This window comes from Penicillium maclennaniae (assembly GCF_028827695.1).
Source record: "Penicillium maclennaniae strain IBT 15551 chromosome Unknown utg000007l:1.0-4884863.0:1.0-4888362.0, whole genome shotgun sequence".
Classification (NCBI taxonomy): domain Eukaryota; kingdom Fungi; phylum Ascomycota; class Eurotiomycetes; order Eurotiales; family Aspergillaceae; genus Penicillium; species Penicillium maclennaniae.
In genome coordinates this window covers 1-138,286 of record NW_026623219.1, presented here as the reverse complement: position 1 = coordinate 138,286, position 138,286 = coordinate 1, and the positions used below count along the sequence as shown (strand labels likewise).

The 138,286-nt window shown below is 45.3% G+C and overlaps 40 protein-coding genes across 40 annotated transcripts in view; 20 read left to right on the top strand and 20 right to left on the bottom strand.

The window, feature by feature from the left end:
- The window catches only part of N7477_007254 (uncharacterized protein), a gene marked incomplete at both ends in the record, with an annotated part of 2,108 nt that extends 662 nt beyond the window's left edge, over positions 1-1,446 (bottom strand). Inside the window, 3 exons of the mRNA XM_056968917.1 lie at positions 1-66; positions 120-518; positions 576-1,446. The exon at positions 1-66 is cut by the window's left edge and continues 662 nt beyond it. Of these exons, the coding sequence (XP_056818949.1) occupies positions 1-66; positions 120-518; positions 576-1,446 (1,336 nt within the window). The remainder of the gene's footprint in view (positions 67-119; positions 519-575) is intronic.
- A 500-nt stretch (positions 1,447-1,946) lies between these two features.
- Positions 1,947-2,135, bottom strand: N7477_007253 (DUF221 domain protein; the record flags this gene model as incomplete). The annotated part of the gene is made up of 2 exons (XM_056968916.1): positions 1,947-2,063; positions 2,121-2,135. The coding sequence occupies 2 exons, from the start codon at positions 2,133-2,135 to the stop codon at positions 1,947-1,949; spliced, it is 132 nt and encodes a 43-aa protein (XP_056818948.1).
- A 1,131-nt stretch (positions 2,136-3,266) lies between these two features.
- On the top strand, positions 3,267-5,760 carry rad14 (DNA repair protein RAD14; the record flags this gene model as incomplete). The annotated part of the gene is made up of 5 exons (XM_056968915.1): positions 3,267-3,816; positions 3,875-4,291; positions 4,501-4,604; positions 4,667-5,282; positions 5,345-5,760. The coding sequence occupies 5 exons, from the start codon at positions 3,267-3,269 to the stop codon at positions 5,758-5,760; spliced, it is 2,103 nt and encodes a 700-aa protein (XP_056818947.1).
- Positions 5,761-6,831: 1,071 nt separating this feature from the next.
- N7477_007251 (cell differentiation and development protein Fsr1) lies at positions 6,832-9,474 on the top strand (the record flags this gene model as incomplete). The annotated part of the gene is made up of 3 exons (XM_056968914.1): positions 6,832-6,916; positions 6,974-9,157; positions 9,215-9,474. 3 exons carry the CDS (start codon positions 6,832-6,834, stop codon positions 9,472-9,474), a joined length of 2,529 nt encoding a protein of 842 aa, XP_056818946.1.
- Positions 9,475-10,095: 621 nt separating this feature from the next.
- On the bottom strand, positions 10,096-10,872 carry N7477_007250 (uncharacterized protein; the record flags this gene model as incomplete). Its single annotated transcript, XM_056968913.1, has 2 exons — positions 10,096-10,674; positions 10,762-10,872. 2 exons carry the CDS (start codon positions 10,870-10,872, stop codon positions 10,096-10,098), a joined length of 690 nt encoding a protein of 229 aa, XP_056818945.1.
- Positions 10,873-11,149: 277 nt separating this feature from the next.
- On the top strand, positions 11,150-13,296 carry N7477_007249 (rRNA (cytosine-C5-)-methyltransferase NOP2; the record flags this gene model as incomplete). The annotated part of the gene is made up of 2 exons (XM_056968912.1): positions 11,150-11,753; positions 11,786-13,296. 2 exons carry the CDS (start codon positions 11,150-11,152, stop codon positions 13,294-13,296), a joined length of 2,115 nt encoding a protein of 704 aa, XP_056818944.1.
- Positions 13,297-13,698: 402 nt separating this feature from the next.
- N7477_007248 (putative MATH and UCH domain protein) lies at positions 13,699-17,497 on the bottom strand (the record flags this gene model as incomplete). Its single annotated transcript, XM_056968911.1, has 3 exons — positions 13,699-14,990; positions 15,044-17,122; positions 17,191-17,497. 3 exons carry the CDS (start codon positions 17,495-17,497, stop codon positions 13,699-13,701), a joined length of 3,678 nt encoding a protein of 1,225 aa, XP_056818943.1.
- A 1,037-nt stretch (positions 17,498-18,534) lies between these two features.
- On the bottom strand, positions 18,535-20,002 carry N7477_007247 (deoxyhypusine synthase; the record flags this gene model as incomplete). The annotated part of the gene is made up of 3 exons (XM_056968910.1): positions 18,535-19,422; positions 19,494-19,708; positions 19,987-20,002. 3 exons carry the CDS (start codon positions 20,000-20,002, stop codon positions 18,535-18,537), a joined length of 1,119 nt encoding a protein of 372 aa, XP_056818942.1.
- A 654-nt stretch (positions 20,003-20,656) lies between these two features.
- N7477_007246 (uncharacterized protein) lies at positions 20,657-21,107 on the top strand (the record flags this gene model as incomplete). Its single annotated transcript, XM_056968909.1, is given in 2 exon segments — positions 20,657-20,810; positions 20,827-21,107. 2 exon segments carry the CDS (start codon positions 20,657-20,659, stop codon positions 21,105-21,107), a joined length of 435 nt encoding a protein of 144 aa, XP_056818941.1.
- Positions 21,108-21,606: 499 nt separating this feature from the next.
- Positions 21,607-22,747, top strand: N7477_007245 (uncharacterized protein; the record flags this gene model as incomplete). The annotated part of the gene is made up of 2 exons (XM_056968908.1): positions 21,607-22,279; positions 22,365-22,747. 2 exons carry the CDS (start codon positions 21,607-21,609, stop codon positions 22,745-22,747), a joined length of 1,056 nt encoding a protein of 351 aa, XP_056818940.1.
- Positions 22,748-22,754: 7 nt separating this feature from the next.
- N7477_007244 (uncharacterized protein) lies at positions 22,755-23,627 on the top strand (the record flags this gene model as incomplete). The annotated part of the gene is made up of 1 exon (XM_056968907.1): positions 22,755-23,627. One exon carries the CDS (start codon positions 22,755-22,757, stop codon positions 23,625-23,627), a length of 873 nt encoding a protein of 290 aa, XP_056818939.1.
- A 31-nt stretch (positions 23,628-23,658) lies between these two features.
- On the top strand, positions 23,659-26,538 carry N7477_007243 (SANT/Myb-like DNA-binding domain-containing protein; the record flags this gene model as incomplete). Its single annotated transcript, XM_056968906.1, has 4 exons — positions 23,659-24,124; positions 24,180-24,469; positions 24,525-25,693; positions 25,740-26,538. 4 exons carry the CDS (start codon positions 23,659-23,661, stop codon positions 26,536-26,538), a joined length of 2,724 nt encoding a protein of 907 aa, XP_056818938.1.
- Positions 26,539-26,786: 248 nt separating this feature from the next.
- On the bottom strand, positions 26,787-28,478 carry N7477_007242 (cation diffusion facilitator family transporter; the record flags this gene model as incomplete). The annotated part of the gene is made up of 4 exons (XM_056968905.1): positions 26,787-27,187; positions 27,254-28,077; positions 28,131-28,181; positions 28,231-28,478. 4 exons carry the CDS (start codon positions 28,476-28,478, stop codon positions 26,787-26,789), a joined length of 1,524 nt encoding a protein of 507 aa, XP_056818937.1.
- A 669-nt stretch (positions 28,479-29,147) lies between these two features.
- N7477_007241 (uncharacterized protein) lies at positions 29,148-29,757 on the top strand (the record flags this gene model as incomplete). The annotated part of the gene is made up of 2 exons (XM_056968904.1): positions 29,148-29,366; positions 29,419-29,757. 2 exons carry the CDS (start codon positions 29,148-29,150, stop codon positions 29,755-29,757), a joined length of 558 nt encoding a protein of 185 aa, XP_056818936.1.
- A 1,847-nt stretch (positions 29,758-31,604) lies between these two features.
- Positions 31,605-33,310, top strand: N7477_007240 (cytochrome P450; the record flags this gene model as incomplete). The annotated part of the gene is made up of 4 exons (XM_056968903.1): positions 31,605-31,823; positions 31,875-32,460; positions 32,561-32,883; positions 32,936-33,310. 4 exons carry the CDS (start codon positions 31,605-31,607, stop codon positions 33,308-33,310), a joined length of 1,503 nt encoding a protein of 500 aa, XP_056818935.1.
- Positions 33,311-33,756: 446 nt separating this feature from the next.
- On the top strand, positions 33,757-36,030 carry N7477_007239 (putative C6 transcription factor; the record flags this gene model as incomplete). Its single annotated transcript, XM_056968902.1, is given in 5 exon segments — positions 33,757-33,854; positions 33,904-34,026; positions 34,076-34,487; positions 34,499-34,795; positions 34,849-36,030. The coding sequence occupies 5 exon segments, from the start codon at positions 33,757-33,759 to the stop codon at positions 36,028-36,030; spliced, it is 2,112 nt and encodes a 703-aa protein (XP_056818934.1).
- Positions 36,031-36,134: 104 nt separating this feature from the next.
- On the bottom strand, positions 36,135-37,017 carry N7477_007238 (DUF1445 domain protein; the record flags this gene model as incomplete). The annotated part of the gene is made up of 2 exons (XM_056968901.1): positions 36,135-36,278; positions 36,337-37,017. 2 exons carry the CDS (start codon positions 37,015-37,017, stop codon positions 36,135-36,137), a joined length of 825 nt encoding a protein of 274 aa, XP_056818933.1.
- A 562-nt stretch (positions 37,018-37,579) lies between these two features.
- N7477_007237 (uncharacterized protein) lies at positions 37,580-39,229 on the top strand (the record flags this gene model as incomplete). The annotated part of the gene is made up of 4 exons (XM_056968900.1): positions 37,580-37,802; positions 37,856-38,279; positions 38,340-38,742; positions 38,798-39,229. The coding sequence occupies 4 exons, from the start codon at positions 37,580-37,582 to the stop codon at positions 39,227-39,229; spliced, it is 1,482 nt and encodes a 493-aa protein (XP_056818932.1).
- A 462-nt stretch (positions 39,230-39,691) lies between these two features.
- On the top strand, positions 39,692-39,943 carry N7477_007236 (uncharacterized protein; the record flags this gene model as incomplete). Its single annotated transcript, XM_056968899.1, has 1 exon — positions 39,692-39,943. One exon carries the CDS (start codon positions 39,692-39,694, stop codon positions 39,941-39,943), a length of 252 nt encoding a protein of 83 aa, XP_056818931.1.
- Positions 39,944-41,045: 1,102 nt separating this feature from the next.
- On the bottom strand, positions 41,046-41,374 carry N7477_007235 (uncharacterized protein; the record flags this gene model as incomplete). The annotated part of the gene is made up of 2 exons (XM_056968898.1): positions 41,046-41,290; positions 41,359-41,374. 2 exons carry the CDS (start codon positions 41,372-41,374, stop codon positions 41,046-41,048), a joined length of 261 nt encoding a protein of 86 aa, XP_056818930.1.
- Positions 41,375-41,376: 2 nt separating this feature from the next.
- On the bottom strand, positions 41,377-41,765 carry N7477_007234 (uncharacterized protein; the record flags this gene model as incomplete). Its single annotated transcript, XM_056968897.1, has 2 exons — positions 41,377-41,573; positions 41,624-41,765. The coding sequence occupies 2 exons, from the start codon at positions 41,763-41,765 to the stop codon at positions 41,377-41,379; spliced, it is 339 nt and encodes a 112-aa protein (XP_056818929.1).
- Positions 41,766-42,340: 575 nt separating this feature from the next.
- Positions 42,341-42,598, bottom strand: N7477_007233 (uncharacterized protein; the record flags this gene model as incomplete). The annotated part of the gene is made up of 2 exons (XM_056968896.1): positions 42,341-42,554; positions 42,582-42,598. 2 exons carry the CDS (start codon positions 42,596-42,598, stop codon positions 42,341-42,343), a joined length of 231 nt encoding a protein of 76 aa, XP_056818928.1.
- A 5-nt stretch (positions 42,599-42,603) lies between these two features.
- N7477_007232 (phytanoyl-CoA dioxygenase family protein) lies at positions 42,604-43,212 on the bottom strand (the record flags this gene model as incomplete). The annotated part of the gene is made up of 2 exons (XM_056968895.1): positions 42,604-42,800; positions 42,867-43,212. 2 exons carry the CDS (start codon positions 43,210-43,212, stop codon positions 42,604-42,606), a joined length of 543 nt encoding a protein of 180 aa, XP_056818927.1.
- Positions 43,213-44,007: 795 nt separating this feature from the next.
- On the top strand, positions 44,008-45,869 carry N7477_007231 (uncharacterized protein; the record flags this gene model as incomplete). The annotated part of the gene is made up of 8 exons (XM_056968894.1): positions 44,008-44,179; positions 44,235-44,265; positions 44,328-44,522; positions 44,577-44,742; positions 44,793-44,894; positions 44,953-45,082; positions 45,141-45,253; positions 45,312-45,869. 8 exons carry the CDS (start codon positions 44,008-44,010, stop codon positions 45,867-45,869), a joined length of 1,467 nt encoding a protein of 488 aa, XP_056818926.1.
- Positions 45,870-61,752: 15,883 nt separating this feature from the next.
- On the bottom strand, positions 61,753-63,373 carry N7477_007230 (MFS transporter; the record flags this gene model as incomplete). Its single annotated transcript, XM_056968893.1, has 2 exons — positions 61,753-63,088; positions 63,144-63,373. 2 exons carry the CDS (start codon positions 63,371-63,373, stop codon positions 61,753-61,755), a joined length of 1,566 nt encoding a protein of 521 aa, XP_056818925.1.
- Positions 63,374-77,478: 14,105 nt separating this feature from the next.
- Positions 77,479-77,745, bottom strand: N7477_007229 (uncharacterized protein; the record flags this gene model as incomplete). The annotated part of the gene is made up of 2 exons (XM_056968892.1): positions 77,479-77,573; positions 77,598-77,745. 2 exons carry the CDS (start codon positions 77,743-77,745, stop codon positions 77,479-77,481), a joined length of 243 nt encoding a protein of 80 aa, XP_056818924.1.
- A 1,538-nt stretch (positions 77,746-79,283) lies between these two features.
- Positions 79,284-79,748, bottom strand: N7477_007228 (uncharacterized protein; the record flags this gene model as incomplete). Its single annotated transcript, XM_056968891.1, has 1 exon — positions 79,284-79,748. The coding sequence occupies one exon, from the start codon at positions 79,746-79,748 to the stop codon at positions 79,284-79,286; it is 465 nt and encodes a 154-aa protein (XP_056818923.1).
- A 1,093-nt stretch (positions 79,749-80,841) lies between these two features.
- N7477_007227 (uncharacterized protein) lies at positions 80,842-81,384 on the top strand (the record flags this gene model as incomplete). Its single annotated transcript, XM_056968890.1, has 3 exons — positions 80,842-80,860; positions 80,919-81,073; positions 81,142-81,384. The coding sequence occupies 3 exons, from the start codon at positions 80,842-80,844 to the stop codon at positions 81,382-81,384; spliced, it is 417 nt and encodes a 138-aa protein (XP_056818922.1).
- Positions 81,385-82,555: 1,171 nt separating this feature from the next.
- Positions 82,556-83,640, top strand: N7477_007226 (lipase family protein; the record flags this gene model as incomplete). The annotated part of the gene is made up of 3 exons (XM_056968889.1): positions 82,556-82,866; positions 82,916-83,249; positions 83,314-83,640. The coding sequence occupies 3 exons, from the start codon at positions 82,556-82,558 to the stop codon at positions 83,638-83,640; spliced, it is 972 nt and encodes a 323-aa protein (XP_056818921.1).
- Positions 83,641-84,782: 1,142 nt separating this feature from the next.
- Positions 84,783-86,221, bottom strand: N7477_007225 (uncharacterized protein; the record flags this gene model as incomplete). The annotated part of the gene is made up of 2 exons (XM_056968888.1): positions 84,783-85,866; positions 85,950-86,221. The coding sequence occupies 2 exons, from the start codon at positions 86,219-86,221 to the stop codon at positions 84,783-84,785; spliced, it is 1,356 nt and encodes a 451-aa protein (XP_056818920.1).
- Positions 86,222-106,049: 19,828 nt separating this feature from the next.
- On the bottom strand, positions 106,050-107,056 carry N7477_007224 (uncharacterized protein; the record flags this gene model as incomplete). The annotated part of the gene is made up of 3 exons (XM_056968887.1): positions 106,050-106,359; positions 106,418-106,943; positions 107,002-107,056. 3 exons carry the CDS (start codon positions 107,054-107,056, stop codon positions 106,050-106,052), a joined length of 891 nt encoding a protein of 296 aa, XP_056818919.1.
- A 386-nt stretch (positions 107,057-107,442) lies between these two features.
- On the top strand, positions 107,443-108,735 carry N7477_007223 (NADH:flavin oxidoreductase/NADH oxidase; the record flags this gene model as incomplete). The annotated part of the gene is made up of 1 exon (XM_056968886.1): positions 107,443-108,735. The coding sequence occupies one exon, from the start codon at positions 107,443-107,445 to the stop codon at positions 108,733-108,735; it is 1,293 nt and encodes a 430-aa protein (XP_056818918.1).
- Positions 108,736-108,948: 213 nt separating this feature from the next.
- Positions 108,949-110,654, bottom strand: N7477_007222 (uncharacterized protein; the record flags this gene model as incomplete). Its single annotated transcript, XM_056968885.1, has 3 exons — positions 108,949-109,610; positions 109,684-110,177; positions 110,239-110,654. The coding sequence occupies 3 exons, from the start codon at positions 110,652-110,654 to the stop codon at positions 108,949-108,951; spliced, it is 1,572 nt and encodes a 523-aa protein (XP_056818917.1).
- Positions 110,655-113,849: 3,195 nt separating this feature from the next.
- Positions 113,850-115,962, bottom strand: N7477_007221 (flavin-containing monooxygenase; the record flags this gene model as incomplete). Its single annotated transcript, XM_056968884.1, has 6 exons — positions 113,850-113,901; positions 113,965-114,657; positions 114,718-115,478; positions 115,530-115,557; positions 115,608-115,613; positions 115,667-115,962. 6 exons carry the CDS (start codon positions 115,960-115,962, stop codon positions 113,850-113,852), a joined length of 1,836 nt encoding a protein of 611 aa, XP_056818916.1.
- An 11,829-nt stretch (positions 115,963-127,791) lies between these two features.
- On the bottom strand, positions 127,792-128,749 carry N7477_007220 (SDR family NAD(P)-dependent oxidoreductase; the record flags this gene model as incomplete). The annotated part of the gene is made up of 3 exons (XM_056968883.1): positions 127,792-128,348; positions 128,398-128,622; positions 128,698-128,749. The coding sequence occupies 3 exons, from the start codon at positions 128,747-128,749 to the stop codon at positions 127,792-127,794; spliced, it is 834 nt and encodes a 277-aa protein (XP_056818915.1).
- An 892-nt stretch (positions 128,750-129,641) lies between these two features.
- Positions 129,642-130,401, top strand: N7477_007219 (Zn(II)2Cys6 transcription factor domain-containing protein; the record flags this gene model as incomplete). The annotated part of the gene is made up of 4 exons (XM_056968882.1): positions 129,642-129,703; positions 129,753-129,780; positions 129,845-129,954; positions 130,002-130,401. The coding sequence occupies 4 exons, from the start codon at positions 129,642-129,644 to the stop codon at positions 130,399-130,401; spliced, it is 600 nt and encodes a 199-aa protein (XP_056818914.1).
- Positions 130,402-130,648: 247 nt separating this feature from the next.
- Positions 130,649-131,341, top strand: N7477_007218 (fungal specific transcription factor domain-containing protein; the record flags this gene model as incomplete). Its single annotated transcript, XM_056968881.1, has 1 exon — positions 130,649-131,341. The coding sequence occupies one exon, from the start codon at positions 130,649-130,651 to the stop codon at positions 131,339-131,341; it is 693 nt and encodes a 230-aa protein (XP_056818913.1).
- A 1,361-nt stretch (positions 131,342-132,702) lies between these two features.
- Positions 132,703-134,430, top strand: N7477_007217 (cytochrome P450; the record flags this gene model as incomplete). The annotated part of the gene is made up of 5 exons (XM_056968880.1): positions 132,703-132,765; positions 132,881-133,934; positions 133,984-134,000; positions 134,060-134,223; positions 134,277-134,430. The coding sequence occupies 5 exons, from the start codon at positions 132,703-132,705 to the stop codon at positions 134,428-134,430; spliced, it is 1,452 nt and encodes a 483-aa protein (XP_056818912.1).
- Positions 134,431-135,678: 1,248 nt separating this feature from the next.
- Positions 135,679-137,620, bottom strand: N7477_007216 (flavin-containing monooxygenase; the record flags this gene model as incomplete). The annotated part of the gene is made up of 4 exons (XM_056968879.1): positions 135,679-135,736; positions 135,800-136,253; positions 136,291-137,254; positions 137,306-137,620. The coding sequence occupies 4 exons, from the start codon at positions 137,618-137,620 to the stop codon at positions 135,679-135,681; spliced, it is 1,791 nt and encodes a 596-aa protein (XP_056818911.1).
- A 468-nt stretch (positions 137,621-138,088) lies between these two features.
- On the top strand, positions 138,089-138,283 carry N7477_007215 (dehydrogenase; the record flags this gene model as incomplete). The annotated part of the gene is made up of 1 exon (XM_056968878.1): positions 138,089-138,283. A coding segment is annotated over one exon (195 nt), but the record flags the coding sequence as incomplete, so codon positions are not given.
- Between the last annotated feature and the right edge of the window lie 3 nt (positions 138,284-138,286).

Sequence of the window (138,286 nt, the reverse complement as noted above, 5' to 3'; positions counted from 1 at the left end):
AGACGAGATACAGCCCAACAAAGGCAAAGCCCAAAATCAATGGCGCAATGCAGGAGTACGTCAACGCTGTGCTTCGATTCAGTAAGAAGGATCTGAAAATGCCGATGAGATATACCTACCAATTACACCCATATTGGTGAATACAGGAAACACATTGCCCCAGCTAAGAGTAACCAGCTGAGCCCATTTTCGGAACAGGCGGCGCGGCGAGTATGCAAAAAAGGTCGTCACAAACTTGAACACGAGCGCACTCGCAATCTGTACGAGCGCCATCGAGCTCAGACTCAAGCCCTGGAGCAAAAAGTAAGAAATATAGAAGTTGGTGGCTTTAGGTAGATTCTGCGCCAATAGATCCTTTGCCGAGAGAGGATCCTTGATAATCTGGGTCGTGGCAGCAGATGCCGCAGATGTCAGTGTCGTCACTAAAAACACCTGCACAACCTGGAAGACAAAATGAGCGCTTTGGGTAAAAAGTTCGACTCGCGCCATTGATGGGACCCCGGCATGTCTCGCGCAAACTGCGCAAATGGAGTCAGCGATTTTTGAGTTGTAAAAGAAGGGGGAGGGATTCATACTTCGACAGATGATCGGCACCAACGACATCAAGGCCACCAGAGCAGCGGAGGGCAGGAGACCCTCGATGGCCCCCTTGACCAGGTTAGGTAGGTGAAGGATAAACTTGAGGAATGGAATCATCTTGGCCAGATATGTAATATTTGAAATTGTTCCCACAAGTGCAGCGGGAAACGACCAGAAGATCACGAGAGCTCCCAGGCCACCCTGAACAGCAAACCGTCGCACAATGCGTTGCCACCAACTGAGATTCAGTGCCTCCCAGACGACCTCCCTAGGAGAAATGCCAATGAAGCGAGGCGCCATATGGAAGGGCCGATGGTGCGAGAGAGTTTGTAGGGACACCTGGGCATCCGCCTGGGAATTGAACTCGACAAACATCGCCGATAACTGTTTGGCCTCGCCGGTTTGGTGTTTTCGCTGGAGGATGTCCACCTTTGTAGTCACTCGAGCTAGTTCTGATCGATACCAGTGAATGGAATCCACCTTTTCACCGAAAAGGAACCTCAGACGATGTGTTGGTCGCCTGACCTTGTGAAAACCTGCAGGATTGGTTGACTCGCAGTCGAGACAGATGTCGGATGAACTTGCACCCGTCCGAATCGACTTCGTACGAGCTTTGTTAGCTCTTCGAATCAGCTTTGTTTCTGCGGTTTCCAAGTTGAAGGCCAGTCTGTCGCGCTCATTGACAAGCTTGTCCAGCTCCTTGCAATCCGTGGTGATCCAAATGCGGCGAATGCAGTCCCCGAAGACTTGTCGTAGCTTCGTTTCGCTTTTGTAGTCCTCGGGTACCGACATGAATAGGACCGTTCTCGAGGAGATTCGGGGACGCGTACGCTGGTGAGTTGAGGTAGGCCTGACGTAAATGCGCATAATAGAGACTTTCTCGCACTACGATATAGAAGACGAACGCTACCGTTCGGTAAGATAGCCGCCAATCGAGCAAGAGACGGAGCACTTACTGAAAAATAACAGAGCTACAAACACATTCGCATAATATCGGGTAGGATTCGTCACGTTGCTGAAACTGAGCACGTCGAGCTGGGTGTTCCCAGCGCCCCCTGTAGCATGAATAGGCAGGAGGATGGGCCAAGTGATCAAGCAGCCGAAGAAGCATATCGCACACAGCACTCTCAGGAAGCGCAAAAATAGATACCCGTCTAGCGAAGAATGATGCAGGACGTGGTTATCTTCGATCTTGAAAAATGTGCCGAACCAATTGACCCAACCTGACGGTAATTCCGGCGTCCGTTCATGTTCATGTAGATCGGGTAGGTGAGAGCGCGGAGCATACCATCGCCGCTGGGTTCGGCGAAAGAGGAGGAAGAGGGCAAACCAAAATAGCGCATAAATGAGAGCCGGAATCAAGGTCATCACCAGCGCCGAGGCTGAGGAGGAACTACTTTCCCCGTTAGACCGCTGACGATGTCGCCCGAGGTGGAGGAGGCATCACCTCGCGAGGAGCCGACATTCGGGTCATTGTTCGGGTCCTGAAAATCACATTAGCCTATCCGTCTGGATGGGAGAGTAGAGACTCGATCTCGTACAACTACACTCGACATGGTAAACGTGCGTGGCTGCCTCTGTCTCTCCGACGGCAGAGAGGAAAGTCATCACAACGAGAAGGCAGCGTTGGGAAGAATGAAGATGATCCATCACCCATCACCCATCACTCGTCACCAAATCAGACGGCCCGCTCCTGGTGTCCCGCATTTTGGACCTGTCACCCGAAAAGAGCGCGACAGGACATTCAAAGTGAGTTCTGACGGAGCTGATAGGTGGGTCGCATTGCACTATCTGCGGGTGAAGATGTAGTTTGTCGATCGAGTTCGTGCGCTACGGTTCATGCGCGTATACGCAAGGCCTGGCAAGGCCTGGCGAGGCTTCGGGGGTGGCCTCTCGTCCTGCGACACGGACGCAACAGCGGCATAGGCATAGAGGGAGTCATACGTAGAGACATCATCATAGCCATCGGCGTAGGCATAGGTTAAAGAATCACAAAAGCCGATCCCGAGAAAGTAGAGTGGGTCGAGAAAAGAAATGAAGTGACAAAAAGAAACAAACTATCGCGTATCCAGTGGAGACGAGGATCACGACCAACGAATCAAATGCCATGTTCTGACCTCCCCTTGGAAAAGCCCCAAATTGCAACAGTTTCTCCGGTCAAAACCGTGGTTCATGTCATGGTGGGTGGCCTGGGTGGTTTATTGGGCCTGTCCCTATCCTGGTCCCTGTCCTGGTCTCTGCGCTGCTCAAAGGGAAGGAGTGACTGCCTGCTATGAATTCTCGAGGTCCAAACGCTAACAAATGTAGAACTCTATACTTCCTGAATACCAGACTAGTCCGCTGGATGATCAGGTATGTTCATTTCTTCCAATTTGGCGTCATCTCGCTCCATCGCCTGTTCTCGGTGACTAACTTACCCTATGCTCCGTCAGCGATCATTCCTGAGGCGGCAGTTTCACCGTAACCTAGATGATGGAGAAAAAAAAATCGTAGTCAAATAGACACAAGCCTGATGACTAGTTCGTAAAATATCTGCAAACAAGCCTTAAAGAGGGTTGGGAAGCCAGAAATCAAAATAGGGTTTTGGTTTTCATAACTAAACGAGCGGTGGGTACGGCAGAAAAGCATCGCGGAGAATGGAGTACGGAGTAAACATCTTAGACTCATCATCTTACGATCGGCCCCCCATGGAGGATTCAACCTCCCGGTCATTTGAAACTTTCGAGTCCAAGCAGCCGTTTCCCCCTCTGCTTGATGATCTCACTTCGCCTGGGGCGCAAGAGAGCTATGCGGAGGACGAGGTCATCTCCCCCGGTTGCAATGAGATCGAGGTTGAGGATGATGCCGATTTCCAGTCGCACTACTCGCTAGATCCTCAATCGCTCTCTGATTCCGAGTCCGACGACTCGGCCGACGATATTGGGAGGCATCATCCCTTCCGACAGTCATCCAGCTCACTTCATGGCCCTAATGCTTTTGCGCCTCCTTTTTACAATCGTCCGCCGACACCTTTGCCTCCGTCTCCTTCATTGACATCGCTGCTTCGACCGCCCTTTTCGACGACTACCTCACGTCCGACCACTCCAGATAGCTCCGATGTTGAGACCCCCAATGACACCGAGGCCGCCGTGGCGAAGTCAGCGCGTCGCGCAACAACCGTCCCCCGCGCCAGCCCCAAGGTACCCACATATGAATATTATGGCTTTGTGCTCTATCTAGCTTCGTCGCTTGCATTCTGTAGGTGCTTGTCGTTTTCATGCTTTGTGTTTGGCGTGCTGACCGTGAGACAACCTAGTAATTTATCTCCTTTGGTCATACCTACCATCCCCATTTCTCCATCAGCTCGGAATCTACTACTACCCCAACCGCTGGTGGTCCCTAGCTATTCCAGCATGGCTCGTCATTTTCATTGTCTATATTTACGTCGCACTCGCTTCCTACAACACTGGCTATCTGACTCTGCCCATGAACAGCATTGAGAATATTGTGGATGAAGTTGCGAACGTAGCGGTCATTGACGGAAAGGCTCGAAGAAGACCAGGCGGGGCAACCAAGATGAAGCCCGGTGCGACATCCTACCAAATCATGAGCGCGCAGAATCGCAAAGTCAACTGGTGGGAAATCTGGAGTGAAGGAACTGATGCCGTTATGGATATCCCGGTCGGCGGGGTGTGCGAGGTGTTGTACGGTCAAGAGCGCGATGAGGATGAAGGTCTAAATTCAAACCCCTTTCCTGCTGAATTATAGCTACGGAGACAATTTGAATCAGCATCTTTGCATCTGCAACTCAAAATTGCGCGTATTCGCGTTGATGACGTGAATGGAAGGTGAGAGTCACGTGGCGATAAGCTCGGTCTCTTGCTTTCGTGCACTTCGTCTTTTTGCCTTCCATAGAGGCACGAGTAACACGAAACGATCTAGCAAAATGTCAGCAGATCGGCCTCAAACCCCCCCCGCGCCAAAACTTGGCTGAGCCGGGCCAACTCCCTCGCGGCCCACTGACGCCCGAACAGCAGCGGAGGATTGTTAGTCCCCTTTGTTCACCAAACTTCGAGTCGTTGATTGCTTACATGGTCATTACCTCCAGGAAGTGAACCGAATGAAAGCAAAAGCTCTTCGTGAACAACGTGCAGCCGAGCTGTCTCAAACCTCTAGCCCTGCTGTTCCTCCTCGCGCCGCCCAATCCATACAAGGAGTGAAGCGTTCTTTTAACTCGATAACTGGGGCTGAGCTTCCGGCTTCTTTACGGGATGCCCGTACAAAAGCAGCTTCTGATCGGTCGCTCCATGCGATCAAACCCGCGCGCAATTTTACTCGATACGTCGATTATGATTTCAGCAAGATGACCGATACCAAGGGCGGCTTCCTAACGCAGGAGGACGACCCATTCAACAAGGCGTTGCACGTGTCGGATGGGCAAGAGGACCAAAAGCCGGCAAACATGACCCAGAAGGAATGGGAACGTCACCAACTACTGCAGTCCCTGCGGCGGAACCGCGAAGGGCCTTTCGAGCCAGGTTTAAGTGTCCTGGACGATAAAAGCAAGCAAAAGACGTGTCGCGAGTGTGGAAGTCCAGAAATTGATTGGAAATGGGAAGAAGAGCTCCGATGTCGCATCTGTCATTCTTGCAAGGAAAAATACCCCGAGCGGTATAGCCTTCTCACCAAGACGGAAGCCAAGGAGGACTATCTACTGACGGACCGTGAGTCAATTGATGATTGAGCCTTGACACGTAGAAAACCAGTTGCTGATCTTGCTTGATAGCTGAATTACGAGACGAAGAGCTTCTTCCGCACCTCGAACGGCCGAATCCGCATAAATCGACATGGAATAACATGATGCTTTACCTGCGCTTTCAGGTTGAAGAGTACGCATTTTCGCCAAAGAAATGGGGCTCTGCCGAGGCTCTAGATGCTGAATTCGAGCGCCGCGAGAATGACAAGAAGAAGCGACGAGAAGCCAAGTTCAGGACGAAGCTGCATGACCTAAAGAAACGTACGCGCGTTGAGGCCTACCGACGAAACCGTCAAGGAGCCTCTGGAGGAGAGTTCGGAGATGACCTGGGCAACAATCGGAAGCACGTACACCAGTGGGGTCGATCCGTTGAGAACCCGGAGACTGGCATCGGCGTCAAGACCTGTGTGGACTGCGGCATGGAGGTGGAGGAGCTGGAATTTTAACTCCAATATACCATAGTGTACGACACCTCTCGTGGGCATGTCTAACGAGATCACGAATACCACAGATATCCATCCTTGGGTAAATTGCGAAGGTGTCAAGGTTGACTTGTTTCAAGTGTTAGAAACTCCCGGGGGTGTAAGGCGGACGAGCAGACCCCGGCTTTGGTTTTTGCCCGGAAAATCACAATCAAATAGTTACCTTAGTAGCTGGGAATACTCACCTTAGTGAGTGATACCGGAGCGATTCATTAGAATCGTGGTATAGGGCTGTGGGCTCATCTCCCTGAGCTCCAAAGGGTTTCTGCATCTCAGAACTATATCGATGCGCTTCTCCAAATATATGTTTGGGGATCGGCCAGCATGACTTGCCCGCTGCAGCGCATCGATGGGCTTGGGACGCACTCGGATACTATTGTACCAACCGTGTGTCTGTCTAGATAAAAACGATCAACGTCCAATATTCAATACCACTGAAAGATCACAATTCGATATCATTAACTGAAATGGGGTAGCGGTGTAAGAGCGAGGGCCATCACCGGGAGATGCAGGTTGACCCTCGCTGTCCACGCATAAAGGCTTTACCCGTTCAGAATAACAAAGATTACTTTGATGCAGAAAGTCCCTATCCACTGCCTGTTGCTTGCCACTTGCGACTTTGATGATCTTCAAGATCCTTGAATCCCACCTTACCCCGTCACTAACTTCGCAAGGCGGTCAGCCCGATCTGCCGAGCTGCTCGACCCCGAAAACCACTTGCTCTCGCCCTAAACAAACGACGTACGCCCTCAATCCTCCTGCAGTCGATCATTGGCCTCTTCTCCTTTCACCTCGACCGGGTTTTACTCACTAATCACTGGACACGGCGTGGGACGAGGTTCCTCTGCTGTTGTCACCCCCTGGGGGTATTGAAACTCGCTCACCCCGGTGCTCGTACGGGAGTCAAGAGACAAGCTCAAGCTTGTTGCTCTCCAACCAGAAGCTGATCAGCTTCAGGTTGCTCGTGCTAAATAGACAGGTTGCATCAGGTGTTGATCAAACGACGTGTACATGGCCTGGCAATCTCCATCGGCCATGTCTGGGGTTGGGGGAATGCACGGGGCAATGGGAGACGGCTCTAATGGTGGACACCCACAGGGCACGGAATATACATTACAGGGTGAGTGTACCCTTGATTGCTGATCTCACTATAGCTGGGCTAATGATCGACGAACAGGTGTGATGCGGTTCCTCCAGACCGAATGGCATCGGCACGAACGCGACCGCAATGCATGGGAGATCGAACGCGCCGAGATGAAATCTCGCATCGGCCGACTAGAGGGTGAATTGCGGACAAGCAAGCGACTTCATGAGTCCCTGGGCAAGCATGTTCGATTGATGGAGTCAGCGCTGAAGAAAGAGCGGGAGAAGGTGAAGAAGCTCTCGAATAACGAGACAATAGAGGGCCCAACAGACCCCAAGGAGATTGCGCGAAACAGCGTCGACTTCTTAAAAGGTGTGTACTCATTTCTGTGCATTACCCATGGCGCATTGATTAATGCCATCGCAGCGCAACGTCCGTCCAGCCACGATCCGGACGCGGGCCAGGACGACTCGGTGAGCTTTAATGACTTTCGCCAGGAAGACGAGCGGGATAAATCCCGCGTCTTTCTTTCTAAGTGCGCCCAGGAAATCGCCTATCACGTTATTCCTACATCACACCCGGCCCCGAATCTCAGCGATCCCGATCTCTCTAGCCACTTCTACAACCAACAACTATCACAACAAAATCTCGAGGAAGCATACCTTCAGCAGCAGCAGCAGCAACAGCAGCAAAGAGCCAATCATGTGATTTCGCGCGAGGTGGTTCTTCCGAATCATCAGTCGACAGGCGGACAATACGGGGAAAATGCGGTCATGGGTCGTGCCCAGAATCAACATAGCCACTCGTCGGCTCCTCGTGAAGTAGCTGACAGGCGCCAGCTTGAACGGCAGCAGGTTCCAACCAGTGCTGCTGAAAATCAAAAGCAGATCTACGAACAGGGTCTGGTTGACGACCGCGCAGCTGGAACACAGTCTCCATACGATGGGCCAGGACCGTTTGTAGCTGTGCAAGAGGATGTGCAGCCGGAAAAGAGCGCCGAAGAGAACGCAGAAGATATGGATGGCTGGAATTTTGATGAGTCCACAGGGCAAGAACCTGCGAGCGAGCCCATGCCGCCACATCGACCGGACACAGATGCATTCCCAAATGCCAACTTTGTTCACTCGAAGTCGCCGTCCAGGGGCGGATCCCTCTCTCACCGACGGAAGAGTTCTGGCTCGCGAAGGAAAAGCGACGGCGCGGTGGAGTCGCGGGATTTGAGCGCTGGATTCGGCCAACAGGACTCTAATTTTAAGGTTCGGTTTGCCCTTCGTGGACATCTCGATGTTATTCGCTCTGTGATTTTCACAGGTGGTGGTAGCCCTTCCGAGCCGGAGATTTGTACATGCAGCGACGACGGCACCATCAAGCGGTGGATAATTCCAGCCACGTACGGCACGTTTGGATCCCAGGGTCCGGGCTCAAGTAACGACTTAGACATCACCAGCTACTTCACTCATCGTGGCCATGAAGGAGCCGTGACTTCTTTGGCGTCTTGTTCGCCGTCCCAAAACATCTCAAACGGGGGCCGAGTCCTTGGCGATGGATGGGTCTTCTCCGGCGGACAAGATGCCAGTGTGAGGGTATGGGAACGTGGTCGTGTTGACCCCAAGGCTACCCTGGATGGACACACAGATGCTGTGTGGGGACTCTGCGTGCTTCCTGGGACGGCTGGTACTGTCTTTGGCGATTCGTGCAGTCACTACGGCGGCGCGGACCGAATCTTGCTGGCATCTGGCGCAGCTGACGGCCGCATCTTGATATGGGCCGTCAGTTCACCTCCTCTTGTCTCCTCCCCCCAGGCTGGGTCACGCCGCCAGGGCGGCAGCCGTCGTGCCAACTCGATCTCGTCCGGATCCAACTTCCCATCCTCTCCCCAACCCAGCGTCGCTACCGCCACCCCCTTCCACTACACTCTTGTCCATCACATTCAGCGTAGCGACTCTCCATCCCCCACGTGCATCAGTCCATTGTCCCTAGCCGGTGTCAATTTCGTCGTCTCCTACACAGATGCCTCCATTCTCGTCTACGATACACGAACAGGCGAAGAAATCGTTGGCATGGCTAGCCTGGAAACCTACGATGGCACACCATCGACCGGCGTCAACTCTGTAGTTGCTACCACCGTGGGCTTTGATGGTTCTGCCCACTTGGATCCCAATCGCACCATGGCCGAAGAGGAGGTCGTTCACGGGGCCACGGGGTCAAGTAGTGTGGAAGGTGTGATCATTAGTGGCTATGAAGACCGATACATCCGCTTCTTCGATGCCAACAGTGGTATGTTGCATTCTCCTCTATTTCCAAATGATGCCTTCTTCTGATACATTTTTCCAGGTCAATGTACGTACACCATGCTAGCGCACCCGGCTGCGATTGCCTCGCTGTCACTGTCTCCGGATGGACGTGAACTCGTCTCGGCTGGTCATGATGCCAGCCTGCGCTTCTGGAACCTTGAAAAGCGTAGCTGCACTCAAGAATTGACCAGTCACCGATTGATGCGCGGTGAGGGCGTCTGCGCCGTTGTCTGGAGCCGTGACGGACGTTGGGTCGTCAGCGGTGGCGGAGATGGCGTGGTCAAGGTCTTCTCAAGATGAGCGAACGAAGAGATGACAGCTCTTGTATGATCTTTCCTTTCTACTGTCGTGTGTATTTCTTCGGTCTTTTCGCCGAGACATGATCCCATGAAACCGGATGAGCGATTGGCCGGGCCAGTTCTTTTGTGAGCATTTCCATCGGTGTCCCATCCAGCTGCCTGGCATATGGTACTCTTCTATGTGGTTTTTCTCTTCTTCAACATGTGTACTTTTGACCCCAATTCTGATAATATGCCATGTTCGCGATGATTTCCCCGGCGTACATCCCTGATCATTTGTTTCTTGTGTTCGCTTCGATTATAAGCGACGGTGCCCCTCATCATTTTTACAGATTCCCTTGCTACTTCCTTGATCTTTATCTGATTGGGTGTGTTATTGGAGCCCCCCTGGCTTTTCATATCTTTTCTCATGCATCTGGAACCCGGTGAACGGGACTAGATGTGGCCTTCATCTCTGCGTCCTCGAGGCTCTGCTTTGGCCATCCCATGCGGACCCATGGTGTGTGTAGGACATTTGATTGAAATCTATAACCCATAGTGCTCTCCATGCATTCCTGGACGTAGGTCAGAAGTCTCGATTTGAATTCGGGTATTAATTTCGTATGAACTTGGAAAAAAGTGACTACGATCGACTGGAAATCCAAGCGCTTTTGAACAACGCTTGCAAGTGTTTCGCCTCGTCCGTGTCCTTCAGCCGTTGCTCGAGATAGCCCTCAAGATCAGCCCAGAAAGCTTCGGTCTGCAACACCTCCGCGCCACTTGGTCCAACCGCAGGCTTGGGTGGGGATACATTGTCCTTTGCAGCTTCTGCTCGGGAAGGTACGTCGATGGCCTGGGCCCCTCCGATAATCATTATCCCAAACTCGACCGCTTTTCCTCCTGCCAACATCTCAGGCTCATCGGCCAGGATCTCGGCCACTGTCTTTGCTGTGCCCGTCACAGGCTTGCGGCGGTATAGAATCTTGATCTTGTCCAATGGCACTTGATTCCCTTGAGCATCGCTGACACGCGCACCGATGGCATCCCTCAAATCCTGCACGGTTGTCGTAGAAAGCGGGGCATTAGGGATAGTAAACTCGAGATTCGGATTGCGCGCAGACTTGATGTTGACGTTGACCGATTTCGAAGAACCTGGGGCAAGTGTATGCTTCATTTTCTTAGGCATCTCAGGGTGCGGGGCCTGGAGGCGGGGAAGTGTATACTGTTGATCAAAGCGATCAAAGTCAGTCAAAAGCTTTTATCTCTCCAAATTGTCACAACATTGCTCCGTAGAGGAAGAAAAGCTCACCGGTACGCGCAGGCCAATCCGGTCCGGATCGAAGACATGGTCAGACCGCAGCTTGATAGGACGGGAGTCCAGCGTAGAGAGAAATGTCTTGGTGAAGGAAAGCTCGGACATGATGGACTCAGAACCAATAATATACCAAAAGGGCGACAAAGCTGACGTGGAAGCAGAGGAGGTTCGAACGGTTGAACGGCTGATTGTTCGGTGTCTTGAATTGCTTTCCCCACGCGGCAAGAACATGTTGCCTCGTCATTCAGGCCGACAGGGCGGGCTCGCTCACCGCCTTCTTCCTCCATCTTCTGCCGATGTTCACCGCTGCGGAGGAAAAAAAAAAGCCCCAAAAAAGTCGAAAGCAACCCTACAAATCATAAACCCAGACACGACATTCACCATGGGTAAAGGACGTCGCATGAAGAAGCAGGGCCCCCCGGCCCCGCTTGATGAATCAAAAATCTCCATTTTGAAGAAGCGCAAGGCTGCCGAGGCGGAGTCGGCGTCCAAGGCTGTCGCTGCGAAGAAGCGCCGCAGATCTGATGCCGATGAGGAAGCTGTGTCCAAAAAGGCCGCTTCGAAGAAGAGCAAGGCCAATGGCACTGCTTCGAGCAAGACTGAAACGAAGGAAGCTCCTGCAAAGAAGAAGCTTGTGCCTATGGACTCCTCGGACGAAGAGGACTTGGAAATGGAGGACGATGAGTTTGCTGATCTGGATGGTATCAGTGAAGGCTCTATGGACAGTGACGATCAGGTCGAGGGACTTTCGGACTTGGAGGATGATGAGCCCGAGGATGATTCAATTGTCGACTCCGATGAGGACGACCACCCCCGCCAAACCATGTTTTCGGATGACGAGGACCTTTCCGATGCCGAGGAGAGATTAACCGCTGCCAATATTGAGGGACTTTCAAGGAAGCTCGATGCGGAGAGACAGGCTGAAGAAGAGGAGGCTGAACAGGAATTACAAGACGCGGCTATGCAGACTAACATTGCCGGCGACGGTCCCGATGTCTTTGCCGACCAGGCCCAGCAGGGTCTTGCCCGGATCTGCAACTCCTGCGCCAGCGCATCACAGACACGATTCGCATTCTCGGAGACCTGAAGACCCTAGGACAGGCCGGCAAGTCGCGTGCGGAATACGTCGATCTCCTGCTCGGCGACATCTGCACATACTACGGCTACACCCGATTCCTCGCCGAGAAGCTGTTCAATTTGTTTACACCGATGGAAGCATTCGCATTTTTCGAGGCTAACGAGACTCCCCGCCCTGTTGTCATCCGTACCAACACCCTCCGAACAAATCGTCGCTCCCTTGCTCAAGCCTTGATCAACCGTGGTGTCGTGCTCGAGCCTGTCGGCAAGTGGTCCAAGGTCGGTCTTCAGGTCTTCGAGTCTCCCGTGCCTCTGGGTGCTACTCCTGAGTATCTCGCCGGTCAATACATTCTCCAAGCTGCGTCTTCGTTCCTGCCCGTCATGGCACTGGCTCCTCAGCCCAATGAGCGTTGTCTTGATATGGCCGCCGCCCCCGGTGGTAAGACTACCTACATGTCTGCCTTGATGCGCAACACCGGTACTGTGATCGCGAACGATGCCAGCAAGCCCCGTGCGAAGGGTTTGATCGGTAACATTCACCGCTTGGGATGCAAGAACACTATCGTCACCAACATGGATGCCCGCACAGCCTTCCCCAAGGCTATGGGTGGCTTTGACCGTGTGCTTCTTGATGCTCCTTGCACCGGTACAGGCGTCATTTCTAAGGATCCCGGCGTCAAGACCTCCAAAGATGAGCGTGACTTCCTGGCCATTCCTCACATGCAACGACAACTGCTCCTGGCCGCCATCGACTCTGTTGACCATAATTCCAAGACCGGTGGATATGTCGTCTACTCAACTTGCAGTGTCACTGTCGAGGAGAACGAGTCAGTCGTGCAGTACGTTTTGCGCAAACGACCCAACGTCAAGATTGTCGACACCGGTCTGGGCGACTTTGGTAGCCCGGGATTCATCAGCTACATGGGCAAAAAATTCGACGCCAAGATGGCTCTTACCCGCCGTTACTTCCCGCACCGCGAGAATGTCGACGGTTTCTATGTCTGTAAACTGAAGAAGACCGGTCCTACCCCTGCGGTCAAGCCAACCGATGTGACCACTGCTCGCGAACGCCGACCGGCTCGTGCCAGCTCTCAGGCTACCTCTACCGATGATGAGATCGACAAGACCCCTATCGGCCATGGAGAAGAAGACGCGATGGACTTCGAGGGCGGTGCCTTCGGACCTTTCGAGGAAATTGAGGATGCGGATAGAATTGAACGTGCTGAGCGTAACCGTCTGCGTCGTAAGGGTCTCAACCCCAAGGCAGTCAAGCCCAAGAAGGCCAAGGGAGATGCTTCAAAGAAGCCTGCTGAGCCCAGCCAGGAGGAGCCCAAGGCTGAGGCTACGAAGAAGGACCAGCCCGGGAAATCTTCCAACCAGGCCAAGGGAGAAAAGAAGACCGTGACCAAGAGCGACAAGAAGGAGAAGAAGGCCAAGAAGGCGGCCAAATAAGCGCTTGACATTTGAGCGTCTCATGTGTATGTATAGCTCTGGCAAGTTGAAAAGCATCTTCTTTCAATTGGGTGGATGGCGCATATGGACATATACCTCGTTAGATTCTTTCAATGTCAAAAAAACGTTCAATTCAGCGTCTAACGTAATGTTACACATGTATGTCTATGTATGACGTGTATGTCCATCAATAGTGGCGTGCAGTGATAGCCAAAATGAGAAGTAAATAACTCCAAAAAAAACAACAAAAACAACACTCGCCTTTGCCCCGACTGACCAGTCGCTAATTGATTCAAGAAAAGATCTCGTGCTGCAATGGCCACTCCATGGTCTTGTGCACATGAAAACAGACCGGGCTTGAAAGCCAGAATGCTCCAAAACTCCGCAGTGCTTCGGACCCTGCTAAGTCCTGTAAATTTTGATGACACTCTTGATGGTCTTGCGACAGATCGGACACAGATCCACCTGCTTGGCACAGGTCACGCAAGAGCAGACGTGGCCACAGTCGCAGAAAACGGCGTTTTGCTCCTCGGAATAGCAAATTTGGCAGAGATCCGTCTCTTCATCAGCCACCTCCCAGTAGCTGATGCCCTTGCCGTGTCGCTTGCCATCCTTATAGCCGCCGACATACTTGTTGCCCGTCTTCTTTTCGACATAGGTGCCTTGTCCGTGGCGCACATCCTCGACCCAATCACCGTCATAAGTATCACCTGTCGGATATTCCATCTTGCCTGAACCATAGCGCTGTCCGAAGACAAAGTCGCCCTCGTAGACGGTTCCCGTGCCCGAAAAGTGCTTGCCGTGACCATGATAGTATCCCTTCAAGATGTCTCCGGTGTAATAGTCGCTGGTGAAAGTGGCCTCGATCGTCTTGGTACCGGTGAAGCCTTGAATCGGGTGATTGCGCGATTTAGCCCACAGGTATTGGACCAGGCGATCAGGGCTTGAGAACAGGCCAGAGACGCTAAGCTGGGAGCGCTTCTCTTTGCTCAACTTGTCTCCAACGATGAGACAAGAGCCATGGGGAACGACAACATCTAGGAAATTATCGGCCGGGGACACGGTCGTCACGGTGGTGCCATCAACTCGCTTCCACATAAGGAAATCTCGGCGGATGGGCCACTTCAGGTGCTTCCGAATGGACGCCTTGACATTGGCCTCGAGCTTGGAGAAAAAAGAGCCCACCGTGCGAAGAACCTGATCGTCTGCGTCGAATATCTGGATGAAATAATACGCATGTCCGACCGGCAGTGTCACCTCTGGTTCGGTAGAGCTTGCAATTGCAGGCTCTAGTACAGGAGTCTCGACATGCGCGAATGTGGGGGCTGCGCCAGAATGACTTGTTTCAAAAGTATTAGAGGAGGCGCTATCTGTGACTTGCTGATCGTGGGCCGCGACCACAGCAAGGACAGCATCATGCTCAGCTCTCTCTTCCGTGAAAGCGTCAATGTCGGGAGATGAGGTCGCAAGCGGAGGTGAAGAAGACCCGTTCCTAGTAGCGTCCAGATTTTCGGCTGTTGGGACAACAACCTCATGAATACCACTGGAAGAGCTAGCAACAGCGTCTCCATCGGTCTCAGATAATTGTGGTTCGGGGCTGCCCGAAATAGCCCGCTCAATGATAGATTCCTCAGTTTTGTCTTCAGCTGTTGACAATGAAGGTGGATCCGGAATCGCGAAAAATTTGGCATCCTCTGGAATTGATACATTAGTGAGACCTGGCAAACAGGTACGGACTTACACTTACCTTCTGAGATCGTTTCCATCCAAAATCGAAGAGTGCCACCAGATGCAATCAAGGGAGCATTCATGTCTGAGATCAGGTCAAACGCAAGGGTAGGCCCGCATTGAGCGCGAGTGTGCCCGATGTGCCAAAGACGTACGCGCTCAGGTCCAACAAGCTCCTGTCCGGCCGATTTCCACAAGGAGAGCTTCTTGCGGAGCTCAGCAATGCGGGACGATCGAGGCAGATTCATATACATGACACCGTTGGCCTTCTGAGAATGAGACATGAGATCGTAGGTGTCAAAGAGGCTAGGCAGATGACCATACTCTCTCGTGGAGTACACTTCGACCTGAACATCATCCTTCACTAGCGCCGCATCTTTGACTGGGGCAAACGGATAGACACCAGTCTCATAGTACTGTTTCATAGGCTCTGACACCTCCCAAGGCCCCTGAGGACCAGGCAGGAGCTCTGACACCATGTCACTGCGCACATACATGGCCACCACGGGGACATCATGGCCCTTCTTGTAATCCACAGTCTGTGAAGCATCAATACCAAGATGAGGGCCCATTGCAGTCTTTTGGGTTAACCATTCAACGCGGTTGTCACTGCCATCGTCGAATGCGAGCCATTTGGTTCCTGGACCGGCGGGACGAAGAATGCTGAAGAACTTGCCCGAAGTGCGACGGCCACGGTGAACAACATAGCCATAGAGAACATATTTGCCGCCTTGGCCGTCGGCCATATAAGGCGCCAGATCCAATTCCTCATCTAGGTCCACCTTGTTGAAACACAACTGCCAGCGCATGGCCTTATCCAGGGTATGGCGGCCAAGTTCTATATGAAGCACAGGCGGGAGTGTCCAAGAGCCGGGCTTCTTTTCCAGATATCCCTTCACAGCCTCACCAGTGGACTTGACCTCATCAGCCCGAACACAGATACGAGAGTTGAAATCTGTGGGAAGTGTGTTGACAGAATCCGAGTCTGGAGATGGGCTGTCAAAGAGCTCGGCGAGTTCCTTGCGGGCATCGGTGCCCGCCAATTCCAATTCGAGTGTCCGACGGAGGCGTTCCCAGAACTCTGAAACATCACTTGAAAATTCACGCAGATTGCGCAAGGTGGATGTAATGCCATCAGTGTCAATATACTGAAGAGATTGAGTGCGACGGCGCGACTGCCACAGGAGCCGTTGAAGAGCATCACACAGAGGCTTGGGCTTGACGTCGCAGTTGGTAAGATGTTCGAGAACATCCACCTTCTGGATAATCTTGCAGAATGGAGCAATGTGGAGCCATGAAGCCAGACCAGCGACCTCAGCACTGTGATTGATCACTGAATCACCCAAAGGACGATATCCAGTTAAAGCCAGGCTGTCCCAGGTAGGTTCGGCGTCGCTTGGGTGCCACCATAAAGACCGGGTTGGGTCATCGACCACACGGATATAAGCATCGAACGAAAGGGTGTCATTGTTCAACAAGGCACGATGTTGGCCCCGACGACGCTGATGAATCTGATCCCACGGGCCATGGAAATAAGTCCACCCCCAGTCCAAGTTGTGAGGATTGAATTGGTGGCATGAAGACTGCATCCATCCCGTTCGAGGCTCTTCGGGATTGTACACGATAACGCCAATCTGTGCCGCCACTCGCCACGGACTAGCAGGGTCATCTTGAGTGATTCGGGGGGCCGTAGTCGTAACAGGATACTGAGACATGAAATCTTCCTGCCAGGCGGCGGCATCATTTGTTGCGGGTGTCTTGAGGCTGACATCGGGGATGCTATCTTTCAACCTGACATCGGAGGTGCTCCGGCGAACCGTAAACTCGGTGTCGGGAAGAGTATCGTCCGGCGCGGGCAAAGTCGGAGAGCATTCGATGTAGATGCTTAGAGAGCCCACGTTGTTGCCGCGAGGATAGAACTTGATTCGCCACCAGTAACCTCCGATATAGGCGGCTGGGGATCGCATAACCTTGGCCCGATTGGGAGACTCTGGCGTACCCCGAACACCCTTGATAGTCCACGTCACGCGAGCTTTCTCCCCAGGGACATACTCAGGATCATCCAGGTCTCGAAAGAAATTGTTCTCCCAATACGTATCTGCCACGCTGTCAGTGATCGGCTCATCTCGTTCGTGTCAAGGAGGAAAGGATTGGGGTTGAACTCACAATCACAGGCACTATAATCGGCATCCGCGCCGTCGATCTCCTTCAACTCCTCCTCATCTGGGGTAGTTGTGTCCTCTTGGAACTCGGCCCAGTATGCATGTTCGATCTCTTCACCGGGTGAGACAGTCGGCGATGGGGTAGGAGCTCGAGGCTGCGATGGGCTCACAGGCACTGACGGTAGAACGACATTGACTGCACTTTGAATCGAATTCGTGTCGGGAGGGTTTGAAATTGAATTGGGTGACTCCAAGTTGGCGCTCGTCTCGGAGACCGACCAATTGTTCACCGGGTCTGGTGAGGGATCCATAATCCACAACTCGAGCCTCTTAAGGAGAAGATGAGGCAGATTGAAGGTCACAGTCCAGAAGCAGATCAGACCAAACTAGACGTTTAGGTCACGACCGCGATCCACCGAGGAGATAAGGATGGAAAAGACCGTCTATGATAGGCAAGCGAAAGTATATGACAGGATGAATGGGAGGGTCGGGAGTTGACAGAAGGGAGAAGTGACAGGACAGGGAAACGAAGGAATTAGAGAGTGTTGAGTGTCAAGTGCAGAGTGGAAATGGGGCAAGGGAAAAAAAAGGATGGGCACAAAAAAACGAAAGATAAGACGAGTACAGTAAGTCCGGGGGTGAGTGGGGCCGCGGTCTTTTTTCGTTGCTTTTTTCTGGTGTCCTGGTCTTATTTTGGAATTTTGGGAATTTTCCCTAAGGGGATTATCTCGGTTTCAATTCTATCGATCTGTCGGTCTGGCCCAATCATTCGATCATTCTCCCCTCATGCTTGTCTCTCATCCCTTCGCTGATGTGCCAACTGGCGGTGTCTTCCCCTCGTGATCGGCAATGAGGCAGTGGATCCGGACTCCACATAGGGAGCCAACCTTAAATGGGAATTGCTATATTCGGATGACTAACTTAGTTGACATTCTCGAAAATCCTTTCCTTGCCACTGATTTGCCACCTTGTGGACCTTGTACGGTGGCCGATTATCCGATGAGCCGGCTATCCCTGCGATTGGTCTCGTCCCTGTCCAAAGCCAAACAAGGGAAAAAAGGAAAGAAAAAAAAGAAGAATAGGGGGGTGAAGATACCGTAACAACAGAGACAACTTCAGTTGTCAGGCTGTAGCATCAACGTCATTTGCTTGTGTGAGATGGGATATATCTGAGCGCGTGTGCACGGGAGATATGCTCCTCGGCATCGGTGCCGTCTTCTCTTCATGTGTGGACATGGCATCTTCATCGTCCACGAGAATCGGGCGGAGTGTCGGGATGGTCGTGATTAGTAACCAGACGTCGGGTCTCGCGGAACCCTGCATTGCCGCGTCGGCGATCCGACCGTCCTCAATTCTGAGAGCTCGGCGGCGGGGCTGCCCGCGCAAATGAGGCCGCCACAATCAATGGGAATACTGCGGTAGCCTCGGCGTACACCTTGACAGCCTGAGCATCCGTCTTGATCTTGCCCCAGCTCACAGCTTCGTCCGGTCTGGCTCCCGCATCACTCCCGTCGAACTCCTGCGCCGTGTTGACATAGACGGCGTGCTCGGCTCCGTTCCGCATGAGACACGCATTGGCGATGTGGTGCTTGACCACACCGCCGCCCAGAATGATCATGCCGGCCCGCGCTGCTCGCACCGCCATCGAATTGATGCGTCGCACATCGTCCACAATATCTACTCGGAGCCGCTGCGGCGATGACTTGTAGGTGTGGAAGTAGAGCATATCTCCTAGAGACCCATCGGTCAGGGCTGGGCAGAACACGGGGATGTTATTCTTGGCCGCCCAGTAGAGAACCGAGCCTTCGTCATTGATCTCCCTGCCCAATCTTTCGGTGATGCGACTCGGTGTCCAGTGGAGCTCATCTTCCTCATTACCCGTCTCCCGCGCCTTGAGTTTCGCCGCCTCTTGTTCCTCCAACATTGTATCCAGAATCGGCACCACCCAGTCTTCAAAGGCACAATAGTTGTTATTTGGCACCAGAAGGTTGCCAATGCGGTTGAGACCCTTGGCCCGTAGCCCGGCACCAGGTGTTGAGAACGCTCCGAGGTAGGTCGGCGCGAGGCACTTGATGATATCCTCCTCAACTCCACCTGCAGTGGTAACAATTGCTGACACGTGGTTGTGCTTGACGAGATATCGGAGGGTGTCTCGAAGGCCGGAGGAAATTAGATTGGAGGTATATCCGAGAAAAATGGTGGTTTTCTCGCCAGTCTCGGGTTGGCGGAAAGCACGCTAAAGATATATGTGAATTAATATCCTGAGAATATGCAACATGGGTGCAATTGACCGAGTCACAAGCGTACCATCTCGTTTATAATGCGGGCAGCCTCAGCAACGGCACTTCCTTGGAAGCCAGTGTTGGTCAGATTGTCGACCAGCTCGGCCACAGTGATGTCTCGGCCCTGGAACCGATCGAAGTCCACACCAGAAACTTCCTTGGTACCTTCGGGGATGGGCTCAGAGGCAAGCAGGACCGAGTCAGTCGCCGAAGCGGGGGGGTGCGGAGACGGGTTCGGGACTCATTGTGAACGAGGGAATGCAAGAGAAGAGAGAGAAGGGGAAGAGTTGATTTGAGAATTATTGCGGACTAGTGGTGTAAAAGATGCACCGGGTCCACAAGGTGGCTGGCCTCCTGCCACAATAATTGATGCTGGAGGGGTTGGGTTAGGACTCTCGAGATATTTTTTTAAGCGGGGAAAATGTTATCGTCAGGCACATGTTGACACCTGAGGCAATCAATGGTCTGACCGAGTCTGGCTACCTTTGCAATGTGTCAAATGAGCTGAGTATAGGGACTTGGGACAATGGGCATTTGCCCATTAAGGGTTTGACAGATGGCCTTGACTCTACTGATAATGCCCGGACGCTTACTGAGCGGATACTGAGTCTAGACAAGGACGAGCAAAAGGAACAACATCACGCATGGGCGGAATGATCAAAAAGGCAGACCTTGGAAAGAATGGCGAAATGTGGCTCATACTGTACATTAGGCCACAATACGAACATAAGCCGGGTCTGGAGGGACTTATAATTGGGCACGTATTTCTTCGATCGTCACCATTGAAGCAGATCGTTTCTCCCGATCGAGCCCTTGCGAGACCCATTTCCGTGCACCCGGGTCGACCCTTTGCCTGTGTCAGGTTTGCCACACGTGATCTTCGAACACGCGGGTATGGCCATACTGTAGCTGTGGCCTGAGCCAGTCTTTCAACGTGGTTTGTCACTTTGAATATGAGAGTCATGGCGGAACCACATATCCCCTCGCCCCCGCATAACGTGCATACGTGCCTGGCTCGCCCGCTGCAGTGAGGCTTACTTTTTTTGACCCCCCCCATTTAGGGGGACCCATCTTCACGTGGCCCGTGCATGCACGGTCACGTGCGACCCCCAAATTAGTATTGGAATCTTCATTCCCTGAAGCTCTTCAACTCACCCGCTCCAGGTCATCCCAGAGCATGACCTGGTAATGTCGTCTCGATTTCCCCTTTCGTCCGGGTTTAACTCCCGTGACCGCTCTCCACCGCGCTTCGGGGACCGTCGCGCGCCTGTCGGTCCCCGTGGCCCTGATGACGGGAGCCCTTCATTTGACAGGGAGCCCCCCCCGTGGCCCCCGAGCTCTGGTTGATTCTCCTAGAGGGGGCTTTGGTGGTGGTCGGGGTCGCGGCTATGGTCGGGGTGATTTTAGAGATCGTGACCGTGACCGTGACCGAGACATGCGAGACCGCGACCGCGATCGCGACTTTCGAGACAATCGCGATGCGCCCCCATTCCGCCGCGACATGGATCGGGACTGGGGACGCCGGGACCGTAACTTCGACCCTCGAGATGCGCCCCGAATGGGCTTTGGCCGCGGCCGATCACGTTCCCCTACGCGCGACTTCCGTGACTTGAGAGATCCCCCCCGGACGAGATTTTGACTTGGTTCGCATGCGACGCAACTCCCGTGACAGTCTATTATCGGCATCATCAGGCGGCCCCGACGGCCCGCCCTCCAGTGGCGGTCATCCACGCGGTGGCTCTTTGCGAGGACGTGGACGTGGGGATTGGGAAGGAGGCCGAGGTCGAGGCCGTCCAACATACATGGATGATCGAGAGCCGCCATTCCGACGAAGAAGTCGCTCCCGCGATGTATGGCGGGACCGAGGTCGAGATCGTCCGGCTGATCGTGAACGAGAGCGAGAGATGGATCGCGATCGTTTGCTCGACCGAGAGCGCGAGCGGGATATCCGCGAGAGAGATCGGGACCGCGACCAAGAGCGACGGGAGCGATTTGACCGACGGGATGATTGGGATCCTCGGCGCCCCGATCGTGATGATCGGGAAAGGCCCTTAGAGCCCTGGAAGCGGGAACGAGCCCCGAGCCGAGCCTCCAGTCGTGGTCCGATCAGCTTGATCAACCCTTCAAATCCCAATACCATGCCACTGCCAACAGGTCCTCCTACGCGTGACCGAATGCCAGACGTCCCTTTCTTAGACCAGGCCCGAAAAGCATCAGTTGTCTCCGGGTCAGCCGGAATAGAAACCCGACGTGATAGCGAACGCTCCGAACCCGCCACTCTTCGCCCTGAAGCTCCCAAAGATCTGGACACCATCTCTCAACACTCACCACCTCCATCCGCTCCTCAGGTTCCTGCTTTTGGCTCTGTTTCTGCTCCCATATTGCCTCTACCGACAGACAAAGGCCCATCTGAAGGGCGGCCGATCAATGAATCTTTCCCGCAGATTGAGAAAGATCGATCAGATGGACCACGTCGTCCATCATTGCAACCTCCGACGGGCCCGAGAGCCGAACGAGTCGAGCGGTCTCCAGATCCTATTCTCTATTCCTCGGATGGCGGCCACCAGAAAGATGAACGATCTCGTGCTGCCCAATTATCTACTCATGTCTCGGACCGATCTCCACCAACAGCTCCAGCAGCTATGGTCAAGCGTGATTCTATTTCCAGCCATGGCGAAGTGCAGAGAATGACGAAGCCGACCTCAATGAACATGTCTCCCAACTTTGCACGACTTCCCCCGCCGGGCCCGCGAGCTTCATCCCGGGAAACTTCCATCTCCCCGAGAATGCAGTCATCAACAATTCCCACGGGTCCACGAGCATACCACCCAAGACCGGCCGCTTCACCGAGGGGGCCGAATAAAGCTAACAAGCCCTGGGCTCACCCAATGTCCAGCCGTGCACCATCTGTGTCGAGTTTGCCCCCCCAAAAGGGATGCCGACGAATATAATGGCCTTCTTCCGGTCGACGACAAACCGCGTCAAATCCACCGACCAAGCTCGCCACTTCGAGGGCATGAAAAGGAGACTGACACGATGGCTACCGATGACGCTGAAAACCCCACCTCACCAAGTTCGCCTTCCATGAAGCTTCCCATTCGTACCAGCCCCGCGCCTGTGCCGGTTTCCACCGTGGAGGCTCCAAAGAAGGGAAAATCAGAGCAGGGTGAGAACGAAGACTCTGCTCCAATCCCCGGCTTTGGGCAATCTGACGAGGAGGAGGAAGAGAACGTGGTTTTCAATCAAGAATACCTAGAGGAGCGAAAAGCAGATTTTTGAACGAGACATGCAACTCCTGCGAGCTGAGATGCCGCCACCCCCTTTAGAAGATCCCATCATTGTTTCCTTGTTGCTTCGAATCCAATTGCTGGGTATGCTCGCCCATGAAGAGGAACAGCAGCCACCCTCGCCGCAATTACCAGTCTCCCTTCCCTTTCTATCAGTCGAGCAGGAAGAGACTTCACATGCGCCAGGTAATGAGCCTGTGGTCACATTCGACCCATACCCCAAGCCGGAGCAGCACGAACCTGAGGCCCAGACAGAGGCTGTCGTTCGCACTGCAGAGTCAGACCCTCAGATCACGATTGAGAGTCTACCTTTTCTGAATTCTGGCCCTCCTACTCCTCTTTCCGATTTGGAAGTATGCCGCGAAAATGTTCTAATTCAGGAGCGCCTCAAAAACACCTTCTCCAGCGAGCTTTCCAAGAAACAAAAGGCAATAGCGAAGAAAAATGCCGTGCTTCGGGACGAATACATGTCTTATTACAAGCCCTGGCGTTTGGCGATTTGGGAGTTGGACCGTTTCAAGGACAAGAAGCCAATGACTCCGGGCCCTGCATCGCCACCCGCCCCCCCGGCTCCTGTGTCCCCTGCACCCACACAAGAAGGACGCGAGAGTCGACGATACAAGGGAAATAGCGAGCTTGACTTCCTCAATGCGCTGCGAGCCTCCGAAATTTCTGCGCAAGAAGAGCTAGAACGACGCAGAACCAAAATGGCGACGGCTCGCCCTGACTTGAGCCGCGAGGCAATCATTCCAGATATGCTAGAGCGTGAGGAGGAGATTGCTCGCATTTACAAGGATGTAAACAATATCGTCGAAGCCCGCCATGCTTTGGATGTCTTCGGCTTTATCCCCCCCTCGAAACGACTTCACTGAGAAGGAACACGAGATTTTCACCAATGCCTTCATGGCGCACCCCAAGAAATGGGGTAAAATCGCCGAGTCTTTGCCCGGTCGTACTTTCAAGCAGTGTATCATCCACTACTATCTCACCAAGGAAGAGATAAAGTACAAAGCGAAACTCAACAAGCGATGGAGCCGTCGCGGTAGAGGGAAACAGAAGTCCACCCGGCCCAAATCCAATGCCCTCATTGCGGACCTGGGTGTAGTCAAGCCGGATTTCGATGGCGAGGAGGAGCCTGCTCCTGTGACCGACACTGGACGTCCACGACGCGCAGCAGCGCCGACTTTTGGCGATTATAATGAGCCCGAAGTTTCTGCCTCCGGGCGCCGAGGCCAGATCAGCAAGGATGGCGAGCTCATTGAGAAACCTGCATCCAGGCGCGGTGGTCGAACGGCCGGAGGCACTCGGGGCCCACGCCGTGGAAAGACTACTCAGCCAGATCAGAAATCACAGGGACCAACTCCGCAAAGTACCACCCCCGTTGCTGTCATGCCACAGATGGATATAAAGTGCGGATGGGATAGTGGAGACTATCGTGCCCCAGGACCGAGAACTCATTGAAAAGGAACTCAACCCGCAAATGCCGCGTTCAAGGACTGTACGGGGAAGAGCTAAGGAGGGTATGTACGTCTTCGATACAACTGAAGCGGACACTATAATGCCAGCGAAATCAATGGAGACTGGATACGGCGGTATGCAACCGACCAGTTACTGGTCTGTACCGGAACAACGAGACTTTCCCCGTTTGCTGGCACATTTTGGACGGGACTTCGAGGGTATCTCAAACTTTATGAAGACCAAGACAACGGTCATGGTACATTTTATCATCTCGTTTTTTTTTGTGCGGCATGCTGACCCCAGGAATTTAGGTGAAAAATTACTACCAGCGCCGGCTCGATTCGGGGCAGAAAGACTTTGAGGAAACTCTTCTGATTGCCGAGGATAAGAAAGCCCGTGGCGAGCCAACTGGTGCTTTGCCTGTGCCTACTTCTGCACCCAAACGCCGGTATGAGGCCACACCATCAGCCATTGTTCCTCGTCCTCTTGCTCCTCATGGGGAATTAATGACTGAGGCTGATGAGGCACGGTTTTCGTCGAAGGGCAAGCCTCTCGCCATGTCACCTCAGCCTATGCCTCTTCATGCCCGACCGATATCTGACAGCGAAAGGGGCTCGAGCCGCTACCCAGCGCTTGCACAAGCGTCCAACGCTGGTCAAGTGTCGGGCGTAACCTCTACTCTTGGCGAGGATGCTTCACGAGCGATGCGCAATCAGCCTGGGCCAGCCCATCGCATACAAGGACCGCGTCTTGGGTACTTCACCGAAGACCGCCGGGATTCAATGATGGGCCACTCGAATCCTCGAGCTCCGGACATGCAAATCCTGTCACGACAAAACCCCGGAGCACCTATACCATCAGACTTGGCCCGCATGGATCCTCTATCCGCGCAGGGCTACATGTCTACCCAGCCTCCGCCGTCGCTTCATCCTTCGTCGCATTCACGCCACCCGAGTCAGACTCAAGCCCCAGGATCACCAACACCACTTGCTCGGCCCGAGCTCGATTTCTCTACTATTCACCGTGACCCCTTCGGTCAGAGACAATACTACCAGCTCCCCGGCCAGTCAGTTGGACTCGCTCAATCACCACGACCTATTCTATCTCCTGTCAAAGACGCTCCTCGCCCGAGCGTTACACCGATTCCTGAGCCAACCTCTCGCCAGGTTCCCGCGAAGCGCTCCAATATCATGAGTATTCTCAATGATGAGCCAGAGGATCCCCAGCCACGAAAGCGAGTCGCTAGTGAACAGACAACTTCTGCCCCTGTGTCTAGCTCGTCTATATCGAGATCGGCCTACCAGAACGCTGGCTCTACTCGCCCTGATGAGGCGCTCATTTCAGGTGCTGGGCCAAAGCCATCGAGCTATTCTCAACAGAGCCAATATGCAACACCTTCGCGTGGTTATCCAGAATACTCGAATTACGGACCTCCGCCAGGGGGCTCAGGGACACCAGCGAACAACGATTGGATGGCACGGTTTGATCCTCGGGCACAACAAGCTGGCCCGCCCTCACAATCACAGCCCCCGCCGCCAAGTGGCCGTGGATCGACATCCATGGCTTCCCAGAGCTCCTTCTCGCCGTACACGTCGGGTCCGACGCAACCGTCAGGTTCATTGGGCAGCATCTCCGCTCCCTCACCCGCCCCAACACCGCCCCCAGCTTCCCAACGTTCCTCTTACCCCCCATGTCTTCTCGCAGCCGACTCCTGCACCCTCTGGGTCTCGTGAAGCACCGTCTCAGTCATCTGTATATCGCCCCAGTTCTCCCCCATCACGGGCCAGCAGTGTGGCTTTTGGCTCCCGACAGGAACAATCGACGCCTGCTCAGTCCTCGGCCAGCCTATTTGGCCTCACACCCCGCCAGCCTGCCTCTCAGTCCTCTTATGCCCCAGTCGCGTCATCCACTCCTGCTTCGTCACAAGCGCACAACCAGAGCTATCAGCAACACGTGCAGACCTTGGTCAGTGTCTCACACCAATCGCACCGCACGACCCCTGTCGGCCTGACTGGCGGGCCTCCTCAGTACGGACATAGTACTCCTCCACCCCAGGCACAGGGCGGCCGATCAATGCCGTCACTCGCGACTCTCGGTCGCTCATACACTCCACCAGCAGCCATGCATCCTCCCGGCAGCGGAATGGGCTATGCGCCACCCCCACCGGCGACATCAGGCCCGATTCCGCCCCTTCAACGGCCATCCGGTCAAGGCTCGCTGGGTGAGCCTCCTTCGGCGCCGACGCATCATCGTGTCTACAGCCAAGGATCGTCACAAAGTGGAATGCCGGGGCCGTTGCATCCAGCTTCGCAGCCGCCTCGCTAAGCCCCGGTGTCGCCGACTTATGCGTATCTCTTCTTGACCACGGGCCTTTCTCATCGTCTGGTCATGTGGAAAGGCTAGGTGTTCTTCTTATGTCGACCATCTTCTGTGATTTTTGGCATATTTGCCTGATCGTCCCATGGGGTTGTGTTTTAATGTACAGTAAGATAAATGATTGATGTATGTCATGTGTTTGATTAACTTTTGAAAGTAGCTAGTCACAGCAAACCTGGCCTGGGCGTCATAGCTAACTAACGGTCCAACTGATTCATATGGCTTGGAAGATTCCACTCATCGTAATCTAGGTGCACAAAGGCACGGTCCACGGTGGGCACGCTCTCAATAATGTACTGCAAGCTCTCACCTACATCGTGAGCGTCACGTAGACTAGTTTGTTCATGGACGACTAGATCCACTTCGACGTTGAGCTTGTCTCCTGCGTAGTATGCCTTCAGGTCTTGAATTTTCCGAATGACATGAGAGAATCGCATGGTCATGTAGAGCAATATACTATGGTCGGTGGGTGACGCCGCTGCTCCCGTCAATCGATGAATGTATTCGCCTGCCGTCCAACCCCAGTTCCACATGATGTACACCGAGAGGAGCAACCCGCCAAGTGGGTCCAGATACCACAAATTAGTGAACGAGCCGACTGTTATCATTGATATTCAGTTTAGGGCACTTTTTGTGAAAGCAAGATTGGGGGCGAGTTCCATACCGAGTGGGAAAATGATGCTGAAGGTGTTGAATACAACATCTGTCATTGCGTCTTGGGCCAGTACCTGGACACCGGGACTAGGAATGAGGCGACACCAAACCCAGCAAAATAGCTTGACCAGGACGGTTCCTGCCATCAAAGATATGGAAGGAAGTGAGAGCTCTACCACCGTATGATCCTCTCCAGCAAGTTTGTTGAAGGAGGTCAAACCCACCTGGAAGAAAGAAGTGACCATGATGACCGAGAAGACCAAGACACTCACCGGCTCCAAACGTCGGCGACTGATGGGATACTGGTTGCGGTCTTGCCGGCGGATCATGACAGTGGTCACCCACACGATGACAGTACTCAGGAAATCCAGAACGCCATCAACAAGACCCGCCAGCATTGACATAGAATTAGTGAGCACAAGGATGGCTATTTTGGAACCTAGCAGCGCAACATTCGCGGCGAAGTTGATACGAATGGCCAAGTTGATCAAATGCTCTTCCTTCTCAGGGGACATTCCACCATGCGATTCGAGATCGAGCAGAGGGTGAGTGATTTCCTGATCGTCGCCGCGTTGAAGCAAAGGCGCCGTTTCATCGGGGATTCGATAGAGATTATGCGGGGTACGCTTGATCCGGGTAGCTTTGGATTCAGGCTGTTCGGTCGACTCTGGTGGGCTATCCGGCGGCGATGGTTGGTTGCGATTGCCAGATGCATCGAAATGGCGGCATTCGTTATAGTCCTCAATGAGATTGTGGGGCACCGATGAGTCCAGGAGGCGATCAATGTAAAGATATTGGGAGATTAACGAGTTGGTGCGCTCATAGTACTGCCGTCTATGGTCAGGGATTAGAACTTCGCATCCGTCAGGAATACGCGGATCACATACACCGATCTTCGAAGGGGTTTCAACGTCTCCGGTGGTCGATAGTAACGTTGCCTTGTTCTTTGATCAGCGGGGAACGCTCGAGAGCAGTCATGCCACGCACCACTCGTAGCGGGGATTACTGTGCCCAATCAATAAGGATCCGCGTCGGAGGAAAGTTGGCGGGGAGGCGATCTCTTCGTCTAAGTCGTGCAATGCCGTAGAAGAGGTGCGACTGGGCAGGAATGTCAAGATGCGCTGTTGCCCTCTGGTGGATAATATCTCCCGCTCGGGATCCAAGCTCGGGCGGCGCGGTAGGAGTCGGGGCGATGTCGGAGGCGAGGATAACGGGAGAAAAGATTGGGAAGACATCGTACGTCTCGGAGACGCCGAGACTTGTGACGATACCGCCGAGGAGGTTCGAGGACGTTGCGTTGCACTTTGCGCGTTGTTGCACGTTGCTCGCGGCGACATTTGATGCCTGGTTCCTTAGGCCCAGTAGACGGCCACTCTGAACCCAAAGCGTAGACGGAGCGACTCCGCTGGAATGATGTTACATCTTCGACAAGTCCAATGAGTCTATTGCCATTTCGAACTTTCGGGGTGGGTTGGGCAAGTCTTATGGTCAACTAAAGCCGATTCTATTGGGGGCGTCGCAGAGAAAGGACTGATGGCACCATCATCATCATGGTTGCATAGGAGTCTTTAGAAGGCCATTGGGCTAGTGAAATAATCGAGTAGTCCTTTAAATCTATCCTGGAAGTGACACGCGGGGGAAACAGAAAGAAGGAACTTCCCCCTCCGTTATCAGGTCCTGAATGGACGTTTCTCTAGTCTTACAACAGAGCAACTCGAAATTCCTGGCTCACCAAGAACACACACGGCGCAGTCTCACCTATTCTCTCCTGAAATCTGCTTAACCAAGGTATTAAGAACTACTATCTGCAGGACGGGGTCTAAGATGGACTAAGCGACATCAGTCTGAAGGGCCTTTTTTATTTTATTTCACCAAAGGTTGTCTCCTTTTCCAATTGTCACAACATGATGACAGACACCACCACCACCACCACCACAAGAGCCATACAGCCCGAGATTGCTTTTATTTCAGGGCCCATTGACACTGGAGGTGATGAATCCTACTTTCACACCTACTACGTCCCTCGTATTCGGCGGGCTGTCCAGCGCGGCGACCACTTCGTGATCGGTCCCGTCCCAACCGGAGTGGACGCAGACGCCCTCGCGTACCTCCTGGCGTTCCCGGTGTCGCCTACGCGAATCACCATCTTCGTGACCTTAGCCGAGCAGGGGATAGGGATTGGGAGGGGGGGGGGCGCACTTTCGCGCATTCGGAGTCTATGTGCACGTCGTGGATGGCCAGATGAGCTGCGAGCGGGACGCCGCGCTGACCCAGTTTAGCACATACGACATCTTGCGGGTGCGGACCCGGAAGGAGGCAAAGGCCTTTTACGGCAAGCTCTTTCGCGATGGCTACGTTACCAACACAGAGCGCAATTGGAGGCGTAGACGCGGCATCGCCGAGGACGAGATCGTTGGGCTGGCCGGAATAAATGACCTGGATTCGCTGACGGAATCGCGGAAGCCCCAGAGTGCATTGCAAAGCTGGGCCGCGGCATGGGGATGCAGACGCTAGCTGCCTCGCTACCTGTGCGCCATGGACGAAAGACGTGAGGCACGGCAACGGGCGGGGAGCTGGTCCGCACGAGCAAGTATTCCTTGTTAGCCTCGAGCTCTTTCTGTCCGAGCTCTAGGTCTACCGAAAAGAGTGATCAGCTATTTCGCGTAAATTCGCGCCCAAATCTATTTGCTCCATACAATTGAAGTGATGGAAGGATGCGTTATCCACCACCAAAACAGACCTGGACTCTGGCCACTCCCACGAGGTGGCAAAAGCTCCTCAAGAAGACCTCGACACCAGACGCACCTGTCGAGTCTAAACCCACTTGCGACAGGACGATTCGACACAGGGAGTATGCTGGCAACATCTATTACCATTGGTCGCGATGTCATTAACTATTGTCACCGTTATGGTTACTCTACCACAAAATTACCCCACGCAACTTCCAATCATTAAGCAGATATGCTACTGGAAGTCCCACGTTCACAATAAAACCTCACATGCAGTTCTAGTCACTATAGGATATAGCCTAAAGGCAGATTTAGGAGTTGATCGAGGGATACACAAGGGCACTTCCTGATTTGCTCACTGATGCACGCTCTTGAGCCCCAAAAATATGTGTCCCCAAGGAAAACGGCGTGGCAAATCATATGACTGACAATACTATAAAGGTCCTGATGAACGTGAGATAGTCTGCCGGTGACTACACCATTGACTATTTGCGGGGGTGGTGGCATTATCTTCCCCAATTCCCGCATATCAACCTTGTCGGTAAGACTGCTTTCGCAAGTACAGAGGCCTCTTGACTAGTCCACTTATGTCGCAACATACACGCACTATCCGAATGCCCGGTTAAGCAAGAGTGCCACCTAATAATTGGTTATGGCTGCTGACGCATCCTGCTTGCTAACTGCATTTTCTCGTCAGGGTTGTTCCTTGTGGAGCCTATTCCTACATGAGTCGTCTCATACTAAATGTCCCACTCCTGCCGTACAATCTTAAATTTTTTCAAGTCGATTCTTCTGCCCATTATATCTGCGCTTTACCTGATATGTTTGTTACCTGACATGGTCGAATACGCGCGTGTGTGCTTTGAGTTGATATCCCTTTCGGATATACTTCGAATGCCGTCTCCTTTGTATCTTTCACATGTCGCAAGCTTTGAAGCTGAAGCACATTTTTCGTTTGTGCCCTCTCCTTGGCCAAGGCCCCAATTCCGTCATTAGTATCCAACTATGTACCAAACAACATTATCGAATTCGAACCATCTCGACGATCATTCAGGATCTACAAGAGAACTTATCATAGCAGACGAGTCCTCTTAGGAAGAAATTGACCGCTCTAGTCCCTATGGCGAGGTCATTCTTGAGGGTATATCTTGTTAGATATCCCCAAAGACTTGAATCTAAGGCCAGGATTATAAAAAGAGGTGGGGTCGACCGTTTCGTACTAGATCCACCTAAGTATGGCGTTCAGCCGGAGCGGTGATTTCACCCGCTTCATTCCGCCCGCTCCTTGAGTAGAGAGAAAAAAAGCTCGCAGCATTAACTAGGATTGCACGAATATTCGACGTTCGGCATTCGGCGCCGGTGAAACAACCGAGGAATAGACACACTTTTGGGATCGCGGATGCTTCATTCCGCAGCTCCGCGGTGGATGTGGAACCCCGCAACGAAATGCACCAAGTGGAACTGCGATGGCCCCGGATTTGCCTTCATCTTACATTTGACTGGTTCATGAGAGACGCGCGTGTCAAATGTACGCCGTCCTTAGCCTGCCGAGTGTGATCTTCGGAATTGCGCCGGTCGGATCCTGAGCTTTAAGATCGACCGTGGGTGACGGTCTCGTCGTCAACCATCACTATGCCGTTTCAAACGCTTGCCCTCGCCGTGGCCACGGTCGTCTACTTTGTCATCCGTTACTTCAATCGCACAGATGTGCCTAAGATTAAGGGTTTGCCGGAAGTTCCTGGGGTACCCATCTTTGGAAACTTGCTGCAGCTGGGCAATCAACATGCCACTGTGACAGCAAAATGGGCCAAGAAGTTCGGTCCCGTCTTCCAGGTGCGCATGGGAAACAAGGTAAAGAAACTCCCGATAGGGGAAAAGTGTGCAAGAATTAATGCTGGATAGCGCATCGTGTTTGCCAATAGCTTTGCTTCAGTGCGCCAACTGTGGATCAAGGACCAGTCAGCTCTGATTTCGCGACCGACTTTTCATACTTTCCATAGCGTTGTTTCCAGCTCCCAGGGATTCACCATTGGTACTTCTCCGTGGGATGAATCTTGCAAGCGACGTCGCAAGGCCGCTGCCACAGCCTTGAACCGACCGGCAACACAATCGTACATGCCAATCATCGACCTTGAAGCCAACACGAGCATCAAGGAGCTGTATCGAGATAGCAAGAACGGCACTCTTGACGTGAACCCTACCGCATATTTTCAACGATACGCTCTCAACACCAGTCTGACACTCAACTATGGCTTTCGCATTGAGGGTAACGTAGATGATCAACTTCTGAAGGAAATTTGCGACGTCGAACGCGGCGTGTCCAATTTCCGCAGTACATCCAACAACTGGCAGGATTACATTCCTCTGTTGCGCATTCTGCCCAAAATGAACAACGAAGCCCAGGAGTTCCGGGCTCGTCGTGACAAGTATCTGACCTTCCTTCTGGCCATGTTGAAAGACCGTATCGCCAAGGGCACAGACAAGCCCTGTATCACGGGCAATATCCTCAAGGACCCCGAGGCTAAGCTGAATGATGGCAAGTTTCGACATGACTGCTCTATACCATAACATACTAACTGGTGCCACAGCTGAGGTGAAATCTATCTGTCTGACTATGGTGTCTGCTGGTCTGGATACTGTTCCTGGAAACCTGATCATGGGTATCGCATATCTGGCGTCGGAAGATGGTCAGCGAATCCAGAAGAAGGCATACGAAGAAATCATGAAGGTGTATCCTGATGGTGACGCTTGGGAGAAATGCTTGATTGAAGAGAAGGTTCCCTACGTGACTGCGCTTGTCAAGGAAGTTCTCCGTTTCTGGACCGTCATTCCTATCTGTCTGCCTCGCGAGAGCACTAAGGATATCCAATGGAAGGAAGCCACCATTCCTGCCGGGACAACCTTTTTCATGGTGGGCTCCTGATTCTCCTATCGATCTTCGAGACTGTGCTAACTCCCATTAGAATGCTTATGCCGCTGACTATGACGAGGATCACTTCAAGGATGCGACCAAATTTATTCCAGAGCGCTACCTCGACCTCGGGGACGCATCTGGTACTCCTCACTATGGGTACGGTGCGGGATCCCGTATGTGTGCCGGTTCCCACTTGGCAAACCGAGAGCTTTTCACGGCGTTCCTGCGCTTAATCACTGCATTTAAGATGTACCCGGCCAAGGAAGCCGAAGACCGGCCAATTCTGGATGCAATTGAGTGTAACGCCATCCCAACGGCCTTGACCACAGAGCCTAAACCGTTCAAGGTGGGCTTCGTTGCGCGCGATCCTAAAAAGTTGGAGCAGTGGATTATGGAAAGTGATGAACGCACTAAGGATCTGTGAGCTTGAAGACAGACTCTGACAAAATTCTCCTACAACTTGTTGATGACAGAAAATTTTAAAGAGATTAACGGAGTCTTGTGAATACTACGGTTGATAGAAAAGCCTATGGATAAGAGTAAAACCCAGTCAAATTAATCACCATCACAGGTGACGAGTCTTTGAAAGATAATCATGGCACATACAAAGCATTATCGAGTTCTCAGCGAGTCTATAGCAATTCGTAAGCGACTTAGTAGCTAGCCGGTAGCTATCTGAACTTGAACATCGGTGACCAAATCCGTTAGCCCTTGTTCAGAGCCGGCCGCTAAATCCAAACCCCGGCGCCACCGGGCGTCAATTCCGGGGTTCTGTTTTGCCCCCCCCCGCCCCCCACCTCCTTCTCCCCGCCGCGATAGTCATTATCTTTTCTCTCTCTACTCTGTCTTCAGTCTCAGCCAATCTACCAAATGAATTCGCAAGGGGAATGGGAGAATGCAGTCTCGGAGGAGGAAATGCCGGATGACCGATCGCGTAAGAAACGACGAAAGTACATTGCGAGAGCTTGGTACGTACTCTCAAGATCGCCATGAACTGGATTCTCATTTTCTTCACAGTAACGAATGCAAGCGCCGCAAAATCAAGTGCAATGGTCAAACACCGTGCCACCGTTGTGGGAGGCAACACATCGACTGCGTTTACGCGGAAAACCCCCGCCGAGAAAGTGTCGACGCACAAGGGTAAGGAGCCCTGTTGAATGACCCAAATTACACGCCCTGACAGAAACAGAAATTTCGAGCGACTCTTTGACCAGATGAAGTCGATGCAGGATCAAATTGTTTTGCTGTCGGCGGCTGTGCGGTCAATGACAAACAGCGACAGCTCGCCAGTGGGCCGGTTGAGTGTCGTCGGTCCAGCCAGCGGGTCGTACGGGATGTTGCCAGCGCAACGGCCGCTACGACGAGGTTCCTCGAGGGAGATGCCCTTTCAAGGCCCTACCACGTCGGCATTTAGCTTTGACTTGGCCAAGTCCAGCCTGCAGCAACGAGGGATCATCGAGCGCACTGACGCCGGTGACGGGGATCTGACCCAAGAGCCATCACCACTCGCTTCACCGTCTGCTCCACATCACGACTCGGAAGTTCGCCAGGTCGTCGATCCGCTCTGGGCCCTTCCCAAAGCGAGGCCCTACGCCTTTGTCGTGTGTATGAGGAGGAAATGGGCATCATGTACCCCGTGCTGGAGCTTTCAGAGCTTCTAGATCAGGTAGAACTTCTTTATGGCATGATGGATCAGACAACTGACCCGGACACCCAAGTGAGGTCGCCGCATTTGTTGGATCCGGAAGACGTTTACATTCTCCGATTGGTCTTTGCGTGTGCGTTGACGGCGGAAGCCAGCGGTCGCAGTGATCAAGCCATTGCGTTGTTCGACAGTGTTCGAGAAGTTCAGGACAACTGCGTTTGGGGCCCACCTAGGATTAAGCGCATTATTTTTCTCACACTGGTAGTATGTGAGCGATGGAAAAACCAGGGTGCAAACGCTGCTAATTGGTCTGATAGTCGATCTTGTATTTTCAAATGGACGAGGAGACACTCGCTTGGCGGACTATCGGAATCGTGGAGCGCATGTGTTTGGAGAGAGGTCTTCATCGACGCGAAACACTCAGTCAACCAGATGTCCTACCTAGAGACAAGCAGCGGATTCTGCGACTGTTCTGGTCGATCTACATACTCGACATGCGTTGGAGCTTTGGGACAGGGATGCCGTTCGCGCTCGAGGACTCGGACATCGACCCTTGGCTGCCCGAGCCAGAGCAAAAACCCCCATATCTGCGGGTCATGATTCGCTATAGCCGAATTGCAGCTAAGGTCTGGAAATTCGTCTCGGCCTTCAACAACACGAATGAAATCAAAAAGGATGAAATGAACTATTTGGATTGGCAGGTGCTGCGCTGGGTACGTGACATTCCCGATGAATTACAGCTGGATCACTATCACACACCCGAGCCTGCTGAGGGCACGGAAAACCCCCGAAGCCTTCGGCGCCTTCGTGCGCTTTTGTATCTCCGCGCGAATCAGCTTCGTATGCTCATTTATCGCCCCGTTTTGCACACCGCTGGGCACATTGTCCGACATCCGACCGAGTCGGAAACGGTCGTTCACCTCGCCAAGGAAACGATCCGGTTCATCACCCAACTCAACGAGACCTCGGACATCTATCGACTCCAACAGGTGGCTTTCAACTGGTTTCTTGTATCTGCACTGGCAGTCCTGTTTCTTGCCGTGTCTCAGGCCCCGTCCCAGTTTAGTGGATCATGCAAGGAGGAATTCTACTGGGCATTGGAGCTAGTCAAGGGGTTCTCAACCAAGTCTTATATCTCCCAACGCCTTTGGAAGTCGATCCGAAGTCTTCAAAAGCTGGGTCCGGAAGTAGGACTAGAAATTCAAAAACTCCGGCCAGCCGAGGAGCCCGCAGACCTGAGGCCTGGCCAACCGCAGGGATCACCTCTTCCCATGACAGGTTCTGGCACAAACAGCCAAACTCCATTGAACGGAGTACAAATGACACAAGAGCTAATGACATGGTTCGAAGCGGTTGGGAACCTGGATGAACAGATCATGGGAGTTGAAACAGGCATGGGGCCGGCACCGGATGAAGTCCCCTGGCAACGAGTGTCCAACGGAGGATTTCCATTTGACTACGGAGGAGAATTGTCAAGTGTGATGAAAGACTGCTTCTAATCATGCCATAAATATGTATATAGCTAACTAACTTTGTGGAAATATATTTGGAGGAGACGAACATTTGACTTATGCATGTGGTCTGGCATACCTGGAGCTGTAGGTTACATCTTACTCGGCTGCAACATCCGCATATCCTCAACCGTCCAGTCGGTCACTAACATGCTGGCTGGCTCGTGAGAAAATACCAGTCCATCGATCTGATGACCGGCGGATTCAACCGCCATCTGAGGGGTGACACCGCATGCCTAAGCAAAAATCAACACTGATACTTTGAGGGGCGCTTGATGAGACTGACCCAAAAACGGGAACTTCCCCCTCCCGAAAGACTTGTGGCTCTCCAAAATCAGGCCGACCAACATCGAGAATTCCAAGCTGCTTGGCCCCGTCCCATCCCCAAGCCACTGGCTCACCATGGGTGGATAGATACGGCCGGGTCACCGCTCGCACCTGTTCTATCTGATCTGGCCTATATGGCCGCATGGAGACAATGCAATGCGCCCCTGTGAAAACACCCGCCGGTAGAAGCGGAATGTTTGAGCGATACATCGCGACTACCGAACCAGTCTCTTGATGACGCGGTTGCAGGCCCGCGGCCGTCAAAGCACCTTCAAAGGAAAAGGAACACCCGATGAGAAAACCCACATGGTCTGAGCTCCACACATCGAGGAGATCATAGCGGCCCTCAACGAATTTTCCGTGGTTGTACATCCGATATTTGGGGAAGTCCGTTCTTAGGTCGAAATCCGCAGACCGAATACATCCTGCGGGCTTGATCGTGTGCGGGTCACCAGGGGTGACTGACATCCCTAGCAAAGGGCATGAGGTCGGGTTACGCAAACAAAGGTCTTGGAAGTCGGGGGCATATCTGGAAGGGAGAACGAGTAGATTGGCTTGGAGATAGCCCGGGGCAACTCCAGACGTGTTGGTCAGACGGTTCTGGCGACACAATAGACGTGCTTTAAGTGCGAGATCAATACCATCCATGATAGACACACAAGACTATGAAACGATATGGATGTATGTCGATGCGTTCGTCTCTACAAATCTGAAATGCAAAGAACTCTTCGGCTATACAAGTCGTGCGACTCCCTCGCCGTAGAGACGGGGCCTCCTGTCGGGATCCACTTGCCGACGGTCTGGGGAAGGTTCGGGGTCTCTCTCCACCGCAATAGCGGCTATCAACACTGATCAACAACCTTTGAACAAGAGAAAGACAATGACCTGCCTTATCCAGGAGGGATCCACGCGATAAGCGGAGAGGCTTGACACACAAGTGGCAATTTTGACGATGATCTACCACCTTATCAACGCGTTCGGCCCGATGCCCCTCCTCAGCGGAGTCAGTCCGAGTAGGTTATCCGGGGTGTCTGGGTGGCTAGAGATATGCATGAACCCCCGGTCGTGTATCTCAGTGTGGTGATATATCCGCTTGCTAATCTTTATACCATGCGACAGTGTTACCGAACCCTGCGTGGATTTCTGAAGTCGATCGAAGAATACTATTTCAAAGACTTTTTTCTTTCGGCCAAATTGAGAGTCTGACCTGATGGCCGCTGAGATTCATGAAAATGGCACTGTGTTGGAGCAGAGGCTGTCTGTTCAAAAACCGGTTGACCATCAATTGCCAGATGACGCCTCGGCCGGCGAGACTCTAGATGTCGTCCTTGATCCCGAGATGGAGAAAAGATTATTGGTCAAATTGGATCTTGCATTTGTGCCCATCATCATGCTCACCTACCTGTCATGCTTTCTGGATAGATCGAACATCGGTAGGAAGACTAGCGGTCTGCCTTATGAGTATCGGAATGCTAATCATCCGCAGGGAATGTCAAAGTAGCCGGTATGCCAGAAGATATCAACGCCTCCGACAGTCAGTTTTCAACGGCAGTGTCTATTTTCTATGTGACATACGTCCTGTTTGAATCGCCATGGGCTGTGCTCATGAAGAAACTAACGCCACGAAACATTTTGACGGGGCTCTGTATTGTCTGGTCCCTGACCACGATCTTCACTGGCTTCATCGAATCAGTAGGCTCGCTGTATGCCACTCGACTAATCCTGGGCGCCTGCGAAGCGGGGCTTTTCCCTTGCTTGAACCTATATTTAACCATGGTGTATCGCCGCGAGGAACAGGCGAAGCGTGTATCCTACCTGATGAGCTGTGCTGCTATCTCAGGAGCCGTTGGGGGTCTTCTGGCATATGGACTGCTGCAGATGGATGGCATTGGAGGCAAAGCAGGCTGGAGGTATGTGCACCTGAGATGCGCCGCACGAGATGACACGGAAAGGTTGCTAACACACCCTAGATGGGTTTATATTATCGAGGGATTATTTAGTGCGGTTTGTGCAGTTTTGATTTGGTTTGGACTGCCGAACAGCCCAGCAGAGGCCTATTTTCTTACTGATGAGGAAAAATGGATGATGCGAGTCCGGAACGAGCAACGGCAGAAATACATGGGCAGTGAACGATTCAGCTTGGAAGAAATGCGCATTGCATTGGGGGATCCCAAGCTCTTCTTTTCTGGGATAATCCAATTTTGCCAGGACATTCTTCTTTATGGGTTCAGTACATTCTTACCTACAATTCTGAAGGGCATGGGGTATAATTCTCTGATGAGCAATGTCTTGACTGTTCCGGTCTATATTTGGGCGGCCGTCATTTTCATATCGGTCGCCTTTTGTTCGGACAGATATTCGAAGTTTGCATCGGTGCGTTCGAAGCTTTCCAGGCATTTTACAAACCATGAGACTAACGCATCTTTAGTTCATCTTTTTCGCCAACATATTTGGAGTAATCGGGTACATCCTGCTGTTGGTGGTAGAAAATACTGCAGTCAAGTATTTTGCGACATATCTGATTGGCATCACTACTTACACCGGTGTCGGTCTCAATGTCGCCTGGCTGAACGTCAATATTGCACCGCAGTATAGAAGGGCCTTGGAGATCGGTCTTCAGCAGACGATGGGTAATTGTGCTGGTATTGTGGCCGGTCAGATCTATCGTCAGTCCCCGTACGTGTTGGGGAACGCCTTTTCTCTAGGAGCGCTAGTGATTGCGCAGATAGCTGTCACCTGTTACGGACTGTACTTGCGGCGAGAGAACAAAATCAAAGAGCAGATCATCAGTGGAGAAAAAGACGATACCAGGCGTGTTCAGACAGGTGATGGTGCCGTGGACTTTAAATATCATTACTGAGCCGGCAAGTTGTACAATTTCGCAGTGATATCGGTGGCAATTCTCACGAACATTTTTGTATTGTTCTTACGAACATAGTTGTTGGAATCATCTGACACCTATTCTTCGCATCCTTCCAGGCATAATCGAAGTATCGACGCTGTGTTGAGTATAGTCGAATCGTCGCATCTAATTGGTCGACCGCGGCGGCCATTGAATGAATGACGCAGACGACCCTTGAACCAGCTATATAGAGACACTACAGGTTTAAAATCGATGAGAGATACTCTTCACTCCTTAACGGAAAGCTTCAACGGAAAGCTAAATAGAGAGTCCTGCGCTCAAAAGGAATCTTCAAGCTCGAAATTTTTCGAGCCTCCACCAAAACGTTCACAACATTCAGTCAGTTCAGCCTGAAACCTCTATAATCCCGCCGTCATGGGCCTTTGTATGTCATTTCCTCGCCGCAATCGCTTTCCAGTCATGGGCATGGGCAGTATGGGAGGCATGGGTGGCTTTGGTGTACCTCGTCGTCGCTTCCATGGCGGTGGAATGGAAATGAGTGGGATGGGGATGGGCGGTGGATTTGGACACGGCGGAAGGATGAATGGTCCTCCCGGCGGTGGATATGGGCGGTATGGCGGAGGTTATGGCGGAGGCTATGGGGGAGGCTACAGAGGAAGATACGGAGAAGGCTATGGCGGAGGATTCGGGGGCCGCCGTGGCCGGTGTTAGTGGAATATACAGTCGACGGTTCTGGTCAGTCTCCCGAAAGACAGGAAGTCAAAATGTTCTTGTACTCGGCCGGTCCCGGTCCACAGAGTTCCATCTGTGCTTGTCTAGCTGTACGCGTATTCTTGTGCCTCTTTTATCCATTGCCGACTACCTCAGACTTGGCTTGGTGAGAAAATTCTTGTAAATTCATTATAGCAAAGGGTATGCTCCGCCAATCCGGTATGTATATTCGCCCCGCATCGACTATCAGAGACCCCAAAGGCGGCCACCCGTTCATATAAGCCGTAAGACTTATTGGAATTACACAAGTCGGAAATGGAAGAACAAGTGTGATGACACTCGTCTGAAATGTCTGAATTGTACAAAACGAGATTTAGACATCGTCTGGCAGCAGGCATCCAGTACGATTCGTCGAGCTTCGAACAATGTTCCACATACATCGTCGGCAGCAGGCTCCATCATGGCTTAAAAGTCATTAGCTAAAATCCGAGTTTACAGGTTGCCAGTGGCTGCAAAAGTTCTGGGTCCCAGTCTGTCAGTTCTGGGTCCCGCTCAGCTGGGTGCCCGCATTTCCCTTGCATTGCAGACAACCGGTCTTGGTACGATACTTAGCGGTCGACAGGGGGCCATGAAGTTGGTAAGAGAGTATGCCGTCTGCGGGGAAACTGGATACTGCGATCGCGCCCGCGCTAGCTCGAATCACTGTCGTTGTCAGCCCGACTTGTTGATGATAGATTAGGAGCGATTGACAAATTGATTCGTCAAATGATTCTAGAAAATCTCTTGGGGCGTCTCCCTATTTCCGTTCCCTTGAAATTTTCGGACCTTTTCGGTAATACCATTGTCAAAAGCGCGGAATCAGTCAACTCACGACCGCCTAGTCAGGAGCATTGGTACTTTATCTCTGGTGCGACAGTAGCCCACCGCATGCAACCCTACGCAGTATATTGTTATATTCATCGCCACTATAGTTCATGCCAGTCTCGCACTATCTCGTTGTAAGACACTGACCTCTAGAGAGCACGTCGTTGACAGTGAATCTCAGCTTTATCAAATCGCTATTGTCTACCCACCGTGCCCCCTTTTTGTGACCGCAGCTGATTTAGCCTCGCACAGTAGCTTGCTGGGATAAGTGGGAAGCAATCATGTCCAAGTACGAGCGTGCACGCGGAGTAATGAATTCCACTCCAACCAACTTCGCTCCATCATCCCATAGCCGCAGAGCCACCATTTCATCTCGAAGTGGGTGTTTTTCAAACTCCTGCAGCTCACTACCTTCAAAAGGACCACCTTGGAAGGCCAGTGACTTTCGTGACGCCGATGACAGTGAGTCATAATATGCGCGATCTATGGCTGTGAGATACCTATCCTTGATGAGCATTGTGAGGAAATGAAAACGGTATGAGCTCACGCACCGCTTCGCTGCGACATGGCTATTGACTGAGTTTGCAAACCGCCTCACTGAACCCCAAAGATTGAAGATAGGTGGCGCCAATCGCCTCATGGCCGACACGCCCGACATTCTCGCTACTTCCACGAAGGTTCATGCGAACCTCCTTGACGGACTCAAGCGGAATAATTTGCCCGATGTCATGGAGCAAGGCGGCAATCACCAATTCATCCCGTGCGCCTGCATCAAAATGTCAAACATAAGCTTATTTTATATCGCGGGCGCCTTACCAGACTTGCTTGCTTGATGAGCGGCCTGAAGACAGTGTTCGAGCTGGCTAATGGACTCGCCAATGTAATCACCTTGGCCGTACTGCTCCAGGGCACTGATCAGGGTCTCAGCCTTCGTAATGGATGACGATGAAGGTTGCATGGCGAGATATGGCTTGAACATGAAATTTGTAAATGGTCAAGGATTTTGGGGGGAGGCGAAGAAAAGGGGACCCAGAAGGCTGCAGAGGTCAAGAAGAATGCTGGATGTCAGAAGGGGCGAGGTGGGGGAGGCTCGCTATATAATGTTTCCAATCGCAGACCTAGGGCCTTCTTGCCGACCTGTGTGCGCGAATTTTGTTTTACAGAGGAAAGATCCACCCAAAGGAACCCGAGAGATAGCATGTCTAAAAGCTAGTTTACTGCCGGCTACCTCGTTGCGGGATCCAAAAATATGCACAGATCAATGTCGCCAACTCAAAGCCCATGGATGGTCACAGAGAGCTTCACAGAAAGATTTCTGCCACTTCGGATATTCAGGGGAATAATCTATTTTACACAAAATATTCGAAACTTCAACGAGGTAGCTGGAGCCTCGCACGGTTTACGGAACAAGGCACTGACAATCTACAAGCTTGATGGCCTTTTCCACCAATTGTCTCATGTCAAACTGCAGGGACATCCTTCGAGTTCACTGTCAACATAGGGGAGCCGAATGCATAGCGAGCTTGTCCTTCTTCATAATCCATTGCCTTCCTTCCGCATATGGGTTGCTGGCCAGAGCTTCTGTCTATCGGCATAGTACTGATCATGCAGATTGCCCTCGGATGCGCAGTTATACGTTGCGTGAATAGCGCGGCGATCCTTGTAACTGGTGTTGGCCCCGCTACGGCGGGCCGGATAGGATCCAAAGATAAGGACATCTCCTGGATATTCTGTAAACATTAAGATGCTGAATTCGTAACAAGCATTCACTTACCCGGCGCCAGATTGCATGGCGTCTACGGGTGGCTGTTGACCCAGCTGGGTAAAATGCAGCGATCACTGCCGAGAGGAACTTCCATAAGGTGGCTACCATCGACCACCTCGAGACCTCCGTTGGAAGCGTTCATCTCATCGACTGCAGCGAGGATTGTCAAATGCTTGATGTTCTTCACCTGAGTGTAGGCATTCGCGTCGATACGGTGGTCAAAACCACCTGCAGAACATGTAAGCCGCCTGAACTGGCTGTGTCGCAAGGCAGGTCAAGAAGCATTCTCGCCACTCCCAGCCAACTTGTAGTTGATCTTTTCTTTGAAAAGTAGCATCTCTTCACCCGCAAGTTGGTTCAGTACACTGGTGGCACGTTGCCCCCGAAGGAAGCTATCAAATCCGTCATGGGGATTGGCAAAATTCTCCGTGCGACATAGGACATGCTTGCCCTCTGCATTGACCTCTTCATAAGGCATCCAGGGAACACCGGGTGTACGAGGTAGATCATGGACTTCTTGTGCCCATTGTTGTAACAGCTTTGTCTCAGCTGGGCTGAAGAATCCACGAACCAGTAGATATCCTCGATCTTGGAAGCTTTGGGGCTGCTCCGAAATCAGATCATAGTGGAAGTTATCCATGGCGAAAAAAGCGAAAGTGACTAGCCAAAAAGAATATCAGAAAACGTGGGCCGAGGATTGGAACATAATGCATTATATAGATTGCCCCAAAACCGGGTGGCACCAAGCTTGAATGGCTGGATCGGGAAAACGTCTACGGAGCGATGCTAGAAGTCGCGCTTCGTACCGACGAGCTCCATGCCAGATCTAGAACAAGAGAAACGAGATCGCACGTGGAAGGGACAGGGTTGCATTATCAAGTGCCACTTAAGACACAGCTCAGGTACCGCTCGGGTACAGCGCTCCGAGTGTGACACATGGGTCGAGTGATTGGCTGATAAAATCTCGACCATGGCTCCACACCGCGTGCAGAGTGGGTTCTTATTCTGTTCTGGAGGGTCGACTTGAAGTGGATGGCACGGGCAATATCAGTGGAAGATAGTGGAGCAGACTCCACCCCTAGTGGATCCATCTTCCCACGGTGGACCTGTACGAGGCCGCGAATCGTGATTTGTTTACAACCTTATGCCACCGGGGAAGAGCTTGGACCCGCTAACTGCTTGTCGGGAAAGTATTTCGACATCTCGAACTTCGTCCCGGCAGTCTTCGGTTATGCAGCTCACGACTCTCGTGCATGAGGCATCGCTTGTTATTGGACTATTCATGGTCGCAAATTACGAAATGTCACATTTGACATGAGACAAGAAGCGACAGAAGCTGTTATATACAAGTCCTCGGTGCCTCGACCTACCGAGTTTTCTCTGTATCGTTCATTGTTCATTAATCTCAACATCCATACCTATCGGGGCAAGCACAATGGACGCATCACCCAGTGATTCCGTCATGAAGATGGATGACGCCAAGCAGCAAGCTCACCATGAGTCTTGGGACTTAGAGGAACCACAGCCTGAGCGCAAGCGCTCTGGAGTGTTGAATGTCGTAGTCTCTGGCCTCGCCCTATTCAGCGACGGATACAATGCTCAAATCAGTAGGTGACTTACTTTACCTCATGTCCGTTTTCTCCGTTGCTAACTCGCTGGCAGTTGGATACATGGAACCTCTTTTTTCCGTCCTGTCAGTACCACTTGCACAGAAAGCTCGCGCAAGTCGAATCCTCACGGACTAACTCTTCACAGGTACAAAAATGGCATGTCGTCGACGATCAAATCGCGCCTCTCGAACTCTTATTTGATTGGCGAGATTTTCGGGATGCTCTTCTTTGGCGTCTTGATTGATCGGATCGGTCGTCGCACAGGAATCATTGCAGCCACCATTTTCCTCATTCTCGGTATAGTCCTCGCCACCGCTGCTCACGGTATTTCGGAGCTTGGGTAAACACAATTCTCTTAACCCTATTGTTGGACTCAAGGCTGATTTACAAACAGGATGTTCTGGATGATGATTGTGGCACGTGGTATCGCTGGATTTGGTGCGGGTGGTGAATATCCCGTCTGTGCGACCAGTGCTACTGAAGCAGCCGACGAGACAGAGAAACTGCGAGAGCAGCGAGGCTTTCTGGTGGCAGTAACCACTGATTTCGCTGTGGACCTGGTGAGCGCCGAAAGGGTCTTCTCATGTGCTCGGCTAATCCAATCAAATAGGGATTCGTTGCCGCAGGAGTGGTCGCCTTGATTATTCTGGCATGCTATCACCAGCAGAATTCGGAGGGAGTCTGGAGAATCGCATTTGGCTTGGGCATAGTAGTAAGTACTTTTGGGTCACTATGATTGCTTGAGCTTGTTCTTACTGACCAGAAAAAAGCTCCCGCTTTCGATTTGCTTCTTCCGTGTTCGCATGATCAACTCCACCCAGTACAGGAAGCATGCCATCAAGTCGCATTACCCGTACAAGCTGGTCCTGAAACGCTACTGGAAGCCTATGCTGGGTACCTGTGAGTTCACTATTGATCCCCATCTCCTCACCTCGCTGACCTTTTTTCACTGCATCAGCTTTGGCCTGGTTTTGCTATGACTTCGTGACATACCCGTTCGGGCTTTTTTCTTCGACGATTGTGGGACAGCTTAATCCAAGCAACACCACCGTGCAAAATATCGGATACGGAGTATGTTGCCTCGAATCTCCCCCTAGCGATTAAATTGGCTAACAAAGTCGCTCGCTAGACTGTAATCAACTGCTTCTACCTCCCCGGATGCCTACTGGGTGGGCTTTTGATGGACCGGATTGGTCGCAAACAAAACATGACCCTCGGCTTCCTACTCTGGGCTGTATGGGGATTTATTCTCGGTGGAGCTTTGCCGCAAATCCAAACTGTTTTCCCCTTGTTTGTGGTTATGTACGGCATTTTCCAGGCCCTAGGTGAAATGGGCCCAGGTGTTTCTACTTTCCTGTGTGCTGCTGAGTCCTTCCCGACTCCCCTCCGAGGTCATTTCTTGGGCTTTGCCGCGGCGGTTGGAAAGGCCGGTGCATCCATCGGCACTGAAGTGTTCACCCCGATTCAAAGTTCCTTCTCATCCGAGGAAAAAGGCCAGCAAGCTGTTTTCTTGATCGGAGCTGCATTTACCGTGGTTGGAGGACTGATCTCCTGGTTTTTGATACCCGACATGTCTCGCGAGCTCGAGACGGAAGATGCTCGCTTCAAGACATACTTGGAAGAGCACGGCTATGACATTAGCCTATATGGCGAGGCCTTGGTGGTGAACCCCAGAACCTCCGATTGAGATATAGCGATCCAGAGAGGGAGGCATATCATGATGTACATTAAATTAAAGACTCTATCTACAGTGATTAGACGAACAACGATATACATAACGTTTTTGAAGCAGTCCTGAAACTCCGCAATTTTTAAATGTTCTTGGATCAAAAAATGTCTATATTACTTTGTGGATCGCCTTTAAACCGTATCATAAACATCCTTAGTTAGCGTGGTCGGTAAGCGAGTGGCCCATGTAAGCGAGTGGCCACCCAACCCACTTTTCTACACTTTAATGCATTTATATCAACCAAAACGCCTTTATATTAATTAATCTCTGGCTTTATATATATTCCTTTTATGTCCGATCTGTCCGTAATTAGTGTATTAGGGTAGACGCCACGTCTTCGGTGCTTATGTGTCCCGCGGTAGTAGGCTTAGTGGAGCTAGTATTGCTTACAAGGGCTCCTTATAAGCTTCCTCGAGCTCTAATACTTTTTGTACGGATAGACCGTTATTATAGGCTATCTATCTATTCTTATAAGTATACTTTTGCTTTTACGTAGCGTTTATAGTATATAGCTACTTATTTTCTTACTTAAGAAAGATATTATTCTATATTATAATCTAATAGCCTTTAATAAGCTAGTTTAATACGGTTTATAAAGGTAACAGCGGACTTTTTAAGCGTCGCTTTAAGAAAGCTTTAATTAAGGATACTTACTTTAAAAGCTTATTAATATTTACGGGTATATATAGGTAAAACGCGCTTAATTTACTATAGCTTATAAGAGGTATTAGTGTCCGAAGTTAAATATTTAGCTTTAATAATATTTATTAAGGATTAATTAATATTAATCCTATTACTTAGAAGCTATTTTATATTATAGTTAGTTTATAGATATTAATATAAGCTTATAGGTATATAAAAGGGAAGTTAAGTTTATTAATATAGTTAATCCTAAGCTATATCTTTTAGTTGACTAAACCGCTATATAAATACTGAAATGGGAACGGCTCGATGGCTGTCTGGCGATGCAGACTGGACAACACACACACACACACTGCCTGTCTGGTGTAGAGGATGCTGGATGAGGCCGTACTGATGCCCTGTTGCGGCCGTGCGGGATAATCTTAATGCTGCATCATGGATAGAAGAACTTGGGTAGATAACTTGTCTCTCTCTAGGTGTGTCTAGAGATATACTATACACTACAGATATTAAATTATGCCTAAGGCCACACATAGGCTTATTATGTCACTAGTTCTCCCACTATATATTACCCCTCCCTATAAAATTAACCGTCCCGTGGTTAAGCGCAGTTAATTTAGAATGCCTAAGCCAATTTAATAAAAGTAAAGAAAGATAGGACTAAAATACCTATTCCCTATCGCCGCGGATATTATATCTCTTTCTTATTATTATTATCCTCCGGAGGTATAACTTCTGGGTTAGGGGGACTAATATATAGCCTTAATACCTTATAGTAAAAGAAGGAATCTTTCCCGAATATTAGCTTCTTTACCTTAATTATATCTCTAAATAATTAGTGAAATGGGAACGGCTCGATGGCTGTCTGGCGATGCAGACTGGACAACACACACACACACACACACTGCCTGTCTGGTGTAGAGGATGCTGGGTGAGGCCGTACTGATGCCCTGTTGCGGCCGTGCGGGATAATCTTAATACTATATTATGGATAGAAGAAATTAGGTGAATCCTGAATGAATTTGGGTAGATGACTTTTTTCCCTCTAAGTGTGTCTGGAGATGTACTATGCACTGCAGATATTAAATTATGCCTAAGGCCACACATAGGCTTATTATATCACTAATTCTCCCACTATATACCACCCCTCCCTATAAAATTAACCGTCCCGTGGTTAAGCGCAGTTAATTTAGAATGCCTAAGCCACTTTAATAAAAGTAAAGAAAGATAGGACTATAATACCTATTCCCTATCGCCGCGGATATTATATCTCTTCCTTATTATTATTATCCTCCGGAGATATAACTTCTGGATTAGGGGGGACTAATATATAGCCCTAATACCTTACGGTAGAAGAAGGAATCTTTCCCGAATACTAGCTTCTCCGCCTTAATTATATCTCTAAATAATTAGGCGTATATTTACTGCGCCTTCCTCCTCTATAAGATAATATAGGCGGTTACTACTGCTTTATTCGGTCCGAAGAGGATATCTAACTTAGCTAATATATTAGGGTCTGTCTAGCGGTTACGACTAACTAAGTATTTAGAGATTAAACCTTCCCCGCGGAATCGTGGCGCTATAGGGAATATATACTGCAGACGGCTATATACACTACTCGTAAGCCCTAATAGAGTTCTTGGAGCTTACGTAAGGTCTTAGTGTGCCGCAGACACTTCTTCTTACGTACCGGACTCTAGAGTATCTAGAGTTAAGTGGTTATCTCTGATATATATAAACTATAGTAAAATGCTTCTTCGCCTCTTAGTTACGGGGCCCGTTAACTTATAGGGGATGCTAGGTAAACTAATTCGGATATCACTAGCTATATAGATCTCCTTTACTTAGTTAGTGCTATATCGCTTAGTATCTTCTAGGGTCTAAAGATAATTATTAATCTTCTACACGAAGCTATCCGTAGTGTTCGTCCTATCCCGCACGAGAGCCCACCACTTCTGAATATAGCGATATATATTAGGCAGAATCTTAGTATAGTTTTATTTATCTTTATTATCTAATACTAGACTACCTTATAGGATTGCGCTACCTTATCTAGTCTGTATTAGGTTATTCAGATTCATATTAATATACCTAAAATAAGTCTATTCCTTAGGTATAGTACTCTTTGCGTAGTATAGGAAGGAGATTAGTCGGTAAGCGTAGTCTGGCCAGAAGAAAATATAGTATATATAGTACGCTAGATCCTAACGGATAAGCTATTAAATAATACTGTGCTATATATTCCTTAACTACCTAAGGCGAGGCTTACCTATACGAGGTAGATAGTGATAGTTATATATATCTATCTCCTTATATACGAGAGTAAGAAGGCCACCTAGGTAATACCTATCGAAGTCCTCCTTTAACTAGCTAAATAACTACGGAATAACTATACTCCCTCGCTCTTATATTTATAACTTTAATATAATAGGTAGGGGCGTTATAGGGTTAGGAGTAGGAGATACCTTATAGTAGAGGCTTTCGAAGAATAACTAGGTTACCTTATAATAGTCGGCGATAATAAGAGGATTAGCCTAATACTTAAAGCGATAGAAATCTAACTATAACTTATCGGTATCTAATAGAAATTACGTCCGGTTCTCCTTTACTATAGTGTCTTAGTCCTTAGTGTGTCGGTAAATAAAATTAATTCGTACCGCTAGTGCCGCGTGGTCCTTATTAGCACTACGTATATCGAATAATTTAAACACTCTTTTTATATAAGGCAGACAGATTATATCCTTAGTAAAGATCGAATCTAGTTCCGGAAGGGATAGCTTTCTAATATACCTAAGTATTACTAACTTTTATCTGTTCGTAGCGTCCGCAGAAAGGGCCAGAGTCTTATTTATAGCTACTCTTTAGGCGGTATAACTATATTTAGTAGTCTTCTTTCTCTCCTACGAGGGGTTATATTCCTTATCACTTTCTAATAGGTAGTTATTAGGAAGTAACTAGGCTATAGAAAGATTAGAGACTACACTAGATAAGTCGCTAATAGATATTAGGTCGGCCGTATATTCCTTATCTAACTCTTTAAGCTATATCGCTATATCCTATATATTATTAGGTATAATACTCTTAGGATTACGGTTATCTATCGCTTTAGTATCGGTATCGGCCTTATCCTCTGTCTTAACCGCAGTAATAGAAATAAACTATCCTAAAAGAGTAGTTTAGCCTCCCGGTTCGATAGTAGGTAGATCTTAGCCGAAGCCTACTTCGCAGTAATACCTATCTTAGTCTAGTTATAGTCTATACTAAAGAAGATCCTCTTATCTAAGGGCTAAGGTATACTTTCGGAGGAGGGCCTTTAAAAGATCCCCTTAAATAACTCCTTTAGTGTTTCGGATACCTCTGCCTAGCGATAATAAGCGAGAGAGAACTTTATTATTAATAGAGAGGCGGACGTAATCGTAGCTAAGGCTAATAGTAATAAACCTACTCGCTAGCTCTATTATCGAATAAGTAATTAAGTAACCGAAGAAGGTATTCGCTTACTGTTCTCCCTATACTTTAATAGCTTTTAGCTTATTCGCAATAAGATATTACTTATTCTGGGCGCGTCGTGCTTATATCCTCTGGCCTTCAGACTACCTTCTCTGGAACTCCTTATACTCTTCCGAGCCTCTCTATAGTTCTTCCTTATTAACGTACTAGTATAGTAAATTAATAGTACGCTCTATATAACTATAGTTTATAAGTAGCCTATCGAATAATTAAGATACGAGCTCGTACGCCTAAAGCTACTTATAACTTCGAAGAAGCTAGAGGGTATTCTCGATACTATTAACGGGCTATCTATATACCTTAATATCTCTTAGGAGGTTATTGTTATCTATATTAATCAGAATTCATATACAAAGGTATACGGAGGTATATAAGGGTGTAGTAGGGGGTTAGAAAGAGAGGTTTTATAAAGTGAGATTTTCAAAGTGAAGTTTAGGGCTTTTAGTATTTTATATTCTAATACTTTATAGGGGATTTACTGTATAGTCTTTTTAAACTAGCAATAAAATTATAATAAATAAAGGAAAATCATAGTAATAAGCGTTTAATCGGTAATAACTAATAGTAATAAGTATCCTTCCCCTCCTCGTTATAATAGGAGAGCTGTCCCTTAGCGATATAAATAAGTGTAAGGTATAAGGTATTTTGGTACCTTAGGCGAAGGATCTTTTTGGCCGAAAAAGTATCTCGTAATATCGGTGGAATAATCGTTTAAATAGTAGGATAAAAGAGTTATTATATTACTCTTAGTCGACTAATTAGTCTTCGCTTCCGAAGGTGGCTAGTCTATATAATATCCTATATCCTATTAGAATCTCCTATTCCACGAGGGTAGAATCTTTTAAGTCTGTCGCCGTTAATTATATCCGTATTCTTATCTCTGATATAGTATAGGATAGTGCCGTTAAGTTCCCTAATAGAGTAGGATCTATTTCCTTTAATAGACTTAATCTAATATAGTCTAAGCTATCGAAAGCGAAGCTTCTAAATAGATATTATATCTAAAGACCTTTAACTATTATATAGTAAGATATAGTTATCTTTCTTAAGGGGAGTATCACGAGTGCGATAGTGGTCGTTAAAGTATCCTATATTATTCTTCTTAAGGCGGTTTATTCGTAGGATAGCTTCCTTAATATCCTTCTCTTATCTTTCGATCTATTATGCGCGTATTATAATAAGACTCGGTCTGTCCTAGATAGTCTCCTATAGTAGTATACTCTATATAGGTATCTCTAGTTTAACCGGTAAGACTATATATACCCTAAATAGGAAATAATATAGACTAATTCTAGTAATAATATTAATAGTTACTCAGTCTGCTATTAATATAGTATAGAAATAAGGTCTCTATCGGTTTATCTAAGTAGAAGTGTCTCCTATTAGATATCCGCCGGTTATCTTAGAGAGTGCGTCCTTTAATATTCTTATAGAACGCTTAACCGGGCTATTTAAGCTAGGATAATATACTAAAATAGTGACCTTCTTAATACCGCGGTCTTTAAGGAATTTTAGTGTCTTACTACGGTTTTTAGGTCTATTATCTATAATAATCTCTCTTAGATACCTATAGCGGCAGATAATGTCTTCGTAGATAAAACTCTAGATTACTTTAGAATCTACGCTAGTAAGGACTTATGCTTCTACCTAGCCGCTAACTGACTCTCGCCCTTAGATAATAGTTTTAAAGCTATCCTTATCTAGTATACGGGTGGTATTAATAAACCACTTATTAAATAGCCTTAGGTTCTTTGGGATAATAGCGGGCTTATATATTTATATTAGGTCTTATGCTTAGTATTCGATGTAAGTTCTAATAAATATAGCGGTGTCTTCAAATATTCGTAGCTAATAGTATCGGTGCTTTAATAATATATAAGTGGCTTCTCGACCTTTATAGGATAAATCTGTGTATGCGCTATATAGTGTATTCTGTTAGTCTTCCTTATTATTGAGAATACGTCATAAGATCTCTATTCTTCCCTTCTATCGATAGAAGAGGTAGCTGTCTTAGTAAACGAACTTTATATAGTGTTTCTTAAAGTGGTAGAATTAACTACGAGACATTTCCGGCGGTCTTCTTAGTGTAATTAGGTACCGCGCGATATCTTATGATTCGGTCGAATAACCCTCTCTAAGAGGCAGGACTGCAGCGTCAGCGGTAGGGTTATTATCCTCGTCCTCGTCCTTATCCTCGTCTTTGTCCTCGTCTGTTATAATAGTGGCACGCGCTAAGAAACAGCTCGCCCGTAAGTAGGACACTTCTGTATTAATAAAGTTATTAACGTTAACCTCCTACTATTATTACCTGATTTCTTCTTCGGTAATAGGACGCCTTTAAAGCCTATCTACCGCGCTATTCTTCCTCCCTAATATATACTTAACGTCGAAGTTAAAGAGTCAGATCTATACTATCTACCGAGTTATCAGTGCACTAAGTAGGTCGGCCGCAGGGCGATTCAGTTAGGATACTAATATTTTCGTATCTATTTCTAATATGAAGTGGATACTATATAGCTAATGTCGGAACTTCTTTAATACTATTAGCATAGCGCGATATTCTAGTTTGCCCGTATCGTAGGTAAGCTATATCTCTGTCTATATACCTAATTTATATCGCGCGGGTTTCCTAACACTATCTCGTTCTTATATTAGGACGGCGCCCTAACCCTTTCTAGATATATCTACCGCGATAATAATTATCAGAGGCTTAAAGTTATAGTCGATAAGTAATATAGTAGGGAATATAGAGAGCACTTCTTTGACCTAATCGAAAGCGGACTATTACTTCGCCCCCTACTAAAATAAGGTATTCTTCCTTAGGTAGGCGTATAGGCTATCTATAATAATCTGAAACCTAGCTACTAAAATACGGAAGTAGATAGCTAGTCTAATAAAAGAGCGTAGTTTATCTTTAGTTAACGGGGTTAGCTAGTTAATAAGCTTCGTTACCTTACTCTTTATAGCGTGGCGCCTATTAATATCGCAGACCTAGCTAATAACTTTAATGCCTAATATAGCGAATTAAGATTTTTCCGCCGAGACAGTAGCACTAGCTAGCTTAAGAAAATATAAAGTCTTATTAAGATTCTGAAGGTACTCAAGAATAAACCTATATATTCCTAGTAATACGAACTTATCGTTATATTAGGATCGCGGCCCTTTAACCGTAATATCGTCCAGAAATAACCTAGTAATAATACTAAAAATTAAATATAAGATCTATAATATTACTCTTTAGAATTATAGCACTAAATTAGCCGCGCCTTATAGGATAGTAGTCTATCGCAGAAGGCCTAGCGGGGTTTGAATAGTAGTGAGGTCCCTATTTTTTTTTACGAGGGTGATCTAATTATATCCGGAATAGAGGTTAACTAAAGAGGCTAATATAAGTCCCGTAAATTCTTTAGCGAACTTATCGATATCCGGGGGTATATTTGCGTCTCGCTTTGTGACCTTATTAATTAGTATTATAGTATTAATTAACCGATACTTACTTACGCCTTTCTTCTTTACTAGGAATTATAGGTTTCTATATAGACTATCGTATAGCTCGAGGATATCCTTCTACAGTCTTTCTCGGAGTATCTTATTAATAATAGGCGCGAGAGCCCGGGGAATCTTAAAGCTAGGATATTACTAAGCTTTATAGGGTATAGTCTTAATACGCTAGGCTAGTATAACTTCTTTACAAATATAACTTATATATTCCTAAGACTATATAAGTACCTCTTCCCTCTTAAATAATAGCTTATATAGCAGTAATCTCTCTTTAGGGAGAAGAGCTATACTAATAAGTAATATTTTCTCTCTCTTAGGCGTAAGCCTAGCCCCTCTTATAATAGTTACTATATAAGGTCGTAGTAAGTTATCGAATTCAGAGAAAGTATTAGCGGCGCGGTACTTCGTATAGTACTTTTTAAGGTATATCCTTTATTAGTCGGGGTTACCGGCGAGGATCGACCTATCGGAATCAGATAAATTAACTAGGTATATCTTATCTGCCTTCCTCTTATAAAGGGTATTGACTTACGCGCGGTAGGCGATATAGTTCCTCGATCGAAGGGTATTAGGTAGTCTCGTCTTAGGGAATCCTAGCTCTAATATAATAAAGTCCGAAAAGGATATACGGTACTTAACTTCGTTAAAATAGATAATATCGGCTATAGTCTTTTAGCGGTGATAAGGATCTATTAGATATTAGATCTATAAGGCACTAAGATAAGGAGAGATCTTTTTGGCCGAAAAACTATCTACCCCGTAATTTGTCTCCCCCGTATAATTCTTCTTCTCTTATCGCTATATTTTTATATTTTCTTACTTTCCGTATATTTTTATTATTTCTTCTTTAGTGATTATCGTATTTATAGTATTTAATAGTGCTATTAAGTAAATAGTCTCTATAGACTTAGCCGCTAGGACAGAGGCAGATATTAAGGCGGCTGCTAAATACCTATATAGGCTTTTAAACTAAAAGTCTTATATTCTTCGGGCTAGAGTTAGTCTTTATAGAAGGATCCCCTATTCCGTGGATAATATACTTCAAAGCTAACGCGCTTCCTTCTATCCTAGCTCAATATTATGTAGATAACCCTCCTATCACCTTTCTCAGAGATTTATAGTAATACGTCTTTTACCTATATCCTACTAAGTAGGAGATCGTTCGTATAACTATCCCCGACTATAGTATACGACTTAGTTATGATATCACCGATATTAATTGGCAGATTCTTAATATAAGTACTAACTACGAACTTACCGCTATTAATAGGAACGAGCTTTAGCCTTAGCTTTAGCCGTATCTGCGCCTATATAGATTAGGCGATATCTCTACGAATAATATTAACTAACGATCTAGTATCGATATACGCCTTAACTACTTATCCGCCGACAGAAACTATTATAAATAGGAGGTCTTTAGAGTATTTATAGGGAGAAGATATAGGCGAGGTATTTACTATCTAGGTATTCTAGTAGCTCACTTTCGCGGCCAGATCTTTTATATTAATAGGACTATCTATCTCCCGATAATACTTAGTAATATCTCTTATAATTTAGTTAATCTTACCTTTTACTTCCTTCGAGAGAGAGATATCTACGAAGTTCGACTAAGTATATACTTACGAGAGTATCTTATTAATACGCTAGTTAATAATATCTATACTAATATCTTTACCTATTCTAGCGCGTATCTTCGGAGCAGACCTAGCGAGCTCACTAATCGTAAGGGTGATCTCGGTTTCCTATATCTTTTATATTATAATATCCGAAAGCTAAGATCTTCGCTACGTAATATCTAGGTTAATAAGGCCGCGGACTCTTCTCGGAACCTAGCTATATAGCGGAGTAGCTTCCTGCTAAGGCCGTATAGTTTAAGTCTCTTTAGGCTATCTGTCTTATATTATATCGTTATTATTAGTATTAGTAATATACGGTTAGAATCTGTTAGTCTGGGAGTTCCTTATTTTAGTAATATCCTAGTCTCTGCGGCGCTTTATAGGATAGCCTTTAATAGCGTTAACGGCACCGAATAAGATAATTACTTCCTTATCCTCGCTTTTCTTAAGCTTCTCTTATATAGGCGCGGTACTAAGAAGCGTAGTAGTAATAGAGTAGATAGATATATTTAGGTTCGTAAGATAAGGGGGAGCAAGAAGAGTAATATAAGCGATATTATTACTTAGCTACACGGATACTCTGTACGACTCCTGCTTCTTCTAGTTATTATACTGCGCTTAGAAGGCTTCTTAGTTTAATTATCCTAGGATCACGCGTAGTCTCGGGCCTAGTTATTTAATAGTGCCTAAAATTATCTGATTCGCAGTATTATAATATATAATACTACGGCCTTATATATCGCGGATAGATAGATATTAATCTAGTTAAGAGAAGTAGGTACCTCCGTATATTTAGTATTTTATTAGAGGATTAGCGCCGAGGCTATTCGAAGGGTTTCTTCTATTAGGCTCGTACTAAACGTTATTCCTTATATCTTATCTAGCCTATACCTTAAGAGTAAGTGCCTCTATCTATAATTATATTTCTCTAAGCTTCCTATCCTATTTATCCTAACGCTAGACCTAACTAGCGATTAGTTACCGATTTTCCTAAGGCTTCGTAATAGTAATAGGCGACTACTATAGGGGATAAAGTTATTAGTCACGCTTAGGGTTACTCGGAGAAGATTCGATAGTTAAAAGAATTCTCTGAATATCGGTTTCCTCTCTAATATATAACCTAATTACTATATATATCTCCGAATAGGTAATTAGTGTCCCTCTCGGTAACTGCTTACGAGAATACCTTCTAATAACCTTCTCCTTAAGCTACTACGGAAGTCCTTAGATAAGGAGACTTACCCTATCTATATCGCTAACCTTACCTTTTAAGTAGATACGGCTAGAGATATTATCGAACTTATTAAGATATAAGCGGATATTATCCTATATTGTCCGCTTAACCTATATAAGGGATTAAAGGTATATCTTCGTGTACCTTTGCTACTCGCTATCGTTATTATAGAAGTGCTCTAAGAAAGCTTCCTTAAAGGTATTCTAGTCCTTTCTTAGCTAGGAGTCTTATCTCTTTACCTAAGACTTAGTGACCTTCGCGTAGTACTGAGGCAATATACCTATAATATCTTTATCGCTTTTAACGCCGTATCTAAAATATATATCCTATAGCTTCTCGAGGAACTCGGAGATATCGGTCTTATTAAAGTATAGTGCTCCTAGGGATCCTAGAGCTAGTAATACAGAGAAATAAGGCACTTAAACTGTGTAAGGATAAGGTATAGCCTATACCCTATTAGGCGGTTCGGCTAAGGATAATAGTGGCTAGTGCTTATAATCCGTATTATCCGCATAATTATCACCACTTAGGGTCGATTCGGATCTTTCTGATATAGGTTCACAGTAATCTGTGAAGGTTAGAATACCCTTAGGGTCCGATAGCTTAGGAGCTATCACACCTTATATGCTGTGCGCTATTGCTTGCTTATTAAAAAGAGATAGCTTTTCGGCCGAAAAGAAATACTGACTCTGTGCGCTTTACTTTTAATCGTATCTCTTTAATAATTCTTTTTCTCCTTCCTTTTTCTTATTAAGGCCACTTCCTCTTCTTATAATTTATATTATAGAATTGTTTGTATTAATATTATCTGTGTGGTGGAGTGCTATAGCTATCGGATACCTGGGTACCCCTGCTCGGCCACCGCATTTAATTAGATAGGCTATATCTTTAGTAGTATCTAAAGTACCGCCGCATCTCCCGTATACTAGTCCGATAGTATTCCTCGTAGGAACTGGGTGTATTCAGGAGAACACTATATCTCGGCTAGTCACTCATTTATCCGCACCGACTATATGCCGTCGTAATCACTGGTGAATATGGTCTCCCGCTTAAGGTCTCAGATAGTCTTATAGCCTTTAGGGTCAAACGCGATCCCCACCCTTTAGGTATATGTTTCTTTGTATGGTGATGTGCCTTGACAAAAGAGCCTTCCCGGGACGCCAATATGAAATAGGAACGGCTCAATAGCTGTCTGGCGATACAGACTGGACAACACACACACACACACACACTGCCTGTCTGGTATAGAGGATGCTGGGTGAGGCCGTACTGATGCCCTGTTGCGGCCGTGCGGGATAATCTTAATACTGCATCATGGATAGAAGAAATTAGGTGAATCCTGAATGAATTTGGGTAGATGACTTTTTTCCCTCCAAGTGTGTCTGGAGATGTACTATGCACTGCAGACATTAAATCATGCCTGAGGCCACACATAGGCTCATTATGTCACCAATTCTCCCACTACATTAGGTATATATTTATTACGCCTTCTTTCTCTATAAGATAATATAGGCGGTTATTATAGCTTTATTCGGTCCGAAGAGGATATCTCGGTCCGAAGAGGATATCTAACTTAGCTAATATACTAAGGTCTATTTAGCGGCTATAACTAACTAAGTATTTAGAGATTAAACCTTCCTTACGAAATTATAGCGTTATAGAGAATATATATTATAGATAGCTATATACGCTACTTATAAGCCTTAATAGAGTTCTTAGAGCTTATATAAGGTCTTAGTGTGCTTTAAATACTTCTTCTTATATATCGGACTATAAAGTATCTAGAGTTAAGTAATTATCTCTAATATATATAAATTATAGTAAAATACTTCTCTACCTCTTAATTATAGGGCTTATTAACCTATAAGGGATACTAAGTAAACTAATTTAGATATTACTAGTTATATAGATCTCCTTTACTTAGTTAGTGCTATATCTCTTAGTATCTTCTAGGGTCTAAAGCTAATTATTAATTTTTTGTACGAAGCTATTTATAGTATTTATCCTACCCTATAAGAGCCTATTACTTCTAAATATAGCGATATATATTAGGTAAAATCTTAGTATAGTTTTATTTATCGTTATTATCTAATATTAGACTACCTTATAGGATTATACTATCTTATTTAGTCTATACTAAGTTATTTAGATTTATATTAATATATCTAAAATAAGTCTATTTCTTAGGTATAATACTCTTTATATAGTATAAGAAGGAGATTAGTTAGTAAGCGTAGTCTAGCCAAAAAAAAATATAGTATATATAGTACGCTAGATCCTAACGGATAAGCTATTAAATAATATTATACTATATATTCCTTAACTACCTAAGGCGAGGCTTACCTATATAAGATAGATAGTAATAGTTCTATATATCTTTCTCCTTATATATAAGAGTAAGAAGGCTACCTAAGTAATACCTATCGAAGTCCTTCTTTAATTAGCTAAATAATTACGGAATAACTATACTCCCTGGCTCTTATATTTATAACTTTAATATAATAGGTATAGGTATTATAGGGTTAGGAGTAAGAGATACCCTATAATAGAGGCTTTTAAAGAATAACTAGGTTACCTTATAATAGTTAGCGATAATAAGAGGATTAGACTAATACTTAAAGCGATAAAAATCTAACTATAACTTATTATTGGAATATAGACCAATGCTACATAGAAAGATCTATCCTTATATTCAACATATAAGACCAGATTGCATTGATCACGTGACCAGATTTTTCTTCTATCAAAATGATGTTTTGACCACTTCTGATTCTGGTCCGCGGCCCTCCCCCGAACGATAGGCGGGACCATTTTCCTTTAGGGGTAAATGGTCCGCCTTCAGGCATGAATGGTCTGTTCCTTCGGGGGTGCCTTCGGGCATGCCTTGCCCGCGGACTTTGACCATGGTCTTCGGACCTCGGTGAACAGACTTTGACCCTCGGTCCCCTTAAGGATAGGCGGACCACTTTCCCTTAGGGGTAAAATGGTCCACCTTCAGGCATGCATAGCCTGATCCTGCGGGGGTGCTTTCGTGGTGGCTTAGACCGTCGATCCTTGACATCATTCTTTTCGCTTCTCTTCGGTTCCCTTCTTTGCCACCTTCATTATGTTGCTGCCTAGTGTTTGTATGTCATTTATATGTCATTCTAGACGTCATTTCTAGGCTATCCTAGCCTATAAATACGTCCTTCTTTCCTGAGCAGATAGAATCAAGTCATTGTCCACTTTCCAAAGTCATCTCTACCTTCTTCCTTTGATCCTCAGGACTGTGGTTCTGCCTTCGTTTAGGCTATATCTGCTTATAGTCTATCCTACGACCTTTGACCTTCTACCTTTGTCTGGCACCGACTGACCTAGCCGGACTAAGGTTGATCTCACGGACTTAAGGGGCCACGATCTGCTTCGTGGTAGCTTTACCCTTATATCCTGACAATATCTAAGTCTAATAATCTAGATCTTAGAATTTATTTTATATAATAACTAAAATACCTATAAGGAATCTAAATTAGTAATTATTTAAATAAGTCTCTATTTATTTTATAACTAAAGAAAGCTTTCGATTTAGGGTATTTTTAGTATTAAAAAAAAAGATATATTTACTATTATATAAATATAGTACTCTCACTCTCCCTTTAATATATATTTCCGTAACAAAACTCTTAACTTTCTATAACCCCCTTAAAAATTAGCTATCCACTATATAATTTAAATTAAATTTCAGAATACTAAGATAATAATATATAAGTTATCTATTTATAATCTAATTTCTTTAAATTTCGTAGATATTAGTATATAATTAAGGAATAATAGAAATAGATACTAGAATAGCTATAAATAATAGTATTTTTATAAGCTGAATTATTAATTTTATATATCCGAATTAGGAAAGGCGCGGAGAAATTATATATTTAAGAGTCTGACGGACCCTCCGCGGGTGACCCTTAAGGGGCCCTTAGAGGGTTAGGGTCAGGGTTAGGGTCGGTGAGGTTGGACCCTAACCCTCGGAGGTGCGGGTGGAGGTTCCTGATATTGGACCCGTGGGGCGGGTAAGTGCCAGGTCTAGTCGTCAAGGTTCAAATTCCGAAACAGATATGCATCCACAAAGCGATGAGTATGACCTCTTTAATACCAAGCTTCAATTTGCCGTGTCTGTTGGGAAATCGCGCAAGAGAGCACAAGGAAAAGGCACTTCCACCAGATTTAGAAACCCCCTGACGAGACCCTAGCGTCATCTACTCTCTTCAAACTTTCTGGCCAGTCCCTTTAGGTTCGGTCCAGCCGGAATCCCCGCAATCCCTGTGCTACGGACAGTGCGGAGGCCCGCGACATAAGCGGGGCTGTAATGGGATTAGAACGGAGGTCGCCGCGAACCATCTCTGGTAGCACATCATGGGTCATATTTCATTTTATCATTACAACTGCATTGCCCTGTGATGTGTGGAGTAGATAACTCAGCGTGAGGACCGATCAAAACAAATACACTGATTCAAGGAGATTGGGTACCAAGACGTTGTAAATGAGTGGATGGACACTCACTATGTCGCAAGATGCAACTTGAGAAAATCACCTGGCGAACATCTTGCCCGAGGACAGCAGACTTCGCTATTCCGATTGTCGTTGTCCTCTCCTCAATGTTTGAAAACACAAGGAAATCAGGACAGACCGGGCCGATGGAAACATCGTAGCTGCATACTTTCCTCATTTTCCCGAAAGTTTCCTAGCGACGCCGAACAATTGACCGACCGCGGCTCATGCTGCGTCAGCCTGTACTTTGCTTCCTAAAAACCCTATTGAGGAATCATAGAAAACAGCACGATGCCAAAATATATTCACTCTCCCTTCAAGATTTCCCGTTTCTCCACTCATTTTGAGTCATCGGACTGATGAGCTGCTCTTATCATCAAACCATCGGGTTGCGTTTTCCTACCTGCACGCTACGATATGGCTCACCTTCGAGAGACTGACCGTTTAAGGGTCGCCTTCTTCTATGGGCCTGCTGGAAACACAGAACTCAAGTTTTTTCGGTAAAGTATAAGATGATCACCGAGAAGAAAAAAGCAGAATTTAAATTGCAACATGTTTGTCGGCGAGGGGGCGTGGCGCAAGTGCTCTCGATTCCGATCAGTATCGGATAGTAGATGATGGACACTTTTAATCCCAATCGGCTGCAATGCTCATCATGACTAATTGCTTACTCGCCTCTTCGAGATAATGGAGAACGGGGTCCAACGGACATGGAATTTATATTGACCTAGGTACAAGAGATTTGACATGCAAGACAGATTCCTTTGTCACCCAATATTTTTCGTTGGCCTAGATGAATGGGCAGATAGATGACTTAATGGGGATTGTCGTCATTTTGATCAAAGTGTTCTCGAGCCCAAGGGCTCCGAAGGCGAATGGCCTGACCCTTGTAGAAAAATATAAACGGGATTGGTACCAGTAAGATGGAAATGAACCCAAGTAGACTGGATGCCCATTCAAAATCCAGTGTCGAGTACATCTGCGTAGCAAAGAGAGGGAAGCCTGCGCCGACCACATTGCGAACCAAAATGACACCGGCAAGCGCTGACGCTGAGTATGTTTGATAACTGTCGACGACGTAATTGAGAATACTCAGAATCACAATATAAATACCGGCACCGAAGAAGGATGATGCTATAATCGGAACTATCCAGTGAACAGATCGGTAACTGGTCCATCCAAACCAGAAAAGGCTGATAGGAAGGAGGAGTGCACCGCCTCGTGCCATCCACATACGTGCCTCGGGAACTCCCTTGCCACCATTCTCAGCAACGCGCCGGAGGTAATATCGTTCTTGAAGGGGATACAGACAGACGGCAACGATGGGCCCGATCGCCATGCCGAGGAATGCAAGGCCCTGCTGACCAACGTTCCAAGGATGCCCTTTCGGTGCGCCAAAGACCAAAGGAATTGCTTCATTGAACAGATACACAAGACCGTAAATGAATCCATTGTATATCGCTGAAAAAAGTGTGATGGGTTCCGAGAACAAGAATCGGAAAGGGCGGGTCAGGGTAATAGCGAATAAATCATGCAAGCCTTTTCGATCACTGGCATGGAAGTCGACGGTCGATTCCGCTGATCGCAAATTCTCTTTTGCCATCAATTTGCGTGCGCGTTTAGCTTTCTTCTGCAAAACAGTCGTATGACGAGTTTCAGGAATTGTGGTGACTAGAATGATCCAAACGCCGCCAGAGATGGCCATGAGAACCCAGAAGATCATTCGCCACCCACAGTTCAGACCAATATAACCTGTGATGACTAGAGCCATGGGAGGTCCAAAGGTACTACTCAGACCATAAACAGCCATGGGGCCTCCACTCTCATTTCTTTCCCATAGATCACTAATGCTACCTCCGGTATTTGTCAACGGAGCACCTCCAGCACATCCCGCGATAAACCTGCAGACCAATATGGTTCCGATGTTGGGTGCAAGCGCAAGAGGGAGTTGGAAAATGAACAAAATGAACCACGACACCACGTAGACCGGCTGACGGCCATAGTATTCCGACAGCGGAGCAAGGAGGACTGGGCCGATGGCGTAACCCAGCACATAAAGCGATAAGCACAGGGTGGTGATTTCACCAGAAACTCCAAACTCTTTCTGGATTCCTGTTGCCCCAGACGAGACACCCCCGGCGCACCAAGTGCTATTTTCATGGATTAGAGGGTGTTGACGCGGATACATGAAGAATTTGGACATACGTGAATACATTGAGCAAGCTCACGAGAATGGTGATATACCACTTTTTCCACTTCGGCCAGTTTCGCGGATTGTCGCCATCGTCGAATCCGTAGGTAATGATGATTGGGAGTGCATCATTCGGACTGCTTCTAGCTTTCGCGAGAGCCTGATCTTCGGACAGAACCAGGCTTGAAGATTCACCGAAGCAGTCCGTGGTTTTCTCCACATCATAGGTCTCGCCAGTCTGCATTTCTGTCGTGGTAGACGCCATAATTCCCCCAGCTGATATGTGAGGATTAAGCCGGGAATGAAAGAAGCGAGGGGCAAAGCAGCATGAGAAATGGGGAGGCGTAACATTTCGACCGATCGGAGCCCTTGTCGCATGGAGGGCCTTTCTTCTCCACAAAATTATTCCCCGAGCACGACCGCGACAGGCAACGCTTGCCACTTGTCCCGGCTACCTCACAAGGTGGTGGGTCGGCGTGCCGAAAAAAAGAAGCAATAGGGCGCAATGCTTGGCTGATTACGGCTCCACTCGACAGTCCCATCTGCCTCCGGTGAACAAATTACTAATCACTATAGAGAACGCCCTCGTTTTTGTGTGTCATTGAGGAATATAAGATATTTTACCCTTCGGCTCATGCTTATCCGGTCGCGCTATTTGGGTCGATGTAATCATGGCGCTCACCGAGAGGCTTCACGACCGTATACTTGGGCTATTGGCTTCAATCATTGGAGTATCACGTCCACACTGCACCTACATATAGAGCTCCACGTGCCGTTTCACTTTAGTTCACATCAATTGCCGGAGTCTGTCTGGAAGTTGGTTCATAAGCACGCCGGGATAATGTGGAGAGTGTCGGTGTCTCGGGCGAGAGTTTGCGATCGGCATAGGTTCGAGCTGTGCACACGTACCCGGCACCAGCCTGGGGAAAATCCCATCTTCATACGCGTGACTCCGTGGGGTCCCGGAACTTCTCCCTTTCGATCCCTGAACCTCCAGAGGAAAGTGAATGTCATTTTCTGGATTTTGAGCCGGTAACGTGTCGGTCCGGTTAGTTTCAGCCTCCAAACTCCTTTCAGTTGACTACTATCACACGTCTGTTGATTGTTCTCGTGGAAGACGCTTCGAGCGTTATTAGTACCTTAATGTCATTGGTCACCTACCTGGCTGGGGTTCGTCTTCTACTCATTTAATGCATGCGTTGATTCCTACGATGACCCAGTTCCAGACTGCCCAATCCATACGGTGGCGTCGAAAGATTTGGCAAGAGACGCGACACCCTTACAGACAAGTCACAAAATTCCCTCGTAAGCACCGTGAAGGTGCATTCAGCACTGAGTTCTGGGTGGTATACTGCGCTTTTCCTGCTCCGCCAATCCACGCGACCATCTGTAGCCCCGTTGACCCCGACTCATTAACGTGCACGTCATTCCACCTTCGTTTTTTAGTAAGAATTTGAACAGGTCCAATTTTTATAATAAAGTGACTGGATGACCAGGGTGAAATCTATCATCCAATCCGTACTTTAGTGCTGTTCATAGTGAATAGAATTGTGTCCCAACCTCATATTCGAAAGTATTCTTCGTACTACCATGGGTGGTGAATTCCTTTCGAGGCATACTGGGTCTTGTTTATATCAACCTGGCTGTGAAGCAGCCAGGATTTAATTTTTTCTTGGCTACACATCGACAAGCAAGTCTGGTGCTGGTGACGTCATCGACATTGTTGGTATCTCTTCGGTTGATAGCGAAGAAGAAAGGAAGTCCGATCGGCCCCGCCTGCCAGCCCTCCCCCCAGCCCGGGACTCTTGCCCTTGGCTCTCGCAATTACAATTGGTCCATAATTGAAAAGTCACATTGGCCGTGGCTGAGACTTCATAAAAAGCACCAACAACGATGATCTTAGCTCCCAGAGCGTTGAACATACTATAAGTAGACAAACATCATTTCCCATCTAACACTCTAGCCTGATAGCATGCAAAGTTAATTTATCAAAGACCGCTGGCTAATCACTTTGGGGCTGCTGCGGAAGAAGACCCTGGTATGTTCAAGATATGGAAAACAAGAAAAAAGAGGACAGCAATCGATTTAATCAGGCGATGGAGAACTAAAAAAGAAGAAGATACAGTAAATTCCTTTCGAAGCAAGGCATTCAGGCCAACATTAACATCAGGTCTCGGTCCTTTTAAAGAAAGAAAAAAAGTAGACGATACTGAGACGGGTCATGTAGTTATCATCAAGTGATTCTTATTAGATAATGAAATGGGAACGGCTCGATGGCTGTCTGGCGATGCAGACTGGACAACACACACACACACACACACTGTCACGGGCCCATGCCCGGTATAGGTCACATAAACCACGTGACCCTGGCATGTTGACGGAACGAACGCACGGAGGGAACATCCCTTCTTCAAGCTTTTTGTACACAGTTTGTGGCCTAGTCAGATTGAATCTAAGTCTTACTTCAGCCCTTCACATACAAAAAGCTTCCTTCGATTTACTATCGTTAAACCGACGAAGCACCGACGAAACACGACCGTTTCCCCCACGAAGCCGTATCCCTAGCGAGGATGCAGCACTAGGAAGCGACAAGCCCACTATTATAGGCACAGACGCTACTATAGTAAATAGCACAGACCTAAGCTATGCAGAACGAAGAACGAGAGCGACGCAACCAATAAGACGCCGTTCAAGAAGAACGAATCTGGCGCCTCGAAGCAATGCTAGACCAATAGGTCCTACTTACTACGACGACGACCACGGAAGAATAAGCGACACCGTCACAAATCGCTACTAAAGTAACGGCGGAACACCTACGAAACGAAAGGCCTTATCGTCTAAAGGCACGACTACCGGACCCTATCCTATTCGGTGGTAACATAAACGACTGGCTAACCTAGCGTATAATAATCGAGAACAAACTAAGCGTTAATAGATAAGCTATTGGTTCGCCCCAGGACTAATTTATATATATATTCTCTAGGCTAGAGAAACTCGCCTAGAAGAATAGCGGAACGTTCGTGAAACTACGCTGAGACACCGGCGACCCTTAGGCACTGTTAAACTACCTCGAGAATATCTATAGAGACCCAAATATTAAGGCACACGTAGCGAGACAGTTACACCAGATCTGATAACCCGATAGAATAACCTTTTCGAAGTTCCTATTACGACTAAAAAAGGAGTTTACGGACGCAGACGCCCTAGACTGGTACGACGAAGCTAAGAGGCAGATCCTCCTCGGGGCACTTAATAAAATAATAACTAATTCACTTATGAATCGTAGTATTCCCGCTACCTTTTCTGAACTGATCTCTAGACTCCACGAAATTAGTACGGATATAGATACCCTTAATATTAATAAAGCCGAGCGAACGGGTTATCTACGCTTACCGAGAGCGAGCGATAATATAGGTTGGACCCCGACACTCGCAGTAAACCGCGCTGAACCCCGCACGAAAACCTAATAACTAGGTAGCGATACCCCTAGACGAGCCTAGTGGGTAAGTCCCGATAAGTTAGACAGACGGTAAGCTAAAGGGAAGTGCCTACGATATAGTAGAGCGGGCTATTATATTACTGAGTGTATACTCCTACCCGCCTAGCGACCGAATTATCTACGAATTATAATCGGTTTAGGACAGAAAGGGAAGAAGCATAGCACCCACATAAATAAGGCGAGACCGGTAAGCGATAGCGAAGTAACGCCCACAGATAACGACGATACGGCTATAGAGGAAGATTCGGGAAAAGAGTAGCTCCTATCCTTAGCCACAAATAGGAGCAAAAGGGGGTCAAAAAGCTACTAAAACGAGAGACACTACTATTCTTAGTCGACGCTAAAGTAAACGGAATTCAATTTATATAAGCTCTAGTCGATAATAGTTACCGTTACTATACTATAGTAAACAAGCCTCTAGTCCAGTTACTTTACCTCCCGCGCATTAAGATACGACCACGAATCCTCGACGGAGTAATACCGAATTAGTACCGAATCACCCACGCTACGTATTTCGACCTCGACGTCTATGGCCACTAGCAAGGCCGGGTATTTATATATATTATCGGACTATAGGATAATAGTATAATACTCGGGGACCTATAGCTACACGACGTAAACGGACGCTATTCGGCCAGAAAGGGGTACCTAAATATCTTTATAAGGTCCGGGGAACGAATAAGATATTGGAACCGCGCAGATCGTACGATCAGACCCATCGGAGCGAAGGCACTATATATCGTATAGGCTATAGCGCTAACGATTAAAGAGCTCTTACGGAACGTATTAAGCACGGAACGCGTACGAATCGGTAGGGTTTCGCTAGATAATATTAAGAAAGCGCTACGACCCAAAGAGTATATTAACCTAAAAGGATAAGCTACCAAAACACTACTAGCGATAGTTAGAGGTCTTTAGCTAACAGCTAGCTAATAAATTACTACCCTATCGGCCTAGAGTCGATCACAAAATTCCCCCTAAAACGCGACCGAAATAGCGTCAAAGAGTTACCGCTATACGGACCCCTTTATGGCATAAATAAGGAAGAACTGCTTTATCTACGGAAGACACTAACGGACCTACTTAGGAAGAACTTTATATAGGTAAGCTAATCCCTAGCAGCCGCACTTATTCTACTAGTTCGGAAGCCCGGGGGAGGCGTACGATTCTATATTGATTATAGGGGGTTAAACGAGCGAACGGTGAAAGACCGATACCCCCTCCTACTGATCCGCGAGACGCTACGGAACATTAGCTAAGCCCGATAGTTTACGAAGCTTAATATTATCGCAGCTTTCTATAAAATCCGCGTATAACTAGGAGAGGAATAGAAAATAGCCTTCCGGACGCGATATAGACTTTACGAATGGAACGTCACACTATTTAGGCTAATAGGCGCACTAGCGATATTCCAAAGGTATATTAACCAGACCTTATAGGAGTACCTAGACAACTTTATATTAGCGTATATCGATAATATAATTATCTACTCTAGCGGAACGCTATCGGATCACCGACGGAAAGTTAGTGAGGTGCTATAGAAGCTAATAGACGCGGGTCTTTAATACAATATTACGAAGTCAGAATTCGAGTAAGACTTAGTGAAGTACCTCGGTTTTATTATCTAAGCCGGAAAGGGTATCTATATAGATCTAAAGAAGGTAGAGGTAATCAGAGTATAGGAGAGGCCAGAGTCTATTCGGGACGTACGGAGCTTTATCGGATTCGCGAACTTTTACCGGCCGTTTATACTATGTTTCGCCGACCTTTTGGCACCGTTAACACGACTAATAAGGAAGAACGCTACGTTCTAATAGGACAATAACTGCTAATAGGCCTTCACGGAGCTAAAGGATCTTTTTGTTAACGTACTAATCCTAGCGCACTTCGAAGAAGGCCGCAAAATAGTAGTCGAAGCCGACGCCTCCGGCTAAGCCACTAGGGCAGTCTTATCGCAGTATAGACCTAATAGCTACTTACGACTATACGCCTATCTATTACAGAAGCTATCCCTAGCAGAGTCAAACTATAAGATCCACGATAAGGAGCTCCTAGCTATCGTGCGAGCCCTATATAAATAGAGGCTAGAGCTAAAGATAGTACCCCGATTCACTATCGTAACGGACTATAAAAACCTACGATACTTTAGTAAGGCATAGCACCTTAACGAACGGCAGATAAGGTAGGCCGACCTTTTAACGGAGTTTGACTTTGACCTATAATACCGCCCGGGTAAGCTAGCAGTACGGCCGGACGCTCTCTCTCGTCAAAACTAAGATATACCTAAGGGTATCTCCGACGAAAGACTATCGAATCGCTTCTGAGTCCTACTTAAAAGGGTCTTAGTTAAGATAAGGTAAGCAGATAACGACTAAGTATAGGGAGAGACGGATTCCGAAAGAAATATCCTATTATTCGAGGAACCGGAGCTATAGGCAGAGTAAACGAAGGTAAGGAGTTCCGATATAATATACTAACGAATCTCCTACGCTTTACTGAAGGGAGACCGTTAAATCGCGGCCGAAACGAATATAAAGATAAGCCTATCGGAGTGCTATTTAGATAATCGAGGGTTACTCTATTTCAGGCAATGAATATAGATCCCAGATAACGAGACCCTACGAACGGGTATTATCCAGAAGATCCATAACTTATATATAATAGCGCACCCCAGACGAGACGCGACGTATTCGATACTGTCTCGACGATTCTTCTGGCCCGGAGCCGCGAAGAACGTATAACGATTCCTACGGAACTGCACCGTCTGCGGACGTAGCTCGGTATAGCGTGACACAAAGTATAGGCTATTAAGACTACTGCCGATTCCCTAACGAATCTGGGCCGAAATATTAGTAGACTTTATTACCGGCCTACTGCTATCCAGATCTATAAGAGTAACGAATTATATAGTGATTACGGACCGGCTAACGAAAGACGTAATCCTTATTAGAATAAGGGATATAATAGCAGAAGATATAATAGAAGTATTCCTTACGCACTTCTATATATATTATAGTGTCCTATTAGCGATCGTGAGTGACCGCGGCCCCTAGTTCGTAAGCGCATTTTAGGGAAGAGTGTGCGAAACGCTATTAATTTAACGATAATTATCGATCGCCTTCTACCTACAGACCGACAGTATAACGGAGCGAGCTAACTAAGAAATCGAACGGATCCTACGTGTCTTTTCCACTTACGCATAGGATAATTAGAAGAAGCTTTTACTAATAGTCGCTACCGCGATTAATAACCGCGACGTAGCATTAACAGGGATCTCCCCCTTCTTCTTTACCTATAGGTACTACGTTAACCTAATCGGGATAATAGACGAGTTAAACTAGTTACCGGACGCCCTAATATAGCTAGGAAAAGTAGGCGAAACATTTATAAATCGCCTACGAGAAGCCACTGATTAGGCCTAAGCCGCTATTACTTCGGTATAGGCACTATAGGAAGAGCAGATAAATCGACGACGCTAGGCCGCCCCTATCTATAAGAAAGATAACTAGGTATAGTTAAACCTTCGGAATATACGCACGCAATGACTATCGAAGAAGCTAGACTAGCTATACGCCCGGTATAGAGTCGTGGACGTACCGTCACCGCATACTGTTAAGCTTAACGTACCCATAGGCGTTTACCCAGTCTTCTATATCGAATTAGTTAGGCCTATAGTAGCGGACCCCTTCCTATCATAAATCGTAGACGATACGCAGCCGCCTCCGATTATAGTCGATAGCGAAGAAGAGTATGAGGTTCAGAAAATCCTTGCCGTTCGGCGCAAGAAGGTCGGACAGGGACACCGCGACGAAGCGCTAGTATAATAGACGGGGTGGGCAGAACAAACGTAGGAAAACTTGGACTCCGTCTAGGATTACGCCGTATTGGAAGCCTTTGAGGAACGAAACGGCCCCGTTTCGGACGTGATACGACGTCAAATCGACACCGATACGTATGTTGTCGCGACCCCCGGGGAGGCTTAGGTTAGAGGGGGGGGTATTATCACGGGCCTATGCCCGGTATAGGTCACATAAACCACGTGACCCTGGCATGTTGACGGAACGAACGCACGGAGGGAACATCCCTTCTTCAAGCTTTTTGTACACAGTTTGTGGCCTAGTCAGATTGAATCTAAGTCTTACTTCAGCCCTTCACACACACCGCCTGTCTAGTGTAGAGGACACTAGATAAGGCCGTACTAATACTCTATTACGGTTAGATAGGATAATTTTAATACTATATCATAAATCGAAGAAATAGGGTGAATCCTGAATGAATTAGGTAGATAACTTGTCTATCTCTTAAGTATGTCTTGAAGATGCACTATGCACTGCAGACATTAAATCATGCCTGAGGCCATACATAGGCTATTATGTCACCGGTTCTCCCACTAGTTACAATAACGTGGTCGGTAAGCGAGTGGCCCATGTAAGCGAGTGGCCACCTAACCCATTTTTTCGTATCTCCGCGCACCTACCTATCTTCTACTAAGCACTATACCTCTAATTCGCGTCGGATCAAGTTGGGATTCTATCTAGTAAGAAGGTCGCCTCTTACTTACTATATAAGCGATTTAAAAGAAAAAAATTCGCTTAGTTACCGAAGCTATATATCGCTTTAATATTCCTTGTATAACCCTTCGTCGCCGTATCGCTAGCACTATAAATCGCGTGAATACTCGTATAAATAACTATAAAATAACCTAAATTAAAGAGGAAATACTAAAGGAACATATATTATCGCTAGATACGCGTAGAGCTACCCCTATATAAGCTTATATATAAGAAATAGCGAATATTCTTTTTATAAAACGCGGTTTGACCCTTATTTAGACTATTAGCGAAAAATAGATATATAACTTTACCTAACGCTATCTAGAGGTTAAAGCTCGCTTCTCTTAATAATATAATTATTAATAAGCGGAATAAAAGGATCTAAAGATTATTTAAGTATAGTTTAACCTTATATAAGCTATAATTTAGTAATATAATATCTTATTAGATAATATCTAGAATTTTAACGAGACTAGCTTCGCGATAGGCCTCTATATAGCCTAAGAAGTAATTACTTAATTAGAATATTATAGTTAGAGATTAATTTTATAGCTAGGAAAATATAAATAAATAACTATAATTAAGTTAATTAATACTTTAGGGTAGGCACTTCTACTAATATTTATCTTTAAAGGTAAGCTATATAATCAAGTATAATTTAAAGACCTTTTACCTAAGTAGCGCTTCGAAATTAGTATAAATAGATAGATAACTAATAAGATAGGCCTTCGCTAGCTTTAAAAATAGTTTATTCCGTTAATAAATTATTGTACGTATAGATAATATTATCTTTTAGTCCTTAATAGATATAGAAGTTATCTAACGCTAGAGTTTAATTAAATCTATATAGATTATAATATTATTTTTTTCTATATATTACTATATTTCTTATATTTACTTTAGCCTCTTAATATTAGATATTTCGCTATATTAAAGTATTGTAGTGGGAAAACTGGTGACATAATAAGCCTATGTGTGGCCTCAGGCATGATTTAATGTCTGCAGTGCATAGTACATCTCCAGACACACTTGGAGAGAGACAAGTCATCTACCCAATTTCTTCTATCCATGATACAGCATTAAGATTATCCCGCACGGTCGCAACAGGGCATCAGTACGGCCTCATCCAGCATCTCCTTTACACCAGATAGGCAGTGTGTGTGTGTGTGTTGTCTAGTCTGTATCGCCAGACAGCCATCGAGCCGTTCCTATTTTAGATTAGCGTCCCCGGGAAGGCTCTTTTGTTAAGGCACATCACTATATGAAGAAAAATACACCTAAAGGGTGGGGATCGCGTTTAACCCTAAAGGCTATAAGACTGTCTGAGACCTTAAGCGGGAGACTATATTCACTAGTGATTGCGACGGTATATAGTTAGTACGGACAAACGAGAGTGACTAGCCGAGATATAGTGTTCTCCTAAATATACCTAGTACCTACGAGGAATACTATTAGACTAATATATAGGAGATACGGCGATACTTTAGATACTACTGTGATCACAGAAGGTGGTTACCTAATATATATACTGGTGCAACGGATCTCTCGGCACCGAGAGATCTCGTTATGGCTTTTAGCCTATGGGTTAAGCGCGAGCACCAGCGTGTGAGATCTCACTACTAAAGATATAGCCTATCTAATTAAATACGGTAGCCGAGTAAGGGTACCTTAGTATCCGATAGCTATAGCACTCCACTATATAGATAATATTAATATAAATAATTCTGTATTATAAATTATAAGAAGAGGAAGTGGCCTCGACAAAAAAAAAAGAAAAAAAAGAATTATTAAAGAAATATAATTAAAAGTAAAGCGTATAGAGTTAGTAGTTCTTTTCGGCCGAAAAGCTATCTCTTTTCTATAAGTAAATAATAGTATATTATACGTAAGGTATAATAGCTCCTAAGCTATCGGACCCTAAGGGTATTCTAACCTTTATAGATTACCATAAATCTATACTAGAAAGATCTGAATCGACCCTAAGTAATAATAATTATATAGATAATATAGATTATAAGTATTAGCTACTATTGGAATATAGACCAATGCTACATAGAAAGATCTATCCTTATATTCAACATATAAGATCAGATTGCATTGATCACGTGACCGGATTTTTCTTCTATCAAAATGATATTTTGACCACTTCCGATCCTGGTCCGCGGCCCTCCCCCGAACGATAGGCGGGACCATTTTCCTTCAGGGGTAAATAGTCCGCCTTCAGGTATGAATGATCCGTTCCTCCGGGGGTGCCTTCGGGTATGCCTTGCCCGCGGACTTCGACCATGGTCTTTGGATCTCGGTGAACAAACTTCGACCCTCGGCCCCCTTAAGGATAGGCGGACCACTTTCCCTTAAGGATAAAATGGTCCACCTTTGGGAATGCATAGCCTGATACTGCGGGGAAGCTTTCGGGGTGGCTTAAACCGTCGATCCTTGACATCATTCTTTTCGCTTTTCTTTGGTTTCCTTCTTTGCCACCTCCATTGTGTTGCTGCCTAGTATTTGTATGTCATTCTAGACGTCATTTCTAGGCTATTCTAGCCTATAAATATGTCCTTCTTTTCTAGCAGAAAGAATCAAGTCAGTTCTACTTTCCTGAAGTCATTTTCCACTTTCCAAAGTTATCTCTACCTTCTTCCTTTGATCCTTAGGACTGTGGTTCTGCCTTCGTTTAGGCTATATCTGCTTATAGTCTATCCTACGACCTTTGACCTTCTACCTTTGTCTGGCACCGACTGACCTAGCCGGACTAAGGTTGATCCCACGGACTTAAGGGGCCACGAAGTGCTTCGTGGTAGCTTTACCCTTATAGCCCGACAATAAGGAAGAACTATAGAGAGGCTTAGAAGAGTATAAGGAGTTCTAGAGAAGGTAATCTAAAGGCTAAAGGATATAAGTATAATATGCCTAGGATAAATCATATCTAATTATAAATAAGCTAAAAGTTATTAAAGTATAGAGAGAATAGTAAGCGAATACCTTCTTCGGTTACTTAACTACTTACTTAATAATAGAGCTAGAGAGTAAGTTTATTACTATTACTCTTAGCTATAATTATATTGTCAGCATATTCAAGGACTGTCAGCATTACCTTTGTCAGCATTATCAAGGACTGTCAGCATTACCTTTAGTCATCCAAGAAGACTATGATCTTTATAATTGGTCAGGTAAATACGAAAAGCCACCTAATTATAATAGGTCTATTAAAAGGTGTTCTATGGATAGACTATTAATGATGCCTTGACAATAGGTCTAGACTAAGAATGATGCCTAGACTATAATTGATTTCAAAGCAAGACAGGCCTAGACTTAAAACAATACAAGTCTAATATAGGCCTAGAATATTGTTGATTGGATATAAATATGTCCGCAATTCCCTACAAGAAAATTATAATTCTTCTTCAATCATCATATCATACCCTGAGGTTTCCTATTAAGGAAATATTCTTTTATTCATCGAAGGATAAAAGACTTGATCTCCCATTAGATCTCCCACTGGATCTCCCACATATATCCGCCTCTTTATTAATAATAAAGTTCTCTCTCACTTATTGTTATTAGGTAGAGATATCTAAAATACTAAAAGAGTTATTTAAAGGGATCTTTTAAAGGCCTTTCTCCGGAAGTGTACCTTAGCCCTTAGATAAGAGAATCTTATTTAGTATAAATTATAATTAGACTAAGATAGGTACTACTACAAAGTAGGCTTTAGCTAAGATTTACCCACTATTAAACCGGGAGGCTAGACTACTCTTTTAGGATAGTTTATTTCTATTACTATAGTTAAGATAGAGAATAAGGCTAATACTAATATTAAAGCGATAGATAACCGTGATCCTAAGAGTATTATACCTAATAATATATATAATATAGCGATATAACTTAAAGAGTTAGATAAGGAATATATAGCCGACCTAATATCTATTAGCGACTTATCTAATATAGTCTTTAATCTTTCTATAGCTTAGTCACTTCCTAATAAAATTATCTATTAAAAAATAATAAAGAATATAACCCCTTATAGGAGAGAAAGGAGACTACTAAATAGTTATATCGCCTAGAGAGTAGCTATAAATAAGACCCTGGCCCCTTTTACGGATACTATAAATAGATAAAAGTTAGTAATACTTAGGCGTATTAGAAAGCTATCTCTTCCGGAACTAGATTCGACCTTTACTAAGAATATAATTTATCTATCTTATATAAAGAGAGTGTTTAAATTATTCAATATATATAGTATTAGTAAGGACTATATAGCACTAACGATATAAATTAATTGTATTTACTAACACACTAAGGACTAAGATACTATAATAAAGGAGAACCGGATATAGTTTATATTAGATATTGTCGGGAATAAAAGGGTAAAGCTACCACGAAGCAGATCGTGGCCCCTTAAGTCCGTGAGATCAACCTTAGTCCGGCTAGGTCAGTCGGTGCCAGACAAAGGTAGAAGGTCAAAGGTCGTAGGATAGACTATAAGCAGATATAGCCTAAACGAAGGCAGAACCACAGTCCTGAGGATCAAAGGAAGAAGGTAGAGATGACTTTGGAAAGTGGACAATGACTTGATTCTATCTGCTAGGAAAGAAGGACGTATTTATAGGCTAGGATAGCCTAGAAATGACGTCTAGAATGACATATAAATGACATACAAACACTAGGCAGCAACATAATGAAGGTGGCAAAGAAGGGAACCGAAGAGAAGCGAAAAGAATGATGTCAAGGATCGACGGTCTAAGCCACCACGAAAGCACCCCCGCAGGATCAGGCTATGCATGCCTGAAGGTGGACCATTTTACCCCTAAGGGAAAGTGGTCCGCCTATCCTTAAGGGGACCGAGGGTCAAAGTCTGTTCACCGAGGTCCGAAGACCATGGTCGAAGTCCGCGGGCAAGGCATGCCCGAAGGCACCCCCGAAGGAACAGACCATTCATGCCTGAAGGCGGACCATTTACCCCTAAAGGAAAATGGTCCCGCCTATCGTTCGGGGGAGGGCCGCGGACCAGAATCAGAAGTGGTCAACATATCATTTTGATAGAAGAAAAATCTGGTCACGTGATCAATGCAATCTGGTCTTATATGTTGAATATAAGGATAGATCTTTCTATGTAGCATTGGTCTATATTCCAATAATTATTAATAGACCTATTATAATTAGGTGGCTTTTCGTATTTACCTAACTAATTATAAAGATCATAGTCTTCTTGAATGACTAAAAGTAATGCTGACAGTCCTTAAATATGCTGACAGTCTATATTCCAATGGTAGGTAATAGGGTTTTAATAATATTAGTAATAGTACAGCCCACTATACGCTAATAAAATAATTCCCTAACTTTAAATCCGCATAATAATCTCTTTAAAACGTTATATAGCCTTATAACTTAGGATAATAAATAATTAACCATTTAATTAGAATTAAACAAAATTTAAACGGAAAAAAACCATAGGAACGTAACTATAATAGCACTCTAAAACTAACTATAATCCGCCCCTTCGGGAAACCCTAAGTATATGCAAAAAATTGCTAACTAAACTGTAATGCGCCTTATTAAATTTACCCCTATAGGGTAAACTAACTAGAATACACTCACTAGCGCTATTTTCTCCTATAGTAAAGCCAAAACCCTAACTGGAATGCATTGCGTTCCACCAACCCCTATGGGGTAGGATAGTTAGAACTAAATGAATTGTAGATTCACAACTCTTGAACTTATACAGACAGGCTGATACAAAATACAAAGCCAAAACCCTCACGTAGTACTCAAGGTCACGATTGTACGTATAGACGGTCACATGGCCATATACGGGCATGGGCCCGTTACAGTGGGATAATTTACCAGGCCTTGCTTAGGCCTCAGATAGACCTCAGTAGGGACTTTTCCCTTTGCAAAGTAAGGGTCGAGCGAAACTTTCAGAAGAGAATCTTCCCTGAAACCTTAAATATTCTGCATTCTGCTAAACTCTTGATTGCATAGCCATACTGCAGTTCAGAAGCGACGAGCAACAGATAAAGCACAAGCCTTAGAAGCACGAAACACTAGAGTGGTCAGAAAAGTGAAGGTCCTAACAGTGCAAACATTGACCAGCAATAATAAGACAGAGAAATAGGTGCAGAATGCATTGAAGAGAAAAGAGCGGCTTCCTCTTCCGTAGAAGATACGATAAGCATTTGCATTAATGCCAGTGATATAGGCTCCGAATTCCTGTCCATCACAGTCAGTAATCTCAAAGTAGGAAGTATTGCCTTTCTTTACAGACCATTTCCTGCGTAATCATAAAGCGAATATCGTTTAACAGGCCGTGGGATACCATGGCGCATCCGCCTTGCAGTAGTCCAAGAACTTCTGCATATTTTCACCGTTCTTAAGGTAGCAGTAATCCTCAGCTGCGCCATAGCAATAGCACATACTTGCGCCATTACTTATTTCTGCGCAGATCTCGGCAGTTTTAGAGTAGTCACCATCTTTATTTCCCTGGGGATGCTTGCATCGATAGGCAGGGTCACTGCAGGCAGAGACAGCCGCAGTAAATATAACCAAGGTAGTTAAAAGCTTCATGATGATGAAGATGGTGAAGAAGATAGCTAACTGCTCTCGAAAATTAGGGTGGTAATGTTCGCGTGCTGTGTAGTCTGTATCAGGATATGTAGGTTGCTTCCCGGGACTGGGACAGGTGGCCAGATTTATAGTGTGTCCTTCCCATAAAAGAGCAATATCACTCATACTAGCTAAGCCTGGATAGGCGCAATAAGGCGCAATAAGGCGGCATAGTGTAGAATAATCGCGGAGGCTCACAGTCCAAAAGAATCGGTAAGGTATCTAAATGCAGCCTGTTCTGACAAGGATCACTAGAAATGCGGCAGTGGTATGAGCCATAAGGCCCGTGGCGGCCCGAATTGGCGTGCTGAACTCTTACATTCACGTCGAGCGCCTCACAGGGCGGAGAAAGTCTTGCGCCCGACTGACGTCGTAGCGATACCTAGGTTGATCTTGTCGCCCAGGGAGCAAATCTTGAGCCTGGTGGGCACCTGTACTCTCCTCTGGATAGCAAAATATCCCACAGCTAAACAGGCTTACAATGACTGTCTTGGGCAATTACGAATAAGTAGCATGAAAATTGTGGAGTAGTACCACTCTAGGAGTCATTAAGATGGCAGAAGACTAGGCCTTGCTCTAGGCTGAACGTAGAAAGCTACGGACCAATATGCTCTCATTCGGGGTTGGCAAGATTGCCTGAATAACCAACACTACTGTAAGACGACCAAAGCTGGAAATTTAACCGGTCTCTAGAGCATGCCATGGTGTACCGTACGTGAGGGCGATGAGTGTGAGCCTTTTACCACGTGAGTCCAACTCGTGATATGAAAGTCACACGATCACACTATACCAGGAATGAAACCAAAGTGCGGGGTAATATTCCTGATTCCGGCGGTGGGTCGGGCCGTTAGCCTTTAACGCTGGCTGAAAGCGGGACCCCTTGAATTACCTGGGAGGCGCGGGGCGGGTGTCCCCGAATTACCGCTTGAATCCACAATCCACGAGCCTTTATACATGTCGGCAAGTCACCTGAGGACATGAAGACAGTGTAACATCACCCACACTATCAGACGTCAGGACGTTTGCCTTGAGTAAAGTTCGCGAAGACAAAAGTACGATGACAGCTTTTTTGGATAAACTTGGACATCTTTCGTTGATTATGAAAAAAAATGCAGATGCTGGTACCTTCGAGCAGCTCGCATTATGTGTCATTAATCACATATGAGCCTCGAACGGACCAATGCATAAACACGACGAAAAAGGAGGACTTCACGATGAATGACGATTGGCAGCGACCGGATTGTCTCGGTGGACTCTGCGAACGTGTTCCTTCATATTGTCACGTCTGTTGAACCACTTTTGGCAACCAGCGGCTGAACAAAAGTGGATGTCTTTGCAAATATGTACTGTCTTCAAGTGCCGCAATAAATCACCCTCTCTTCCGAAGGTACCTGTATATTTGCATCCCTCCCACCTACACCTAAGCTCTGCACCATGACTAAGGACAATATTTAGAGATTCAGAAAGACCCCGAAAACATCGAGGAGAGAGGTGGCAGCTCACATTTTTGCACGGTCTTGAAGATATAACCTATTTCGAGACTCCGCATTGCTACAGCCTGACACATCGGCTAAATATGGCACTGCAGAATCCGATTTGGCCTCTTCAGGGACCTGGTGGTTGGACGCCCGTTCTATCCCGCCATCGGTGTTGAGCTCATGGACCCCGTAGATAGAGCTAATGCCACTGATATGTTGTGTCGTAGAGCCAGAATCATCATGTATCTGGATATTCTCAATTGCTTGGAACTGTGATGGATCATTAACGTTAATTTCAGCGCCCATATTGTTGGGGTGCGGAGACAAAATGGCGGACAAATGTCTCGGTGTATCGCTCAGAAAGCATTGAGAGATGTCCACTACTGTTGGGGCTCCTAGGAGAATGTCCATTTCCGATAGACTGAGGTACGCGTAGTCAGGAACGTATTGACTAGCCTCCAAATTAGTCCGATGCAAAGCAGACATGTTGCCGCGAGGTAGTTGAACTAAAATAATAAACCGAGGAATGTAGGTTAAGTAGCAGTGCTAGTACATGTGCAACACCTCAGTCTACTTAAATAGAATGGGTTCTTACAATATTTTGACATTTACCCGTTATTCCTCAGGACTGGTACAAAGAGTGGTTTTCCAAACGCGCCTGTGACTAAGGAGCTGCGAATGCAGTTTATGGCCCAAGATCGATTATTCCCCGCCCACTAGTGACGTCTTACATTGATCTCACTACTGTCAGAGGGATCGGAGGGCTCCCTTCCAAGAAAACAAAATAAGCATAAAACCCTCAAGATGATGTGTTCAAATCTCTAAGGTCAGGATACAATACTACCCTAGGTCAACAGAAGTACCTTGATTATTCTACCTACTTCGTTGAATACTGTCTTTATTCTCTGGGGTCAAACATGATATTATGCACTTCTCTTCGTCATGAGTCAATGAGGACAGTAAGCTCTGTTCAAAGCATTGCGATTTCAGTAGGGGATGGAACTTGAGGTTCTTTGAAAGACGAGATGAATGGTTAAGGCAGGGCCGTCACGATCGCGTTGAAAGTGTCACTAGTAAGCGGCTCCCTTCCACGGAAAGATTCCATTTCAGCAACCTCTTATGCCTCGAACTTGTGCCGTGCGCCGTGTGCCTTATTACGTTCGCGTTCCGCAAAATCAAGTTGAAAGAAACGCCACCCACGTACTACAACTTATATTCTTTTTACTACGTATTATTCCAACTTCAGCCTGTCTCCCCATTGAGGACAAGATGGACTATTCCCTTCATGGGCATAATCTCAGGCTGCGCCTGATTATTGTATCATCGTGACCCGATTGTCTGTCAGAAAAAATCATGGATCCTCGCCTGTATGCTGGGCCTGAGTCTCGGTCACTTGCTTCCCAGGAGTCCCATTTATGATGCGAACATTAGTCTGCCTTTCTGTGAAGTCCAAACTATAAAGGCATCTAGGCAGGTCTACTTTCAGCCTGTCAACTTAGGAGAATTGATTCCTTAATTGAGGAACCATCTGAGTTAACAAAGTTTCCCTCTTAAGTGCCATTCTGCAGGCAAGCATAACATGTCTGGCTACGTTGAAGGTGACTAGGCTCCTAAACCTGTGATTCGCTCTTGACTCTCACATTCGTGGACTCTTAGGCGCCGTTGTCAAACTTAACCAGCCAGCAAATGGCATCTATTACGCCACGCAGATATCTGATGCAGAAGCCGTTGCATCTTCTCTTAAAGCTGTATCCCCCCAGCCCGAAGTCCGTATCAACTTTGGGCCAATCAGCTTTCTTGAAGTTCTCACTGTAAGGCTGGAACTAAGCTCTTTTTTAACACTGCAATATCTGTTTTCTTACACCATGCTACTGAATAGGTGTCTGGCTTCGTCGATACTAGCACATACGAAGCCTCCGTATCGGTCTCTGTACTTGGGATCAGTCTCGGCACATTGACCGGAAGCCTCAAGACTGGTATCTCAGTTCAGGTCAACCTAATTGCAGTCAAGGGTGAAATACGATTTTACCTGAAAAATACCAATGAACTCTGGGTGCATTTTGATCTCAGTGTTATTTTCGATGGAAATTATACCGATGATGTTAAAATAATCACTCTATAGTCGCGACACTGGCGCGAAACGGAGTGTGACGAGCAAATAAATGGTATGTTCTGCGTTTCGTCTGATTTTGAAATGGGCCTCAGTATAGGTTTTTTCCTTGCTCTGTTAGGTTTTCCCTATACTGTAATGCAAATGCAGGGGTTCATGCTGTATCTAGCTAGTTACAATTATGATATTTTGAAGAGTCATGTTTCTGTTACCAAGGCCAAAAGTTGTACACGAAGTAGTTGTGTCCAGATTTTGCACATCAGCAAGACATCAAGGAAGTTGTTTCTCATCTTGTGTTAATACGTAATCGCCCAGAGTATTCGAAACAGTATTCTACAGTGTAACTTATGGTGGTCAACGAAACGTAACATCGAATGCCTGAATTCTTGCATTCTTGAATCATAATAAGATTCAACTCGTCTATAAATTGGAATAGCCGGCTTTTCTCGACAAACATCTGGTGTCTACAATATGTAGCACACATACTGTGCGCGGACTCCAAAGAACCTCAATGCCTTCACCCTTTCCAGGAATAGCCTTCTGGTTGTTATTTCTTATACAATGCTATTTGGTAGATGTGGCTACTCTCTTTGGACTGATTCACTCTAGGAATTTCTCGCCGTACGCCTCAAATAGCGGTGCAAGACATACCCAAAAACTTGAAATTAAATTGAAGGAGTGGAGCCCAAACGGGACCCAAGCTTAGTGTATTGATTTATTCGAGCCTCGATCAATCCTAGTCAAACAAATTGATCCACTGTCGCGCCTTGTCCAATTGGCGGATTGAAGTCACGTTCTGAAGCGCTTGATCCTGCTTGAGAGGCAATTTATTAGGCTGGGTAAGGCGCAAGAACGTGAGCCCGAGGCCTTGATTTAAACTGGTTGATACGAATTTCCTGGCGATTTTCGACCAATCTGATATCGTCGGTGTATCAACTGCCGTCATCAACGTGTGGAAGGCCGGCAGTGTGCAACGCCCAAAGAAACCGATGTGCGGTACTCTTTCTCCAATTACTTCACAAGGATTTTGGCTCCAGGCCTTGGTCTTGAGATATATATAACCAGTTCGAGGACTTTTCTCCAACACCAAAGCAATCCAACCTGAGGCTACGACCTTTGCAGAGATTACTAATTGGTTCTTAAAAGTTAACTAGTCACGCCCGGCTATTTTCTTTGTCCAGCAATGCTTCTTGCAATTTTCCCTTACAGCACTCTGCTATCCTCCAGCTTTTTGCTTTTCGCAGTGCTGGCTGCAGGTGCGAACAGGCGAGGTCGAGGTCAGCATAACCCTACACCCACGTTTCTTCTAATATTAACATTTTGTGTAGATGTTTCCGCTGGGATTGTAGATAATTTCACACTGTTTTCTGAATATCCTGCTGCGGCTACTTGTCAAACAAAATTTGACTCACAAAGGAAACATGTTGCGTGCGATCCAGGGGTATGCCCGACTCTGGAGCAGACCGACACTACCATAATAACTGGATTCGAGAAGTATGGCGCCCGCCAAGCAGGCTTGGACTTACAGGCTAATGTCATATAGGCTTCGCCCAGGTGGTACCACTGGCTTCCTAGAAGTTGACAGGACCAATAAGCTGATAGTTTTGTCGTTCCGAGGTACCCGTACGCCAGGGAATGTCGTCACAGACTTGCAATATCAGCAGGTGCCTATCCATGAAATTTGTCCAAATTGCCAAGTGCATCGTGGGTTCTATTATACCTGGGGAAATTTTTCGGAATTCATAATGCCGTGGATCAGCCATGCAACTGCCAAATACCCAGACTATGATCTCGTCTTCACTGGCCATAGCCTTGGAGGCGCCCTTGCTACAGTTGGGGCAGTACTTGAGGGAAGTGCAAATAGAACCATTGGCCTGGTAAGTGTCCCAACGATGCCAACTTGTTAACATACATCTGGATAAGGTGCTGATGAGCAATTAGTATTCTTTTGGATGTCCTCAATTGGGAAATTATAATTTTGCTAAATTTGTCACCGACCACACATCAGGTACTGGATACAGAGTGACACATTTGGATGATCCGGTACCCAGGATTCTATCTACAACTTCTGAGGTCAACAAGACTTGGGAGTATAGTACAACATCCCCAGAGTACTGGATTACTTCTGCAAATGGTGCACCTGTAATGGTCACCGATATCGAACTGATTGTGGGCATCGATAACAAGAGTGGAAATCTCGGCCAAACTACCTTCAATCTCGCAGCCCATAATTGGTACATTGGTAATATGAGTGGGTGTTCAATGTGACGATTCACATAAGATGTCATGTTTTATTGATGCCTAGTGCGTCAGGCTGATATCAGATCTATATGTTTACCAAGTGGTATTTTTGACTCAATTCTCTATCTCGTTAATTTGCTCCATGCATCAGTTTGGGCAGGGCTTCACGAGGGTAATCTCCCTCATAGTCTATACCTACAATCGTGACCTTAAGCCACCGCACTACGGTAAGGGTTTAGCTTTAGTTTTTCATGAAAGGTCTAAAGATTCTACATATATATTCACATTATTTTTAGCTACACTACTTATTAAAATATTCGTCCGTACCCTTAGCGAATTCTATTAATTCTACCTCAGGATAATAAAAGTGGGTCCGGCGTATAGAAAGACTGCCTTCTTAGATAGGTTATTTTTATCTAGTAGGCAAAAACCGACACAAACGATACGCTTATATAAGCGAAATTAAGTTATATTATATTTTTCCCTATAAGCGAAAGTGCTTCAGATAATATATATTTAATTAAAATGTTTTTATCTATTTCATTAAATTTTATAGAGGGGTTTAAAGTTACTATCCTTGAGCGGGTATAGTCTATACCTACAATTAGACCTAGCACTCACCCGCCCCGCGGGTCCAAGATCAGGAACCTCCACCCGACCCTTAAGGTCTCAAAACAGACCCTCCACCCGCCAAGACGAGGTGCGGGTGGAGGGTCCGGAGGGTCACCCCCGGTGAGGGCCAGGTCTAGGTGGGCGGGAAGACGGTGTGGGAGGGAAGGTGGTGGAATATGTTATGTATCGCAAAAATTTTCGCGGATACGAATGGGCAAAATCCTTATTCGTGTCCAGCCCTAGATAAGTATGCTGAGCTTATGGAAGATTTCTTGACGAAATATAACACCGATGAGCGTATGGGTCGCCGGAGGGCGCAATTGTGAGCTAATGAGACAACAAGAAATTTAATTCATCTGGATGTCCACACTAGATTTTCAAGTCCTCAATTTGATAAAATACACAGTCTGTGCAGAGCCAGATCACGCTTGTATGTGTCGTGGCTGCATCAATATGAACTGCACGTTCCAACCGGTAAGGGCGAAATTGTCGTTCTGTAGTGGTGATGATATTCCCAGGGAAGTTTTCAGAGAGCGAAAGCAGTTCTGTTAAACTTGCTAACAGTGGCCACGAGGGGGCAGGCCATCCGTGGTTGTCACACGGTCTTGATATGTCTTTTCGGCAAAGACGATGAACCGGTCCACATCCGCCGCGGTGGACGCGAGGCCGAAGGAGACGCGAATGGCGCCTGCTGACGGGAGGCCGACCAGCTGGACATACTCGTCCATAGAGCTAGGTCGGCGTCGTCGTAAGGGGCGCAGAGCTGCCACGTCGAGGCCGAAGGCGTCCTCGGCCCCTCCTGGATTGCAAAAGCAACCCGTGCGCAAGGAAATCCTCATCATCGCCGCGTCGATGTCCACCAGTCGCTCATCGATCACCTTGCCCTTCGCATCGAGGAAGTTGAAACAGACAGTGCCACCACGCATTTTGGTGCTGGTCGGGCCGTAGATCCTGACCATCGGCCTGCCGTCACTGTGTTCGAGATGTTTCAGGCGATCGAGGAACCAGCCGGTCAGGCAGCGCACCCGGGTCTCAATCAACGGCATCCCGATATCTGCCAGCCAGTCTAATCCGAAATGCACATCTGGAATCGACAGAAAATTGAGTGTGCCATCCTCAAACGCGCTCTCATTTGGTGCCATCGTGTGCCTTTGGATCCCCACATTGACGTCTTGAATAGTGCCGCCGGAGAACCATGGACGGGCGAGGCGCTCCAACGCATCCCGCCTAGCGATGAGGCATCCGAGCCCAGTTGGGTAGCCAAACAACTTGTACCAGCTCAATATCACAAATTCGGGCTTGACAGTGGAGAGGTCCAGCGTCCCCGTCGGCAAGTAGGCGGCCGCATCCAGCAGTACGTCATAGCCCCGCTCCTGGGCCAGGCTGACCCACGACAGCGGATGCCGGACCCCGCTGAAGTTGCTCTGCGCCGGGAACGCGAATAGGCCATTTCGACAAGAAGACGCCGGCCGGAACAAGCGCCGTCGGCGTGACAGTGCTGACACCAGTGCCGCTGTGTTCACTCGCAGTTCCGGCGCCTGCGCAGGCACGTAGACCGTGCGCGCATGGCGGCGACGGGCAAACTCCCGGATTCCATTGACCGAGTTGTGGTTGTCAAACGTTAAGACGAATCTCATGCGTCTCCGGAATAGGTATGCTTCGCCGACCAGCCGTGCCGCCCGGTAGCATTCGGGGTGAAGATGACCGTGTATTCGTTCGGGGACGCATTGAGGTGTTTGAGCACCCGGGCCCGGGCAAGCTCCACCAACTTGGTGGATGCCTTGCTCGTGGGGTTGATCGAGTGCGGGTTGCCGAACGGCGAGCGCCTCAAGCGTTTCTCATGAGCACGATATTGCGTGCGCGCTGCGAGCCCGGCGCCCGTGTAGTCCAGGTACACTTGGTCTTGCTCGTCGAGGTAGCCGTATTCAGTGGCACGCAGCTCATCTAGCCGGACGGTCTTGCGATACTCTGGGTACACGTCTAGAATGCTGCCCATTATGCCTGAGAATTGAGGCGGGAATGCTTGCGGTCAGTGTATCTGGAGGACCACTCTGGTCGGCCGGTTAGCGGTCAATGAATCTGCTTTGGGGTTCAAGACGCCCTTCGAGTCCCTGTGGAAAGCCCTTGACGTTACTAACCAAGAAAATGAAATCCTGTTCTTTGGCAGAGGCGTGCTTTTGAGAGGGTGGGAGGTTGAGAAGAAGCCAAATGGACTATGCATTTGAAATGCAGGACGTGTCCTGCTTTTATGCTTTTAACAAGATAAAGCAATTTAGCAGGATGCCAATTCGACATCATTGCTGTGTGTAATGCAGCTGTTTACGGCAATACGAATAAGGTCACAGACTAGCTAGCCCCAGCAAAATTCTCAGCTAGCCAGAAGAACTATTTTCTAGATCATCTAGTCTACTCTTTCATTTGTCCCAGCGTTGGCTCTCGGTACCTGGTGTTTGTGAATGTCTCACTCTTTCGAAAGAAGCTTAGCTAGAGCCTATGAAAATTTGGTCTGATAATTAAAAATTAAATTGAAGTTAGCTGGCTGGTTGGGGACTCTGCTCGGGCTGGCCGGCCTGACGACTGAATGTCCATAAGCCTCTACTGGTGCTTAGACCAATACCGGACTTCCGCTCTAAGAGCGGGATAACTAACCAGTAGCAGAATCCATTGATACCTAAATGGTATCGCATCGCAGACTTTAGCTAGTCCTCTTAGAGGCGATGACGGCGTCGCAGGTGGTGATATGTGACGTGAGCAAAGGTGGTCATAAGGCCCTCCCCACAGCTATATTAACTGGAACAAGTGACATTTTGAGATGCGCCTCAGCTAAAGGACAACCAATGAAAGACGGGTGAGGGCTTAACTGAAATTAACCATAGTTGGACAGCTCAAAGCCAGTCGATCAGCGCCATTGCCACCAGCTCGGCTTAAAATGGAACAGCTTTCTCTGGATATACTGCACTTTAGTAGTCCGCCCAAGTAGAGAGAATTGAGCCACTCACTTATTACGCCACTTTTACCTGATTCCCGACTCTAGAGCCCAGATAATACATGAGTCGTTACCCGCACCCGCCGCATCCGTGAACAGGTTTTTCTAGTCTCGGCGTGACGATATTATATTACGAGAAAGCCAAATTATGATGCACTGCACATGCGAAATGCTCAGCTGTCGTCAGTTTCCATGGGGCTGAGCCTAGAACTCTCCGCCCTCTCAGATGACCCGTATAACATACGGGTCGAATTATCCGAGCTAAGGTTTGGTTTTTGGGCTTTGGGGATGTAGGGACATGGTAGTGCCGCCGTGGGTGGCGCTGGTAGGGATCATTATCACAGTACCCGGCTCGATCGTTGCGTACGATATGGAGCACATAGCATAGGATGGCAGAAAGCCTGCTCCGAGAGAGTGCACTTCCCAATGGAGGGAGCCAAGAGAACAGGGTTGTGTCGGGCAGTACATTTATTCCAGCTGTCTCGTTCTTCAGCAATGACCTCGTGGCATAGACCGGGCGGTGTTACAACTCTGGCATCACAACTTATTGTAGATCGACGGCGTGCATGTAACTTATATCTGCAATACGGCCTCACCGATGTTGGTTGTTGTTCTGTTTACATGTCGAACCTGTAGACCACATGGTCCAATGATAAGTGGTCGCGCCGCGTACTCTGAGGACTCTCTACCTCCAAGCACGGCTAATTGCTGCCATTACAAGAATCTAGCTGGAGCCCGGCTTCTAACTGTATCCTCCTCTGGGTACAAATCGTCTGACGAACTCATCAGTGGTTGGCGTTAGAGCACAAGCCTACTGCTCCACCTACCATCTGGGACGGATGGCTTCGGGTCAGTCCTGGCAAGCATACAATGAGCTCAGCCCTGCTTAGCCCTAAACGAATCCCAGCTATGCACTGTAGTTTGTCGCCAGAGTCAACAGTGACAGTAAAAGGACGGTAGGCTGCACTAAGAATACGCGAGGTGAGAACGGCGATATCCGAGGTTTCCACGTCAGCAAGACAAACCCATGAAGCTCCTTGTTGTGTTGACGGCTATTGGAATATAGTTCAAAGTATCGTAGCACCGCATTCTGTTTTTTTTGTTACCTGGATATTAGGACTTGAGTAAGCGTTGGCATACGCGTAGGAAGATGCACAAGAATTGTCCCTCTCCTTCAAATGTAGGCTGACACTGAGCTGGCATTCTAACTTACGCCTCCACCCTTACTTTTATCTCTGGGACGCCTTATTGTTCCCTCTTACTTGGCCTCTAGACACTTAGCAGAATTTAAATTTCAGTCAAGCGACAAATGAACATGGCAGGCCTTTCCTGGAATGCTTCAGATGCGTCTAGGAGTTCACGCAGCGTGACAAGCACTGCAGGATTAGCATGCAGTACAGAGATCCTCAAGTCGACTTATCTAAACCTTGCTAAGGAAGTAGAGGTCTAATTTCCGTCTTGCCGGTAATCATAGCTGTCGTAAAACCAGCGAGTGGTCTCAAAGTACTGCCCTCAGATGCTCCTCGGCTACCCTAGCCGTTCAAGGTTGACACAGAGAACGCCTCTTGGCGCGTGTCGTATTGTTCATGACCAAAGAAGCACTCGTATGATCAAATTTCTGAGAAACTAGATTTTGTGTTGGATTTTCGAGTTTCTGTGGATGATTGAGGATTTCCAATATGCAGAAATAATAAGGTTCCAGCACATCAGCTTTACCAGCCAAAAATATCCAGCAATTCGAACTTCCATAGCCCTGGATAATCCTACCAGTTTTGTTCTTTCGTGACCAATCTTCTCACCGACAATATACTTTGCTCCCTGCTTGTCTACCTAATCCATATCATATCCTGCAAGCTGAGCAGCACCAACAGCTGGGGTTGGAATCCAGCCTTTGGTTTTGTGATGGCTGGTTGAACAAAGCATCAAGATTCACCAGTCAAATTCTAGTGAGTATTGACTGGCTCTCAACCCACAGAAGCCCAAGTTCTTCGCACGTGTTTCACATCTGGATTCTTGCCTCTGTAACACTTGAGGTCTGGATATAGTACACTCCAACTCGAACTGCCTTTGTAATCTGGGCGAGTTCTGTCTTTTCCTTTACTGTCCTTTGTTTCGTTTTCTTCATAATCCCATATGGAATGGGCTTTTCATGAAGGAAGTCTTTAGCTAAATGTCACACTAGAGCGACAGGCGTTCTAGTTTACTACTAGTCCGTATTGGCTACAACACGTAGATCAGAAGTTAAGGCGGATTCATTGTATTACAGTCCTATTATCACCCTCTAATATGCGAGAGAGCAGAGGAGAGTCACGGGAGGCATAATGCCAGTGTCTCTAACCCTCCATCCCAAATGATAGTCAGGGTCTCTCTGGTCTCTCGCTGCCTGAAGTCTCAAGAACACTTCTCAATCAACGGATTGGACCTCATAAGACCCCCCATTACTCGTTGGTAGAGAAGAGAGTTTTCAGATCTTCCCGTCGGGCAGTCCGAGACACCCTGACGATATTGTGAAGTGCGAGCAGGTTGACGATTGAGTACAGCCGGAAATGCTAATTTATGATCAAATGATGACCCCTGATCCCCGCAGGAATCGGTCTCTCTCTCTGCTCCAACCCAGATTCACCGATCCAGCCGAGTCCTAACACTTGGGAGGGTCCCATCATAGTTAGTCCGCTGACATTAATAGCTCGAGCAAAGCCTCGACACGGAGCAAAAGACAACAACCCAATGATGGATCGATAAGACTCTCGTTAGTTTCCCACATGTCTTGGCGTGAACTGCACTTCGGGGTCTTGCGAGGATTTCTTCTGGCTGGGGATGGCGTAAGCGGGGATGGCATCGGCAGGCAAGAATGGCCGAGGAAGCTCCGAAACACTTATTCGTTGTCCCCCGGAGGGTCTGTGCTGTGCATTTTTTTTTTAACCTTGAGAGATCCCAAATGGAGCCCCCGAATACGGAGGGGGAAGAAAGGAAGGATCAGTGGATAATGTTCCCTATATTGTCTATGATGCGGAACGAGTGTAAGGTGAAGTACTGAATCTTTAAGTATGTTGTTCGGATGATTCTATAGAATATTTGCCGATTCAGGCGAGTAACTAGTTAATTGGGCATTTCTGCAGACTATGCAAGGGCGTCTACTGTCACGGCTGGCTGTTTCACACCATGACTCGTCGGGGACTATAATGTACAGAAAACCCCTGTGGGGCAACAAACACACGATCTCTTTACGAGAGCATCTGAGGCTTAGACACCCCGGAGTATGCCAAAAGGTTATTCGTCCACGTGTTCCTGGCACGTCCTCTCGGTATCCTCCATGACTTCTATGAATTGTGGTCACCGACACGGCCGATCAGACCTTCGAAGTACGCATAGCCGACCAACTAGCGGGCCCAATCTATCCGTGCAACGTGGCAAGGGGATGCCGAAAGTGTGAAATCTCCAGACAGCTTCAGGTCCCAATCTCCACGCCACGACACTTAGTATGCTCGGAGTCTTCGCCCATCCATTAGGGAGTATGGGCGCCAAGATGGATATCGGCGAGCAGATTAAGCTTTCAATAGAGCCCTACAAGCTGCTTCAGCCGACCCCAAATCTCGAAAGATCTCAGCCAGCCACGTGGCTATGGGTGTAATACGAGGAAGATGGGTCCTGTCCTTTGAAGCATCAGAGCCACGGTTGGAGAGAGTGTTGATGTCAATATCAGAAACCCTCAAGCTGAGAAAAAAGCAAGGATACACATGCCATGGGGCCAGACGGGGAACAAAGCAGAAACGTAGATTTATGGTGAGCATGACACATTCCAACGATACATAATTTCGATTGAAGCCTTCTTTCCATTGCTTCAATGACCTCAGCTAGCAACATCTTTATCTGCACCTTCCGTGTCAGTTGAATTGTTCTCAACTTGGTACTGCAGACCTTTCTCGAGAACCCACTCTATCAGCGTATGGCTGCTATAGATTCTTCCCAGGAATATTTAACTACGAGGTTTGTGTTACCAACCAAGACAAAGAAGAATTCGTGTATCATTAATGGGGCAACTAAACTGGAGAGAAGAAGAGAGAAAGAGGGAAACGAGTAACTACGAAATAAAACCACTTCTATCCCGAATTAGGTTAGCCTATCGGCTCTTCCTAAATTATATTCCCCCTTAGTCCTAAAGGTAGTTATATATTATATAGTCTACCTTTTTAAAGAAGCTCGCCCTAAGGCTCTAATTTTCTATTATCTAAATAATTATCTATAAAGTAATTATTTAAAGTAATATCTAATTATATTAATAGCTATATAGGCGGCCTTAATAATAATAAATAATATTTATAGAAAGCTATTAGCTTATTCGGAGTATTTTTAAAATTATTTATAAGATATTAGTTATCCTTAATCCTAATCTAATTAGCCTTATATTAAAGCTTTTAATAATATAATTAGTGTAGTGGGAGAACCGGTGACATAATAGCCTATGTGTGGCCTTAGGCATAATTCAATCCCTGCAGTGCATAGTGTATTTCAAGACACACTTAGAGATAGATAATTATCTACTGTAGTGGGAGAATTGGTGACATAATGAGCCTATGTGTGGCCTCAGGCATGATTTAATGTCTGCAGTGCATAGTATATCTCCAGACACACTTAGAGGGAGACAAGTTATCTACCCAATTTATTCAGGATTCACCCAATTTCTTCTATCCATAATACAGTATTAAGATTATCCCGCACGGCCGCAATAGGGTATCAGTACGGCCTCATCTAGTATCCTCTACACCAGACAGGCAGTGTGTGTGTGTGTGTTGTCTAGTCTATATCGCCAGATAGCCATCGAGCCGTTCCTATTTTATATTAGCGTCCCCGGGAAGGCTCTTTTGTTAAGGTATATCACTATACGAAGAAACACACCTCTAAAGGGTGGGGATCGCGTTTGACCCTAAAGGCTATAAGACTATCTGAGACCTTAAGCGGGAGATTATATTCACCAGTAATTGCGATAGCATACAGTCGGTGCGGACAAACGAGTGACTAGCCGAGATATAGTGTTCTCCTAAATATACCTAGTTCCTACGAGGAATACTATCGGACTAATATACGGGAGATATAGCGGTGCTTTAGATACTACTAAAGATATAGCCTATCTAATTAAATACGGTGGCCGAGTAGGGGTACCTAGGTATCTAATAGCTATAGCACTCCACTACACAGATAATATTAATATAAATAATTCTGTATTATAAATTATAAGAAGAGGAAGTGGCCTCGATAAGAAAAAAGGAAGGAGAAAAAGAATTATTAAAGAGATACGATCAAAAGTAAAGCGCACAGAGTTAGTATTTCTTTTTAGCCAAAAAGCTATCTCTTTTCTATAAGTAAGTAATAGTGCATAGTACGTAAGGTATAATAGCTCCTAAGCTATCGGACCCTAAGGGTATTCTAACCTGTATAGATTACCGTAAACCTATACTAAAAAAATCCGAATCGACCCTAAGTAATAATAATTATATAGATAATATAGATTATAAGTATTAGTCACTATTATCCTTAGCCGAACCGCCTAGTAAGGTATAGGCTATATCTTATCCTTATATAGTTTAAGTGCCTTATTTCTCTATATTACTAGCTCTAGGATCCCTAGGAGTACTATACTTTAATAAGACTAATATCTCTGAGTTCCTAAAGAAGCTATAGGATATATATTTTAGATATAGTGTTAAAAGCGATAAAGATATTATAGGTATATTACCTTAGTACTACGCGAAGGTCACTAAGTCTTAGGTAAAGAGATAAGACTCTTAGCTAAGAAAGGACTAAGATACCTTTAAGGAAGCTTTCTTAGAGCACTTCTATAATAATAATAGTGAGCAGTAAAGGTATATAAAGATATATCTTTAATCCCTTATATAGGTTAAGCGAATAATATAGGATAATATCCGCTTATATCTTAATAAGTTTAATAATATCTCTGGCTATATCTACTTAAAAGGCGAGGTTAGCGATATAGATAGGGTAAGTCTTCTTATCTAAGGACTTTTATAGTAGCTTAAGGAGAAGGTTATTAGAAGGCACTCTTATAAGTAGTTACCGAGAGGGACACTAATTATTTATTCGGAGGTATATATAGTAATTAGGTTATATATTAGAGAGAAAACCGATATTCAGAGAATTCTTTTAACTATCGAATCTTCTCTAAGTAACCCTAAGCGTAACTAATAACTTTATCCACCGTAGCAGTCGCCTATTACTATTACGAAGCCTTAGGAAAATCGTTAACCGACCGCTAGTTAGGTTTAGTATTAGGATAAATAGGATAGGAAGCTTAGAGAAATATAATTATAGATAGAGGCACTTACTCTTAAGCTATAGGCTAGCCGAGATATAAGGAATAACGTTCGGTACGAGCCTAATAGAAGAAACCCTTCGAATAGCCTCGGCGCTAATCCTCTAATAAAATACTAAATATACGGAGGTACCCACTTCTCTTAACTAGATTAATATCTATCTATCTGCGATATATAAGGCTATAGTATTATATATTATAATATTATAAATCAGATAGTTTTAGGTACTATTAAATAATTAGGCCTAAGACTATACGTGATCCTAAGATAATTAAATTAAGAAGCCTTCTAAGCGCAGTATAATAACTAGAAGAAGTAAGAGTTATATAGAGTATCTATATAGCTAAGCAGTAATATCGCTCGTACTATTCTTTTTACTCCCACTTATCTTACGAACCTAAATATACCTATCTACTCTATTATTATTACGCTTCTTAGTACCGCGCCTATATTGGAGAAGCTCGAGAAAAGCGAGGATAAGAAAGTAATTATCCTATTTAGTACCGTTAACGCTATTAAAGGCCGTCCTATAAAGCGCCGTAGAGACTAAGATATTACTAGAATAAGGAACTCCTAGACTAATAGATTCTAACTATATATTACTAATACTAATAATAATAATATAATATAAGATAGATAGCCTAAAGAGACTTAAACTAAATAGCCTTAGTAGGAAGCTACTCCGCTATATAGCTAGGTTCTAAGGAAAAGTCCGCGGCCTTATTAACCTAGATATTATATAGCGAAGATCTTAGCTTTTAGATATTATAATATAAAAGATATAGGAAACTAAGATTACTCTTACGATTAGTGAGCTCGCTAGGTCTACTCCGAAGATACGCGCTAGAATAGGTAAAGGTATTAGTATAGATATTATTAACTAACGTATTAATAAGGTACTCTTATAAGTATATACTTAGTCGAACTTCGTAGATATCTCTCTCTCGAAGGAAGTAAAAGGTAAGATTAACTAAATTATAAGAGATATTACTAAGTATTATCGGGAGATAGGTAGTCCTATCGATATAAAAGATCTGGCCGCGAAAGTGAGCTACCAGAATACCCAGATAGCAGATACCTCGCCTATATTTTCTCCCCGTGAATACTTTAGAGACCTCCTATTTATAATAGTTTTTATCAGCGGATAAGTGGTTAAGGCGTATATCGATACTAGATCGTTAGTTAATATTATCCGCAGAGATATCGCCTAATCTATATAGACGCAGATACGGCTAAAGCTAAGGCTAAAGCTCGTTCCTATTAATAGTGGTGAGTTCGTAGTTAGTACTTATATTAAGAATCTGCTAATTAATATTAGTAATATCGTAACTGAGTCGTATACTATAGTCGGGGATAGTTACACGAACGATCTCTTACTTAGTAAGATATAAGCGAAAGACGCACTGCTATAAACCTCTGAGAAAGGTAATAGGAGGGTTATTTACACGATATCGAGCTAGGACAGAAGGAAGCGCGTTAGCTTTAAAGTATATTATCCACGAAATAAGGGATCCTTCTATAAAGACTAACTCTAGCCTAAAGAATATAAGACTTTTAGTTTAAAAGCCTAAGTAGGTATTTAGTAGCCGCCTTAATACCTATCTCTGTCTTAGTGGCCGAGTCTACTAAGACTATTTACTTAATAGTACTATCGAATACTATAAATATAATAATTACTAAAGAAAAAATAATAAAAATATACGGAAAGTAAGAAAATATAAAAATATAGCGATAAGAGAAGAAGAATTATATAGGGGAGATAAAATATAGGGTAGATAGTTTTTTGGCCGAAAAGATCTCTTCTTATCTTAGTGCCTTATAGATCTAATATCTAATAGATCCTCGTTACCGCTAGAAGACTATAGCCGATATTACCTATTTCAATAAAGTTAAGTACTATATATCCTTTTCGGACTTTATTATATTAGAGCTAGGATTCCCTAAGACGAGATTACCTAATACCCTTTAATCGAGGAATTATATCGCCTACCGTGCGTAAGTTAATACCCTTTATAAGAGGAAGGTAGATAAGATACACTTAGTTAATTTATCTGATTCTAATAGGTTAATCCCCGCTAGTAACCCTGACTAACAAAGGATATACCTTAAAAAGTACTATATAAAGTATCGCGTCGCTAATACTTTCTCCGAATTTAATAACTTACTACGACCTCGTATAGTAACTATTATAAGAGAGGCTAGGCTTATACCTAAGAGAGAAAAAACACTACTTATTAATATAGCTCTTCTCCCTAGAGAGAGACTACTACTATATAAGCTATTATTTAAGAGGGAAGGGGTACTTATATAGTCTTAGAAATATATAAGTTATATTCGTGAAGAAGTTATACTAGCCTAGTATATTAAGACTATACCCTATAAAGCTTAGTAATATCCTAGCTTTAAGATTCCCTATACTCTCGCGCCTATTATTAATAAGATACTCCGAGAAAGACTATAGAAAGGTGTCCTTAAGCTATACGATAGTCCGTACAGAAACCTATAGTTCCTAATAAAGAAAAAAGGCGTAGGTAAGTATCGGTTAATTAATACTACGATACTAATTAATAAGGTTATAAAGCGAGACATAAATATACCCCTAAACGTTAATAAGTTCGCTAAAGAATTTACGAGACATATTAGCCTCTTTAGTTAATCTCTATTCTGGATATAATTAGATTACCCTCGTAAAAGAAAATAGGGACCTTACTATTATTTAAATCTCGCTAGGCTTTCTGCGATAGACCACTATCCTATAAGGCGCGGCTAATTTAGTGCTATAATTCTAAAGGGTAATATTATAGATCTTATATTTAATTTTTAGTATTATTACTAGGTTATTTCTGGATAACGGTACGGTTAAAGGGCCGCGGTCCCAATATAACGATAAGTTCGTATTATTAGGAATACGTAGGTTTATCCTTAAGTACCTCCAGAATCTCGATAAGACTTTATATCTTCTTAAGCTAGCTAGTACTACTGTCTCGGCGGAAAAATCTTAATTCGCTATATTAGGTATTAAAGTTATTAGCTAGGTCTATAATATTAATAGGCGCCGCGCTATAGAGAGTAAGGTAGCGAAGCTTATTAATTAGCTAACCCCGTCGACTAAAGATAAACTACGCTCTTTTATTAGACTAGCTATCTACTTCCGTATTTTAGTGGCCGGGTTTTAGATTATTATAGATAGCCTATATACCTACCTAAGGAAGAATACCCTATTTTAGTAGGGGGCGAAGTAATAGTCCGCTTTCGATTAGGTCAAAGAAGTACTCTCTATATTCCTTACTATATTACTTATTAACTATAACTTTAAGCCTTTAGTAATTATTATTACGGTAGATATATCTAGAAAGGGTTAGGGCGCTATCCTAATATAAGAACGAGATAGTGTTAGGAAACCCGTATAGTATAAATTAGGTATATAGACAGAGATATAGCTTACCTACAATATAGGCAAATTAGAATATCGCGCTATACTAATAGTATTAAAGAAGTTCCGATATTAGCTATATAGTATCTACTTTATATTAGAAATAGACGCGAAAATATTAGTGTCCTAACTGAATCGCCCTACGGCCGACCTACCTAGTATATTAGTGACTCGGTAGATAGTATAGATCCGACTCTAAAACCTTAATATTAAGTATATATTAGGGAGGAAGAATAGCGCGGTAGATAGGCTTTTAAGGCGTCCTGCTACCGAAGAAGAAATTAGGCAATAATAGTAGGAGGTTAATATTAATAACTTTATTAATACGGAAGTATCCTACTTACAGGCGAGCTATTTCCTAGCGCGTGCCGCTATTATAATAGATAAGGACGAGGACGAGGACGAGGCAGAGGATAATAACCCTACCGCTAACGCTATAGTCCTATCTCTTAGAGAGGGTTATTCGACCGAATTATAAGATATCGCGCGGTACCTAATTACACTAAGGAGACCGCCGGAAATGTCTTATAGTTAATTCTATTACTTTAAGAAACGCTATATAAAGTTCGTTTACTAAGACGGCTACCTCTTTTATTAATAGAAGGGAAGAACAGAGATCTTACGACGTATTCTTAATAATAAGGAAGACTAACAGAATACACTATATAGCGTATATATAGATTTATCCTATAAAGGTCGAGAAGCCACTTATATATTATTAAAGCACCGATATTATTAGCTATAAATATTTAAAGACACCACCGTATTTATCAGAACTTATATTAAATACTAAGTATAAGACCCGACACGGATATACGAGCCCGCTATTACCCCGAAGAACCTAAGGCTATTTAATAAGTGGTTTATTAATACTACCTGTATACTAGATAAGGATAGCTTTAAATCTGTTATCTAAGGGCGAGAATCAGTTAGCGGCTAGGTAGAAACATAAGTCCTCACTAACGCAGATTCTAAAGTAATCTAGAGTTTTATCTATAAAGATATTATCTGCCGCTATAGGTATCTAAAAGAGATTATTATAGATAATAGACCTAAAAATCGCAGTAAGACACTAAAATTCCTTAAAGACCGCGATATTAAGAAGGTCACTATTTTAGTATATTATCCTGGCTCAAATAGCCCTATTAAGCGTTCTATAAGAATATTAAAGGACGCACTCTCTAAGATAACTAGCGGATATCTAATAGGAGATACTTCCACCCAGATAAACCGATAGAGACCTTATTTCTATATTATATTAATAGCAGACCGAGTAACTATTAATATTACTACCGGAATTAGCCTATACTATTTCCTATTTAGGGTATATATAGTCTTACTGGTTAAACTAGAGATACCTATATAGAGTATACTGCTATAGGAGACTGTCTAGGACAGACCGAGTCTTATTATAATACGCGTACGATAGATCGAAAGATAAGAGAAGGATATTAAGGAAGCTATCCTACGAATAAACTACCTTAAGGAGAATAATATAGGATACTTTAACGACTACTATCGCACTCGTGACACTCCCCTTAAGAAAGATAACTATATCTTACTATATAATAGTTAAAGGTCTTTAGATATAATATCTATTTAGAAGCTCCGCTTTCGATAGCTTAGACTATATTAGATTAAGTCTATTAAAGGAAATAGATCTTACTCTATTAGGGAACTTAATAGCACTATCCTATATTATATCGGAGATAAGAATACGGATATAATTAACGGCGATAGACTCAAAAGATTCTACCCTCGTGGAATAGGAGATTCTAATAGGATATAGGATATTATATAGACTAGCCACCTTCGGAAGCGAAGACTAATTAGTCGACTAAGAGTAGCATAATAACTCTTTTATCCTACTATTTAAACGATTATTCTACCGATGCTACGAGATACTTTTTCGGCCGAAAAGATCCTTCGCCTAAGGCACTAAAATACCTTATATCTTACACTTATTTATATCGCTAAGGGATAGCTCTCCTATTATAATAAGGAGGGGAAGGATACTTATTACTACTAATTATTACCGATTAAACGCTTATTACTACGATTTTCCTTTATTTATTATAATTTTATTACTAATTTAAAAAGACTATACAGTAAATCCCCTATAAAGTATTAGAATATAAAATACTAAAAGCCCTAAACTTTACTTTAAAAACCTTACTTTATAAAACCTCTCTTTCTAACCCCCTATTATACCCTTATATACCTCCGTATACCTTTATATACGAATTCTAATCGATATAGATAACGATAACCTTCTAAGAGATATCGAGGTATATAGATAGCCTATTAATAGTATTGAGAATACCCTCTAGCTTCTTCGAAGCTATAAGTAGCTTTAGGCGTACGAGCTTATATCTTAACTGTTCGATAGGCTACTTATAAACTATAGTTATACGGAGCGTGCTATTAATTTACTATACTAGTACGTTAATAAGGAAGAACTATAGAGAGGCTCGGAAGAGTATAAGGAGTTCCAGAGAAGGTAGTCTAAAGGCCAGAGAATATAAGTACGATACGCCTAGAATAAGCAGTATCTTATTATAAATAAGCTAAAAGCTATCGAAGTATAGGGAGAACAGTAAGCGAATACCTTCTTCGGTTACTTAATTATTTATTTAATAATAGAGCTAGCGAGTAGGTTTATCACTACTAGCCTTAGCTACGATCACGTCCGCCTCTCTATTAATAATGAAGTTCTCTCTCGCTTATTATTATTAGGTAGAGGTATCCGAAACACTAAAGGAGTTATTTAAGGGGATCTTTTAAAGGCCCTCCTCCGGAAGTGTACCTTAGCCCTTAGATAAGAGGATCTTCTTTAGTATAGACTATAACTAGACTAGGATAGGTACTACTATAAAGTAGGCTTCGGCTAGGATCTACCCGCTATCGAACTAAGAGGCTAGACTACTCTTTTAGGATAGTTTATTTCTATTATTATAGTTAAAACAGAGGATAAGGCCGATACCGATACTAAAGCGATAGATAATTATAATCCTAAGAGTATTATACCTAACGATATATAGGATATAGCGATATAGCTTAAAGAGTTAGATAAGAAATATATAGCTAACCTAATATCTATTAGCGACTTATTTAGTATAATCTCTAATCTTTCTGTGGCCTAGTCACTTCCTAATAACTACCTATTAGAAAGTAATAAGGGATATAACCCCTTATAGGAGAGAAAGGAGACTACTAAATATAGTTATACCGCCTAAAGAGTAGCTATAAATAAGACTCTGGCCCTTCCTACGGACGCTACGAATAAATAAAAGTTAGTAGCACTTAGGTATATTAGAAAGCTGTCCCTTCCAGAACTAGATTTAACCTTTACTAAGGATATAATCTGTCTGCCTTATGCTAAGAGAGTATTTAAATTATTCGATATACGCAGTGCTAGTAAAGACTACGCGGCACTAACGGTGCGAATTAATTTTATTTATCGATACACTAAGGACTAAGACACTATAGTAAAGGAGAACCGGACGTGATTTCTATTAGATACTAATAAGTTATAGTTAGATTTCTATCACTTTAAGTATTAGGCTAATCCTCCTATTATCGCCGACTATCGTAGGGTAACCTAGTTATCCTTCGAAAGCCTCTACTATAGGGTATCTCCTACTCCCGACCCTACGACGCCTCTACCTATTATATTAAAGTTATAAATATAAGAGCGAGGGAGTATAGTTATTCCGTAGTTATTCGGCTAGTTAAAGGAGGACTTCGATAGGTATTACCTAGGTAGCCTTCTTACTCTCGTATATAAGGAGATAGATATATATAACTACCACTATCTATCTTATATAGGTAAGCCTCGCCTTAGGTAGTTAAGGAATATATAGCATAGTATTATTTAATAGCTTATCTGTTAGGATCTAGCGTACTATATATACTATATTTTCTTTTGGCCAGACCACGCTTACCGACTGATCTCCTTCCCGTACTACGTAAAGAGTACTATACCTAAGGAATATACTTATTTTAGGTATATTAATATAAATCTAAATAACCTAGTATAGACTAGACAAGGCAGCGCAATCCTATAGGGCAGTCTAATATTAGATAATAAAGATAAATAGAACTATACTAAGATTCTACCTAGTATATATCGCTATATTTAGAAGTGGTGGGCTCTTATATAGGATAGGACGAACACTACGGATAGCTTTATATAGAAGATTAATAATTATCTTTAGACCCTAGAAGATACTAAGCGATATAGCACTAACTAGGTAAAGAAGATCTATATAGCTAGTGATATCCGAATTAGTTTGCCTAATATCCCTTATAGGTCGATAGGCCCCATAACTAAGAGGCGGAGAAGCATTTTACTATATTTTATATATATTAGAGATAACCACTTAACTCTAGATACTCTAGAGTCCGGTATATAAGAAGAAGTGTCTATGGCACACTGAGACCTTATATAAGCTCTAAGAACTCTATTAGGGCTTACGAGTAGTGTATATAGCCGTCTGTAGTATATATTCCCTATGGCGCCACGATTCCGCGGGGAAGGTTTAATCTCTGAATACTTAGTTAGTCGTAGCCGCTAGATAGACCTTAGTGTGTTAGCTAAGTTAGATATTCTCTTCAGACCGAATAAAGTAGTAGTAACTGCCTATATTATCTTATAGAGGAGGAAGGCGTAGCAAATATACGCCTAATTATTTAGAGATATGATTAAGGCGGAGAAGCTAGTATTCGGGAAAGATTCCTTCTTCTACCGTAAGGTATTAGGGCTATATATTAGTCCCCCTAATCTAGAAATTATATCTCCGGAGGATAATAATAATAAGGAAGAGATATAATATCCGCGGCGATAGGGAATAGGTATTCTAGTCCTATCTTTCTTTGCTTTTATTAAAGTGGCTTAGGCATTCTAAATTAACTACGCTCAACCACGGGACGGTTAATTTTATAGGGAGGGGTAATATATAGTGGGAGAATTAGTGATATAATAAGCCTATGTGTGGCCTTAGGCATAATTTAATATCTGTAGTGCATAGTATATCTCCAGACACACTTAGAGGGAGATAAGTTATCTACCCAATTCATTTAGGATTCACCCAATTTCTTCTATCTATAATATAGCATTAAGATTATCCCGCACGGCCGCAACAGGGCATCAGTACGGCCTCATCCAGCATCCTCTACACCAGACAGGCAGTGTGTGTGTGTGTGTGTTGTCCAGTCTGCATCGCCAGATAGCCATCGAGCCGTTCCCATTTCACTACCTAATTCATTTAGGATTCACCCCATTTCTTCTATTTAGAATATAGCATTAAGATTATCCCGTACGGCCGCAATAGGGCATCAGCACGGCCTCATCCAGCGTCCTCTACACTAGGCAGGCTGTGTGTGTGTGTGTGTGTTGTCCAGTCTGCATCGCCAGACAGCTATCGAGCCGTTCCCATTTCATTAGATATTTATAATTTTATTAACTTTTTATTACTATTAATTATTAACTTCTATTAATAAAGTTAGGTCTATAATTTAATCTATAAGTAAATTACGGTTTATAAGATAGCGAAGCTTATCTAAAAAAAAGACTAAGTTAATCTTAATGAATAATAATAAATTAAGCTAATAAGTATAATCTTTCTTTAAAAAAATCTTATAGGGATTACTAAACTATTGGAATATAGACCAATGCTACATAGAAAGATCTATTCTTATATTCAACATATAAGACCAGATTGCATTGATCACGTGACCAGATTTTTCTTCTATCAAAATGATATGTTGACCACTTCTGATTCTGGTCCGCGGCCCCCCCCCCCCCCGAACGATAGGCGGGACCATTTTCCTTTAGGGGTAAATGGTCCGCCTTCAGGCATGAATGGTCCGTTCCTTCGGGGGTGCCTTCGGGCATACCTTGCCCGCGGACTTCGACCATGGTCTTCGGACCTCGGTGAAGAGACTTCGACCCTCGGTCCCCTTAAGGATAGGCGGACCACTTTCCCTTAGGGGTAAAATAGTCTACCTTTGGGTATGCATAGCCTGATCCTACGGGGATGCCTTCGGGGTGGCTTAGACCGTCGATCCTTGATATCATTCTTTTCGCTTCTCTTCGGTTCCCTTCTTTGCCACCTTCATTATGTTGCTGCCTAGTGTTTGTACGTCATTTGGATGTCATTCTAGACGTTATTTCTAGGCTATCCTAGCCTATAAATACGTCTTTCTTTTCTAGCAGATAGAATCAAGTCATTTTCCACTTTCCAAAAGTCATCTCTACCTTCTTCCTTTGATCCTTAGGACTGTGGTTCTGCCTTCGTTTAGGCTATATCTGCTTATAGTCTATCCTACGACCTTTGACCTTCTTCCTTGGTCCGGCACTGACTGACCTAGCCGGACTAAGGTTGATCCCACGGACTTAAGGGGCCACGAAGTGCTTCGTGGTAGCTTTCCCCTTATATTCCAACATAAAATAATTAGAGAATTTCCTTTTAGTTAGTTAATTTTTAAATCTTAATAATAATAAAGACTATATTACTAATATTAAAATTTATTTTTAAGTATATTTATTAACTTAGGTATAACGTAATTCCCACCAAGCCCGCCACCCATTCAATTTTCGCGTCTCCATGCATCCCTCATCTGTTTAAACCACCCACCATGCCACCAATTCGTTCTATAAAGAAGTAAGATTCTATCCAGAGAGAAGGTAGGATCGAACTTGCAATTCAGGCTATTCAGAATAAAGCTATTCCCTCAATATCTGCTGCTGCGCGCGTCTATAGCATACCGCGTTCTACGCTACGCGACCGTATCCAGGGCCGCCGTTCAATAGCGATCACACGCGCCCACACCTATAAAATGTCCTATCTAGATAAGGATACGCTTACCCAGTGGATCCTATCTATGGATAATCGCGGTGCAGCCCCTAGGCATGCTATAGTACGCAATATGGCCAATATTCTTCTTACAGCAGCCGATACAGATAAGCCAACTACTATCGGCAAGAACTGGGTCGGAAGCTATATCAAACGCACGCTAGCTATCCAGACACGTTTCTCGCGTCGGTATAACTATTCACGCGCAGAGCAAGAGGATCCGTGGGTATTAAATAAATGGTTTCGGCTAGTTAGGGAGACTATTACGCGCTATGGTATCCCGCCTGATAATATGTATAATTTCGATGAAACTGGCTTCGCAATAGGCCTAGTTTCTACCGCAAGGGTAGTTACTAGAGCTGAATATTATGGCCGTCGATTAGTATTGCAGCCAGGCAATCGTGAATAGGTGACCGCAGTGGAAACAGTTAATGCTTTAGGCTGGGCTTTGCCGCTATTAATTATATTTAAAGGCAAGCGCTATATTGAATTATGGTTCCACGATACCCTAAGGGACTGGCGCTTCGAAGTTAGTCTAAATGGGTGGACTTCCGATGCAATTAGGCTTCGCTGGCTTCGAACGCTTTTTATTCCTTTGACGCAAGTCGTATACGTGGTCGGTATAGGCTATTAATCCTTGATAGTTATGGAAGCCACCTTACGCCTGAATTTGATCGTCTATGCACTGAACACGACGTTATATCTATATGTATGCCACCGCATAGCTTATATCTATTACAGCCTCTAGATATAGGCTGTTTCGCAGTTCTAAATTGATTATACGGTCAGCTGGTGGACCAACAGACGCGTATAGGTATAAACCATATCGATAAGCTTGATTTCCTTGCAGCCTACCCACGCGCGCGCGAAGATGCATTTCAGGTTAGAGGCATCCAGAATGCATTCAAAGCGACCGGTTTGATCCCTTTAAATGCGGCAGAAGTCCTTGAAAGGCTTAATATCCAGCTTCGTCCGCCTACACCAGACCGACTATCAAGCCGATCAAGCATTTATTGCCCCGAAACACTAAGCAATATCAAACAGCTTTCAAAGCATAAGGCATCAGCAAGACGGCTTATCAAATATCGGTCTGATAGCCTACCTACGCCTACAAAAGAGGCATTTGATCAGGCTTATAAGGTATACGAACAAGTCATAAAGCGCATCCTTCTATTAGAGCAAGAAGTGACAGATCTACGCGCTGCAAACTACAAAAAGATAAAAAGAAAGGCATTGCCTAAACGGCAAATACAGCGCGATGAGGGCTTATTCGTTCATGAAGCCCATGAGCAAGGTATTGGTCTACCAGGTGGAATAGAAGGTGGCGGGGTGGTATCTGCAACACCCACCCAGAGGCCTTCAGTGACCGATAATCACACCAATAAACGTCAATACGTATGTAGTCTATGCAGAAAACCTGGCCATAGGGCTTACGCATGTCCGGATAAGGCTTAAATTGAATATAAAGGCGTTGTGGTTTTATAAAAGCTTCATGAATAAAGAATAAGTGGATGGGGTGGCGGGTTTGGTGTGGTGGCGGGTTTGGTGTGGATTACGTTATGGCCTGCGCCACAGTATTCAAAGCGACAAACGGGCGCGAATTCAGATCAGTACTTCTGCAGATTAAAGACATTCTGAAACGGTGCACTAAATCGTGGAAGCATGGAGGTTTGATTATATTGGAAATTAGATAGATCGACTCAATTTTGAGTCGTGGGGCCTGATTCGGGAAGTTCGCCCGATGGATGAAAAAGGCCGTGAGATGAAACGCTCCAGGTTTCCCGAGTCATGAAAACGAGATCCTACCCCGGGGCCTCGGCACTATATACTTATAAGGCTCTAAACAAATTAAATTATTGGTATAAACTAACTATTCTGAGGTGTAGGATTTGATGAACATTTTAGAAAGGTTGTATTCCAAGGTTGGTGAAAGATTGTGGACGTTCCGTGGTTACAAAATTTATTTCCGACATAGCCTGACACAAAACGGCTTCACACCCCGAGGTCGGACATTCCTGTTTGTATTCATTTAGAAATTTGGACAGTTTTGCATTTAGTACAATAGTGAAAACTTGACTCATTCGTGTTGATCTCGATCCGATGTCTCGTTCTGGTTAAGGTAAATTCTTTATCATGGTGAATGAATGCTACAATTCCCGATAACACGCCGGTCGATCGCAACGCTGCTCAATATACATACACAGGAGTATTTGTCTCCTTCAGAGGCGTGATTTAGAATCAGATTTTGCGTCATCCGCTAATGCCTTTTCAACATCCTTGATGGCAAACTTGGCCTTCGCCCTCGGCAAGGTTGATCGTCCCTGTGGACCCGGATCATTCAAAAGACCCACCTCACGCCAGCCACCAATATCACCAACTTCAAGTACAGTTCCAGACGGATACGTCGAGGTTGTCACAAGTGACATCATGGCCTTGACAATCTCATCCGGTGGAAGAGTGAAATCATTTTCCAGATCAATGTGCGCTTGAGCCTTGGGACTATCGCGGAACAAGGGGGTATCCACAACTCTGTAAAATAGTATCAGCAAAACCATTACAATCCTGTCTGGACGGACTGATTGCTTACCCAGGTGCAACGGCCACAACTCGAATACCTGCGAGACCATCCAATGGTGCCATACATCTCACAAACTGGCTAAGAGCTGCCTTCGAAACCGAGTAGAGAGGGTTGACGGCGCTAGGAATTTGGGCCACAATACTGGAGATAGGAATGACCACACCAGGCTTTTGAGCGCGACGCAGTCTCCGAATAGCGATTCTAGTCATCTTGATTGGGTGATTGACATTCACATCGAAGACTTTGTACGACGCACTGTCTAGATCGGCCCAGAAACTGTTCGACGAGGGCTCGTAGACTCCTGCACCGGGGACAATGATGTCGGGGGCTCCATTAAATTCCTTCTCGAAAGCATCGAATGCTGATTCGATTTGTGCCCAATCTGTGACGTCGGTCTTGCGAAATAGTACCTTGGGAGAGGAGCGACTCGAGATACTTTGGAGCCATTCTTTGGCCGAGGCGTGGAGGGCGAGGTCAGCTATGAGGATAGAGCAGCCATTTTCATACAATGCCTTTGCAAAACCAAGACCGATTCCTAGTGCAAGACTATAGTTTAGTTGGGGTTGGAAGCTCCAGTGTCACAGAGTACTTACCCGAGCCAGCGCCAGTAATGACCGCTGTCTTGCCTTGTGGATTAATAGGCGGCATGTTTAATTGGACGTAAGTTTTAATTCAGGATAAAAAATATGATATGAAAATAACGATTATCTGGGGTTTTCTTTGAGGAAAGCTGGCCTATAAAATTGCAGATCGACGTATGGAAGCCGTAAAGCCCCACCTGCTGGGGATTCCGCGGAACCACAATTTTCGGAATCAAACAACACATCAACAAGATGCCGGTCGATTCGAAATATATGATTGGTCCAGTCAATCTCAACTCTTAACCCCCTGCCTTAGATTCGTAATCATCGACATTGATCGGAAATCTGCCACCTGGAGGAATCATTCCGCGACTCAGAATTCCATATAGATGGTAGCTGCAACGTCGCTAATTTTGGAAGTCAGATACCACCTTTGCTGTTCAAATCATCAACATGTCTCATTCGAAAACCCCGGGGTCCCCTCCAGTACCACACCATACCAGCGCCGGCACGCCATACAAAATCGACGAAAACACACCTGACATATTCCGACCGTTGAGCATTCGGTCGGTCACCCTCAGAAATCGGATATGCGTTTCCCCGATGTGTCTTTACTCTATTGCCTCCGCCGGTCCCCTTAAAGGTGTGATGACGCCTCTGTATATTACCACGATCGGTCACAATGTTTTCAAGGGCGCTGCGCTGGCCATGATTGAGGCTACCGGTGTTCAGGCTAATGGCCGCATCACACCCCACTGCCCAGGTCTTTGGAATGATGCTCAGGAGCAGGGTCTGAAGCCAATTGTGGACTTCATTCACTCCCAGGGCGGTCTTTGCGGTGTGCAATTATCGCATGCCGGACGGAAGTCGAGTACCCAGCCTCCGTTGGTTGCGCAGCAGGTGGGTAAGTCGAGTGCGAGGGCTAACGAGGAGGATAATGGATGGCCTGATGATGTTTTGGGTCCTTCTGGAGGTGCCGAGAACTCATTCGATGGTAAAGGCCTTGATCCATGCGGTGGCTACCATATACCCAAGGCGATGACAGAGGCCGAGATCAAGGATTTAGTGTCGAATTACGCGAAATCTGCTCAGCGGGCTGCGAGAGCCGGTATAGATGTCGTTGAGATTCACGCTGCCCACGGCTATCTCATCAACCAGTTCCTCAGTCCTGTTACCAACCGCCGGACCGATAGGTATGGTGGAAGCTTTGAGAACAGAATTCGCATCTTGATCGAGGTCATCCTTGCTGTTCGAGCGGTGATCCCGGAGAGCATGCCTATGTTTGTTCGAGTGGGCGTGACAGATTGGTTGGAAAATACGGAGCTTGGAAAGAAATATGGAACCTGGACCGAAGAGTCGACTCTTAAGCTGTCGAGGTTGTTGCCGGATCTAGGTGTCGATCTCATCGATGTCAGCTCAGGAGGAAACCATTATCAAGCTCAGCTCAACGTCTTTGATGGTGGAGACAAGCACACTGAAATGGCTTTGAAGGTCAAGCAGGTTCTGCAAGCCGCAGGTAGCAAGTTGTTGGTCGGAACGGTTGGCTTGATTACTGAGGCCAAGCAAGCTCGTGATCTGGTGCAGGGTGGCCTCATGAGAGGTCCTGGAGTTGATATCATCTCTGTTGGCCGACAGTTCCTTCGAGAGCCAGACTGGGTGTTGAACGTTGCTGAGAAGCTTGGAGTCGACGTCGCCTGGCCGGTTCAACTCCAGCGTCTTCGACCTGGCCCAATGTCCAAAATTTAAAGGACATATGGATGATAACCTAAGTGTGGCAATTATCTTATTTAGCTGTGAAGATATTGTACTGTCAGATTCCAACTTCTTGCGAGATTTTATTTAAGCTCTTTTATTTATTATAAAACACCACGTCAGCAAATCCCAAATTTCACTTCAAATCCTAGTTCAATTTTCATTGCAGTCAGATTGTAATGCGAAACATCCTATAGACAGACCCCTTTAAACGTTCTCAACCATCTCAACTGACGGACCCGACATGTCCTTGCTATCATTTCCATCACCCTCATCCAGCGTATCAACGTTCAACTCACGCTGATAAACGGCAACCATATCTTCATCACCAAATATGGCGGCAATCTCCTCAAGCGGTTTATTCTTCGTATCCTTAAACCAAAACATAACAACGACCCCCGCAACACCTGGAATGCACGTAAAAACTAAATACCAGCGCCACGAAATACTACTCATGGCGGAAGGTGTAGCCTGTAGCCACATCAAGTTGGTAGCCGAAAGAACAGCCATCGCAATAGCAAATCCTTGGGATCGGACATGCGAAGGCCAGATTTCGGCAATGTAGAAGTATGTAGGCCCGTCAAGGAAAAGTGAGAAGGTGGCTTGGAAGAGGAAAATGATTGCGACGCATGCGCTTAGTCCGGGACGGTTGTCAGTCCCGAGGTAGAAACTTTGTAGTGCTGTGAGAGTGCCCACTAGAGCGGCACAGCCCAGTAGACCACCGGCAATCAGCCAGTTACGGCGTACGCGGTCGACAAATGTCATGGCGACGACGTTGAAGACGAAGCCGGCTAATTGGAAGCCGCACTGGAAGTTGAGAATTTGAACCGTGTCGAAACCGAGGGATTTCCAGATGATGGAGCCGTAATCTAATGAGGATCCAAAGATTAGCGACCAGATTTGGAAACATAAGAACCACAGCAGATAAAAACATTGACTTACTCAGAATGACCAAGACACCCGAGCTCATGAGCGCAAACTCAAGGAAAACAGTCATCGCCAATCTCTTCCGCATAGAGGATTTCTTGAACAGGGTCCAGTATGAAGTAGCAAATTCTGCATCAAGTCTGATCTGCTTCTTCATCTGGAAGAATTCTCGTCGCGCAAATTCTTGCTCCGGATCATCGGGGCTAGAATGCATGCGCATAATGATTTTACGGGCCTCTTCAGTGCGATCCTTGGACAACAAATATCGTGGCGACTCCGGCAACCAATATAAGCCGCATAGGATAATGACCGGCAGTGCCATTTGAAGTGCGATGGGCCCCCGCCATTGGTTGTCACCTGAAACAAAGTAAAATCCCAGACCGACGTAGCAAGCAACTGTATAACCGACCATCATCATCACGGCATGTATGTCGGTGAGGAGGCCTCGGAGGCGAGGAGGAGCTAGCTCAGCGACCCAAATGGGGACACTGGAGAGGATGACCATCGCACTAAGAGTGAAAGCAAAATTTCAACCAAAGGTATGTTTCAAAATCGAGGGATAAGACTTACCCAAAACCACTGAAAAAGCGAAATGCAATGAACATGGTCGGGTTGACAGACGCGGTCATCAGGGCACCAGAAAAGATGAGAAGAGCATTTCCGAATCCCGCTGAGAATTTACGTCCAAATTGATTACTGCTCCAACCTGCGAAAAAACTGCCAAACACGCCGCCAGTGTAGAACAGTGCATTCATGGCACCTGTGATGGCCTCGGCATTTGGAGCCGTGTCTAATTTGAAGTGTGCGACGAAAGACGGCTGTGTAAGGGTTGTCGCAATGACAGAGCCCGCATATCCATAAGCGGCGGAACTAAGGGTGATAAAGAAGACAACTGCAGCGGTGTACACGTTGATATGTTGATGTTTGTTGAATTGGTCGTCTCTCCTTTGCAGCGTTTCGGTGGGCTCTAACTTTTTGAGCTGCATGATGATAGTTGCTTCAAGTTTTATGTTTTTCAATGAGAGTACTGCTCCGATGTACTTCCCCAGCCAGCGTCTTAAATAATTACGTTTAGATCTACATACTGGCCTTGTATGTTTGACATCAACCGGTGTCAAATGCCGATATCTCAGTGCCTGCGGCTGACAGCCATGGGTAATTCCAGGCTTTACCAGATCGATCACATTCCACGCGTTTTACAGATTGTAGCTTTCGTATTATTTTTCCACGGAAGTAACTATTAATTTCGGAATGATATAATCAAAGAAATACAGTTCAACCCCAGGCTAGACTCTGAAAGCCATGGGGTAATTGCGGGGTAAGTGCCGGGATTCTCACCGATACTTGGCCATAGGGTCTAGTTAAGCCAAGCTCGGGAGTTGTTACCAGTTGACTCACAGGGCATTTGAGCTTTACATGACTTGATACCTAGGGAGCTACTTGAGTGGGAAACAACTGAGCTTGTTGTGTTTTGACAAACCTTGGTCGTGATATGAGTCTGGTCAAGAAGATACCCGTGGGCTTTTCATATATTCTCTGGAGCAACGGAAAATAAAAAGAGAAGTCGAGTGAAAATTTAGGTAAATTTTTATGCCCAAACATTTTGGTTCCTTTGAAACCATTATATCCGTCATTCAATGTCATCAACCCAACGTGAAGCCCGATGGTGCTATCCACTACATGAAACTGCAGACTTGCGGAGTGATGGACTTGGTAGAATTACTGAAGGGGCCCTGAAGAAGGTGGCGTAGGATGAGTACTAGAGATCCCGGCTCAACTATCAATCTCAGGTATCAGGTTGGATTAGGCAATACCACCCAGAGAAAATTGATTTGGATAGTAGATCCATCTAACGTAATCCACAAGCCATCCGCCACCACAACCCATCCGCCACCCCACCCACTTATTCTTCTATTCATGAAGCCTTTAAACTACCACAATGCATTTATATTCAATTTAATCTCTATCTGGACATATATTAGCACTATGGCCAGGCCTTCTTGCATACGCTGCATGCATATTGACGTCTATTGGTTGACTCAACGGTCGCTGAAGCTCTCCGGGTGGGTGTTGTAGAGACCACCCCACCACCTTCTATGCCCCCTGGTAGACCAATGCCTTGCCTATGGGCTTCATGAACGAATAAGCCCTCATCGCGCTGTATTTGCCGTTTAGGCAATGCCTTTTTTTTTATCTTTTTATAGTTTGCAGCACGTAGATCTGTCACTTCTTGCTCCAATAGAAGGATACGCTTTATGACTTGTTCGCATGCCTTGTAAGCCTGATTAAACACCTCTTTTGTAGGCGTCGGTGGGCTATCTGACCGATACTTAATAAGACGCTTTGCTGATGCCCTATGCTTTGAAAGCTGTTTGATATTGCTTGGTGTTTCGGGGCAATAAATGCTTGATCGGCTTGATGGTCGGTCTGATAGTGTAGGCAGACGAAGCTAAATATTGAGCTTATCAAGGACTTCTGCCGCATTCAACGGTATTAAACCGGTCGCTTTGAATGCATTCTGGATGCTTCTAACCTGAAAGGCGTCTTCGCGTGCGCGTGGGTAGGCTACAAGGAAATCAAGCTTGTCGATATGATTTATCCCTATATGTGTCTATTGGTCCACTAAGCGACCGTATAATCGTTTTAGCACTGCGAAACAGTCTACATCTAGCGGCTATAATAGATATAAGCTATACGGTGGCATATATATAGGTATAACGTCGTTTTTAGTGCATAGACGATCAAATTCAGGCATAAGGTGGCTTCCATAACCATCAAGAATCAATAGCCTATACCGACCACGTATGCGGTTTGCGGTTAAAGGAATAAAAAGCGTTCGAAGCCATCGAAGCCTAATTGCGTCAGATGTCCACCTATTTGGGCTTACCTCGAAGCGCCAGTCCTTTGGGGTATCATAGAACCATAATTTAATATAGCGCTTGCCTTTGAATATAATCAACGGTGGTAAAGCCTAGCCTAAAGCATTAACTGTCTCTACTGCGGTCACCTATTCACGATTGCCTGGCTGTAAGACAGATCTCCGGCCATAGTATTCAGCTCTAGTGACCACTTTTGCGGTAGAAACGAGGCCCATTACGAAGCCTGTTTCATCGAATTTATAGATATTATCAGGCGGGATACCATAGCGCGTAATAGTCTCCCTAACTAGCTGAAACCAGTCATTTAATACCCGGGGATCCTCTTGCTCTGTACGCTGATAGTTATATCGTCGCGAGAAACGTGTTTGGATAGACGGTGTACGTTTGATATAGTTCCCAACCCAATTTACGCCGACTGTAGTGGAACCGGTAGCCCTAAGAAGAATATTGGCCATATTGCGTACCATTGCATGCCGAGGGGATGCACCGCGATTATCCATAGATAGAATCCACTTGGTAAGCGTATCCTTATCTAGCTGGGTCATTTTATGGCCATTAGCGCGTGTAGTAGCCTTTGAAAGATGACCATTAATGCGGTCGCGCAGCGTAGATCGCGGTATGCTATAGACGCGCGCAGCAGCCGTGATAGTCGGAATATCCTTATTTTTAAAAGCCTGGATTGCAAGTTCAAGCCTACCCTCTTGATGGATAGCATCTTGGCTTGTTTCGGAACGAATTGGTGGCATAATAAATGATTTAAAGTGGTGGGGGATATACGGAGACGCGAAATTGGACGGGGTGGCGGATGGGTTGTGGTGGCGGATGGCTTGTGGATTACGTTACAGCACGTACCAAAATGTAAAATCAAATATTGTAGTGGGAGAATTGGTGACATAATGAGCCTATGTGTGGCCTCAGGCATGATTTAATGTCTGCAGTGCATAGTACATCTCCAGACACACTTGGAGGGAGACAAGTCATCTACCCAATTCATTCAGGATTCACCCAATTTCTTCTATCCATGATGCAGCATTAAGATTATCCCGCACGGCCGCAACAGGGCATCAGTACGGCCTCATCCAGCATCCTCTACACCAGACAGGCAGTGTGTGTGTGTGTTGTCCAGTCTGCATCGCCAGACAGCCATCGAGCCGTTCCCATTTCAATATTTAATTCAAGTTTCGTCATGGTATTTCCAATAGTTCGATTTGATCTAAATGCATGTACTATCTAATAAGTCACACGAGGATGTCAAAAATGAAAGATCGAGTCAGACGGAATATTCCAACACAGAGCCCGCCCTTAAAACTTTGCTGTAATCATCTTCTCGGCCGCAACTGAAGGAATGAACCATCTATATAGCATCAATATCAGTAAGCCATTGTCTTAGATCAGTTGAATGAGATGAGAAACTTACGTCAGATCCTTGTCTGACTTTTCTTTACACTCATCGGCGATAAATCCATTACCTAGCCAGGCAAAGGTTAGATCTTCACCTTCGCATAGACTCTCCCAGTCAAAGTCCTCCCAGCGAGGGTGGCTCAAAAGCTGGAAGTAGTGCAATCTTGAGCCGGGATGAAGCGAGATCAAAGGACCCTCTGGCTTGCCATTCTTGTATGTCGATGCACAGTTGGAATTCCAGGCAGTCTTCTCCAGCCAGGCTAGAGCTTGGCGTTGATACGCACGAGGGATATGCGGCTTTGGCACAACAGAGCTATAGTTCTCTGTTTGAAGTTTGCGGACAAATTTGGCAATGTACTCCGTCACGCGCTCAAGAGAGCTGACCACGCTGCCGTGCCCAAGGGGACTGCCTGGACCAAGGTAGATGAAGTAGTTGGGCATATCAGCAGCAGTGACTGAGAGATAGCACTCAGGGTTATCATCCCATTTCTCCTGCAGGTTGATGTTATTGCGACCGATGACAGGGTAGCGAGGCGAGAAAGACATGTTGAAACCGGTGGCACAGATGATCGTGTCAACGTCTCGTTGTTCACCGTTGTCTGCTAGAAGACCAGTCTCATTGAAAGAGGTGATGCCTCCCCAGATGACTTCAACCTTGGGCGAGCAGAGAGCCTCAAGATAACCGTTTCCTGGTGTTGTGCGGCGACAGCTGCGAGTTGTCTTTCTTTAGCTTCCCTCCGTATGATAGACGATAACGGAAAGAACTTACCCAACGGCGAAATCTGGAACCAACTTTTGGCTGATTTCTGGCTTGGCAGAGAGCTTCTCATTCATCTGAGAGGTGGAGTATCTAAGGGCTTCCTTTTGAGCGTCTGAATCTTTGAGATAGAGGCGGAAACGAGAATTCAGCTCCGACTCAACCTCCTTCCGATACTGAAGATACTCCTCGGGGTGTGTGGCCCAGTGCTTCTTTTGTTCCTCTGTAAAGAAAACATTTGCGCCATTGGGACCAGCAAACTTCTGAGCGAAGCTAGCCGTTACCCATGTCTTACTACGAATGTAGACATAAACCTTCTCCACATCGTCGAGGATATTAGGTAGAATTTGGACACCGGTACTGCCGTTACCAATCAAAGCGACAGTCTTGCCCTTGAGATTGGCGGTCTTTGGCCAAGCAGCAGAATGAATCATCTCACCCTTAAAGGTTTCTCTTCCAGGAATGGTAGGCCACTTCCAGTCATTGAAGCATCCTCCTGCGTTGATCAGAACGTCACATTCTTCAATGAAAGGCTCTCCAGATTCTCCGTCCTTGTTGACTCGGTTGCTGACCATCAACTCTCTGCCGTCGGTCGCGACAATCTTCACTTGCCATTTCTGCTTCTCTTCAATCCACTTGGCACCGATGATTTTGTGAGAGACCTTCACATATTTTCGCAGATTGTGTTGATCAGCAACCGCTTCAATGTAGGTGTGGATGTCTTTTCCGGTAGCATAGTAGCTTTTGAAGTAAGGACATGGGGCCCAAGAGTACTATAAAAATGTTAGAGAACTGAAATACCAATGAAAAATTGTATTAAATACCTGGTAGTTGTGCACAGGGATATCACAGCTATGATCTAATAAGCATCAACCTATAGTGATGGCAGTGGGGTAACATACGCGCATCTGTCAACAAGTCAGTAAACATCCATAGTCAATGTGGAGCGAAATAAACATACCCGGGGTATCTGTTCTCATACCAAGTTCCTCCAACTGAGGCATTCTTTTCGTATACCGTGAGGCTCACGTTAGGAAGGTTGCCAAGTTCGACCTCACGCGCGAACGCCAAGCCACTGAAACCTGCACCAACGCAGATCACCTTCAATGCACGAGCTTCACCCAGTGGTAATCTTGAGATGGCGTATGCAAGTTCATCGCGCCCCTTGTAAAATTCTGTCGCCTCTCCCTGTGACACAGTGGGTGGCAGAACCTGTTGGAAGGATTTGAGAGCGTCCTCTTGAGCTTGTGTAGGCATGATGGAGTGTGATCTTGTTTCTGGTAAGGGGATAGATAGAGTAAATTAATTTTAAATTGTTTGAGTTGAAGACATATATAACATATATACTAAAGCATTTGTGTAGTGCTGTTGCCCGAACCCAGATGAAGCCGAACCAAGATGATACCGTTGGAACTCTGGTTCCGGTACATATTGGCACAAATTGCACAAATGTTATGTAAATAACGGTAACAAGGGGTGGCGTTACCGTAACCATCCCATCCCGCAAATACACGGGCAGAAACAATTCCGCGGAATGACTTTCTAGGATTCAGAGCAAAAAGGGGGTAATAGTCCCGTAGCATACCCACACCGCTTCGGGTGTTGGTCCGCCGGGGCCCAACGCAAATTTGGATCCTAACACATATCTTGAAGCTATTCACACCTATTGTTCCACACCCACTATGGATCCTTTGTATATAGCTATTGAGTAATGTATTTAGGCCGCTTGCGAAGCCGCTAGATACCGGAAAAACGCCAAAATCACCTCGCTAACGCGCGAATTTAACGTTCTAATAACCTAGCTGCGGGTACGTCTCCACGGTCGGCTATCTCGCTCTTAGCGTACTATTATTACTAAGCGTCTTAATCCCTCGTAAGAAACAGTATTGATTAGCTAGATCAATACTCTTAATAGCCTCTACGTTCTACCTACCGCGCGTATAGTTACAGTGAGTGCGAATGCGATAATCGAGAGAGATAGGGGAGCACCAGTTAATAAGATATAGGTATATAACTTTATTAAGCGCCTACCTAATAGCCTTTATTAGGTAAAATAAAAGCTAGCGAAGAAGGTAAGGGTTAAGGCTAAAGATATTAGTATCCTATAAGCTTAGTATAATTATCTTAAGCTATTCGTAAAGCGTATTCCGCTATCGAATATCTATAATTTTAATAAGACTAGCTTCTAGCTTAATTAGAGAAAGCCTTAAAAGGTTATTAACCGTAATAAATATTATATAAGGCTATTCTTAAGCGAAAGAGGTAATCTCCTGTTGGGATATAAGGGTAAAGCTACCACGAAGCAGATCGTGGCCCCTTAAGTCCGTGGGATCAACCTTAGTCCGACTAGGTCAGTCGGTGCCAGACAAAGGTAGAAGGTCAAAGGTCGTAGGATAGACTATAAGCAGATATAGCCTAAACGAAGGCAGAACCACAGTCCTGAGGATCAAAGGAAGAAGGTAGAGATGACTTTGGAAAGTGGAAAATGACTTAAGGAAAGTAGAACTGACTTGATTCTATCTGCTAGAAAAGAGGGACGTATTTATAGGCTAGGATAGCCTAGAAATGACGTCTAGAATGACATACAAATGACGTACAAACACTAGGCAGCAACATAATGAAGGTGGCAAAGAAGGGAACCGAAGAGAAGCGAAAAGAATGATGTCAAGGATCGACGGTCTAAGCCACCCCGAAAGCGCCCCCGCAGGATCAGGCTATGCATGCCTAAAGGTGGACCATTTTACCCCTAAGGGAAAGTGGTCCGCCTATCCTTAAGGGGACCGAGGGTCGAAGTCTGTTCACCGGGGTCCGAAGACCATGGTCGAAGTCCGCGGGCAAGGCATGCCCGAAAGCACCCCCAAAGGAACGGACCATTCATGCCTGAAGGCGGACCATTTACCCCTAAGGAAAATGGTCCCGCCTATCGTTCGGGGGAGGGCCGCGGACCAGAATCAGAAGTGGTCAAAACATCATTTTGATAGAAGAAAAATCTGGTCACGTGATCAATGCAATCTGGTCTTATATGTTGAATATAAGGATAGATCTTTCTATGTAGCATTGGTCTATATTCCAATATCTCCTAACTAGAATTAAGTGTGTTATAGCTAATAGATAGCTTACAGAGCTATATTTTATTATACTAAGTGTTATCTACCTTAAGCGATAATATAATAGTGTAACCCTCTTAGATAAATCACGAAATATAGTATCGTTATCTAGATATTCGAATAATATCCTTACGGTTAATTAGCTTTATTTCTTTTAGTAATATATCTATAACCGCGCCTATAGTAGTCAGAGGTTATTACTTTTCGATAGTTATAGCTTATATCTTATATAGGAATTCCTTTACCTTTACGAATAATAGAATATTATCGCCTTTATCTTCCCTCCGTATATTATATATATCGTTCAGCCTCTCGATAAAAGCCTATTTTAAGCCTTAAAAGAGAGATTCCGCGCTAAGAATAATACTCTCGCGCAGTAGGGTAGGGATATAAAGGATATTAGCGTCTTCTTCCGCGAGATCACTAATATATAGGAGTAGGTATTAAAGTCGCGTATTATTCGGAAGATATTTATAGACCGTAGTATTTATCCTTTTAATCTAGCTATAGTTATTAAACGCCTCGAGGCTATAAGATTACTTACGCTAGAGCTTTATTAGCTTACTAGGGATACTCTACCGCTATAATAATTATTTAGTTTACTTAGTTCCCCGCCTATATCTAAAACTTAGGCACGCTATATATAAGGGAAAATATCTAGGATAGCTAAGCGTAAGGGTATTAACCCAGATACTAGCCAGTAGATCGATCGGCTTTCCCGCTATATTATCTAGTGAAATGGGAACGGCTCGATGGCTGTCTGGCGATGCAGACTGGACAACACACACACACACACTGCCTGTCTGGTATAGAGGATACTGGATGAGGCCGTACTAATACCCTATTGCGGCCGTGCGGGATAATCTTAATACTATATTATGGATAGAAGAAATTGGGTGAATCCTGAATGAATTAGGTAGATAACTTATCTCTCTCTAAGTGTGTCTAGAGATATACTATATACTATAGATACTAAATTATGCCTAAGGCTATATATAGGCTTATTATATTATTAGTTCTCTTATCATATATTACCCCTCCCTATAAAATTAACTGTCTTATAGTTAAGTGCAGTTAATTTAGAATACCTAAGCCACTTTAATAAAAGTAAAGAAAGATAGGACTAGAATACCTATTCCCTATCGCCGCGGATATTATATCTCTTCCTTATTATGATTATCCTCCGGAGATATAACTTCTGGATTAGGGGGGACTAATATATAGCCCTAATACCTTATAATAGAAGAAGGAATCTTTCCTAAATATTAGCTTCTCCGCCTTAATTATATCTTTAAATAATTAGGTATATATTTACTGCGCCTTCTTCCTCTATAAGATAATATAGGCGGTTACTATAGCTTTATCCGGTCTAAAGAGGATATCTAACTTAGCTAATATATTAGGGTCTATCCAGCGGCTATAAATAACTAAGTATTTAGAGATTAAATCTTCTCTATAGAATTATAGCGCTATGTCGGCATATTCAAGGACTGTCAGTATTACCTTTGTCAGCATTATCAAGGACTGTCAGCATTACCTTTAGTCATCTCAGAAGACTATGATCTTTATAATTGGTCAGGTAAATACGAAAAGCCACCTAATTATAATAGGTCTATTAAAAGGTGTTCTATGGATAGACTATTAATGATGCCTTGATATAGGTCTAGACTATTGATGATACCTTGACATAGGTCTAGACTATTAATGATGCCTTGACAATAGGTCTAGACTAAAAATGATGCCTTGACAATAGGTCTAGACTATTAATGATGCCTTGACAACTAAAAATGATGCCTAGACTATGATTGATTTCAAAGCAAGACAGGCCTAGACTTAAAACAATGCAAGTCTAATATAGGCCTAGAATTTTGTTGATTGGATATAAATATGTCCGCAATTCTCTACAAGAAAAATATAATTCTTCTTCAATCATCATATCATACCCTGAGGGTTCCTATTAAGGAAATATTCTTATATTCATCGAAGGATAGAAGACTTGATCTCCCATTAGATCTCCCACTGGATCTCCCACACGCTATAAGGAATATATATTATAGACAGCTATATACGTTACTTATAAGCCTTAATAGAGTTCTTAGAGCTTATATAAGGTCTTAGTGTGCTTTAAATACTTCTTTTCATATACTAGACTTTAGGATATTTAGAGTTAAGTAGTTATCTCTAATATATATAAATTATAGTAAAATACTTCTCTGCCTCTTAGTTACGGGGCCTATTGTGATCACAGAAGGTGGTTACCTAATATATATACTGGTGCAACGGATCTCTCGGTACCGGAGAGATCTCGTTATGGCTTTTAGCCTATGGGTTAAGCGCGAGCACCAGCGTGTGAGATCTCACTATTAACTTATAGGGGATACTAAGTAAACTAATTCGGATATCACTAGCTATATAGATCTCCTTTACTTAGTTAGTACTATATCTCTTAGTATCTTCTAGGGTCTAAAGCTAATTATTAATCTTTTATATAAAGCTATCTAAAATATTTGTCTTATCCCGTACGAGAGCCTATTACTTCTGAATATAGCGATATATATTAGGTAAAATCTTAGTATAGTTCTATTTATCTTTATTGTCTAATACTAGACTACCTTATAGGATTATATTATCTTATTTAGTCTGTACTAGGTTATTTAGATTTATATCAATATACCTAAAATAAGTCTATTCCTTAGGTATAGTACTCTTTACGTAGTATAAATAGGAGATTAGTTAGTAAGCGTAGTCTAGCCAGAAGAAAATATAGTATATATAGTACGCTAGATCCTAACGGATAAGCTATTAAATAATACTATACTATATATTCCTTAATTATCTAAGGCGAGGCTTATCTATATAAGGTAGATAGTAATAATTATATATATCTATCTCCTTATATATAAGAGTAAGAAGGCTACCTAGGTAATACCTATTAAAGTCCTTCTTTAATTAGCTAAATAATTATAAAATAATTATACTCCCTCGCTTTATATTTATAACTTTAATATAATAGGTATAGATATTATAGGGTTAGGAGTAGGAGATACCCTATAATAGAGACTTTTAAAGGATAACTAGATTATCTTACGATAGTAAGCGATAATAGGAGGATTAGCCTAATACTTAAAGTAATAGAAATCTAACTATTACTTATCGATATCTAATAAAAATTATATCTAGTTCTCCTTTACTATAATATCTTAGTCCTTAGTATATTAATAAATAAAATTAATTTATATCGTTAGTGCTACGCAATCCTTACTAATATTATATATATTAAATAATTTAAATACTCTTTTTATAGTAAATTAATAGATTATATCCTTAGTAAAGGTCGAATCTAGTTCCGGAAGGGATAGCTTTCTAATACGCCTAAGTATTACTAACTTTAATCTATTAATAGTGTCCGTAAGAAGGGCTAAAGTCTTATTTATAGCTACTCTTCAGGCGATATAACTATATTTAGTAATCTCCTTTCTTTTCTATAAGGGGTTATATTTCTTATTACTTTTTAATAAGTAGTTATTAGGAAATAACTAGGCTATAAAAAGATTAGAGACTATATTAGATAAGTCGCTAATAGATATTAGGTCGGCTATATATTCCTTATCTAACTCTTTAAGCTATACTATTATATCCTATATATTATTAGGTATAATACTCTTAGGATTATAGTTATCTATTACTTTAATATTAGTATTAGCCTTATCCTTTATCTTAACTATAATAATAGAAATAAACTATCCTAAAAGAGTAGTCTAGCCTCTTAGTTCGATAATAGGTAGATCCTAGCTAAAGCCTACTTTATAGTAGTACCTATCTTAGTCTAATTATAGTCTATACTAAATAAGATTCTCTTATTTAAGGGCTAAGATATACTTCCGGAGAAAAGCCTTTAAAAGATCCCCTTAAATAACTCCTTTAGTATTTTAGATATCTCTGCTTAGCGATAATAAGTAGGAGAGAACTTTATTATTAAAAGAGAGGCAGACGTAATCGTAGCTAAGGCTACTAATAATAAACCTACTTATTAGCTCTACTATCGAATAAGTAAAAAGTAACCGAAGAAGGTATTCGCTTACTATTCTCCTTATATTTTAATAGCTTTTAGCTTATTTATAATAAGATATTACTTATTTTAGGCGTGTTATACTTATATTCTTTAGCCTTTAGACTACCTTCTCTAGAACTTCTTATACTCTTCTAAGCCTCTCTATAGTTCTTCCTTATTAATACATTAGTATAGTAAATTAATAGTACGCTTTATATAACTATAGTTTATAAGTAGCCTATCGAATAGTTAAGATATAAGCTTATATATCTAAAGCTACTTATAGCTTCGAAGAAGCTAGAGGGTATTCTTAATACTATTAATAGGCTATCTATATATCTCGATATCTTTTAGGTTACCGTTATCTATATTAATTAGAATTTATATATAAAGGTGTACAGAGATATATAAGGGTATAGTAAGGGGTTAGAAAGAGAGATATTATAAAGTAAAGTTTATAAAGTAAGATTTTTAAAGTAAAGTTTAGGGCTTTTAGTATTTTATATTCTAATACTTTATAGGGGATTTACTATATAGTCTTTTTAAACTAATAATAGAACTATAATAAATAAAGAAAAATCGTAGTTCGTGTTATAGCGGATTAGGAGAGATCGACTCGGGTCGGTTTTGTTCCGGGGTTAATTCGGTAGCGTCTCTACGCTAGAACGTAGCGGTAGCCTCGGGCGACGTAGGCGTATCGTTACCTTCGGTAGTAACGCGAGAGCGGAGGACACAGTCATTAATAGATATAATTCCTTAGGTAACCGATAAAAGAAAAATCAGAATTATAAAGAATCTACGTATTTAGGGTAGAAAGCCTATCGGTCAAGTAAGGAAGGATATCTAAACTAGGGTATAATATTATAAGAAGTAAGACTGATTCTTGCTAAGTCTAACTTATCTGGAAACCCCCTCGATTTAAATATGAATCGGGCCCGAGTCTTACTTATTACACTGCGGGGTAGACCTTCACCGCTAGTCCTTGGTATTCCTTTACAGTATCTCTTTAATAATTCTTTTTTTTCTTCCTTTCTCTTTATCGAGGCTACTTCCTTTTCTTATAATTTATAATATAGAATTATTTATATTAATATTATTTATATAGTAGAGTGCTATAGCTATCGCATATTAGGGCACCCCTACTCGGCTACTATTTTTAATTAGATAGGCTATATCTTTAGTAGTATCCGAAGTACCGCTATATCTTCTATATATTAGTCCGATAGTATTCCTTATAGGAACTAGGTATATTTAGGAGAATATTATATCTTAGCTAGTCACTCTTATTTGCCCGCACTAACTATATACCGTTATAATTATTAGTGAATATAATCTCCCGCTTAAGGTCTCAGATAGTCTTATAACCTTTAGGGTTAAACGCGATCCCCACCCTTTAGGTATGTATTTCTTTATATAGTGATATACCTTAATAAAAGAGCCTTCCCGGGGACGCTAATTAAAATAGTAATGGCTCGATAGCTATCTGGCGATACAGACTAAATAACATATATATATATACTGCCTGTCTGATATAGAGGATACTAGATAAGGCCGTACTGATACCCTATTGCAGCCGTGCGGGATAATCTTAATACTGTATTATAGATAGAAGAAATTGGGTGAACCCTGAATGAATTAGGTAGATAACTTGTCTTTCTCTAAGTGTGTCTGGAGATGTACTATGTACTGCAGACATTAAATCATGCCTGAGGCCACACCCAGGCTCATTATGTCACCAGTTCTCCCACTACACTAGATAGCAGAGGAGATTAGCCTTCTAAAGTCTACTATTTAGCACTAGCTACCGCCTATACCTTTAAATACTTATAAATCACAGAGGTATATCGGCAAATTCGGTGCTATAACTATAAAGGATACGAGACGCCGGACTTCAGTAAAGAAGGAAATGGAGCATACAGCGAGTGTCCGGAAAGGGAAGGTGGCGCCTCTAAGCTTATCTTTAACCCCTAATTCAGCTACGGACCAAGTTAAAGATACGGGGACACCAAGTAGGATACCATTAACGCCTGGATATCAATTTAATAAGGGATATTTATAGGTGTGGAGGAAAAATAGGTGTGAATAGCTTCAAGATGTGTGTTGGGATCCAAATTTGCGTTGGGCCCCGGCGGACCAACACCCGAAGCGGTGTGGGTATGCTACGGGATTACATAAGGGGTCAAAAGTCCGTGTACACACCAATTTCGCCTCTATCTTCCCATTTTATTTTCTTTAATTTCTCTACCATTTTAAAAGATATTCAGTTCAAACTGGATGCATATAATAACTATCTAGTATTTCGTATACCAGCCCTTTGTCTTTCGTACCGCGGCAATGCGGCGAGGCATAGATCTGATAAAATTCTTAATTTTAGCCTAATTAATGCTAACGTGGTCGGTAAGCGAGTGGCGCATGTAAGCGAGCGGCGCACCCGCCCACTTTTTCGCATCTCCGCGCGTCCATTTATCTTCCATCAAGCACTATGCCTCCAATTCGTGTCGGATCAAGCCAGGATTCTGTCCAGCAAGAGGGCCGTTTATCAATTGCTATACAAGCCATTCAAAATAAGGAAATCACGTCTATACGCGAGACGGCACGTCGATTTAATGTGCCTGGAACCACGCTCCGCCGTCGACTACGCGGTACTACAAACCGCGCTGAACGTCGCGCAAATGGTCATAAATTGACCCAAATCGAAGAGGATATACTCCAGCAACGGATATTATCGCTAGATTCACGCGGTGCAGCCCCTACGCAAGCTCACGTACGAGAAATGGCGAATATTCTACTTGCGAAGCGCGGTTCTACCCCCATCCAGACCGTCGGCGAAAAATGGGTATATAACTTCACCCAGCGCCGTCCAGAGCTTAAAGCTCGCTTTTCTCGACGCTATAATTACCAACGGGCAGAACAAGAGGATCCAAAGATCATTCGAGCGTGGTTTGACCTCGTACAAGCCACAATTCAGCAATATGGTATCTTACCGGACGATATCTATAACTTTGACGAGACTGGCTTCGCAATGGGCCTCTGTACGGCCCAAAAGGTGATTACCCGATCAGAATACTACGGTCGGAGATCAGTTTTACAGCCAGGAAACCGCGAGTGGGTAACTGTAATTGAGTCAATTAACGCTTCGGGGTGGGTGCTTCCGCCGACGCTTATTTTTAAAGGCCAAAAATATAATCAAGCATGGTTTGAAGACCTTCCACCCGACTGGCGCTTCGAAGTTAGTGCAAATGGATGGACAACCGACGAGATAGGCCTTCGCTGGCTTCAAAAACAATTTATTCCGTCAACAAATTATCGTACGCGTGGAAGATATCGACTTCTAGTCCTCGACGGACACGGGAGTCATCTAACACCAGAGTTCGATCAAATCTGCGCGGATCATGAAATTATCCCAATCTGTATGCCACCGCATTCCTCGCATTTACTTCAGCCTCTTGATATCGGATGTTTTGCTATTTTAAAGCGTTCATACGGCGGTCTAATCGACCAAAAGATGCGGCTCGGGATCAACCATATCGACAAACTTAACTTCCTTTTTACATACCCACAAGCTCGCGTCGACGCTTATAAACCAACTACAATACAAAATAGCTTCCGAGCAGCAGGATTAGTGCCGATTGATCCTCAACAAGTGCTATCAAAGCTTAATATTCAACTTCGGACGCCGACACCTCCCATAAGCCGCGGTAGTCAATCAAGCGCTTTTTACCCACATACGCCCGCGAATATCGATGAGCTTTTAAAGCAAGCATCCTCAATCAAAGCTTTCTTAAAGCGACGCTCAAAAAGTCCGCCATCGCCTTCGCAAACCGCGTTAAACCAGCTTATTAAAGGCTGTCAGATCGCAATGCAGAACGGTATACTTCTCGAGCACGAAAATAAGCAGCTACGTGCCGCAAACGCTACGCAAAGGCGAAAGCGTGCTCGTAAGACTAGATGGATAGCCCACGATGACGGTCTATCCGTACGAGAAGCATTAGAGCTCGAGGAAGCTCATGAGGAGCCCTCTCAGGCAATTCTAGCTCCACCAAGCCTACTACCGCAGGACACACCAGCACCGAAGACGCGGCGTCCACCCCAATGTACTAATTGCGGACAGATCGGACATAAGAGGAATACATGTAAAGCTAGAGATTAATCAATATAAAGGCGTTGTGGTCGATAAAAGTGTCAAGATATAGAGAAAAAGTGGGCGGGTGCGCCGCTCGCTTACATGCGCCACTCGCTTACCGACCACGTTATCCTATACGATGACTAGGGCTTTGCGGAATTCATTCTAATCTATCTTAGAACGCCCACGCTAGGCAAGCTGTGGATAAAGCTCGAATAGCTTTTATTTAAGTAAGTTCCAGATATTCTCAATAGGATTTAAATTAGGCGAATACGGCGGCCATTCTATTACCTATATCCTATACTCTTCGAACTATTCTTTTGCAATTTGTGCCACGTAGATACGCGTATTATCTTGCAAGAATATTATGCTAGGCTCGTACATAGGTAGGAGCGCTTCCTCGAGGGTATTAAGATATGAATTCGTGGTGTAGCCGTTCTTTTTCGAAAAAGCATCGCGTTCCATAAGTATCAACTTTGAGCGACCACTAAGCTAGATAGATCCCTAAACTATCTGCCGGATATCTTTGCCATAATTTATAAGGTTCACAAGATCCTTCCTGTATCGCTTATTTTTAAATAAGAATACGTATTGGTGGATAGAATTTGACTTACGTTAGACGGAACATTCATCGGAAAAGATTATATCATCAAAATGTAGCACACTACCCTATTTTCGGCAAAAGGCGCGTCGAATTTTTGTATTATGCTTTTTAAGAAAGATACGCTTCTTGCTAACCTATTTGCGGATATTACAGCGCTTTAGGACGCGTTTTAATATTGATGTTGATACTTTAAAGTCGGTATCAATCAAAAGGGCTTTATAGCTTATTGTAGGGCTGCGGCGTACTAGACGGAACATATATCGACGCTCAGACGGGGTAAGCTTCCGTGGGCGGCCTGATCGGGGGTTTATTTTGACGTGTGTATACTTTTAGAAGTGGTTTTTGGTGTTGTAGATAGTTTGACGCGATATATGTAGATCTTTTGCAATTTGGGTGGGTTTTCCACCCTGTTCAAGGGCATAAACAATAGCAGCACGAGTGGTTTCCGAAAGCTCAGCTCCACGCGGCCGATTACCACTAATTTCGATGCCGAAAGACCTCATAGTGGTGGAGATATGGGGTGGTGAAGTTTAATTGGAAAAGGGGGCGTGGATATAAATTCAGATATGTAAACAGACTTTTGACCCCCTATGTATTACCCTGCGACTAGGAGTTGATTTCTATTAGGGGCCCAAACAAGGAAGGATAGACATTGGAAATGAAGTCAACTTGGGCTGAATCATCCTCAATGTTTACTGTCAACTGGTGCCTTCCTCTTTACAGGTCCGTAGATAGCGGTAGAATCAAAGTGTCAAGCCCAAACACGCACAACTATGCCATCCATGATCTCGGCGGCCTGCATGTGCTTCTATGTACCTAAGAGAGAAAGCAATTTACGTGACTTGGTATCTAAGCTTCAGGCCTGGAATATCGGGCAGGAATTTCGTTCGTGATGTAGCTACTGGTTAACCCACTAACATAACTATCAAGTTTTAACTACATGCAAAAAAGGGGAAAGGCCGTATAACAGGCGATACTCTATATAATTTCCAAGTCTGTGAGCTGAATATGTAAATTTTCTATTGTTATGAACGATTGATTGAAACTCCCGGTCGCGGCTGCAACCGTCTTATCCTTCGCTCTTCTTGTCTCTCTTCTTCTCCATATCAAAACGCTTTAGCAGCTGAATGAAATAATTCTATTGACCCTCTAAGGTTCCTTTCAATGGAGCAGTACTAACTCCTAAAGCTACAGGTTGCTCTCATAACGCAATGCTGCCAGATGTCCCGCATCGACCACAACCGACCCCCCCCGACATGTAGCTGGCACCACAACCGCTCAAAAATATACAAACATCAGAGATTTCCTCGGGAAGTGCAAGTCGCTGCCTTGTGTTTCCATCCACTGCCCAGCCGCTGGCCTTCCCGGGGATAGAAGTTGTCCGAGCTGCAACCATGGGTGTCTCGGTCATACCCGGGCACACAGCGTTGATACGAATCCCGTCGCAGCCATGGTCAATGGCGGCGGATTTCGTGAGACCAATCGCAGCGTGTTTGGAGACATTGTACGGCATCATGTTTTGCAACCCAGCGAATCCAGTGACGGAGGCAATGTTGATGATGCTTCCTCGCTGCGCTCGGCGTGGATTGTCGATTCCAGGAGTGCATTTAGCGGGTTGCTTCTTCATCGCCTTCACCTGTTCCTGCATGCAGATCATGACACCCTTTGCGTTGATTTCCAAAATTTTATCATACTCTTGGTGTGGATATTCGGCGGTTGGCACTCGAGCGATTGTTGTGATTCCGGCGACGTTGGCGGCTGCGTTTCCAATGTTAGCCTCAGCCTTGCATCAAGTCGAAAGACGAACCATAATCCAAGCTTCCAAATGCTTTGACAGTCTGCTCGACCACATTCCTCACTGAAATAGGATCTGCGACGTTTGTTTCCAAGGCCAGGGTCTCCACGTTATACCCTTCGGCTTTGAGCAACGCAATGGTTTCGTTGACTCCCTTAACGTTGAGATCAGCCAAGGCAATAGCCTTACATCCCGCCTGAGCATAGCTAAGGCAGATCTGACGGCCGATACCAGAACCTGTTTATCACTATAAGCTGCCATTCGCAATTTATTTGGGTGGGTGGGGGGGGGGGGAGTAAGTTCGTCACGAACCTGCGCCTGTGACCAGGGCCACTCCATCCAGTGTTTTCACTTTATTCGACATGATGGCGGTTTACTTCCAAAATGCAGTTCGAATAAAAATTTGTTGTAAAGATTCGAGGTTTTTTCTATCTTTCGAGACCCACACTTAGTTTTGGCGATGTATAACCCCATATATACTCCGAAAATATACATGCATGCGCTGGCTACCCACCCCACCCGGTAGCAAAGCGGAAATCTGAAGTGATTCCGTGGAACTAACATTCCGTAGATATTGCTTTTTCAAATGTTCTAAGATCGCCAAACGCCTTCTCATCTAGTTAGCCTAAAATTTGAATTTTATTAAAGAATGCATGACCTTCCAATTTATCTGTGCTCAGGTTTTTTTCTTTTCCTGCAGACCTGCAATACACATGTGGGCTTATCTACGGTCTTCGCAGTATCAAGATAAATCCAACGGGCTTTTTCACCTGGAAGATGAATTACTTGAGTACCTTGTGTCAGCACATCGTTTTCTGGATTCTTCATTTTACCCCGACGCCCGACAAATAACCCCAACCTTCGATTTATGAATTATGAACAGAAGCCGTGGCATTGGGACCCGATCACCTGGACGAAGGACTGGAAAGTCAATCCAGGCCCCCTTGGCATGCGACCAATTATTGATCAAAGATCATAGTTGCGGAGTGGGGAATACCGTGAAAACAAAACTATGTCATTGACTAGCGATTACCGGAGTACCCGCCATACCCAGGTTTCCCCGCACGAGTTATGCAGCAACAACCCCGCCGGGGATCTGCGCCTTCCCCGCCACGTCATAAAGTTCTCTCTGTCCCGTGTTTTCCTACTCTCTTCCATAAAAATTTATTTCCTCTTGAAATCCATCGCTTATTGTATTGAGCTTCTCTATGAGAGGAATACAACACACTCATTTGTAAAAGACAACATTCTCTCCAATGCCGAAGGAAGCAAGTCGCAAGGAAGGCTCCAAGCGTGACAAATATACGTTACAAGCATGGTAAGTGTGGTCGATTCTCACCTACCGACAGTATTAACCCGTGTACTAGTTTCGAATGTCAACACCGTAAAGTCAAGGTTAGTAACGTTTAATCTTTTGCCTGGGGCATGGTTTGAAATGGTGTCACTAACGCACTCAAAGTGTTCGGGGGAGCCCAAATGTTCCAGCTGTAAGACCAGGAGAATCGACTGCCAATATGCGGGCGACAGTCAACATGAAATGCCAATCCAGAAGAATCGTCCCAGCAATGAGTAAGTTCCATTGTTGACTTTTGAAAGCAGATGCTGATAGAATCCAGTTCCACTTCAGAAATGTCCCCCAAGCCCCAACCGCGAAAACGAAGCAAAACCTCCATCTCCTTGAGAGCGCAGCTCTCACAACTTCAAGATCAAGTAAAAGCACTCTCCGAACAACGAAGCTTTTCCGGCACAGACATTCCTGCCATGGTATCCTATAACATGCGGACGACAGACTTGGATCGGTCCCCTAAGGAAATTTCGCCTTCTATATGCGATATCTCAGAAAATAATGCTTTTGACAATCACTCGATTGGCAGTTTTGCTCCCTCATCACAAGATATTCCAAGTCCCTTGAGGGAACCGATGGAACCGGATATGCTCGGAGCTACAACCCCCCTCGCTCAACAGCCTACCAATCGGCTCCCAACTCAATGCCCTGCGAAGTATGCGCCGAAGTAGTACTATGGGTAGCGCGGAAGATATTTCTCAACCTCCACAAGCCACGGTCACTTTACCTGAACCGCAAGTCCTTTGGGAGCTTGTCAGTGTATTTTTCCAGGAATTTGAATCCTACTTTCCATGCCTGAAACAAGCCATGATTTATGATCGATTGTCAGTGGTTCTGTCACTTCATAAATATGATGCAGACGGCCATCGAATTGTGATAGGACCTGATAATTGCAAGATCATCGCCTTTCTTTTGAACATGCTAGCGTATGCCGAGTCCCTCACTCTCCCTATTGAGTCCTGCAAGTCGCGACCAATTTCGCGTAGTTACTTGCAAGGGCTAAGGTTGATGCAGCACTTCAACCAACTCCACGATGCCGACCTTGAAACCGTCATTTACCACATTACTTCATCTGCCTTTCTTCTCGAGATGTCCATGCATCACATGTCGCTACAGAGCATCACGCAAGGGTTTCAAATTGCGCTGAAGATTGGACTCAACAACCAAGCGCTATGGCCCAGTGATAATTGCGAATTGGTATCTCGCCAGGGACTTTGGTGGACTCTTTATTTCCTTGACAAGCGCATTACCCAAAAATGTGGCATCACATACTTCCTGCGCGAGGATGAAAGTGCCGTGAGCGACTTCAGCAAGGCCCACAGCGATATGTGCTCAAGCAAGCACGAGGTGCTACAGAGTCTAATTTCGTTTAGTCGTCTGTGGGCTCACATCTGGGACGGCTTCTTTTCACCCCGGGCTCCAAAGGCCGATAACTGGGAGGAGCTGCAGATAATGGACACACGGATTGTTCTGTCTTATCGGCAAATCCCGTCAAGCCTTCTTTGGAAGTCTTCCATGGCCGCAGAGTATATGTGCGTTGAAGGAGAAGCACAAATCCGCCAGAGACTGATCGGGTTCTTGGTATGCATTCTTCATCAATCTCGGCATTAAAAACTTAGCACGCTAATATAACTTCTAGCGATTCCAATCTCTTCGTCTGAGCATCCGTCATAAGCCTCTCACGTCTAAAGAGCATGACCTTGAGCGTCGTAAAACATCAGTTTCAATTTGCGAAGCAATCATCGAAGCAATTCGAAGCTACATGATCATAACCACTTATTTGAAACCATCCGGGTACATTCTTACTACCACGCTAATCGAGAGTCTATACCATCTCATCCCAGAAGAGAACCACCCAACTCCTGTTGTCTCAAACGAAACTCTGAAGGGGATGGTGTACGGTGCGAGCCAACTTCTTCAAACGCTATCCAAATCAGTCGCAACGGCATCCAAGGTATACCAGTATCTACAAGATCTTCTACCCTCCGACAGCGTATTCGAACCGTTTGAAGAATTTAAAGCATCTCCATTACGACAGAATTCAGCAGATCAAAACTACCCATTGAATTGTTCTGCAGATTTGGACGTATTCTCTCAAACGTTTTGGAAAACCTTTGTGGATCGATCGGGACAGGACAGAAGCTCCACAGCACACGGGCATTCAGAGCCAAAGAACCAGAGCTCTCTGCCCTCTTCCGCGGTGATACCTGAAAGCTTACCGACCGAGGGTCTAATTTTCAGATTGGACGAATTACAGTGCCAATTTCTAATGGGCATGGACTCTGAAGATTTGGCGTTCGAAGACATGGCGTTCGAGGCTCCACTTTCGCTAGATTGTGCCGCAACTCGGTTCAGAGGGGATCTTTTGTAATACATTTAGTTTCTTGTACAATCGAATTATGACTTTAAATTCATTTTTCTTCCCTATCGAATCCACTTTTTTCTGTACATTCTAGACGTCTAGTTGATCTGCGAGACGGTGCGTAGAAATTGCTGTTACATGTTTACCGCTCGCCAATTATTTTCGGAACATGAGGTACTAACCCCGGAATGGTGCACTAACGTCACAGGATGTTGACTCGGAAACAAGTATGGAGACCCTAGTGGGGTAGTGGCTGTTCCGCGGAGCCATTTATGTTCCGTGTAAATGAAATAACCCAACGTTATGCTGAGACACGTGAATAAAACCGAGATTTTCGAATAGTATACCCGCATCGTAGGGTCATAGTGGGTCAAATACGTCGTAATCCCGGACTGAAGAAGGTACTCCGTGCTGCCCAACGCTACAGAAAGCCTAAAAGGCACCAATGCTGTGCACCGTTTCCGATGCATAAGCTTCAATTAAGGACGCATAAAAGCTAGCGTATCTATATATTAGATGTCAATTGTTTTTTTTTCATTTTCTTTGTCTTGTTATGCTGTCAAATTAACACATCTAATCACGGCCAGACGCAGACTGGCCCTGATCCAAGATGCTTCTTGAATCTGCTTCAATCTATGTTCAGGAGAACTGGATTCAAGTTATTCTCACTTCGGTATGTTTGTATTTTGATAGCCACATACTACCATCTCCAACATACCCGTTCCCCTTCCCTTGAGCACTCCCTATCCAAACTTACCAGAGATACGTCGTTGACATACTCTGGTTAGATTGCACTCTTCTTTGCCTCTCAGACATTTTACGCAGTCTTCCTTAACCCAATCGCCAAATATCCAGGGCCAAAATTCGCTGCCGCATCACGGATACCCCAACTCTACCACACCTTCAAAGGCGACCTGCTCCAATGGATCAATAAACTCCACGTCAAGCACGGTGATATCGTTCGCGTCGCACCAGACGAGCTAAGCTATGCCAGCGGAGAAGCCTGGAAAGGAATCTACGGTCACGCTGCTGCCGGAAAGAAAGTCACCGAAAAGGACGCCCGATTCTACGGCCCTTCTTTCAACGGAGCGTCAGATATCATCCGCGCGAATGGAACCGATCACTCACGTTTCCGACGCAACTTCTCGCACGCCTTCTCTGATCGTGCTCTTCGCGATCAACAGCCGCTGATCTGTCAGTACGTGGATATGTTGATTGAGAGACTCAACAAGGATATCAAGCAGGATCCCAAGATGAAGGTCAACATGGTTCGCATGTTGAATCTGACTACATTTGATATTATGGGTGATTTGACATTCGGTGCTTCCTTGGATCTGTTGGCTGGCACTGGAAACTTGAACTGGGTTGCTGCCGTGTTCGTCAGTATGAAGACCAATGCTTTGCGCAGACTGGCTCGCTACTGGCCTGCGACTGCGTCTATTGCTCGGAGCCTCATTCCAGAGGAGTTGAAGCAGCAAAGCATCTCTCACTACCAGGCTTCTCAGGCTCGTGTTGATACACGAATTGATGTGAACCAAGCGTCGACCAAGCCTGATATCTGGGGTATTGTGATGAACCAGAAGCAGCATCTGCGCCTTAGCCGTGAGGAGATGTATGCCAACTCGCAGGTCTTCATGGTTGCTGGTACTGAGACTACCGCCACTGCGCTGAGTGGAATCCTTTACCACCTGCTGAGGGACCCTGCCAAGATGGACCTCATTGTGAAGGAGATTCTTGAGACTTTTGAGAAGGAGGAGGATATTGATATGCGAGCCCTGGAACACATGACTTATCTCAATGCCTGCATTGAGGAGGGCTTGCGCATCTACCCCCCCAGTTCCTGTTGGTCTGCCTCGTATTGTGCCTGACGAGGGATTGACTATTTGCGGAGACCGTATTCCTGGAAAGGTAATTGTGCACTCCATATTTTGATGCTCGATGGACGACTGACATTACAATCACCTTAGACCGCTGTTGCCGTTCAGCAATGGGCTACCTTCCACAACCCCAAAAACTTCAGACTGCCAGACGAATTCATTCCTGAGCGTTGGATCGGTGATGAATTTGCCAGTGATAATAAGGCAGCCTTCCAGCCATTCTCATTTGGCCCCCGCAACTGCCTTGGAAAGAAGTATGTCTTTCCTAGGATATCCCAAAAAGAGCAAATAGCTAACGATCCAATAGTCTGGCATACCACGAAATGCGCCTCATTCTTTCGAAGATGTTGTTCAACTTCGAGTTTTCTCTTCTTCCTGAGTCTATTGGATGGGAAAATCAGAAGACTTTCTTCCTATGGGAGAAGAACGATTTGATGGTTCAGCTGAAGAAGAGAAATTAAACAAACATGATGTTTACAGGAGACCGACGAAAATCGAAGGCTGCTGTAACTGATATTGACATGGGGAGTTTAAATTGAGGGCTAGTGAGCACTATACGTAGTGAGCTATTTTGATGGCGAGTTGGGCAAATTATACGTATCATGTCATACTTGCATAACAAAATGAATGAATTTATTTGAGGTTTCTAATCTTAAGTTCTCATTTTTTTTAATAAATGTAATTCAATAAAACGTAATTCCGACTCCTCAATTCTTGCGATAATGACCAAGGTCAACTAGTGGCTTCGCTAGGGTCGGGTTGGTCCAAAATACAGGTCTGACCTTATGCATTTTCGACCAAGCCGATCCTATGTATTTCGGACTATATCCCCTTTGGGAATTTCGGACCAAACGCTAACCTATTTCGGAATTTTGGACCATCCATACCCGCTCAAGGAGAGTAACTTTGAACCCCCCCTATAAAATTTAATAAAATAGATAAAAATATTCTGATTTAATGTATAATATCTGAAGCACTTTTACTTTCAGGAAAAAATATAATATAACTTAGTTTCGCTTATATAAGCGTATCGTTTGTGCCGGTTTTTGCCTACTACGCCAAGGAGGGTCCAAATTTTGACCTTGGACCCTCTTAGGTAATATTTTAAAGCATAAATATGCCTTAATAGGTAATTTTCTGCTCATAAATGGTGTTTTATGCACGCTTATGCGAAAAGGGACCCTCAATGAGGGTCCCTTGGCGGGTGGAGGGTCCGGACCTTGGACCCTCCGGCCAGGTCTACTTTTGTGTGGGGTTTTGATTTCGTTACGCGAATCTGATTCGTGAGAATTAGCGCCGTGGAACAGTAACTTAAGTTTGCGCCGGTGCTGAAATATCTTCTGGTTGAGGTGTAGATCTGAGAACTGTCGTAAACGAAGAAACATCATTATTAATTCGTGTGCCCGTGCGCTTTTCCAGTTTGGTTACCCTGAGTTAGTCCGGGTCCGGGTGCCGCCCTGAGCAACCCGGACCCCAGTCTGGTCATTCTTTTTATTGTTTTTTCTTTGAATTAGAAAATCCTTTTGCATGAAAAGAACATAACCAGGAGGATTAAAATAGTACTTCACATTTATCTTTCTAAAGCTAAACGTAAAATTGAATGGATTGCAAAAATTTTTTATCTATTTTTAAAATTGAAAGTTGTAATCTAGTAAGTGGTTAATCCTCAAAAATACTTACACTTTATCCCGCTCTGCACAGAGCGAACCTCAGGCCTTGTCACCAACAAACTTCACCAAAGTAGCATGATCTTGATCTAGGTACCAACTGCAGTATATTGTTAGTTTTATTGTGTCATAAAAGGGGGAAGAGATATAGGGGGAGACATACGTAGGGTCAGCACCCTCCTCCTCAGCCAACTCATGCGACAAGAAACCATTGTTCAACCAAGCGAAATCCAGACCCGGCTCAGGGCATCGGCTCTCCCACTCAAAGTCCTCATAACGATGTCTCCGAAGTAACTCGAAGTAGTGCAGCCGCGAACCAGGGTGGAAGGCATGCAATGCACCGCTCTCCAGACCGTTCTTGAAGGAGCTCTGGCAAGTGTCACCCCAGACCGTCTTCTCGAGCCATGAAAGCATCTGGAACTGGTATGCCTTGGCCTTCCCATCCTTGAGACGGAATGAAGAGTAATTCTCCCGTTGCAACTTTCTGATCATGTCCACCAGGTAGAGAGTGATTCTCTCGATAGAGGTGATCATACTACCGTGGCCAACCGGGCTGCCGGGTCCCATGTAGATGAAATAGTTGGGCATATCCTGCGCAATTGCGGACAGGTAGCAGGCTGGATCCTTGAGACCATTGTTCCTGCAGATTCACACCGTTTCGGCCGATGATTGGCCAACGGGGCACGAAAGACATATCGAAACCGGTTGCGGCGATGATAACATCAAAGTCGCGCTCCGTGCCATCCTTGGACTTCAGACCAGTCTTAGTGAAAGAGTCGATCTCACCCCAAACGACCTCACAGTTATCAGCAGAAAGCGCTGCCAGATAGCCTGGTCCAGGAGTCGGACGACGGCATCCAACGCCAAAGGAAGGAATAATGCGATCCGCAACTTCGGGCTTCTTCTCAAGCTTGGAGCGCATGTCTTTGCTTGTGAAGTTCTTCGCCATCTCTTGGAACTCGGTCTCTCTGATAAACAAGGGGAATCGGAAGTTCAGTTCCTTCTCAATTTCCTTGCGAAGAGTGAGGTACTCTTCCGGATTCTCTATCCACTTCTTCTGTTGCTCTTCGTCATAGGTCATGTTGGGTACACCTTGACCAATGAATCTTGAGCCCAAGTTGGCTGTAACCCAGGTCGGGGATCGGATATAGGCACCAACGTGGCTGGCGACTTTCTGCACGGCTGCAGTGACTTGAATACCACTACTTCCGTTACCAATGACGGCGACACGCTTGCCCCGCAGGTCAATTTCGGGGTTGTAGTTGGCGCTGTGGGCGAGAACGCCTCGGTAGTTCTCGCGGCCAGGAAGGTTGGGCCATCTCCAGTCGTTGAGGTATCCACTGGCATTGACGAACACATCGCATTCCTCGACGATGTCTTCGCCGGTCTCACCCTCGGTCACACCCATCGAGGAAACGACAGTGCGACGGCCATCTGTGTTTCTGCTGGTGACAATCCACTTCTGCTTCTCATCGTTCCAGACGGCGCTGGTAATCTTGCGGCAAGTAGTGACATATTTTCGCAGATCGAACTTATCAACGACGTTGTCGATATATTGAAGGATCTCAGGTGCGGAGACGTAAAATGAAGACCACTTGGGGTTTGGCGCCCATGTAAACTAGAAAATATCAGTACTGAGGAATGACTGGAGGATTATCAATGCACATACCAAGTAGTTGTGAGAAGGAATATCACATGCGCATCCAGGGTAGCGGTTCTCGAGCCAGGTGCCTCCCAATCCAACGTTCTTTTCAAGAATCTGAAGATCGACGTTGGGTAGTTGGCCAGTCTCCACAGCATGAGCAAAGGAAATTCCACTAATACCTGCACCTGCGAGGATAACCTTGACCTTTCTCGGGGTATCAAAAGGGAGCTTTGATTGTTCATAGGCTACTGGGAATTTGTTGCGGTAGGCCTCTGTCGCCTCGATAGGCTTGCATGGCGCCTCACCCCCAGTGCTTTCAGTTGAAATTGATTGAGTCATATTCGCACTCTATTTGCTAGTTGAATGATGTGTGGTATTCTCGATGATTTGGTGGGGAAAGAGTTACAGAAATACTTCACTGAAATATTATGACAATGAAAGTCTTCCCCAGAGTTCCGTAGTATTGAATACTCGAATACAAGAGAGCGGAAACAGACATTGATTTCTTGGTTGGCGAAGTAGAACGGAAACAAAATGACGGAAGGCGTCTTGTTCCGAAGGCGGGAGTGGCGATCCAAACCCTACATGACATACCCCGGGATTCTATCCCCGGAACTTCTGTATTCAATGTTCGGATATTTTTTTGGCTTAGAAATTATTTACTACTTCCGAGAGTTGTGGAATGGCATCCGTTAGCATCCGTGCATTAGGCTTCGATAATTCAAGTGCTACTTAAGTCGAGCATCTTTGGCTGTAATCACCACCATAATAATTTTCTATACCGAAAGTGACCAACCACAACTCACAATGTCTTACGCCGATCTTAAGAACAAAGTCTTCTTCATCACGGGCGCTGCCTCCGGGCAGGGTCGTGCAACCTCTCTCGCCCTCGCCCGTCAGGGTGCAAAGCTTGGCCTTTTGGATTTGAACGACCCCCAAGAGATTGTCGCTGAAGTCGAGAAGCTTGGCAGCGAAGCCATCGGATTCAAGGTCGATGTGACCAAC